At 38.2% G+C, this 144,179-nt stretch overlaps 1 protein-coding gene across 11 annotated transcripts; it reads left to right on the top strand.

Annotated features, from left to right (window-relative positions):
• The first annotated feature begins 32,892 nt into the window (after positions 1–32,892).
• PUM2 (pumilio RNA binding family member 2) lies at positions 32,893–130,653 on the top strand. Of its 11 annotated transcripts, XM_043917227.1 has the most exons (23): positions 33,078–33,309; positions 59,343–59,411; positions 60,330–60,454; positions 61,361–61,431; positions 66,625–66,733; positions 69,597–69,784; positions 70,350–70,519; positions 73,484–73,754; positions 73,998–74,091; positions 82,868–82,993; positions 85,921–86,063; positions 87,548–87,677; positions 99,209–99,352; positions 99,469–99,759; positions 103,813–104,049; positions 118,426–118,693; positions 119,528–119,657; positions 120,815–120,949; positions 124,362–124,499; positions 125,131–125,256; positions 125,498–125,619; positions 126,327–126,519; positions 127,707–130,653. In XM_043917227.1, exons 6-23 carry the CDS (start codon positions 69,605–69,607, stop codon positions 127,836–127,838), a joined length of 3,030 nt encoding a protein of 1,009 aa, XP_043773162.1. In that variant the 5' UTR covers positions 33,078–33,309; positions 59,343–59,411; positions 60,330–60,454; positions 61,361–61,431; positions 66,625–66,733; positions 69,597–69,604; the 3' UTR covers positions 127,839–130,653. The 11 variants fall into 11 exon arrangements, with proteins under 11 accessions (XP_043773160.1, XP_043773164.1, XP_043773159.1 ...); XM_043917225.1 differs by lacking the exons at positions 33,078–33,309; positions 60,330–60,454; positions 61,361–61,431 and adding an exon at positions 32,893–32,971 and having other exon boundaries at positions 120,815–120,943; XM_043917224.1 differs by lacking the exons at positions 33,078–33,309; positions 60,330–60,454; positions 61,361–61,431 and adding an exon at positions 32,953–32,971.
• Positions 130,654–144,179: the final 13,526 nt, after the last annotated feature.

Genomic DNA, 144,179 nt, shown 5'->3' with positions numbered 1-144,179 from the left:
AGAGCTTATGTGAATGCACAACCTCCCCACTAAGCTCTGAATTCAGAGATCAGTCTGAGAACCAAGTGATGGTGTCCATGGACTGTCTGGGATTTTATTAATACTATTTGGGTTGCCTGGGTGAGGTGGGAAGGAGCTTGGAAAGAGCTGTCAGCACTACACAGCCTTGGGGGAGTGGCCCTGAGAAGCTCAGGGTAAGGAGACAGTAGAACGTACCCCTGGGCAGAGCCCCCAAAGATGCTACCTGGAACAGACCAGAAGAGGTTTTTTTTTTTTTTTCCGCCCGCTTCCCTCCCCCCAGAAGAGGTTTGACTGGTACTTCTCATTGCTGACCAGACAGACCCTGGGCTCTCAGCACAGGCTCATCTGTGTGGTCCCTGATCTATGCAGGGTGATCCAACCTCCTTCCCTCCCATGAGCTTGGAAGTGCCCACACCTGATGAGAAGTTTAAACAAGGCTCCTGCTAGGTCCTTGTACAAAAGTGCATGCCTCTCTTGCTCCCTGAATGTCAAGGATCCTGACCCCCGTGTGCCTCAGTCTCCAGATGGTCAGCCCCACACCCTTTTTTCCTCCATACCCAACTCTGGCTATATAGAAACCCTGGGCTGACCTGGCTTATGGAACCGGTCCTCACCCCTCTGCCTGCTCAGCCTTTTGTCCATATATTCTACCTCCAACTTGACCCCTTTGCCCAGCTATGGCTTGTGCTTTGGACCTTCCCAGAAGGAACATAAGAAGGGGCAGATAAGTGAGATGTTAAAGATGTTCTACCTCTTCTACTTGATCAGAGAAAAGACCAGGGTGGGTGTTTATGGAGGGAGCTGGTTCTTCACTTACCGAGAAACTCCGTAGTAGGTGGAAGGAGGGTGCAGAAGAACCTATGTAAAGATAAGAGGGTCTGAGAACCTGGGCCAGACAATGCCTTGGGCTCAGAGGGAAGGAAGGACAAAAAGAAAAAGCACCTGCAATTCTAGTACCCAGCATGCTGTCACATGTTGACATGTGTTCCTGAAGTCTTTTTCCCCTGCATATATGTTCTGTTAATTTATAAATACCAGATTATACTGGATATACTATTTTTGTTATTGTGGCAAATATACTTCACATAAAATTTACCATTTTAAGTATTTCAAGTGTACAATTCAGTGGCATTGTGTATGTGCTAAATTATTTCAGTTTTGTCCAACTCTTTGCAACCTTATGGACTGTAGCCTGCCAGGCTCCTCTGTCCATGGGATTCTCCAGACAAGAATACTGGATTGGGTTGCCATGCCTTCCTCCAGAGGATCTTCCCTGACCCAGGGATCAAACCCACATCTCTTAAATCTCCTGCATTGACAGATGGACTCTTTACCCCTAGTGCCACCTGGGAAGCCCCTCAGTGGTGTTAGTTAAGTCCATTCAAACTGTTGTGAAACCATTACCATCACCCATCTCCAGAACTTTTTTATCTTCCCAGACCGAAGCTCTGTCCCTTAAACACTAACTCCCCCTTCCCTGCCTCTGCACTGTTGTTTAACCTTCTGTTTTGTTTTCACTTAAAAATACCTTAAGAGTTGTCTTCAGTGGCTTTCCCATGACTATTCTCAATAACAGACTAGAACTTTCTTTCTCTGGGTCTCAGCCCATGTGACAGGTTGGCTCAGCCATGGCGCCCTCTTGGTAGAAGATGTCAGCATGAGTTAATCAGCTAGCATTAAAGGAAACTAAAATTTTGATCAAGAGTCTTCCGGGCGCATATCTACTGAACACATCTTCCATCTGGCCTAAAGCTTAGCCTGGCCATCCCTCAGCCACTTTGGTGACACCACATTGCCTCCCCCCAATGGCAACCTACTGATTTCCCCACAAGGACAAAGGGCATCCTGCTACAGAGCATGCAAGAATGTCCAGATCTTTTCCATTCTAAATGGGGATTTGGGAGAGCACTAGCTCGGGTTCTGCCCCTAAACAACTATACCATTTGGTCATTTGCAGGGTCTGTCCCCATTTGCCAAGGTCACTGCACACACCTTTCTCCTCCCAGAGTTCCCAACAGGGAGCAGGGTAGAAAACCCTTCTGTTTTCAGTTTCCCTTTTAATCTGTGTATCTATCTAGCTCCCACATCCGATATGGAGATAGGAAGAGGAAGTCCAGACACATATACCCAACCTCTTGTTTCTCTTATCTCTCTGTTATCCTCCCTATATACCCCTGGGCCAAAGAGCTCAGCTCTCCACCTCCAGTCTGGGTGGAACATCCTGTCCTTCTTCATCCCTCTGGCTAGAAGCCTTGGGGGGGCAGTAGCCAGGGACTGAATGGAAGCTTTTCTTCTTTAAGGGAGAAGCTCTGTGGTGAGTATATCAAGCTTATTCCTTGAAATGAGAGCTAGAGAACATCCAGAAAGCATGTGTGTTTGCGCTTAGTCATTCAATCGTGTTTGACTCTTTGCAACCCCATGGACTGTAGCCTACCAGGCTCCTCTGTCCATGGGATTTTCAAGACAAAAATACTGCAGTGAGCTGCCATGCCCTCCTCCAGAGGATCTTCCTGACTCAGGGATTAAACCTACATCTCTTGTTTCTTCTACATTGGCAGGCGGATTGTTTACCACTAGCGCCACCTGGGAAACTCAGAGGGCATCCAGAAAGTAGAGGTTACCAAAGACATTGCTTCAAGATCTCCAAGTACTACCCTCACCCATGACAAATAAGCAAGATCTCAGCAGGCCAGGGGGGCCCCATTCTGTGCTACTTTAAGGGGAAGATGGCAGAGTCTGATGAAGTGTGGGCCAGCTACGAGAGAAACGAACAGTTATTCTGTTTTGCCAAATTTAAAGAAAAAGGAAAAACCAAAATGAGACAAATTTTTGAAAAATGAAAAGAGAGAGAAATTTGGTGAAACCAGATGCCCACAAAGCCTCAGGGCCCAACTCTCCATCAGGGACATCATGGCTATTGCTGAAATGAGAGCAGCCAGGCTTGTGGAATTGTGGGTGAGTGGGGCTGGCCTTGCATTGGCCCATGTGTGCAGTTATGCCTAGGCCAGCCACCGGAAGCTCCATTCCTGGCCTTCCCAGTCTCCAGCCAGGGAAGTGGTATTTCTTCTGTAAGTGGTGTTTCTTAGACCTTGCCCCTTGCTGGGCTTCCACCTTCTTTTGGAAGGAATAGGAGCCGCAGAGCCAGCCATGTCAGCTCAGCTAAAGCAGGAGGAATGGACTAGTTCTGCAGATTGGTGTGGCTGAGCTCAGAGCAAGTGACCCCAGGATCCAGGGATCTGCAGGATGCTGGTCAGGGGCAGTGACTTGCTGCCAAAGGCCCTGGCCTCCCAGGCCCAGGTCCTCAGACTCCTCTTGACTAGGGCTGTTCTCAGAGTCCAGAGGAGCTGAGGCTGCCCCTGGGTGGTCACAGCTTTGAAGCTGGCCTATGTATGCATGCGTGTGTACATGTGTGTGTGTGTGTGTGTGTGCCTGTGTACATGTGTGTGTGTGCATGTAAGTATGTCTGCATGTATGGATGTGTGCATGAATATAAGTATGGTATAGGGGAGTTGAGGGAGAGGCATGGGTTGCAATTGGGGCCTAACCTCAAGTAAGTATTCTGTTGTAGGGATTTGCTCCCACTATGCCCCGTCTCCCACCATTATTCCATATTTTCCCCTTCATCTGGAAAAACTTAGTTTCTCTTGGCCAGACCATGCACATTGCCTTCAGGAATGCAGGCCCAGGCACACCGCTCAGACACAGCCTCTTTGACCTGTGGCCACACAGAGACTTTGGGGGTCTCACACATGGGGTCTCACACACCCAAGCAACCAGGCCCAGGTGAGGCTTCCAGGTGGGGTGGGATGGAGCAGCCCTGGGTCCAGCCTGGGCTTTTGACACCCTGGACAATCTAAGAGCCTGTATTTCCTGGAAGAATCCTTTCAAAAGCACCCTGGGACATGAACGGTGGGAATAAGGCCCAGTTCCAATTTCTAAGGCTCTGAGCAGGGGAAAGGGACTGTCAACTCAGAGATCTTGAGGAGGGCCCGGCTCTTCTCTGAACCCGAAACACTCCATCTGTCCAAGGTCGTTCAGTGGGCTACTGTGTCTCTCTGCTGCCCTCTCTACTGGGCGTGGTGTTCCTACCTCACCCCATCTATCCTACCCCCAACCTCACCCCCAGACAGAGGCAGAGCACTGGCAGAGGCTGGGAGGGTGGACACTGGGTCTGGACTGTGAGTTGCTGCCCTCTAGTGGGCCCAGAGGGAGGGAAGGAGAGAGAACTAGATAGAAAGGAGAGAGTTGGGGAGAGGGAAGGGACAGGGAAAGGGAGAGAGAAAGGCCTCAAAGCAAAGAAGAGTAGAGGAGGTTGGGGTGGGGGAGGACACCCGAGATGGAGCAAGCTAAAGAGGAGAGGTCTCCGTGTGGGCATCTCTGCCCCTGGGCAGCACTCTTTCCCACCACATGGTCCATGTTCCCACCTGACTTGTACACCAGCCACAGACAGCTCTATCTCGTTGAGTGCGACCAGGGCTCTCACTCAACTCCAAGAGCTCCAACCAAGATGGGAATTCCTGAACCCAGTGGGGTTTTTGCTGGGTCGGTCCAGGTGTTTCCTCTTGAGAGGCCTCCTCTGAAGAGCAGGTGCCCGACAGGTCAGCTAGGGTTTCATTTCTCTATGCCTCCAACTGCCCCGTTGATCCCTCTGATTTCCACTTTGCCTTCATGTTTCTGCTAAATCTATATTTCTGTCCTTGAGCTTCCTCCAGAGCTTCAGACCTATACACCCAGCTGTCTACTGGATTCTCCATCTACCTGTCCCTTAAACACTTCAAAACTCCACACATCTGAAACAGAACTCATCACCTTCCCCAGGCCCACTCTTCCTACCAGCCCTGCCAAGATTCCTTAATCATTCTCCATTTTTTCTAAGAGGAAGACCCTCTGATGGCCACCAAGGTCACCCTCAGGAAGGACAGGTTTATTCCCCAAATGCTAGGAGTGCTGCTGGCAGAAAGCCCTCAGCTGTCCATCTCCCTCAGGGATATTGTCAGCAGCAGGGACCCATCTTAGCTATGCCCACTCCTTTCCCAGTGAGGTCTACATCCAAAGAACCATCACTGTGGGAACCCAAAGCCCCGCCCCAGTGCTGGGGTCAGCACAGTTCTGCAGGGTCATCCATGTAGGGTCAGCTGGGCTTGCTGTTGAGGCTGCATTGTGGCTCACTTGTCCATCTTCCCATCCTGCTTCCTTTCCTTCCCTTCTCCAGGTGCTGATGCCAAGAGTGCTACCTAATCAACCTGTGGAACTGGAATCTGTCTCAGAAGCCCCTTTCCAGGAAATGCATTCTGGGCGCAAACCTGAGTCCTGGCCGATGTCTCCTCCTCCCTGCCCACAATCAAGAAGACCAGGCCAGTCTTCCTTGCCATATGTTCCAGGTCCCACCACATCCCTCACACCCTCTGATCCCCTCCACAGAAGCACTCACCCTCAGTTCCTTCCAGCACAGGGAGCCAGATTCATTTTCCAAAGCACCACCCTCCTCCCCAGAGATGCACTTTAACTCCAGCCCGCATACCTCACTCCGGGGTCCCCATTGTCTGAGACAAACTATCTCACAGCCTTTTCCTCTCTAGACCCACACATCCACCCTGGGCTGCCCAGACAGGCCCCACCACACTCCCAGAGCAGGCCAGCCAGGGGCCTGGTCCCATGTTGGAGCAGGAGGCCGGGTGGTACAGACTTTAGCCCTGCCTGGTTGCCCATAGTAACGGGAAGGAATCTCTCTGTGTCTGAGGCTCCCACTCAAGAGGCCCCTCTCTGGGCTGCGATGATTAACAGTCATGAGCGGCGCCAGGATCCATGAATCGCAGGCAGAGATGGACACCGGGAGCAGGGTCAGGGCACAAAGGCAGTAACTCAGGTTCCCCCAGCCTCATACGGTCTGCCCCTCACACAGTCCCCAGGCCCGAGTGAGGACCCGGGACAGGCCTGTGCCCAGTGAGAAGTGAGGATAAGGCCAGTGCTCTTCTCTGACAAACGACTCCATTGTTTCTTTCCTCATCATCTAGACTTTTCTTTCTCTTACAGCACGGAACTTTATAGAGTCAGATCTTGTGGCACTGACTAGGTCATATGGAAAGGTTGTTGCTCAACGAAAAGACACCGGGATTCTTGGCCTCCAGAGGAGAATAATTCAATCCAGGGCCAGAGACAAGGCTTGATAGCTCAGAGCTTCTGTGTAATAAAGTTTTATTAAAGTATAAAGGAGATAGAGAAAGCTTCTGACTTAGGCATCAGAAGGGGGCAGAAAGAGTACCCCCCTGCTAGTCTTCAGCTGGGTGTTATATAGTCACTAGCAGTCTGTTAATGAAAGAAAGGAATGTTTTAAAACTCAGAATGGCACCAGGCCCCTCATCCGTAAGATGTATTTTGGGATAATCTTGGCACCAGACGATTCATCCCAGGCATAAAACAATTGACTTGTATCTTGTAGAAGGGCAGATTACCATACAAATAGTTTCATTTACAAAGATTAGGGGGACAATATCTGAGTATAACATAATGGTTTGTCAAGTAGGTTCTGAGCCTGGGGTAAATGCATAGTACATTATATAGCTTAAGACAAACATTTTCTTTTTTTTTTTTAAGACAAATATTTTCATAAGAAAAATTAATTGGTTAACTCAAGGTTTGAGAATAGTTAAAACTTCATGTGAAACCAGGTGTCATTATGGCAACACAGTATTTTAAGAGAAACTTTTAAAATTTGTATAGAGGAAGAAAAAAATATCGCTAGTTTGTTTCCTCCTGCCGCTTAAGAGAGATAAAAATGTCTAACGCTTGCAGCCTATTTCCTCCATTTGGAGACCCCTGGTCTTCCTGCCTGTTACCTCCTCAATATATTTATCTTACTATCTCATATGTAAAATCAAGCCCTTAAAAGTCACTCACTCTTTTTTTTTTTTTTTCATTTATTTTTATTAGTTGGAGGCTAATTACTTCACAACATTGCAGTGGGTTTTGTCATACATTGACATGAAAAGTCACTCACTCTTAATCAGAATTCTTTTTCTTTCTATATTTTTGCAGGTTTTCATTTCTAACTTTGGCGGGTATATAAAAATTGTGTTAATTTTTGCTCTTTACACTGTGTTTTTGAAAGAATAATGTATTTGCTCTTTGCTCTGTGAGTTTTGAAATGGAATTTAGACAAAATGATAAAATTCTGCTCTTTTAAAAATTAATAATGTACATTTTCACCTTCATAAATTATAGAAGCATTTTGCTTTTAAATGAAAAAGATGTATATATACAAATCCAAACTTTTAAAAGAACACTTCATTTTGATGTGATTTTCAAGGAGTTGTGTGCCTCTTCCATTATTTAATTGATTCTTAATGTTCTTCCTAAATATTTTATCTTCATTTCCAAGGATTCTGGTTCCATGTTAAAATTAGGGCTCAGAGTGACCTGCTTAAAAAACCCAGTTATATTCTTTACATAGAAAAGACATCCAAATAAAGGTCCTTTAAATCAATTAGTAACATATATGTTTACATGTATGTTTATGTACGTTTGAAAAATTTATGGAGGGATACAGAAGAAAATGTTAACTATTGTTGCCTCTAAGGAGTGAGATTGAGGAGTGAATATATGGTTCTGTGGTTGCTGGCCTTTCTGCTGGCAAGTATGGTCAAGGGGATATTTTTTTTATAGCCATCTTATTTTTAATTTTATTTATTCATTCATTTATTTTAAGCCGTGCTGGGTCTTTGCTGCTGCTTGGGCTTTTTTCTAGTTGTGGCAAGTGGGGGCTACTCTCCAGTTGCAATGTGCAAGTTTCTCATTAGGCTGGCTTTTCTGGTTGCAGAGCAAGTGTTCTAGGGAGCTCAGGCTTCAGCAGTTGTGGCACATGGAATCAGTAATTGAAGCTCCCAGGTTCTAGAGCACAGGCTCAATAGTTGTAGCACATGGGCTTAGTTGCTCCATGGCACGTGGAATATTCCTGGACCAGGGATCAAACCCTGTGTCTCCTGCTTTGGAAGGTGGATACTTTACCACTGAGCCACCAAGGAAGCCCCGGTATTTGTTTTTCATGTGGTTACTTAAGCAGAAATATCCTTGGCTGGTGTAACTTTGTAGTTGCAAAGAGACAGAGTACAGGGCATTCAATTTTTCATGTGAATTGCAGTGAAGATGATATATCCTTAAGCCAGCAGCTGGAACAATGACTTCCTTAGCAGGTCAGTTCTGTGGTGTTAGGGGAACCATACTCGGAAGCTCAGCCCCCAGTCTGCCCCTCCTGCCCTTCCAATAATTTTGTAATCACCTAACTCCCCTGTATTAAGTCTCTTTCTATTTCAGTTGTCTGGAGTCATTTTCATTATCTGCAACCATACCTTAAACTGACACAGTGGGTAGAGAGGAGAGTTACAAGTGTCAGAGGTGCTCTTCATATGATATTACCAATGTCAATACCAATGGGTATGTTTGCATGATTTACCCCCCAAGAATGGACAAGATGACCTCACCCAGATTCTGTCTTTGCACAGCAATACTGGTCCCTTCCTTGTCTTAGTTTCTCTGCCTCTTCAACAAGATATCTCTGCTCATGTATTAGTCAGGACTGTTTAGTTGTGAGTGACAGAAACTGTTAATTCAGTATACTACAGGCAAAAAAAAAAAGAAAAAAAAAATATATATATATATATATATACATACGTATGTATATATATAATGTTAGACACAACCAAACAGCAAGAAGGGTTAGGATAGATCCATCTTTTCCTCTCTTCCCCTTAACTTTCTTTCTGTCACTGTTTTCCTGTCTCTCTGTCATGCAAATCTGTATATGTTAGCTTTTTCTCTCCCAGGCTGGCTGTCACCTACAAAAATGTCATTATGACTGTTGGCAGCTCTTGGCTCATATCATCATAATTTGTAAGAGAAAGGAGAGGGAACTTCCTCCCTCAACTTCAGTTTGAAAAAGCCCCAGGGAATAATTCTGACTGAATTAATTTGGTTCACATGCTTGTCCTTTGGATAAATCACTGTATCATGAGAGTGGCTTTGCCTGGTTCAAGCAGGGTCTGTCACTGGAAAAGGTGAAACGATGCAAATGACCACAATAATGTGAACTACTGGATGCTTAACACTCAAACAATCCTATCTTTATATGTATATATATATATACACACACACACACAATCCTAATAATGGTCATGCTTAGAAATACATTCAGTATGACAGATTGTTTCAAAAACAGCTGCAATATTTCTCTCCATGTGACCATGTCTTCAGACAGTCCTAGTGACATACTGGTAAACTGATTCTCTGGGAAAAAAGAAAAAAAAAGCCCTGGCTGGTAGCATTTCCCAATTTCTGTGGTATAAATGTTCCCACTGTGGGTGATTTCAAGCTACGAGCTGCTTAACAACTAGTGTGCAAAACTCCTGGAATTTTAGCAATCAGTTCTCAAACTCTCATCGCTCCATGCCCTCCCATAACAGCTTAGGGTTTGGCCTTATTGTCACTTTGGGTGACAATAGCAAACTTGAAGCCAGCAGAGGCTTAATAAGTGCTTGCATGTTGAAGCTCGCCCTCTTTCACTCCCCTTGGAACCCTGACATCAACCACACGAATAAAGTAGGTGATTGAGAGGGGGTGGTGAGAGACACAAAATTGTCCTTTTCTCCTAGCCAACAGCCAGAGATGTGAGGAGTTTTTGGTCTCCAGAACTGGAGGAAAGCCATAGAAGCTTATGTGAACCCAGCGAAGGCTCATGGAACTATCCACTGAACCCAGCTTAAACTGCTGACCCACAGAATCATTGATTAATCATTGTTGTTGTTGATTCGTCTCTAAGTCATGTCCGACTCTTTTGTGACCCCATGTACTGTAACTCGCCAGACTCCTCGGTCTATGGGTTTTCCCAGGCAACAGTACTAGAGTGGGTTGCCATTTCCTTTTTCAAGGGATCTTCCCTGACCCAGGAATCAATCCCCTCTCTCCTACATTGGCAGGCAGATTCTTTGCCACTGAGCCACCTGGGAATTCCATATATCCTGCTACAGAGGCTAAAAAATATCCCTCAAACTCCCTTCCAGCTTGGGTGTGGGCATATATGATCTTAGTTCTGCCAAACAGATGCATTTACCTTTTGAATCAGAGAGCTGTGATGTGAAGAAGTAGGAAACCCATTTGGTTTATTAGTGGTGACAGTTCTAGGGACAGTGTCAGTATCATTGGTGTGGGCAATGCAAACTTCAGGGTTTCTCCCAGTATCTTCATCACATAATCTCTATGTTATGATCTGGAATATTGTCCCCGTCTTCATACCCTTCAAGCCTAGTTTTTCAGTCTTCTCTCCTTCCTAACACACACAGTACTCCTACCACCAGTTCTATAGAGTTTAATGGGCAACAGAGAAGCTCTGTGGTCCAACTGCCTGGGTTTAAACCTGAACTTTATCACTAATTGGCTGTGTGACCTTGAGAAAGTTCCCTAACCTCTATACGCAATTTTTTCATCATCATGGGCTGTTAACCATAGTATCATAGTATCAACCATAGTATCAATCACATAGTATCAATGTGGGGTTAACCATAAAATGGTAATACTATAGTAATAGATACATTACTATAGTAAATGATACTATGACAACAGCTATTATTGTTGTCATAAAGGTTGTGTTAAGGATTACATTGCTTTCATACAAGCAAAAAATTTCAAATGATAGTTGGCAAAGTTTAAATGCTTAACAAATGCTGTGTGTGTGCTCAAGTCACTCAGCGGTGTCCAACTCTTTGCAACCCCATGGACTGTAGCCCAGCAGGCTCCTCTGTTCATAGGATTTTCCAGGCAAGAATACTGGAGTTGCCATTAATAAATGTTAATAAAATTAATAAAAGTTGCCACTAATAAATGTTAGTATTGCTTTATTACTTAACGTCATAGTAATAAATCTTTTTATGCATAAATCAGTTTCTGTTGCTTACAACTAAGAATGCTGCCAAAAACAATGTCAGCAATAGAGAGTTTATAGCATAACTTGCTAAGCAAGAGTTGTAAGATGCAGCTATTTATTAAGTTTCAAGTGAGCCACTTGGCTGCTAAATGCTCTATTGACAGGGGGGATTCACTTTGTCCAGGTCCTTCACAGCCATTGTTGGGATCTTCTCTGTCTTAACAGCTCACCTGCTATTGCTGCAGCTGTAAGAAGCATGGGGAAGGCTTTGATAATCCAGCACTACTCTGGAGCCACAGGGCACCAGAGATGTCTTGAGGCATTTTGCCTAAATGTGTCATGCAGGCATTTCTACATTTCTATGCTGAATCATGCTGTCTGCATGATGGGGGAATTCTATGACTTGATGTGCTTTCATGGGCCTTCCCCATGGAAGTAAACACAAGTTCCACCACCCTCATATCTGGAGTTCTCTTGTCTCCACATGACTCTGGTCCCAATATGTGCATGTATGTGTTACTGCAGGTCCTCCAAGGAGCAGATACCAAGATGAAATGTACAGAAAATTTATCAGAAGAAATTTCAGTGAAAGAAAATGAGGAGGAAGTCAGGAAAGGTGGGAAGAGATGTCAGTCCATGATATATGTCTGACCTGCAGTGAAGTAGAAAGTCTAGGAAGGAAAAAAAGTTGGGAGGAAGTTTGCTGTTCAGTTAGAAAGAAAGTTGAGTGGGGATTTCTCAGGCCACAGTCACTCTTCCAGGAGTCCTCTATCTCCCAGGAATGGGCCTGAGTACCCCAGCTTACTCAGTAATTGGCTGGGAGAGGTTGTGAGAAGCACAGCTCCACGAACCTACAGAAATGGATATTAGAGGAAGGGGGACTTTTCAATATAACATCCTGCTACAATTTGCTAGACATAATGAGAAAAAAAAGCTAGTTCCTTTACCATATGTGGGGCTTCCCTGGTAACTCAGGTGGTAAAGAATCCACCTGCAATTTCAGGAGACCCCAGTTCAATTTCTGGGTCAGGAAGATCCCCTGGAAAAGGGATAGGCTACCCACTCTAGTATTCCTGGGCTTCCCTTGTGGCTCAGCTGGTAAAGAATCTGCCTGCAATGTGGGAGACCTGGGTTTGATATCTGGGTTGGGAAGATGCCCTGGAGAAGGGAAAGGCTACCTACTCCAGTATTCTGGCCTAGAGAATTCTAGAGTCAGACATGACTGAGTGACTTCACTTTCACTTTACTATATGTAATTTTTTTTAAATCTAGATGGATTAAAGAGATTATGCAAAAAAGTTATAAAAGAATGTGAAGAAAATTTGGAAGAATTAAAAGACAGAAATATATGGGAAAAAGATGTCTGAATTCTAAATAGAAAAAAGAAGATATAGTTACCAGAGTCAAAAGTGGTTCTCTCTGGGATAGAAGTGAGAGGAGTTGGAAGGAGTGGAACCAAGATTTGTAATATTTTGACTTTTTTAACCAAGTAAATAAAAATAAAGTTAGTTCATGGACTTCCCTGGTGATCCAGTGGCTCTAGGCTTTCAATGCAAGGGGCACAGGTTTGATCCCTGGTCAGGGAACTAAGATCCCACAAGCTGCACGGCAGAGGCAAAAAAAATTTTTTTTAATTTAAAAACTAAAGTTAATTCAAAAAAAGAGAGTAAGAGGACATTACATACTACTTTTTCAACAAATTTAAAATTTAGGGAAAACATGACTTATATGCTAAACCATTAAATAAATTAAAGCAGAAGTTTAAAAAATTATAAGAAAAAGAGGTCTAGGTGACTTTATAGGAATATTCTGTCAAATTTCAAAGAATAGATCATTCTAATACAAATTATCCATCCTAAAGGAGATCAGTCCTGGATGTTCATTGGAAGGATTGATGCTGAAGCTGAAACTCCAATACTTTGGCCACCTGATGTGAAGAGTTGACTCTTTGAAAAAGACCCTGATGCTGGGAGGGATTGGGGGCAGGAGGAGAAGGGGAAAACAGAGGATGAGATGGCTGGATGGCATCACCAACTCGATGGACATGAGTTTGAGTAAACTCCAGGAGTTGGTGATGCACAGGGAGGCCCGGCGTGCTGTGATTCATGGGGTCGCAGAGTCGGACATGACAGTGACTGAACAGAACTGAACTGAATACAAATTATCAGAGAAAAGGAAAAACTGGAAACATTGCCCAAATTATTTGATGAGGTTAGAATAGTCTTACCACCACCAGATAAGAACAGGTCAAGAAAGAAAAATTTTAAAGTTAATCCCATCTGTGAACACAGATGCAAATTTTCTGAAAGTAACGTTAGAAAATTGAATCCAACATGTGTCTTTTATTTTTTTGGTTTATCATGATAAAAATTGGTTTATCTCACCAATGCAAAGATGTCTAAATTTCAGAAAACTTATTGTAATTAATTTATCATATTAACTCATTAAGTGAAAAAAAAAATACTATCTCAACAGCTGCAGGAAACTGACATTTGCTAGAGTTTAATACTGTAAACTGAGGCTTCTCACAATCCCTCCTCGAGTTTGATAATTCGCCTGAATAGCTCACAGAATGCAGGGAAGCACTAGTTTAACCGGTTTATAATAACGAACATAACAAAGGATGAGGATGAACAGTCAGATGAAGAGGTACATAGGCAAGGTCTGGAAGAGTTCCCAGTACCAGAACTTCTGTCTCCATGGAGTTGGGGTACACCACCCTATCCCAACCCAGGAGCTCCCTGAAGCCAGTACCTTAGGGATTGTTTTGGAGGCTTCATCACCTAGGAATGATGGGTAGTTCACTCAATCTCTAGTCCCTATCCCCTCCCTGGAGAATAAGGTTTGGGGCTGAGTTCTAAGCTTCTGATCATGCTTAGTCTTTCTAGTGACCCAGAAGCTCACCCAGAGTTCACTGAATTAAAACAAAAGATGCCTGGAGAAGGAAATGGCAGCTCACTCCAGTATTCTTGCCTGGAAAAGTTCATGGACAGAGGAGTCTGGTGGGCTGCAGTCCATGGGGTTATATGACTGAGCATTTGTGCATGAGGGTGGAGGGAGATGTGTTGGTAGCAATAAACTGGTAGAACTAAAAAATAAAATAAATAAAACAAAAGATGCCCCCATCACCCAGGAAATTCCAAGGGATTTGGGAGCTCTGTTAAGAGGCTCTTATCAACCCCCATCACTTAGGAAATTGCAAGGATTTTAAGAGCTCTGTGTCAAGAATGGGGTCAGAGACCAAATAATAGCACAAAAGATGTTCTTCACACCTTTATCACTCAGGCAATGACAAGGGTTTTAGGAATTTTGCGGAACTGTGATCAGAGACCAAATACTAGCAGAAGCTGAAGGCTGAGACCAATACATGTTTTTCTTAGTATTTCACATATACCATTCTTCTTTCATCCTTACAGTGATTTATGTAGTTGACAATCCTCCATATTTACTTTCTATTTATTTCTACTTTATTTATTTTTATTATGTATTATAATTATTTATTATTTATTATTTCTTTCTAGTTACTGTTAATAAAATTGCTGTGTGGTTTCTGTCACCTGATTGGACTGTGACAGACAATCTGAGACTTGCAATTGATAGCTGGAATGGGAGGCAGTCTTGTGGAACTGAGCCCTTAACCTGTGGGGTCTGTTAGTGTCAGAATTAAATCAAAGGACACGCAGTTGGTGTCCATCAAAAACTAGAGAATTGCTTGGTGTGGAAAATCCCTCACCTTTGGTGTCAGAGGTAGTGTGAGTGGTGTCAGAGGTAGTGTGAGTAAGTAGTAAAGGAAACAGGAATCTTTTTTAGCATAAAAAAATTTATTTCCTTTATGAAATTTAATATTCAGCCAAACTAAGAGACATAAAATCCACAACTCAAAAATGCATAAATGCTACCAAAAGCTGCTAAATTTACTTCATAATCTGTATGAAGGTAATACACTGTGAAAGCCTCTAGAGTATTGAAGTGAAATGCAAACCAGCCCCAGGGTAACAGATCCCAGAAACCCCAGCATGAAGACTTCCTTTAGGTAAAAGGCTCAACCTGAGGTGATGAGTTGGTATCACTCACATACAACAGCTGTGTTACTTACAGGCTCCCCAGGTGGTGCTAGTGATAAGGAATCTGTCTGCCAAAGCAGGAGACATGGGTTCAAAATTCGAATTGGAAAGATCCCCTAGAGAAGGAAATGGCAACCAACTCCAGTATTCTTGACTGGAAAATTCCACAGAGGAGCCTGGCAGGTTACAGTCCATGAGGTCCAATAGAGTCAGACACAACTGAGCATGCACACATGCATGGTAGTTAGTGAGGACAGGAGAGAAACTTTTTTGAGAAAAGTGAAACAACTTAGTAACAACTAACATGAGAAAAACATTAACAAAACTTTGTCCCTTGAAACAAATAGGTCAACAAGGGAAGCTCAAAGGCAGCCAGCATTAATTCGAAGGACAAAAAAAAAAAAGACAGGAAATTGCTGCAAAACTTACCAGCTTCGAGGAATCACCTGTTTGCCAAGAAACAGGTGAAAATTTTGACTGAACATGTGGCCATTACTTTCAAAGACTTAACAAAGAAATAGACTCAATAAGGAAGAATGAATAAAATAAATATGTAGTCCCAGAGAAGAAATGGTCAGAAAACAAGAGAAAACGATCTTGCACATTTGCAGAACTCAGAAAAGAGGTACAAGAAAAAAAAAATCACAGAAATCAAAACAAAAGTAGAGAAGTAACAGGGGAGTGGGGGTAAAAATACATGAAAAGTGCTTGAGAATAGAGATCAAACAAGCATAGAAAATGCAAAGAAATAATTTCTAAATAAATCCTAAAGACACTGATACACAGAGAAAACAGGGGAGATGCAACAAGCACAGAATTGGAGTCCCCAAAGAAGGAAAACAATATCATAGAGCTGGACAAATTGTGCAAGAAGTTCCTGAAATAAAAGGCAACTTGACATACTGTGCACCAGGGGAAGTAGACACAAAGTGGTCAGTAAGTGCTGGGACATTTTACATATTAAAAATAAAGTAGCAATCCCTCTTCCTCTTTCTTTTCCCTTTCCCTTCTCATCAATTTGGTCCAGAAGTTATTTGGTGACACTGAGCAAAACAGGCATGCACAGTGGTGGTCAGGGGTGGTGGGATAGGCTACTGCAGCAATAGCACTGGGGCATCAGTTGAGTAAAGAGGACATCTGGGTGGAAGAGTTCAGTGAACAGAATGTGTCCTCCCAAATTCATATGTTGAAATCCCACTCGCAATGTGATGGTATTAGGAGTTGGAGCTTTGGGAGGTGATTAGGTCATGAGGGTGACGCCTTCATGAGTGGGGTTAATGCCCTTGAAAATAAAAGGGACTCCAGAGAGCTCCCTCCCTCTGTTTCCATGACACAGTGAGAAGCAGGCAGTCTGCAATCTGGAAGAAGGTCCTCACCAGAACCAACCCTGCTAGTACCCTGATCTCAGACATCCAGTTTCCAGAACTATGAGAAACTCGTCTCTGTTGTTTATATGCCACCCAGTCCAAGGCACTGTGGACTTCAAAAAAAATATTCACAACCTAAACGTTGAGAGTTACATTGCATTCAGTGAAAATTTTTAGGACTTTAGCCCAGGAAGTAGCATTTCAAGCAACCCTGAGAAAACTGCTCTGAGGAGGTGAAGGGGGGACCTAGGTTATTTAGAAGTTCTTCAACAAAGGGCAGGTAGTCTGAACATCAAAAGATTGTTGCTAATTAAATAAAATGGGATATCCCAGCACTTTTGTATCTATGGGAAAAGATGCAAGAGTCTGGGCTCACTGAAATCATTCCTCTGATATGCACTTCACCTGTTTGAGGCCAGTATCCTGTGTTTTCACATCCTGAGTTTCCTCAGGGCTCACCATAGGGAGTGATTGCAATCTGATGGCTGCTAGATAGCAAGTATTCTGTTCCTTCTTGAGGGTCCTCAGGGCTCACTGGCTTACATTCAATTCAGTTCAATCACTCAGTTGTGTCTGACTCTTTATGATCCCATGCACTGCAGCACACCAGGCCTTCCTGTCCATCACCAGCTCCTGGAGTTTACCCAAACTCATATCCATTGAGTTGGTGATGCCATCCCACCATCTCATCCTCTGTCGCCCCCTTTTCCTCCCGCCTTCGATCTTTCCCAGCATTAGGGTCTTTTCCAATGAGTCAGCTTTTCACCTGATTGGTGCTTACATTGGAGGGTTACAATCACTGATAACCGTGATATCCTTGTTTACCGATATGGCAGGAAATATCGCATTTCTCAGCACTTTGTTATAGCAACCTGAACTAAGACAAAAAGTGACTAGTCCTGGGAGGTTGGAGCCTAAGGAAGGAGCCGCATGGGGAACAGCTAGCTTGCAAAGGGTGTCCCAGCCTGAGTGGAGTAAGGTGAGGGTCCATGTTGGAGCCTAAATGGATGAGGAGGTCCTTGTGGTAGGACAGCTAAGCACTGCGTGTTGAGCCCGAGCAGCATGAGAATGACCTCAGCACAGATGAGAGGCAGACAAGCATCACATGTTTTGTCCTGCCCGGGGCCTGGGGCCGTGAGGTGCAGGCAGGGTTAAAGGGCTGTGCATACTCAGCAAAGCGCACACATGGCAGCACCAACGTGTAGGTGACAAGAAAGGCAGACACGGAGCCACGGATAGGGGAGATGTCAATGGACATCACCTCTGGCCCCTGGACTCAGGAACCCAGGTGCTTAGCTCAGCACAGCACATAGCGCCCAGCATGACCGGGAGACCACAGACTGCTCAGACCATGGGGCTGGTCCCATGGCTGTCTGTGGGGATCAACACAAATGCAGAGACACGAAGCTGCCAGAATTGATCAGGAACCCTGTGCTGCAGGCCAATTTCCATCCCTCCCCAGGGTCTCACCCCCAGGCTCTGGTCTGCCACCCTCTCACTTTGATTTCTCCTCCCCATCCCAGGACTTCAGTAGAAGCTGCCTTGGGTTGATCAGAAGTAGATGATTTGAACCACCTGCAAGAGTTAATGACCACAGCAGCCCAAGGGTGTTTGAATCAGAGATAAGTAGGTGACTCTGAAGACTCCGGTTCCTGCTCTAGGCTCTGTGTCTGGCACCTCACTGACTCAGACTTATGTAAACTCAGCACACAGGTTCCCAGGACATCTCAGCCAAGTTCCAGAAAGGACAGGTTTTCATGCAAGCTCCCAGGATTCACTCTCTATAAAGCCATTGGTGAAAAACTCATTGAAGAGGATTCTGAACTTAAAATGTAAACTCTAAACAATCGCAGATGGAAGGACAGAGTTCTTTGTAAGGGTAAATCAGCAAAGATATTAGGAGGCACTCCTTCCGGGTCAGACGGCATGGGATGAGGGTTGCAGGTGAGAAAGCTACAGAATCAGTGATGAGGAAGATATGGACAGGACTGGAAAGGAATGTTTTCATCAGTCACACCTGGATAAGGGTTTCAGCCATTTCAGAGATTGGAGGATTCTATCACAGAGTGGTAATAAATTTTCTCTGCCACGGTGGAAATGTTCTCTGTCTGCACCAATACAGCAGCACTCGGAACACGTAGCTAATGAGCACTTGAAATGTGACTGGTGCAGCTGAGGTTCTGTATTTTTTTATTTTATTTAACTTTCATTCATGAAAATATTTAAATAGGCCCATGTGGCTAGTGGCGACCACAGCAGACAGCTCAGCTCTACAGAATTGGTGACCACTGTCTAATTGACTGCTGGGGTACTGGGTGAGTTGTTTTGGTTATTTTCAACTGTCTCAGATAATAATAATTTTAAAAAGTAATTCAGATACAATTTTTAGTTAAAGAATCCTTCTTGGGAGGGGGGATCGGGATGGGGAATACATGTAACTCCATGGCTGATTCATGTCAATGGATGACAAAACCCACTACAATATTGTAAAGTAATTAGCCTCCAACTAATAAAAATAAATGAAAAAAAAAAAAGAATCCTTCTTAATTTGTGTAAGTCAAGTCTGCAGAGTTTTGGAGTCACTTGTAGGCAAGTTAAGTGAAGTCATCTGCTGCTCGTGGTCCAGACGGTGGTGTCCAGAGTGGGGGGAGTAAATGAGGAAGTGCTCCCCAATGGGCATTACTAGAGCACAATGATGACCAGTCCCTGTCTTGTGTAATGAAGAAGCTTGGTGAATAGGTAAAGTGCCACGGAGACTCCCCAGTGGAGTAGAATTCCCCAGGGATCGTGTCCCCACCTACACCTGCAGCGAGGGTACCTCTCCCTGGCCTCAGTACCAGCGCCCCTCATGCAAAGGCCACAGCTCCCAAGAAAGTTCTCCCGTGTCCAAAGCTGCTGCCTGAGATGTTGGAGGAGCTGGGTTCCAGGTACAAACATTCCTGATTTTGTGAAATACTTAACCACCCCAGCCCTGGAGCAACCCTACTTGTTTCACCCAAATGCTCAGACTTCAGCAACTTCTGGATGCCATGAGAGGTTATTAAAAAAAAAAAAATCAAACTAATTTCTAACAATCATGAGATCTTCCTCTACCTCCCACATCCCTCCCTCTCTCTGAGGTGGAAGCCCTTTGGGTAAGCCTCCCTTCAGGTATTTTGAGGCCCTCTGGAATGCCTTATTGCCTGTGGTTTACCCTTCCTATCACTCACTAGCTTCCCCCACCTGAAGCACAGAGGTTCAGGCACATCCCCAGTGCCCAGATTCTGCAAATGCCAACCTCTGGCCAGGCCTGCTACAGATCTGGGTTCTTGCCAAAGAATCATATATAAATATGGCTTTAAAAAAACCAAAGTGCTGTGCCCAGAGCTCAGAGTATTCTTAAAGGGAAACGGAAAATGCCAAAAGCCCAGTAGATGCCTCTCTCCTCTCTGAAGTCAGAGAATAGCAGGGCTGGAAGCCTCCCCAGAGATGACCCAAAGTAATGCCATCGTTCTCCTTGTGAGGACAGCCTCAGACTCACTGGGTTGGTCATTGCCAGAACTCAGGACAGGTTGCATGGGCCTGGCAGGGAGTGCCATATTCTGGAAACCAGATCCCATCAGCCATGGCATGTTCTTAGCCTCACCATCTGGCTTCAGACATCCACCCAAGTGTTTACACCTCCTCTCACTACCAGGGAGAAGACAGTTATCACACAAGTGCTCTCACTCCCAAAGTCCTACAGAAGTCCAGGTTGATCCTGAGGCCCCATGCCTGAGGGTGAATGAGTGAGGCCAGCCTGTAGCCCGTGACACCTCAGGGTGGTCACGCCCTGCTGGAAACTCTGTGGATCTCCCACTGCCTTCCAGGCCTGAGTCAGGACTGGGTTCTGGGTGTCAGCCGCAAGGCACCATTCTAAATTCCCAACACCATTGACTGGTTTATAAGAAGGCTCCCGAGATATCTTCACCCATGACCAGCACCCCCAAACCCCCTGCCCTGAAGAAACACACCTGGTTCCATTGTCTGTGTGCCCACCAGGCACATGCACGTATGTTTAGTCGCTCAGTCATGCCCGACTCTTGCGAGCCCATAGACTGTAGCCTGCCATGGGATTCTGTCCGTGAGAATCTGTCCATAGGATTCTCCAGGCGAGAATACTGGAGTGGGTTGCCATGTCCTTCTCCAGGGGATCTTTCCAACCCAGGGATCGAACCTAGGTCTCCTGCATTGCAGTCAGACTCTTTACCGACTGAGCTATAAGGGAAGCCAGCAAACCACAAAGCCAATGTCCAGGCCAGGCTCCAGGGCAGCGAAGGGAGAGTCTGTCAGCAGGTGGAGCTCTGGGTACAACGCACAGGGCAGCAGGTGATGGAGCCGACCCTCCGGCATTCTGGGGGTGAGCAGCAGTTAGGGGGAGGGGCCGAGGGGTCCTCCTGGTGAGGAGTACTGGTAAGAACCTCCAGAGGCTGCCTGGTGCCTCCTTGGGTCAGCAGCACCTTGGTGACCCAGTCAGCGCCGATCCCTGCTGGAGGAGGGGAGGCAGCCATGATACCTCAGCTGCTTCCCTCACAGAGAAAAGGGAGACTGAGGGGGTCTGAAACATGAAGTGGGTCTGGGCGCTCTCCTGAGCCAACTTGGGTCCCTCCCTACGGTCCACATCCCAGAATCTTCAGCTCCTAGAACAATCCTCCAAGGGAACGGTTCTCCACCTTGTTGGCACCAGGGACCGGTTTTGTGGAAGACAATTTTTCCATGGATGGGGTGGGGTAGGGTTGGCTTGGGGATGATTCAAGTGCATGCACTACAGCCCTCCAGGCTCCTCTGTCCATGGAATTCTCCAAGTAAAATACTGGAGTGGGTAGCCATCCCGTCTCAGAGGATCTTCCCGACCTAGGGATCGAACCCTGATCTCCTGCATTGCAAGCAGGTTTTTTGTTTTTGTTTTTTTACTGTCTGAGCCACCGGGGAAGCCCCTATTATTACATCAGCTCCACCTCAGATCATCAGGCATTAGATCCTGGAGGCTGGGGGCGCCTGCTCTAAGGCCTAAAATCATGCTTGGCACATAGCATGTACTCAGGAAATATTTGCCCAATGAATGGGTGACTCTGAAAGTTAGACTCTACTCATCTGCTGCTGCTGATTTCCTGGCAAAACTAGGTTGCAGCTTCTATCTTTGTGTGTTGGGACAAGGTCTTGTACCCTCATTGCCTCAGTCCCTGGTCCCTGGGCCTTTGTAAGAACTCTGGGACCATCACAGTGCCCTTTCCGCAAGTCTCACTCGGCATGGGCAGAATCAGGATTTGGGAAGCCTCCAAGATTCTCTAGTATGGGCAGAATTTTGACAAGTCTGGGCAGAATCCTGGCGTCACTCCTGTCAGACAGGTTTAGATGGCTCCATTTCACAGAGCCTGCACTCCTAAACAGTGGCATAAACATCTCACAGCCCTCCCTCATCTCAAATGCCCTTTCATGGGACAGCTGCCAGCTGCAGTGAGGACAAAAGTGGAGCCAGACAGCACCCTCCTTGACGGCTTCCCTTCAGAGGGTTGGGAGGAAATCCCCATAAAAGCTTTCTCCCCTGAGACGCTTAGGTGAGCATGAGCAGACACTGCCTATGATGAATTCATCCATTCACTCCACATGCTGTGCTCATGAGCCTTCATGTCAGGCACTATCCCAGGAGCTGGGGTCCAGCACTGAAGACCACAAAGTCCCCACCCTCATGGAGCTTACATTGTTGTGCAGGAAGACTGATGATAAATAATTCTTGGGACGGTGCTGTGCTACATGCCAAGAAGAAAAATCAATCAGAGTAAGGAGATACAGAATGACTGCGTGGGAAGTGTGTGTGTGTGTGTGTGTGTGATCTAAGGAAGTGTCTTCAGAGATCTTTCAGAGAAAAGTGAATTTGAACAGAGACCTGGAGAAAGTGAGGAAGTGAGCTATGAGTGTATCTGGGGAGAAATGGTCCAGGCAGAGGAGTTAAAAACACAAAGATCCTGAAGCAATAGTGTCTGGTGTGTTTTAGGACCGGCCCAGCATCCAGAGTGGCTCAAGTGAGGGTGAAAGGAGTAGATCTGAGACGTAGTTGGGAACCAGATTACGAATGCCATGGTAAAAATTTTGGATTTATTCCAAGTGACACAGGCAGCTATCGAAGGGTTCTGAGCAGAGGAGAGACATGATCCAACTTGAGTTATGAAAGGGACGCACTTGCTGCTGGGTGCCGAATAGACTAGGGCAGGGCAAGGGTGAAGGTAGGGAGACGGGGTTTTGCAATAATCCAGCTGAGGGATGATGGTAGCCCAGACCATGGTGGTTAGTGGTCATCAAGGAAAGAGTAAGAAATGGGTTGAATCTGCGTATATTTCAAAGGCGAACAGACAGGATTTTTCCGACAGATTGCATGTGTGGTATTAGAGAAAGATAAAAGTCAAAGATGACTCCAGGGATGACTCAGACTGTTGATCCGAACAAAGAGGAAGAAAGAAGCTGCCGCGAGGAATTGCCTTGCACCCTGGGATCTTGTATTTCTCTGAGAAGGAAATGAAAATCAGGACATGCCGAGGATCTTGACTTAGCGATTTTAGCCCACTGAAGATGGTGACCCTGCAAAGGTGTTGATGGGCATATAAGTGCAATAGCGGCACAGTGAAGACAGGACACTGCTGGTGGGCATATGGGTGCAGACGCAGGTTAGCACACGTACACGGGTGTGTATCATGAGATGCATGTACCACCGTAAGGTACACTGAGAATTTCATTAAAGCAGGAGCCTGAAAGAGCATTTATTCATCTTAATTTTAACTAATGTATGCACTAGCCTTTGACTTGAACAGTTCGATAAGATTCACTCAGCTCTGTATTATCTATAGCAAAATCTTGAGATTATGTGGAACTGTGTATAGACACTAAAAGGATTAGTTGAAAACGAGGAGCACAAACTGAGGAATGAGGACCACAATCTATTCACTCTAGATTCCCATGGACATTGAATTATAAACACTGGCCAGAAGGTTCTGATCTTTGCCCTCAGTTTCTCTTCACTTAGAAGCTGGTAAAAATGTGTAACTAATGTGGCCAAGAGATTAATGTCTTCCCCTCAGGATTCCTCCATGTCCAACTTTGGGGCCCACACTGAGATTGTCCCACCTGATGTAGTTTGCTCCAGGGTGTTTTATCTGTTTTTTTTTTTTTTGGCCACACTGCAGGGCATGCGGGATCTTAGTTCCCAGACGAGGCAGTGTCTGGTGTCTGGCCCCTGGTGTCTGGACCAGGGATCCAACCCATTCCACGCCCCCACCCCTCCCCCGTGCAATGGAAGGGCGGAGTCTTTAACCACTGGATTGTCCGGAAAGTCCCTGGGACATTAACTTCTTGCTTCAAACCATTTGTTACTATTCATGGCCAAGGATTCTTAGTTTTTGCTTATGTCTGTATTTCAAAGGAGAATTTGTTTCTGTCTAATATGTTCTACGAAATGCTGAATGTTGGCTCTATTTATTGACCAGGCGAGACAATACAACAGGGTAGTTCAGTGTTGGATAAGTTCTCTAGGATCAGCCCTCTCTGTGAGCATCAGAGATGTGGGTAGATGCAGGGGGAACTTAAAGCCCCTTTGACACAGGCAGCACACCGGGGACCATGAACACTGAGGGTGAGTGAATAGGAAAAACTCTTTGTTTTCTCTGCATGTGTGCTAAGTCGCTTCAGTTACATCCGACTCTTTATGATGCTGTGGACCGTAGCCTGCCAGGCTCCTGTCCATGGGATTCTCCAGGCAAGAATACTGAAGTGCGTTGCCATGCGCTCTGCCAGGGGATCTTCCCAAATCAGGGATTGAACCTGCATCTCTTATGTCTCCTGCATTGACAGGCGGGTTCTTTACCACGAGAGCCATCTGGGAAGCCTTTGTTTCCTCTATGTACCAACTAAAGAAAAAAAACTCTTTTCTCCCTCTGTTACTCTTAATATTTCACTTCTTGTCACCAAATATGTGTGTGGGGGGCGAGGGGTGTAGTTCTCACACCAAGCAATTCTCCAGTTCTCTCTGGATGTTAACTGGTGTCCTATTAACATAATTCATTCAATTCTGACACTCTCTACCCAGTGTTAGGGCAGACTCTGCAGGTTAAGGGCCAGTCCCAGAAGACTTGCTCCACCTCCCCCACTTCAGGTGTCAATCACAGGTCCAGGTTGTCACCTGTGCTTCTGGCCTACTGGCTACAAATCAGAGGTTCCCAGGTTTCCACAATGAGCTCCTTGGCTTCGATAATTTGCTGGAGAGGCTCACAAGAGTCAGAAAAAGTTTACTAGTTTTACTAGTTATTACTGGTAAATAGATTATCAGTTTATTTATAAAGGAATACTTCTCAGAACAGCCAGGTGGTAGGGATGCCTAGGATGGGGCACAGAGAAAGGGGTGCAGAGTTTCCACACCCTCTCCACATGTGCCATCCTCTGGCACCCTAACATCTTTACCAACCCGGAATTTCCCCAAACCCTAGTTGTTTAGGGCTTTTGGAGGCTTCATTTGTAGACAAGATTGCTTAAATTATTGAAGTTGGTGATTGAATTCAATCCTCAGTCCCTCCTAGTTCTGCTGGAGATCAAGGGGTGGGGTTGAAAGTTTCAATCTTTTATCTTGATTACCCAGTCAGTTGCCCTGGCAACCAGCCAACCTCCATCCTTAGAAGTTTTTCAAAAGTCACTTTCATAAATGTAAACTCAACGTGTGGTTGAAAGAGACTTGTTATGAATAGCTAAAGAAACCTTTATTTCTCTTTTCATGTAGAAAATTCCAAGGGTTTTAGGAGCTCTATGCCAGGAATGCGGCCTACAAGCAAATATATATTTCTTATTATAAATCACAATTTCACAGTGAGCCTGGTGTAGTACTAGAACATTCTCAATAATATTCTGTATATGTTTTTTTCTCATGGAAAAAACATGCATTGCTCATTTAATGACAAAATGAGAAAATACAATCTACTTTCAAAATCTCCATCCCTGGCAATCTATAAAGCAGAAGACTCTAGTAGATTTTCATAGACACTATGGACAGATGGTTATTTATTTTTGAATTTATGAGCATAGTTTGACTCCCTGACTCACCTCACTGCCTCAGAAATCACCCCAATGGAATGCAAGTCAGACTCTGGGAATTATGGAAGTCTGAGAGAGTACAAGGTCTCTTGTTCCAGTTCTGCCCTTGCCTTGGTCAGAGACATTGGATAAAGTCAGATCTCACAGTCTCTAGGATCTACCCTTCTTATTTCAAGCGAAGAAGACTGTTACTCTCCATGATGCCCAAATGGCCAGGATTTCCCTCTGAAAAACCATGAAAAGCTGGGAGAACCCCACCCTATCCAGGCATGTTTATATTCAGGGATATGCCTCTGGCTCTCCTTCTAATATTCAGTTGGCCTCTCCTTCAAGGGCAACAGAATGCATGAGATCACAACTGCCTTGGCTTTAGGCACAAACATTTAGAGAACACAAGCGAATAAACCCATAGCCACCACAGCTTATACAAGCTAGAACAAGTGTTCCCAGAACCCAAAACATACCACAATCCAGATCTCCATTGTTTAATTGCCTGTCATGGAAGAGCAATTGGCAGTCAAGGTTTAGCTGACAGCAGCGGTGGGAGGTTGGGGTGCGGATGAGAGGTTGAGGGAGGGGGCAGCATGGAGTGTCTTTATTTATTTTGTATCAGCTTTAGGGCAAGGAGTGGAATTCAAGCCATGTGTTCTTTAGAATACCATTGTGGAAAGGACTTTGAGATTGGAAATAAAAGCTTTGGAGAAATGCTATGCTTGAGGCTGGAGGCTTCACTTTGAGAGCAAGGGATTAATCCATGCTATGGAAATTCAGCAGATAAAGAACATCTAAGAAAAATTTCTCCTCGTAATTTTGAAAATAAGAAATGTTATAAACCACGCCTCTTGCTGCGTGCTCATGCTTAGTCACTCGGTTGTGTCCAACTCTTTGTGACTCCACTGCCTGCCGGCCTCTTCTGTCCATGGGATTTTTCAGGCACGGATACTGGAGTGGGTTGCCATTTCCTTCTCTCGGGGATTTTCCTGACCCAGGGATTCAACTGATGTCTCCTACATTGGCAGGCAGATTCTTTACCATTGAGCCACTAGGGAAGCCCAAACCCACACCTCTACAACTATACAATTCCTTAAGAAATTTGGCTCTGTCCTGGGAGGTGAAGGTGGCTTATTTCAGCTGTATATGGGCTGGTCAGGGTCTTGCTCCACTTTAATGGTGAGACAGGACTCTAATAGATGAGGCTGCAATGATGGGGCAAGCCAGGAAGCAAAGTGCTTGTCACCATAGGCCACCATCTTCAGGACACTCTTAATTAACAGAACAAGCTGAAGCCCAGGTGAGTGGAATAGACCTTTCACCCAGTGTAGACTCTCTACTGAGTAACCAGAATCTAGATCATGCAGCAAAAAAAAAAAAAAAAAAGGAGACGCGGGTTGCGGGGCGTGGCGGGGGCATTAAAAAAAAAAAAAAAAAAAATCAACTTAGTGCTGACTGAGCTCTTTCCCTCTCCCACCATGGTTTCCTGGGGCTACAGAAAAGTGGCTTCAAACTATACCCAGTACTCAAACTACAGTTTTGAAGGGAAGAGATCTTAGTCCCAGATGAGTGAGAACAGTATCAGAGATTTTACTGGCAGTCACTCAAAGCAAAAGAGAGCCTGCCAGGTCTACCCAGGGTGAGCGAGAATAGCAAGAAAATAAAAGTGGTCTTTCCATTAGGCAAATGTACCACAGGGGGCAAGGCAGGGAGGAATACATCACACAAAAGACAGCAAATCTCTCTGAGTAACCATAATCAAAGAACAGAAGCACTACTTAATAAAAACTTGTACATGAATGTTCACAGCAGTGTACCGATACCGGATCAACCCAGATGTCTATCAATTGAATGGATAAATAAAATGTGGTATATCTTTGCAATGAAATTATTTGGCCATAAAAAGGAATGAAGTATTGACACAGGCTATAGCATAGATGAACCTTGAAACATTATGCTAAGTGAAAGAATCCAGTCACACACAAAAAAACCCCACATCCATTTATATAAAATGTCCAGAATAGGCAAACTATATACACAGATAAAAAGTGAGTTAGTGGTTGCTTAGGGCTAGGAGATATGAGGGTGCGTAGAGTGGTAGCCTAAGGGTATGTTTTATTTTTAAAGTGAAGTAAATATCCTAAAATTGACTGGGCTAATGACTGCAAATATCTGTGGGTAAACTAAGACCTATTCAATTGTACATGTTAAACAGGCAAACTGTATGACCTGTGAGTTGTAGCTTAATAAAACTGCTTTAAAAATAAGAGCCAGCAAAGTTTCTAAGAAGAGACCCATTAAACCAAAAAATAAGATTCAGAAAAAACTGACAATGAAGGCATGAGAAAAGAGTGTTAGAAAGAAAAGAAACAGCCACACTTTCTGTAAATGTTTATGTTATACTTTAATACCATGACTTCAAGAATATAAGTTCCAGATGATGTATCAACTCAGGCCCAGTCAGGAAAATAGAGACCACATTAATTACTTTAACAGAGAGTTTAACACAGGGAATTGGTTAAACTGGCATTCAAGAGCTGAAAGGGTGAGTGAGGTAGCACAGAGTTATAAATACCAGGGGACTTGGACCTCCTTGGAGTGTGCACCCCAGTTACTCCTACTCAGGAGTTTAGAAAAGAGGCCCCAGGAACTGGGCCTTAGACCTCTGTCTGAGGTGGGGCCCTGACCAGCGGCTGTGTACAACTTTGAAGGGTGAACTGTCCAGTTCTGGGAGTGTGCAAAGGAGTTAGAAATGAGAACCAACTTCTACAGCTGAGCTGAAGTGCTCTTTTGAGATCATTCTGACAGGAATAACATGAGAACTAGAAGGGGCAAGAAGCCTCTCCTTTCTCTGACCTTTTAATCTCTCTCCAAGTGCCCACAATTGGTAATGTCTACCTTGGGGAGCCAGCTGGTAAAGAAGTGCTGTTTGCAGGATCCCAGCCTAAGCATCACAAAGTTTGGAGCTGAAAGACAATAGATTAACACTCAATACAGATGAGGATAACAATCTAAAATGAGATGAAAAGGAAGACTGGAGGATTGAGGAAACCCTGAAACCACAACAACACTGCAACACTGCGCCATTGTACCATGTGACTGAAAGCTGAATTAATAACTTGATGAAAAGGCTTGATTTAAATATAATGAATTCTCAAGAAAAAGACAAAGATATTAAAGAAATTAGTAAGGAGATGACGCATGTGGAGGACAAGTTTTTGTTTGTTTTTCAAAAATTCTTTTTAGGGAATTCCCTGGCAGTTCAGTGGTTAAGATTCAGAGCTTTCACTGCTGGGGGCCCATGTTCAATTCTGGTTGGGGAACTAAGATCCTGTAACCACATAAATTCTTTTCAATAGTATCTTTACATTAGTTTTACAATAGTAGTGGTACAAAATGTTTCAAATAAGAATAATCATTGTCCCTGAAGTAGAGAATCCATCAAAGATCACAGAAATAATATTCAGAGCTATTACACACAATAATTTCCCTGAAATGATTAAAAAAACCTCAACTTCCAAATATCAAGGTTATGTGTTTTTTTTTTTTTCAAGGTTATGTTTTAATATCAGGAAAATATGTTAGAGACTGATTGACTGTGAGATACATTGTTGTTAAGACACTGAAGTTCAAAAGTACAGAAAAAATTCTTAAGTAGGTTAAAATCAAATCTGCCTCAGGTTTTCCACAAGACTTTTCACTAAAAGCAATGTTTGCAAAGTCCTGAGGGGAAAAACAGCAAGACCCAAGAATAGTTGTTGCTTGAGTTTAAATAAAACAGGAAGACATTTTCAAGCATGAAATAACTTAGGGAATAGGAAACTATCATGAAAGACTGCAAATGGACACAAATTCTCTGAAGCTTCTCTCATCAAAAGGTAAAGTCTATTTCTTTATCTTTTAAATCCATGCTGGCTTATAACTTGCTTTGACCAATGACTTGGAGGGACACTATATAAGGTCCAAGCCTAAGCCTCAGGGGACAGTGCCACTTCCAAACTCCCTCTCAGAGGGATGAACAAGCCTGAGCAAGCTTGCGGGAGGGGCTACAAAGGGCCTCGGCTGACCACCAGATCGGAGCCCAGGCTCCCTGGTCAGCCACTAGCCAAATGCAATCACATAGGTGAGTCCAGGAGACATCAGCTGAAACTCCCAGTTGAATGCAGCCCATCTGACTAACCCACAGAAGTGGGATATAGGAAAAGATCATTGAGGGTGGTTTATAACCCAAGTAGAGGCTGATACGGGCTTCCAAGTTGGCTCAGTAGTAAAGAACCCGCCTGCAATGCAGGAGATATGGGTTTGATCCCTGGGTTTGAAAGATCCCCTGGAGAAGGAAACGGCAACCCACTCCAGTATTCTTGCCTGGGAAATTCCTTGGACAGAGGAGCCTGGCAGGCTACAGTCCATGGGGTCGCGAGAGTCAGACATGATTTAGAGTCTAAACAACAAGAGGCTGATCCATGACAAAATCCATACTACTAAATCAAAATGAAATCAGAAATGAAGAAGCAATAAACAATAATAAATACTTTTAACTGAAAAGGGTGTAGAAACAAGGGAGCCCTCTTAGACTGTTGGCAGGAATGTAAATTGGTGTAGCCACTAAGGAGAACAGTATGGAGACTCATCAAAAAACTAAAAATAGAGCTAGCATATGATCCAGCAATCCTGCTCCTGGGCATATATATGCAGAGAAAACACTAATTTGAAAACATACATGCACCCCAATGTTCATAGTAGCACTATTTACAATAGCCAAGATATTGAAGCAACCTAAGTGTCCATTGACAAATGAATGGGTAAAGAAGATGTGGTATATACGTATAATGGAATATAACTCAGCCATGAAAAAGAGCAAAATAATGCCATTTGCAGCAACATGGATGAACCTAGAGATCATCATACTAAGTGAAGTAAGTCTGACAGAGAAAGACAAATATCATGTGATATCACTCATGTAGAATCTAAAAAAAAAAAAAGATACAAATGAACTTATTTACAAAGTAGAAATAGACTCACAGACATAGAAACAAACTTAAAGTTACCAAAAGGGGAAATGGGGGGCAGGGGGCAAATTATGAGTTTGGGATTAGCGGATACATATTACTATATAAACTAGATAACAACAGGATCCTACTATATAGCACAGGGAACTATATCCAGGATGTTGTAATATACTATGAGGGAAAGGAATCTGAAAAAAACAACAACATATATATATATAACTGAGTCACTTTCTATACACCAGAAACTAACACAATATTGTAAATCAACTAAACTTTAATTAAAAAATTGAAGAAAAATACATTTAAATGCTGAAATTAAGACAAATCAGTATTGAAATGATGGATTAAAATAGCATGTCAATGTTATAAACCCTGAGAAAGTGAAAAATCATATAAGCAAAAAATTAGGAAGTGCAGGACAGAGGTAGAAGGAACTGAAAGTGTGCAGATCTATCTTTCATAGCAGGGAACTCAGTAGTGACCAATATTGAAGCATGTAGTTTGAAAAAGTTACTCTGCCCTATTAATGATTTTTATAATTGTGTTTAACCTTTGAGAAACTTCTCACAAGTCAGTTTCTTTTGCAGTGAAGAAACACACATCTGAGTAGATCCTTCAGTTAAATTTAAGACTAAATTCAACACTGTACTTTAAAAACAACACGTGCAGATTGAGCTTACCCCTGTTACAGTCACTCTACATATGTAGCTCTCTATCCACCTTTCTATCTGTATTTATCTATGTAATAATGGTGTTCACCAACCGTGGTTATTTGTAGTATTTCTGAGATATTAAAATTGGGGTGATTTGAGCTTTTCTTTAGGATTCCCTGATAGCTCAGTTGGTAAAGAATCTGCCTGCAATGCAGGAGACTCTGGTTCAATTTCTGGGTTGTGAAGATCCACTAGAGAAGGGATAGACTACTCACTCCAGTTTTCCTGGAGCTTTTCTTTATTTCTTGAAGCTTCTATAAAAGGCTTAAATGATTTTTATTAAAACCACAAAGTTATAAAAGGAGTTTACAAGAAGTTTCTTGAGCGAGCAGTCCCAGTGGAAAGCAGGTATTTACATAGGGAATATTGAAATACCATTATGCTGTAAAATGTGATCTAAGCTGGTGGTTCTCAATCGCTACACAGCATAACCACTGAAGAGCTTTTTTAAAACATCAGTGTCTCCGCTCAGACCCATTAAATAAAAATCTCTGGGATGGGGCCTGGAAATCCAGATCTTTAAAATGTTGACCAGGTGATTCTGACATGCAACTATAGTTGAGAAGCACTTGTCTCAACAGGCCACATAGACATAACCCTTAGATGCAATGCATGTGGCTGGAATGCAAAGAACAATTGTTCATCCTATGCCTCCTCTGTCCCACCAGATCTGTTAGTTACTCTAGGAGAATGAACACTCTGAGTAGGCTACTTGACCCCAGTCTAGGTTCCCTTGTGGTCATAAGATGCCTGACAGCAGGAACTGAGGCAACATGCTTTCTTGCTGTCTCATACATTCAGAAGGAGAGACTGGCTCCTTACAGAGGCCCCCCACCCCTCCACCCCAAAGTTCTGAGTTGGCACCTTTGTGTCTCATTGGCTTTAAATGGATGACACACCCATTGCAGAAATAGTTCCTATTGAGATGGAATTACTATGATTGGATCACCAATGCTTCTTCAAATTCATTGTGTAGAGGAATTGCCTGGGAATCTTGTTAAAACGAAGATTTTGATTCACCAAGTTCTGGAGTGGGGCCAAGATTCTGCATTTCTAATGAGCTTCCAGATGATTAAAATGACCACCTTAAATATCAAGCACACCTGATATTTACAGCAGCTGAGGTTGAACACAGGAAGGCTAATAAAAGAGCCTGCTACAGATATCCAGACGTGGGAAGCAGCCGCGAGAGAGAATCCCTGGCCTAGCAGAACACCCGAGTTTCCTTTGTGTTTACCGGGCCAAGCACAGAGGTTGGGGGGGGGGCCAGCCCCCCGCATAAGTCCACTTAAGGGGTTCACTTTTCCACACTCGTGTCCCCGCCCGCCCCTCCCACCGTCTTCCTTCGGGGTGAGGATAAGGGTGAAACCTAAGGGCCTGGATTACTGGTCCGGGTCTTGTGGGCGCCGGCACTCCGAAAGTGAGAGGACTGCACCGCGGTGGGGAGGGCGCTGACACCCTCACAAGGCAGTCGGGGTGTGTGGGGGAGAACAATGAACTACTGGACAGGAAGCGCAAGGCCAGCGAGTTCGGAAGACTAGGCCCCACGCGGGAAGACGGACACGACAGCCGCGTTCGAAAACACCACGCCTGCGCTGCCCGAGCCCGGCGCGCGCTCCCGCTCGCCGCCTCAGCCAAGCTCAGGTCCAGCCGCGAGCTCGCAAGGTGAGGGCGGGGACGCAGACGCCGGAGGGACGGCCGAAACGCGCGAGCGCAGAGAGCGTGCGCACGCGCAGAGCTGCCGTCGGCGGGCGCCTGGAGCGCGGGAGAAGCGTCGGAAGCCACTGAGAGGAGCGGCACCTTGGTGAGCACTCCCGCCCCCCACGCCCCGCCACCGCCTCCCTCCCTTCCCTTTTCTCCCGGAGTGCTTTGCGCGCGCCCGGTGGGCGGGGGGGAGGGGAGGGGAGGCGGCGGTGGCAGCCATGTTGTTGTGAGTCTCTGTGTCTCACCCTCGGTACTTCGGTGGTTCGGAGGAGGAGGGGGAGGAGAAGGAGGAGGTGGGGTGGGGGGGAGGGAGGTAGGTGGAGAAAGAAGATCTTGCCGCCACCGAAGGCGGAGGAGGGGGAGGACGGCCAAGAGCGACGCCGCCGTGTGCCCAACGGTCGGTGTCCCCGGCTGAGGCAGCGCGGCCGCAGCAGCCCCGTAAGTCAGTCGCGCTTGCACCCCTCTCCCCTTGCTCTGGCGCCGCGGGGCGGCTCCCCGGGCTTTGTGTGGCGGTCTCGGCTGGGGGCAACCCGCCGGCGGGAGGGCGGACGGGGCCCGCAGGCAACTCAGGACGGCCGCGGCCTGGAGCCCGCTCGCACAATGCAGGGGGAGGAGGGGTGCCGGAAGGGGGTGTGCGCCCGGCGTGTGTGTGTGTGGGGGGGGGAGTGCTCACGCCTTTCCCGCTTCCTTTCCTCCCAGCGTTTGAGCCTCGCGGAGTTTGCGGGGGGGCCCTCGCGGCTCTTTCTTGGTCCCTTTCTTGGTCCCAGGGTTAGAGATCGAGCTGTCCGCCTGCCCAGCCCTTAAAGGCTCGGAACGTGCGGGGGGAGAGCGGCCGGGTGGATCCCGAGAAGCATGCGAGTTGGAAGTGGGCGAAGAGGAAGGAGCGGGTTTATGAAAACAAGTGTGGGGATGAATGCTTGAGGTCCCGAGCGTGTCCTGGAAGAGCTTCCGGCAGACAGGTGTAGGGACGAAAGACACGGTGTAGGGCTTATGGGTTCGTTGTGTTAGGTGCCATTGGTGAGGAGTGTTGTGTTTTTGTTAACTGGAACCGATATCGAGACTCAGGGAAATGTGCAAAAATTAAAACAAAAGAAGAGATTAAAACTTCACTCATTTTAGCCATTGTTTTGTATCTGAACTGGGCCAAGTTTGGGGAACATGTTAAATTTTTTTTTGCCCAAATACACGTGTTAAAGTTAGTGTTAACTTCCGAGACCACAGGTAGGGAAAACCAACTTTTCTTAGCTTTTCATTCTGACACATTTAAACGTTTGAATGGGATGGGAATTGCGGGGTTAATCATGTATAATAAGACAACCGTGTTAAAATCTGGACTTAGTACTTTGTGAGATTTTAGCTTAAAAATTGGTGACAGACTTAGGGGCAAAGGGTTTTTTTTTGGGGGGGGGGGAAGCTGTACTAGAAAAAAGCTTTTAAATGTTTGAGAGAAATGTAGTACTTGGAAAGGTATTGTATATCAAGAACATTTTAATAAAGGGTGTTACCTAAGAATTTCAGTAGACTTGTTTACTGCTTAGATTCGTGTTTGATAGGTGACTCTTCACCATGTGACCTGGAGCACTGGAGGATGATTTAAGGATTTCTGGCTAGCAATCCGGTTAAAAACATAAACATAAAAGAGTTTTAATTGGCTAAGTTTCTGTTCTTAGTTTTTTAATACTCTGCTTTAAAAAAAAAATGATTTGCTTTATCTGTACAGTCGTCCTAAATAGTTGCTGGCGTTTCCCTTATTTCAAGCATGTCTTTTAAAAGCCCAATTTCTGGTGACATTGAGTTGTTTAGAATTGTCTTTTGGTGTTCCAGAGGGCGGGTTTTGTATGAGATAAGCCATATTTAAAAAAAAAAAATTATATTTCAGAATCCTGGTTCTTCAGTTTTTAAAGTTCGTTTTTGTTATTTGCACAATAACTCTTCAGGTTACATTTGCAATTAACAAATATCTTCAAACAATTTAAACTTTAATTTTAATACAGAATTTTCTTATTTTGAGTCTAAAGTTCTCCTAGATGTTTGATATTAATAAAATTTCAGCTTTTTAAAGCCTAAATACTGCCACATTTAAATTGATCATACAAGGTTGTCACTTTAATAGGTCAGTTTTTTTAGGCATTACAAGTATGTAATAAGCCAAATAAGCAGTCTTAACACAGATACTAATATTAGGATTTTGTTTCTCTTAAACCTTCCATACTTGTTTATAAATCTTTGCGGTGTTGAAAGATAATTTATCTTCCTATGTAGTTTACTTCCTGTGTAGGTACTATCCAAGTTAACAGAAGTGATTACTTTCAGATATTAAGGCCAGGTGTGACATCCAAAGCCAATCTTCTCTGTGACCAGACTGCCTCCTTTTTATTGATACTGATAGGATCTTCATAGTTTTAAGTGGAGGTTGGTTCTGTCTCCTAGACTCAAGTTCTTTGTACTTTGTAATTCAGCGACCTTTGAATTTGTTGGGTTTCTAAGACAGGAAAACACTGTATTTTTTCATGTTTTTATAACTTGTGGATACCTACTTGAAATATCTGAACGGCTTTGTTCAGCTTGCATTCACAGTTTGAGGCCATTTTACTGACAGGTATGACTAAGATAATAATTGTACCTGTAACATTGTAAATTGACTTGTTACATACTAGATTTTTTGCTGTTTTTTAGAAAGCATAAAAATAGTCTGACTTGCTCCTATTGTCCCACCTACTCACTTTTCCTTTTGATGAGTTTATAAGAAGGAACTGATCAAGTATATGGCTCAGCCCCTTTCCCCATACTCTTTGGGAGCCTGCCCCCTTGCAGAAAGCACTCTGCTTCTTCCTGAGGTCACTAGTGATAGACTCTGTCCCTTTCTGGAGGAGGACTGTGGTTGACCAGTGCTGCCTGTGACTGGGTTAGGATAATTATGAAGTGTGGTTGTTAGGATGCTGTCTTGGTCTAGGTTTAGATTTTGCTTTTCAGAAATAAAGGAGCTATATGGATTACCATCAGTCTTAATTCCTGTGTCTCTCACTCCTGAATTCTGATGTGTCGGGAAAAAGGTTTCTTCAAACCCTATGATGTGGTGGGAAAAACGTTTCTTCAAACCCTATTATTTAGAAACTAATACTTAAATAGTGATTTTTATATTTAGCAATGTAGATAGAAGACATTTTTATTTAGTTGTTGCTTTTGTAGTAGAAAAAGTGAATTTACAGAGAAATAATATTCTCACACTTTTCCAGTGAAATGCTGTATAGAATTATTACATAGGTAGGTGCATGATACATGCTGCTGCTTCTCAGATTTTCACATAGCAATATGCTTAGAGACATATCACAGATTTTCACTTCTTATTCTCTTACCACTATCTTGTGAGGAGATAAAAGACTTTACAGTACTGGAAAACATCCAGATTGTGTCCACCTTACATACATATTCCAGAATTTTACCATACCTGTCAGATACAAAAGCGCCTAAGAAGTGTGAAGGGAAAAGGGATAGTCAGAGTGTCAGAACACTTTAACTGGAAGTGGGACAGAAAAGGCAGTCATTTTCACCTACTTAGGATGATATGTGTATTTGGATCGCAAAATTCTGCTTCCTGGAAGAGTTCTGGTGAAATTGACTATAAACTGACAGTACAAAACCATCTACTCAGTGCCTGCCTAGGAGAATAAAATCTGTAGCTGACTTCCAGAGTACGTAAAAAATAGTGTGAGAAGGGGTTGGTTTTTTTAAGTCCCCCCAAAAAAGTATGTGAGACTTAATTTTAGAGATGTCTTTGTGGTTTCTGTTTGTGGAACATTTTATGTCAAGTTCTAGATCTCTTAAGTGGTGATCTCTGATTTTAGACACTGTTTCTGAAAGGCTTACTAGGGAATCAGTGGGAGATAGTCTTTAACTGCATAAAGTGGTTTTCTTCATTCTGACATTAAAAGAAAGTAAATGAATAGCTTCCCGGGTGGCTCAGTGGTTAAAAAAAAAAAAAAAAAAATCTGCCTGCCAAAGCAGAAGACATGGGTTCAATCCCTGAGTGGGGAAGATCCCTTGGAGAAGGAAATGGCAACCCACTCCAGTATTCTTGCCTAGGGAATTGTAGGGACAGAGACGAGCCTGGTGGGCTACAGTCCATGAGGTTGCAAAGAGTTGGACATGACTGAGTGACTAAGACACACACACATAGTATTTTATTAGCACTTTTAGCGTGATTAAATGCAAAAACATTACACTTGCCATGGCAAAACCTGAGTCATTTAAAACTGATTCAGCATAACCAGAATTAAGATTTGAAATGTAGAGAATTTAGAAATTCAGGGTTTCCTATGATGTTTTCTTGGACCACCTTGCAGTAAGAATATAATTGATTGCTTTTCATCCAATTTGTGTTTGTACATCCTCAGTCTTCATTTAAACTCTAAATTATGTGGCACCTATACAAGCAAAAATAGGAGTACTCAAAGATAAATCGTTTGCTAATTTTTATCCCAAGTCTGGTTAAGAAGAGACTCATGGAGTATTAATTCCCATTCAGTCCATTTGTTACTCTGGATAGTCTAAGTTGTATCATTTCATCAAGCTAGAGTATCAGAAACTTGCCTTCATTTTTTGAAGTTTGCAGGCAGGCCTGTCATGTGCTACAGTGTTTAGATGTTGGTGGGGCAGTGGTCTCTGGTCTTACTGTTTTACTGCAACTATAAGGTTATGTTTACAGTGGAGAGGAAGTTGATAAAACTCATGTTTACACAGTGCAGTACACTAAGTGCCACCCTAGGTGGTGTTGCAGAAGTGCTGTGGACTCAGGTAGGTAGACACTGCGGGGGGTCAGGAGAAGCTTTCCAGGAGAGGTCGAGTGGACTGTAAGAAGACCTAGAAATGTTAATTTAGTCAAGAGATGGGTGAAATGGCATTTAGCCAGAGGGATTAGTGTGTGTAGTGACCCAGATAGGGAGAATGGCAGAGCTAGAAGGGGAGGCAGGGAAAAGATTTGACTGCAGATATAGGTAGAGACCCACTGGATTTAAGGGCCATTTTAAATTTGAACAATTCTGTGAAGACTTTGGAGATGATATCTTGGAAAGATTTAGAGCATTATTATCCAGGAACCCATAACATAATTACTGTGAGTCGCTTTCCCTGGATTGTGTTAGAGGAGTTAGACACATGACTTTCCCTGAAGGATTGGCTAAAAAATGAGATTATGAAACCTTGCATCTGCTAAGCAAGACGTTGAGTATATTTTCTGTTACAACTCTTGAGTTCTCTATAATACTGTATATAAGAATTTTCTTTTAAAGCTTAGTGTTAGAAATAAGATTATCTCATTAAAAAAAAAAAAGGTTGCCTCCAAGGAACTGGATACTGAGAGTTTCATTGTATAATGTACTGTGTCCCCCCATCTTTATGACTTTAGAAGTTAAACTTGAGTTTACTATTTTTATTTAATATTTGCTTAGGTATTTTCCTAAGATTAGTTTTTGTTGTGTACATTTCCTATGAATCACTTGGTATGTCTTCCAAAATTTTTTATTTTGTGTAGAGTGAATTTCATTTAGATTATACTCAACTATTTCTACCACAGGCACTTTTTTCTGGTATGTACCTTGAAACTGGTAGTCCTTGAAACTAACATACATTTGGTTTCTCTTTTCAGAAACTGCAGTGTAGGTGCTTTTGAGTTTTTGTTGTTTTCTAAGTGAGAGCTTAGGGTTTTGTTTTACTTCTGTATCTTTAGGAAATTGGTATGATCATCTCAATTTAAAGTGATTGGGAAGCAGATCATGAGTTCAAGGCTTGTTCTTGAATATTTGAGGAACCTGTTTAAAAAATCACAATTCATACTCATCACCTAAAAGATTTCCTTATATTTAATTCAAAAATTTGCACTGTTCATATTTTTCTTACACTGTTCATGATAGTCACAGTAAACTAAACAGTTAAAACACTTTAACTGTCACAGGTTATGACTTTTCCTAGAGAAAAGTTAAGAAAATTGAAATAGATAACTCATTCATTTTTCTTTTTTTTGGACTAGACTAGAATGACTGCTTCTCAAAATATCATCTTTTGTGTTAACATGTTTATAGAAAGTTATAGTCATACTAGGTTAAAGTGAAGTAGATTTATTTATTTATGCATGTGTACATGCCACACTTCAGGGCTTGTGGAATCTTAGTTCCCCAACCAGCATGAAACGTAGGCCCTCAGCAGATGAAGTGCGGAGTTCTAACCATTGGACTGCTAGGGGTTTCCCAGTTAAGGAGTTTTAATTGTGGGACATCTCAGAGCCTTTACTATGCTAATATCACAAAGAATGGATTCCAGAATGACCTTGTGCTAAGCTTGCAAAAGAACAAATGGGTGCTGGGGAGCAGTGTGTTCTAAGTGTTTTGGACAAGGAACCTCTTATTTTAAAGAATGCTGTGCGTTGGTGATGAAGAAACACACTTTGGAAAATTTTTGTCTGAAGAAGAAAATCTTCTAAAAGTTGCACTTAAATCTGCTGCTTAAAATGGTTTTTTGCTTTTTCCAGTTGTCTCATACGACGAATTCAAATGATTTCCTTTAATTCTCTGTTACAACCTAATTAAGCTTTTTTAGTTATTTCCCCTTGGTGCTATGTTGCCTCTAATTGATAATGTGTAACAATTGAAAATTTCTAGATCACCATTGGAGACAGATCTTCATTTGTTGGGCATTCAACCTAGTACTAAAATAAATTGAAAGTAGCACAAGATTGCTTGTACTCTGTTTTGTGATAAAGTTTCTAAACTGTAATAGATTTAAACTGTATTAATATAGAACCTTTTTTTAAAAAACAATTTATTTTGCTTACAAGCCTTAGAACACAGAAATACAAAAGCATGAAGCCAGCAGTATCCAGTCTCTTACCAAACTTGGGTGTTTATTTTTTCATACTCCACACATATACATTGCCCCTCTTTTATTAAACAAAACATGGATCAGATTACACACCTCAGGCAACCTGGTGTTTTTATTTAATATCATGGATATTTTACTGTATTAGTACATGTAAGTTTAATTTTAATAACTTGTAATACTGCATGACTTTATTTTTGCTAACCCATTTTTGTTTGTTTAGGTTCTTTTTTTTAAGTACTGCAAGCAAATGTTGCAGTAAATACCATTATTCAGTTCATCCTTTTATGTTGTTTGTGTAAGTTGTCAGAAGAGAAATAACTGTGTCAAAGGATTATATATTGATTCTCAAACAGAAAAAAAAAATATGTTCACTCATTATGATTTGTTAATACACTAGAGAGGACTTATATTGCAATTTTACATGTTATCTAGTTTCCACAATAACCTTATGAGGGAAACATTGTTACTGTCATTTGCAAAGGGGAAAACAGAAGCAGAGAGTTCAAGTGCTTTGAGTTCATTTAGGTACTTAGAGGCAAACATGGTACTTAGAGGCAAACATGGTACCATATTATAGATCTTCTAGTTCTGGTTTCTGTTTCTGTTATGCCATGATGAATGATGCAAAACTTTTAGTTGGAAAATCACTAGGGTCCTTGTGAATTAAACCCTTGTACAAAAAAGATCTTCATGACCCAGATAATCAGGATGGTGTGATCACTCATCTAAAACCAGACATCCTGGAATGTGAAGTCAAGTGGGTCTTAGGAAGCATCACTACGAACAAAGCTAGTGGAGGTGATGGAATTCCAGTTGAGCTATTTTAAATCCTGGAAGATGATGCTGTGAAAGTGCTGCACTCAGTATGCCAGCAAATTTGGAAAACTCAACAATGGCCACAGGACTGGAAAAGGTCAGTTTTCATTCCAATCCCAAAGAAAGGCAATCCCAAAGAATGCTCAAACTACCGCACAACTGCACTCATCTCACGTGCTAGTAAAGTAATGCTCAAAATTCTCCAAGCCAGGCTTCAGCAATATGTGAACCATGAACTTCCAGATGTTCAAGCTGGTTTTAGAAAAGGCAGAGGAACAAGAGATCAAATTGCCAACATCCACTGGATCATTGATAAAGCAAGAGAGTTCCAGAAAACATCTATTTCTGCTTTATTGACTATGCCCAAGCCTTTGACTGTGTGGATTACAATAAACTGTGGAAAATTCTGAAAGAGATGGGAGTACCACACCACCTGACCTGCCTGTATGTAGGTCAGGAAGCAACAGTTAGAACTGGACATGGAACAACAGACTGGTTCCAAATAGGAAAAGGAATGCATCAAGGCTGTATATTGTCACCCTGCTTATTTAACTTATATGCAGACTGCATCATGAGAAACGCTGAGCTGGAGGAAGCGCAAACTGGAATCAAGATTGCTGGGAGAAATATCAATAACCTCAGATATGCAGATGACACCATCCTTATGGCAGAAAGTGAAGAAGAACTAAAGAGCCTCTTGATGAAAGTGAAAGAAGAGAGTGAAGAAGTTGGCTTAAAGCTCAACTTTCAGAAAACTAAGATCATGGAATCCGGTCTCATCACTTCACGGCAAATAGGTGGGGAAACAGTGGCTGACTTTATTTTTCTGGGCTCCAAAATCACTGCAGATGATGATTGCAGCCATGAAATTAAAAGACGCTTACTCCTTAGAAGGAAAGCTATGACCAACCTAGACAGCATATTAAAAAGCAGAGACATGACTTTGGCAGCAAAGGTCTGTCTAGTCAAGGCTATGGTTTCTCCAGTGGTCATGTATGGATGTGAGAGTTGGACTATAAAGAAAGCTGAGTGCCACAGAATTGATGCTTTTGAACTGTGGTGTTGGAGAAGACTCTTGAGAGGCCCTTGGACTGCAAGGAGATCCAACCAGTCCATCCTAAAGGAGATCAGTTTTGGGTGTTCATTGGAAGGACTGATGTTGAAGCTGAAACTAATACTTTGGCCACCTGATGCGAAGAGCTGACTCATTTGAAAAGACCCTGATGCTGGGAGGGATTGAGGGCAGGAGGAGAAGGGGACAACAGAGGATGAGATGGTTGGATGGCATCACTGACTCAATGGACATGGGTTTGGGTGGACTCTGGGAGTTGGTGGTGGACAGGGAGGTCTGGTGCGCTGTGGTTCGTGGGGTCACAGAGTTCGGACACGACTGAGCAACTGAACTGAACTGATACAGGTGGTATGGTATGTATAAAGGTCTCAACCCTATCTGCAAAGGGAAGCATTACTTGGAGAGCGGAAGGAAAGAAAGAAAAAAAATGAAGTTGTTCAGTCGTGTCCGACTGTTTGCAACCCCGTGGACTGTAGTCTACCAGGCTCTTCCACCTATAGGATTCTCCAGGCAAGAATGCTGGAGTGGTTTGCCATTTCCTTCTCCAGGGGATCTTCCCAACCCAGGGATCAAACCCGGGTCTCCCATATTGCAGGCAGACGCTTTACCCTCCGAGCCACCAGGCAAGCCTCCCCAAATTTGTGCCTGTCTCCCTTCTAGGACTAATTCAGATAAGTCTTAAGATAGGTGGGATGTGTTTGTAGTTTTCAAACCTATCTAGATTCTCATGCACTATGAGGATATGATAACCAGTGACCTTAACACTGAGATGCTCATATCCCTGAGGGGTGCATCAAGAATTTTCAGAATGTTAGCACGTTTAGTTTTCTGAGGGTCAATTAATAGGTCCTCGCTATATGTACGGAAAAAAGCACATCTTTGATCCATCACCGATCTTATTTTAGTGTATTCTACCCCAGGTGGTCTTCCCTAGTGGCTCAGATGGTAAAGAATCTCCCTGCAGTGCAGGAGACCTGGGTTCGATCCATGGGTTGGGAAGATCCCCTGAAGAAGGGAATGGCAGCCCACTGCAGTATTCTTGCCTGAAGAATCCCATGGACAGAGGAGCCTGGTGGGCTGCAGTCCATGGGATTGCAAAGAGTAGGACACAAATGAATGATTAACACCCCAGGTATTAAGCCTTTGAGAGTCCAAACTTAGAGGTAGCTTCCTGTAGTGATTAAACTTACTGATTCACATTGATGATAGAATGAGATAATAGTCTAGAACTGGAGTGTTCTGGCTTTCTTTGGGAATTTCTGAATTAGATCAATGATGGTCTTGAGTGGTAGGAGTAATTGTGAATTTTTTTAAGCCAGTTCCCCTCTTCTTCCCTAACCTTTTGTCAAAGAATACTTACAAAGCAAAGAACAATACTGTAAAATGTTTTGAAAACTAGAAATATGTAAATCAGACTGTAAAATATGTTGAATTTTAATGTATGGATTCTTTTGCTCCATTTTTTTGAACACTTTGGAAGAGTATATTGAAGAATTAGGGTAAAAAAATAAGTGCTAACCAGAAGTGCAATTCCTTTAAATCAGGTGATAGAATATTTAGATCTACAAATTGGGTTTCCTTTTTTTTAAACCTAAAATATCAGGAAGGTGTGTCTAGAGGTAATTGCTATAGTAGGTGTGCTTATACATGTTAATTGTTTCATAACATCTTTAAAACCCTTAGAAGTTTACAGATAAGGGGCAGGATTGAACTTGGGCCCCAGAGGAGTGAAAGCAGCAAGTCGTAACCATTGGTTCTTCAGGGAATTCTGGAGAATATTTTCTTTTAAGTGATACTTAATTTACTGAAAAGATGTTTTTCTGTTACGTTTCTTTATAACTCATGATACCTTTTTCATGTATAGGTGTATGTATATTTGAGTTCTACCATATAAAACATTGTTTTCCAAGCCAACTTACCTAGTGATTTTTAACATGTATATATTTTAAACGTTTTTAAAATATAAGTATTCAAAGAGTATAGAACTATAAAAAAAATCATGAATATCTCTTTCCTGACATGACCACTATTAGTGGTTGTATCACTCTATTTTCCATGTATACATACGTATGCATGTGTCCTGATTTTACAGAAGTGGAAAGATAGAATCACTGGTTTTTACCTTGACTTTTCACGTAATAGTCTAAAATTTTTTCCATGTATGCATAAATATACCCATCTCATGCTTTTAATGGGTGTATAATTTTATCATTTTCTTTCCCTCCTTATTACAGTATTTAGTATCCTTTTGGTCTCCTCCCTCATGACTGTTAACATTTCACAGAACACTGGCACAACCAGAACAGTATGCAAAATTGTGGTACATAATTCTGATGAGGTTTTAAATTCTCATGGGTAAGATGATATTAATACATTGAAAAATACACATTAAATGTCAGGAGAATTGAGAAAAAGATTATTTGGAGAAGGTTTTAATGGAGAAAGTGGCATTTGAGCCAAACAAATCAAAAGAATTGTGGGATTTGCACATGAAGAGATAAAATGACAGAGCTGTCCAGGGGACTGGCATAGTTCAACAAAAGGAAAGTCGGGGAAGAGAGTGATGGTTTATGCTTGGTTGGTGTGGAAAATAGCATGGAGCTTTTGGAGTGTTCATATTCTTGAATCCTCTGCCATTTTAATAGCTTTGTCTACTAGGGTAGAGAAGTTGAGCACAGTTTTCTTGTTTGTAATTAGGAATACAATACCTACTTTGCTGGATTGTTGTGGGAATTAAATATAACATGCCTACTGTGATCACTGGGATAAAATCAAGTGCTCAGTAAATTCTGTTTTCTCTTTAAGGGATGGTGTCTGATAGAAATTAGTCTAGAGAGGTTTATGGTCATTTGGAAATAGTTCTTTGTTGTTGTTGTTTTTAATTTCATATACTCCTTGTCAAAACTGCGGTTGAGGAAATAGCTGATGTTAGGTTTAAACAACAGCTTGGATCATAAGTCAGTTAATCTTGTAGAGAGTAACCCCCTTTACAAGCTGCAGTTGATAAATGTTTTGTCTCAAGGTGTGTGGGAGGGTGTCCAAAACTTACCTATCCCTCAGAGCCCAGCTTAAATACTTAACAAGGCTTTAAATGCTTCCCAAGGCTGCTGGTCATATTGTTATCTTGTTAAAATTACTATGGAAGTTTTCAAACTCAAGTAGAATAGTATAGTATACCTTGGAGTACTAGATCATCCATGTGCAACGTTGTGTGAAATCTTTATACCTATATTTTACTTTTTTAAAGTATTTCAAAGCAAATCCCAGACAATAGCTAGTTTAAGCATAAATTCTCATGCTTATGAGAACTTAGTAAAAAATACAATCTTACTATTATTACTGCTAATAAAATTCCTTAATATCATCTAATACCCATTCTATATTTAGATTTCTCTGATTTTCTCAGAAGTCTTTTTTATAGTTGGTTTGTTAGAATCAGGATTCAAGCAAAGTTTATACAATATATTTGACTTTTAAGCCTGTAGTTTATATAATAGTCTTTCCTCTCCCCTCCTCATAACAAAATTTCATAGATAGTGAAATGAGGTGAATTTTTTTCTTTTTTCCATATTCTGGATTGGGCAGTTGCATCCTTGTGTTATCTATTGATTTTGCATGTTCTCTTTCTCGTATTTCTAATAAATCAGTATTTAGATCTAGCAGCTTTCTTAGATTGATGTTTACTGATTTACTTTTTTTTAAAACAGTTTTCTTCATTGGTGCTGTTTCTTATTACATATATCATGAGGCGTATAAATGCTAGTTCCACTTTCAGAATGATGGCATTTTATATATAAAAACGTTAACTTAGAAATACTGCTTTTTGAGGTGACTCATTTAATAATTTACATTGGACATTTCACATGTATCTTGGTCTGATTAGAACCATTTTGAATTATCTAATAGTTATCTTCATTTTCCATCTAAGTTATTTGACCTACTGCTCTCAGGTGATACGTAAAAGCATCAAAAACTAGCATTGAGGTTGTTTTAGTGTGTAGATTTTCTTTGAGCAGTATTCTGTTTTTCAAAAAGAAATTTCAGTAATCAGTGTTTTATTTCTTAACCAATTGAGAGAATGCCTTGTAGTATAAGAGACTTTGTAAGGACTAAATATAGTGATTCTCCTTTGGGAGAATTCTAAGGAAAAAATACCTCACCTTACAGCTGCAAGTATGTAAGTATGTATTTATCCCCATTATGTCTCCTTGAGAATATATCTGAGATTGTGCCTCAAAGAGCTACAAGTTTTCTTGCACATAAATATTTGGTCAATTTTTTTTTTTCATTGATATGAATCAGCCATAGATTGTAAATTTTTATTTAATGTCTTAATGCTTGTGTTGGAACAATCTTAATTTCTAATCTTAGAAGATTTAAGCTAGGGTCTTTGAAGAGTTCCAATTTCTGGGAGTCAGTATATTGATAACACATTTTTTTGGCCAGGTTTTATTCAGAACGTAAAATTTGACTTTTCCTTAATATACAGTACTGTTCTTAATGGTGGTAAAACAAGTATGTCATTCTCCCATGAAGTACATGGACAAATGAGTAGCATATATCAAAAAAAATTTGTGGCTTCTGGCTCAACCACCACCTCAGTGACTTGTTCAACACCTCTGAAAAAGTGTGTGGTTCAGTTTGTTCCCCCAGATAAATAACAAATGACTAGATGTTGATGGTGATTCCTAGAGACTTCAAATGTTAAGTTGGTGAAAGCTAATAGTCTACCAGAAATAAACACAAACCTGGATTTAGTTTACCTTTGTCATATGGATAAGAAGAGGCATTGCTAAACAAATTAATTTTGTTGGAAAATCTGTAAAAGTGATTTCCTGTGCTGAAGAGATTAAGGTATTCTTTTTTTTTTTTTTGGTGCTGACAACTTTATTAATACTAATGTGACAGAATAATGAACCTAGTGATTGTTTAAAAACAGTAAATAACATAATGTAACATATAATAAGCCATATTGATGATATAAATTACATATTATATACAAATATATCTTCCATATATTTTACCTTTTCAACAATTTTCCATATTACTATTAACCATATATTCAATATTTTAAAACATAGTATGTGCACCTTGCACATAGATATGTATATTTAAAATGACTTTGCAAAATCAGCATGAATACAATTAACATATCATTCTATACGTTAAGTTATATATTGTATGTTTTTAATACTTTATATCTAAATGTAACAAATATGATTAACTGATATTTGATACAATATTACACATAAACATATTATATGTATTATATTGGATTTCCCAGGTAGCTCAATGGTAAAGAATTCCCCTGCCAATGCAGGAAACACAGGAAATTCATGTTCAGTCCCTGGGTTGGCAAGATCTTCTAGATGAGGAAATGGCATCCCACTCCAGTATTCTTTCCTAGAGAATCCCAAGAACAGAGAAACCTGGCAGCTTACTGTCCATGGTGTCATAGAGTCAGACATGTCTAGTGACTGAGCATACATGCATGTTACATTAGTACAAATGTATTTTTTTACTGTATTACATATAGTATTATACTCCATTCAAAATATTTAATTAATTAAAATCCTATCTATGCCTTTTTACCTTTACCTTAAAAAATATGTAGTTATCAATATAAATGCGACTAATATAGACAACTGTACTAATATCAGTTCAGTTCAGTCGCTCATTTCGTGTCCGACTCTTTCCAACCCCATGGGCTGCAGCACGCCAGGTTTCCCTGTCCATCCCCAGCTCCCGGAGCCACTCAAATTCACATGCATGGTAATGCCATCCAACCATCTCATCTTCTGTCATCCCGTTCTCCTCCTGCCCTCAATCTTTCCCAGAATCAGGGTCCTTTCCAGTGAGTCAATTCTTTGCATCAAGTGGCCAAAATATTGGAGTTTCAGCTTCAGCATTAGTCCTTTCAATGAACATTCAGAACTGGTTTCCTTTATGATGGACTGGTTGGATCTCCTTGCAGTCCAAGAGACTCCCTAGAGTCTTCTCCAACACCACAATTCAAAAGCATCATTTCTTCAGCACTCAGCCTTCTTTCCAGTCCACTCTCACATCCATACAAGACACTGGAAAAACCATAGCTTTGACTAGATGGACTATTGTAGGTAAAGTAATGTTTCTGCTTTTTAATATGCTGTCTGGGTTGGTCATAGCTTTTCTTCCAAGGAGCAAGTTTCCTTCAATTTCCTGGCTGCAGTCACCATAGTAAGTAAAGTAAAGTCACTCAGTCGTGTCCGACTCTTTGAGACCCCATGGATTGTAACCTACCAGGTTCCTCTGTCCATGGGATTTTCCAGGCAAGAGTACAGGAGTGGGCTGCCATTTCCTTCTCCAGGAGATTAAGGTATTCTTAAGGACTTTAGTGCCTGTTTTCAATGCTCAGAAGCTCGGTTGTGTCCGACTCTCTGCGACCCCATGAACTGTATGGCCCACCAGGCTCCTCTGTCCATGGGATTCTCCAGGCAAGAATACTGGAGTGGGCTACCATTTCTTTCTCCCCTGTTTTCAGTGGATACTACTAATTTATGCTCAATGATTATGTTTGTTAAAATCAGTCCAAGGAGTTTGATTACTGTAGGAATATTTTATAAGCAGCTTAAAGTTACTCTTTGTGTATATTGACTTACGTCAGTCAATTAAGTTTCCATGTACTTTGTTCTTGTAGTTGATTCTTGGGGTAGCAACAGCCTCTATATATTAGAGGACGAATTAGGAGAAGTAGTGCCAATGGGAAGTTGCACTCATTTTATGTTGGTAAATGTTTTCAGTTGTACATAAAGTCTGAGGAAGAACCTTGTTTATGTCTGTTAAAATGAACATTGTGTATAAATGAAGGCACATATAAACAGTCACTATCCAGATACTAGATGATTTCATGATCTGAATTTTGGGCTTCCCAGGTGGCACTTTATTTTTTGGGCTCCAAAATCCTTGCAGATGGTGACTGCAGCCATGAAATTAAAAGACGCTTACTCCTTGGAAGAAAAGTTATGACCAACCTAGACAGCATATTAAAAAGCAGAGACATTACTTTGCCAACAAAGGTCTGTCTAGTCGAGGCTATGGTTTTTCCAGTGCTCCCGTATGGATGTGAGAATTGGACTGTAAAGAAAGCTGAGCAGAGAGGAATTGATGCTTTTGAACTGGGGTGTTGGAGAAGACTCTTGAGAGTCCCTTGGACAGCAAGGAGATCCAGCCAGTCTATCTTAAAGGAAATCAGTCCTGAATATTTATTGGAAGGACTGATGTTGAAGCTGAAACTTCAACACTTTGGCCACCTGATGTGAAGAAGTGACTCACTGGAAAATACCCTGATGCTGGGAAAGATTGAAGGCAGGGGGAGAAGGGGACAACAGAGGATGAGATGGTTGGATGGCATCACCGACTCAATGGACATGAGTTTGAGTAAACTCGGGAGTTGGTGATGGACAGAGAGGCCTGGTGTGCTGCAGTCCATGGGGTGGCAAAGAGTCAGACATGACTGAGCAACCGAACTGAACTGAGGTGGTGCTAGTGGTAGAGAACCCGCTTGCCAGTGCAGGAGACAGAAGAGATGTGGGTTAGATACCTGAGTCAGGAAAATCCCCTGGAGAAGGGCATGGCAACCCACTCCAGTATTGTTGCCTGGAGAATCACATGGATAGAGGAGTCTGGCGGGCTGTAGTCGTTAACGGTTACACAGAGTCAAACACGGACTGAAGCGATTTAGCATGCATGCGTGATCTGAATTTACATTTCCTAAAATGATTTTTTAATTAAATATATATTGAGCATTTTGGTGGCTAAGACAGTTCGTCACCCCTTTAACTCCGGAGTTTAATAGCTACTATGGCTTTAAAATAGAACTAATTATAATGCTGTGAAAATGTGATTAGTATTATATGCTGGTGCTTTTAATACCTTTTATTGTAGCTCTAAATGGTTTTTGCCCCCCAACCTATTTTTTCAGTCGCTCAGTTGTATCTGACTCTTTGTGACCCTTTGTACTGTAGCGCACCAGGTTCTCTTATTCATGGGATCTTCCAGGCCAGGGATACTGAAGTGGGTTGCCATTTCCTGTTCCAGTTTTTTTATGATAGGCATATGGTAAGGAATTGGATCAGATGTTCCCTGAGAAAATAATGTATATTCTTGGTTCATTATACAGACTATTTGTAAACTTCGGATTATGCATTAGTACATATGAAAACTCAAAAAATTTAACCAAGTTGTTATTTGTGGTACTTTATCTGTTTTTCTTACATAATTAGTAATAATGCTGTCCACAAGAAAATTAGCCAAAACTGTTCACTTTTAGAACCTAATAAAGACACTCTTTTGTGACAATTGTGTTAAAGACTCATAACCTCAAACACTATAATTTTTTAGTTCAAATTTACCTCAAGATTATACCGGGTCTTGGCCATAGATAAGTTTCTATTATGTATTTTCTGTATTAGCAAATTGTAGTTGTTTAAGGAAATAAGCTTCATGGCTTAATAATGCAAGCCAAAAAAAATTGAAAACAGACTTTACACCCCCAAGCAGTATAGTGTGTGCCGTAATTTTTGGATACATTTTCCTGAAGGGAACAAAGTTCAGTGTTATTTAACCGAGAGCCTGCTACTCCATTGCTTGTTGGAAGAAAGGGGTTGTTTGCTTTCTCCTTTACATCTAACCATGCAGGGGAGAGTTGTTACATTATATCCAGATTGTTTTCCCTTGCCCTCAGTTGATTCCAGCAGACATAGTGTTCAACATAACAGTTTGGTGTTTTGTGAAAATTTTAGTCCTTCTTAGTGGCATATGTGTGACCCGCTGCTCCTGCAGCTTCATTTTAATATGAACTTCATTGCAGAAGAATTGAAACAGTGTTTATTTTCTTTCTATCCCATTATTTTGCCCACTTTCTCATCCATTCTCTTTCTCATGATTGAAATAAATAACACCTTAAACTGAAAAGCTGAGCTTGAGTCTTGTTTTGTGGGTTTTGTTTTAAACTCTTTTCCCTGTAACCTACCCACGTTATTTGAAAGGAAATGATAACACCACCTACGTTTAAATGTAATCTGAAATCCTTGTTCATTATTAAAATAAAAAATGTGCATGCGGATAGTATAAATGGAAAGGTTAAAAACGAAGCTCTGATGCTTAACTTTGGGTTTGCTCGAATTTGAGAGGGGATTATCTGCATTTGATGTTTTGTGGAGCAGTCGAGTAAATGCAGTAGAGCCCAGGTCAGCAAAGTTTGGCCTACAGGTCAGATCTGGCCCACCACCTGTTTTTGTTTGAACTGCTCTCTAGGATTGACTTTTAGAATTTTTAATTGTTGGGGGGAAAAAAGCAAAAGAAGTAAGATTTTGTGACACATCAAAAAACACAGTATTCAGACTTCACTGTTCATAAATAAAGTTTTATTAGGACACATCTGTGTTCATTCATTTTCTTATTGTCCATGGCTGCTTTTGTGCTACAAATGCATACTTGAGAAGCTTAGGGACTGTATGACCTGTAAAGCCTAAAATGTATATATACTGTCCATCAGTTTCTTTACAGAAAAAATTAGTTGACCTCTGCACTAGGGCATGATGCGCCACAAAAGTATGTGGATCCATAAAACTAAGAGACATCTCTCAGTCTGGAGTCTCTTTAACTTATGAGCGCATCTATTTGCACCACAGATGAAAACTTAGAAGTAAGTGAAAAGGGGACTTCGGTAAAGCTCTGATGCTTTTACTTTTGAGAAGATGTAAGTCTCTTCCTATTTTTCCTTCTTAATAAAAGTCTTCTCTCATTTGTATATTGTACAGGCTTATTGTAATAAAATAAAAATGGATGGAACAAATTGGTGTGCTCTGATCACTTAAGGACTGTACAGATACTGGTATATTTCCTTTTTCTCTTAACATTGCTATTATTAATACAAGCATTTCCTTACAAACTCAAATATTGTTAATAGCTACACAATATTTATACTTGTGTTGTATCACTTACTGTGAGACAGTTATGCAGTTTATACTCTCAGGGATCTGTAAGCAACACTACTACAAACATTTTTCTACATAAAACATTTTTATATTCAGGTTTTATTCTTTGGATTGATTTTCAAAGTAAGGGAGACTGGTTCAGAAGATAAGAGCCTATATATATGATACCAAATTGCTTTCCTAAGAAGGTATTGAAACTTCAGAATGTGTGTTTGTATTTGTTAGAGGTACTTTTCCTTCTTAGAGCTAAAATTCTGCCATAGTTATCTGAGGCTACAGTTTACTGCAGATTAAAGGCAACCTAATTAGAAAGGTCAGAAGTAATATGTTCCAAGTCAAGTAGTATTGAACCTGAAAACAAGGCAGGAGGCTGAAATACTAACAGAAGCCTTCCTACCAGAGACACAAACATTGAGCAACCTGAGTTTCAGAAAGTGTCAGTTCTTTCTAGAATAGTATGTAATGCTTTTAATAATAACAACTAGTTACTTGTTGAGCACTTTTTATTGATGACTCACAAAACACTTTTGATACATGTGATCTTCACAACAGATAAGATTTAGAGGTTAGGCAGAATTTAAGACTCAAAACTCTGTATTCTGAATCTAAATCACGTATTGTTTGTACTTTCACATCATCTTAGGAGCTTCCCTGGTGGCTCGGCGGTAAAGAATCTGCCTGCAGTGCAGGAGCCTCAGGAGACACGGGTTTGACCCCTGGGTCAGGAAGATCCCCTAGAGAAGGAAATGGCAACCCACTCCAGTATTCTTGCCTGGAGAATCCCACGGACAGAGGAGCCTGGCGGGCTACAGTCCATGGGGTTGCAAAGAGTCGGACACGACTGAAGCCACTTAGCATGCACACACATTATCTTACATGTAAAATTTATTCATAATGCTTTCTTCAGGATTGCAGAATAATGAATCCATTTTTATAACTATTTCCATCCTAAGTAACAAGAATCTTACATTTTTTGGCCCTAGTGGAATAATTAATCTTAATAAGGACAATCTGTTCTCAGAGAATACAGATAAGTAAGATGTCACACACAAGTTTTTTTTTTTTTTAGTACCTGTAATTGGTATGATATTTGTGTATTGAGCCTTGACTTCAGGGCTTAATATCATTTAATGTATATTCATAAATTGAATTATGAAGTCAGAGTTATATGGCTGCATTGTCAAATTGGTAGGATTTAAATGGAAGCATTTCTAAGAAACTAGAACACCTCTTTAGGTGGTTGAAAATACTTGATTCCTGATACTATGTTAGCAGTATCCCGAAGCTTTCAGATGATTGGCCATTAGGTTTGGGAAATAGTTAATGTTTGGAAGAAGTTGAGGCTGTCATGGGATGGGAGATCTGAAAATACAAGGTCTGTAAGATACATGGTATAGGAGAAAGTAAAATCACAAATGTAAAAAAAGATCATAAAGGACACTGAGTTTAGGGCTGTATGGAGATCTTAAGAAGCACTTGCAAAAAAATAAAATGGACCCTTCCCCAATTTAGGAAATTTTAAAGAAACAATGGAAGTCAAAGATGGTTTGAGCAGACCATACTAGACATTAGAGTGAATTGTTCACGCTAAGATGTAGAACTTTGATTTCATGACTGAGAAGTGTAGGACACATTTGGTCCAAGATTCCCTTTACTTATCAGATAATTGGGGTCCCTCCAGAATAGATTTATGAATGTACAGTTGTTCATCAGTATCTGCAGGGCATTGTACCAGGGGCCTCCCCAGCCCAATACCAACACCTGAAGATGCTCAAGTTCCCTATGTAAAGTGGTGTGCATATAATCTGTATGCACACTGGGGTGTACTTTAAATCATCTCTAGATTACTTATAGTATCTATTACAATGTCAGTGTTATGTAAATAGGTGCCAGCCCTCAGGGGATTTGATTTTGGGAACTCTTTGGAATTTTTTTCATACTTTTGATCCCTGGTTGGTGAAACATGCAGATGTGGATGGGTATTGAGGGCCATCTGTAGATGTTGGGTGGTAAAAGAGTGCTTTGATCTTGAACTTCTGTTTTAAATCCATGTCATGATGGTATGGCTAGAGATGTTTATTATAGTTAGGTATTGGATGTGTGTGTAAATAGTTCATCTAACTATTACGTTACCAAACCCATAATGAAATTTTTGCTCTAAGTGGGGATATATACTTTGAAGAAATAAAAGAGGGGAAAAAAATAGTCCTTTGTACTTATGTACATACTTAGCATTTCTGGTGCTCTTCCTTCCTGATGATCTGAATTTCCATCTGATATCCTTTCCCTTTAGCTTAAGAATTTTTAAAGGACTTTCTGAGGTAGAAATCTGTTTATCAGTTTTTTTTCGTCTATAAATGTCTTTTAGCCTTTATTCTTAAAAGATATTTTCACCAGATAAAAATTGTAGGTTAGCATTTTTTCCTTCTTTCATTCCTCTAAAGTCTGATCCTTTTTATTCTGGTTCCCATTGCTTCTAGTGTGAAGTCAGTGGTCATTCATCATTTTTCCCCTTTTTGTAATTTTTTTCTGTCTGCTTTCAGGATTTTCTCTTTGTTCATCACTTTTCAGTGCATAGGGGTGAGGTTTTGTTTTTGTTTTTCCTATTTATTTTACGTGGAGTTCATTGAGCATCATGAATCTGTAAGTTTTGCTTTCATCAAATATAAAGGGATTTCTGGCCATTATTTTCTTTAAATAATTTTTCCACTTCATTAATTGTTTCTCTTTCCTTTTTTCCTCCCCTTCTTGTTAGATTGGAAATCACTGTTGATCTATGTTCAAATTCACTTTTTATTTTCAACTTACTGTTAGGTGATCAGCTATCAGTCCTAAAGGAAATCAACCCTGAATGTTTATTGGAAGGACTGATGCTGAAGCTCCAGTTCTTTAGCCACCTGATACGAAGAGCTGACTCACTAGAAAAAACCCTGATGCTGGGAACTGTTGAGGGCAGCAGGAGAAGAGGGTGACAGAAGATGAGATGGATAGCATGGTTGAATAGCATCACCAACTTAATGGACCTGAGTTTAAGCAAACTGGGAGATACTGAAGGACAGGGAAGCCTGGCGTGCTGCAGTCCATGGGGTTGCAAAGAATCAGACACATCTTATCGACTGAACAATAGCAACTGTTAAGTGCATCCAGTGAAATTTTTAAAAGATATTTTTCAGTTTTAGAAGGTCCATTTGATTGTTCATAGTTTTGCTTTTTTCTTTGCTGAAATTTGTTTTTTCATTTATTAGTGTGTTTTTCCTTTCATCTTTGAGCACAGTTATAATAGTTATTTTAAGATCTTTGCTAATTCTAACTTCTAGGTCATCTTGGGGTTGGTCTTTCATTAGTTGACTTTTTCCTTAGTCAAGGTCACACGTTCCTGTTTTTCTGTGTGTCTAGTAATTTTGGATTGTGATTTAGTCTTTATGATTGTTTTTGTTCTCGTGGAACTCAAACCCCAAATTTCCATAACTTCTGTGGACATCAGCAGCAGACATTTCTGCTTAGTCCTTTTATCCATAATTGGGCTGCTTTCAGTCAGCCTCACACAAATGCAGTTGAGGGATTGTTTAGACATCTGAGTTGAATTTATGCACAAAGTTCAGTTCTAGACTATCCTCCAGTTTGTTATTTCCATTGCCTTCAATTTGTTTTTATATTTTTTCAGTTGTTGTTTAGTTACTAAGTCGTGTCCAACTCTTGTGATCCCATGGACTATAGCCTGCCAGGCTCCTCTGTCTCTGGGATTTCCCAGGCAAGAATACTAGAGTGGATTACCCTTTCCTTTTCCAGGAGATTTCTGACCCAGAGATTGAACCCACGTATCCTGCATTGGCAGGTGGCTTCTTTACTACTGCCACCAGGAAGGCCCATTTTGTCCAGAGTTAAATGCAGGAGGGTTTGGCCTGATAGGATCTACTCTTCCAATTACCAGAAAATGTGACTGATTTAAATTGTTTGAGGACAGTGACCATATTTTAATTCATTCTTTTCTCTGTAAAATCTTGCACACTGAAGATGCCCAATAGAAGCTTATTAATGGAAGGATGAATAAAGTTATCACTTTCTAAGAACTGTTAATGAATCCAGCTCTTCTAGCAAGTTAAGAGAAAAGGATGGCTTATTTGCTATCCATACATCTTCCATGTGTCTTCTTTGATATAATACCTGTTTAAATCTTTTGCCCATTTTTTAATTGGGTTGGTTGGTCTCTTATTTTTCTTAAAGAATTTTAAGTGTATCTTGGACACAAATCCTGTATCTGACATGATTTGCAGATATTTTCCTCCTATCTGTAGTTTGTTTTTTCTTTCTAAGTATCTTTTGTAGAACATTTTTATTGCTGACGTCAAATTTTTAGACATAAGTTTTTCTTTTGTGGACTCTGCTTTTGATGTTGATCTAAAAACTCACTACCAAATTCAGGGTCACACAGCTTTGCTGTTTTCCTAGAAGTTTGATAATGTTAAGTGTTGCATTAGGTGTATGATCCATTTTGAGTTAATTTTTATATCATGGTGTGTGTTGAAGTTCATATTTTTGCATATGGACTTCCAGTTGTTCAAGTACCATTTGATGAAACAATTGAAGAACTTTTCTAATAGCTAACTTTTGAATGCTTATGTACCCAGACTTTTGTTACCTAATTCACTTTTCACAGCATGCCATGTAGAAGCTGCTGCTGCTGCTGTTTTTCCACGTGGAAATTGAGAAAAAATAATTTAGATTAGTTGTTTAGAGTTACAGAACTACTAGCTGTCAGAACTGTAATTTGAATCCAGTTCTCTCCCTTTCTAAGCCACATTAAGGAGAAGTCAAGGATTAAAATATGAGTTCATATGGTCAGAGTACAATTTAGAAAAATGGCAGCTTACTACGTTTTAGAGGTTAGATTGTAGGGTGGGAAGATAGAAGATTGCAAGAGATGGTGGTGGTCTGACCAACCAGACAACTGAAAATTAAATTTAAATAAGGTAGGAGGTTGACTTTAATGATTGGATATTGGTATAAGAAAGGAAAGAATTAATTTGTAAGTGTAGAATACAGAAGAGTAAGATTGGAATTTCCTATGCTGCCTCCAGGGAATGGGAGAAAGGAAATACTTGGAAATACTGAAGAGGAGAGAGATTTGGTTTATAAATACAAACTGGGAGTGAGGTCCTGTGGATATAGCATTTAAGTATCAAAGCACTTAGAGTGGATTAGATTGCTTGGGCTAAAGGATAGAATTCTGAGGAACACTGACATTTATGAGTTGAGTAGACAAATAGGAGTTTGTGAAGAAGCCTGAGAAGAAGTAACTAGACACATAAGAAAGTAAAAAGAATTGTAAGAGAATGCCTAACAACAGAACAGCATTATAAGAAGAGAGGAAGTGCTTTGTAATATCAAATACTATGGAATTGTAAAGCGAGAGAACTGACTGGGAAAAATACTAAATAGGATTACATTGTAAGGCTCCAAAGTTTGAAGGCTGTGAGTTTGTAGTAGCTTCAGTTTTGAATGGTTTTCTCCAGCAGTACTTAACATTAGGAGGCAAAGAGACTATGACTTAAGAACACATTGTCACATGAAAGGTAAAAAGCAGTTTAAACTGTTAGAAATGGAAAAAGAAAAATATGCTGTAGTTTAGTTTGAGGAGAAGGGAAAAGAATTATTCTTTTAAGTTGTGGTTGATTTACATTATTAGTTTCAGGTGTACAGCATAGTGATTGATTATTTTTATAAATTATGCTCTGTTGAGAGTTCTTACAGGTAATGACTACCTGCTTGTGCTGTACAGTGCGTCCTTGTTGCTTCCCATTTCATGCACAGTAGTTTGCACCTCTTACTCTCACACCCCTGATCTGCACCCCCCTTCCTTTGGTGACCAGTAGCTTGTTTTTTGTATCTGTGAGATTGTTTCTGCCTTGCATGTATATTCATTTGTATTATTTTTTAGATTTCACATATAAGTGATATCATACAATACTTTCTGTGACTTATTTCACTAAGCATAATACTCTCTGAGTTCATCCACATTGTTGCAAATGGCAGAATTTTGTTCTTTTTATGATTGAGTAATGTTCCATTGTCTGTAAACACCACATGTTTTTAATTCATTTATCTGTTAAGAGGCATTTGGGTTGCTTCCATGTTTTGGCTCTTGTAAGTAGTGCTTCTGTGAACATTGGGATACATGTATCTTTTCGAATTGATGTTTTCTAGTTAGATACCCAGGAGTGAAATTGCTGGATCATATGGTGGTTCTATTTTTAGTGTTTTGAGGAACCAACATACTGTTTCCATAGTGGCGGCTGTACCAGTCTGCGTTTCCACCAACAGTGTACAAGGCTTCCCTTTTCTCCACATCCTCTCCAACATTTGTTATTTGTAGATCTTTTGATGACAGCCATTCTGATAATTGTGAGGTGATATCTCATTTTGATTTGCATTTTTCTAGTAATTGGTGGTATTGAGAATCTTTTTCATGTGCCTGTTAACCATCTGTATTTCTTCTTTGGAAAAATGTCTATTCAGATCCTCTGCCCATTATCTGATTTGAGGTGTGGGTTTGTTTGTTTGTTTGTTTTTGCAGGTGGTGGGTTTTGGTGTATTTTTATGTGTGGTGTATGAGCTGTTTGTTTTGGATATTAACCCCTCGTCAGTCATATTATTTGCAAATATTTTTCTCCCATTCTATTGGTTGTCTTTTCAGTTTGTCGGTTTTCCTGTACAAAAAGCTTTTAATTAGATCCCATTTGTTTATTTCTGCATTTATTTTGTCTTAGGAGACAGATCCAAAAAATACTGCTGTGATTTATGTCAGAGTGTTCTGCCAATGTTCTCTTCCAAGAGTTTTGTGGTTTCTTACATTTAGGTCTTTAATCCATTTTTAGCTCATTTCTTATGTGATGTGAGATAATAGTCTAACCTCATTGTTTTATGTGTAACTGTCCAGTTTTCCCAGCTTGTTAAAGAGACTGTCTTTCCATTGTATATTCTTGCCTCCTTTGTTGTAGATTAATTGGCTATAAGTGCATGGGTTTATTTCTGGGCTCTTTATTCTGGTCCATTGATCTCTGTGTTTATTTTTGTGCCGTTTCCATGCTTTCTTGATAGTTGTAGGGAAAGGAATTGTTTTTAAGGGAACCTTTGAATATTAAAAAATATCAAAGTTGATTAATTTTTTTATCATTGGTATAAGATCTACAAATAATTCTGAGAAATTTTGAGAACTGAAAAAAGGAGTACAAAGTAATAATTTTATAGTAGGAACTACAACATTTTTTTAAAAAGAAGATAACTGTTGGGACTTCCTGATGGTGCAGGGAAGATTCTGGGCTGGTTAAGATTCTCTGCTTCCACTGCAGGGGGTCTGGGTTCAATCCCTGATCTGGAAGCTAAGATCCCACATGCCTCATGGCACGGCCACACACAAAAAAGATAACTGTATTGTAGTACTTGAGCTCACTTTTTCTGTTCGTTACTTCCCATGTATTCCTTTGCTCAAGAAACTAGTAGCAATTTCTTTTGGCACACAGAATAATCCAAGAACCCTTGAACCTCCTGGTTTTCCCACAAATTTTAGTGTTGATTGCTATGGTACTTTATTTTGGAAAACCTGTCTTTATAGAGAAACGGATTCTTGTCCATCTCAGCTCATACTGTAACATCAGTAATAGCAGAATGTAATATAAAAATAGTTGATGCAGTCTAAGATTTTTTTGTCTAATTTTGTTTTTGTTATTCAACAGGTTTGATCTGTGGATGAAATGAATCATGATTTTCAAGCTCTTGCATTAGAATCTCGGGGAATGGGAGAGGTAAATATTTATGAATACTAAGGATGTGTATCTCACTTTGTCTTTGAGCCACTGAAACTTGTTTATTAACTGTAAATCTTTTGAAAATAGTGGTGATATCTTCCAAATGATGTGGGCTTTTAAAATCTGTAGTTGTGGAAATCTCAGCCTTTTTTTTTTTTTTAAACTTTTAGCAGTAATGTTAGTGGGATTATTGTGTCTAGTTGATTTGATTGACCTGGTTAGATAATGTCATATTTTGGTAATGGACCATAATAACTTTGACCGAAAAGACCTCTCCTTGATCTTTGTCCTGCTGTTCTATATATGTATGCTATGTTTGCTTTAGCCACACTTAATTGTTCACTATTCTCTCACAAAAATTTCTCCTTGTTCATTGTTTGCTTAATAAACTTCTAATCCTCTGCAGGACTCTGCTGAAAAAAGGCTCTTTATCTGTTTGCTATTTGCAGTAAAGTTAATTACTTCATCTGACTTCTCGTGGATCTTCATACATACTTTTATTATAATACTGGTTACAGTTTTATTCATTTTATATTAGTCTCCTCTGTAGATTGTTAGCTTTGAATGATTAGCACACAGTGAGCACTCCTAATACTTTGAATTTTATCAGTCCTGTTTTATGATTTTCATTGGGGCATCCCATTTAACCTCATCACTACATAATTTAAGGCATCAAAAGTACTTAGTTTTCTATATACCTAAATGAATATTTAGAAAACTTTAATTGATTATGAAAGCCCTTGTGGTCACATTTTTGATTTATCATGTTCTGTAATACTAACATAGTGTGGAATTTGATAATAGAAAATAACCATGAACAGACCTAAGATGTGTAATTAACTGCTTGCTCCTGGAGATTATTTTACTTTGGTAGACCTTCATGAGACTCACTCCATCCAATGCTGTGCTCTTCAGATGCAGAAAAAGAGTCCAGTCACTCCTCTGGGCCACAAGAGGGCACCCTGCAGCTAGCTAACCCTCCCCTTCTTCAGAACAGCGTTTTCCAAAGAGTTTGTCATTTTCAGAGGACTGATTTAAGGGTGAGTTAAGGTGCTTAAGCATAAGTGTTGCCAAAGTAAACTTGTTAGTCCAGTGCTTAAGGTAAAACTCTGGGCCCTAAGAAAATTTGAGAGAGGGAATAATTTTTTAGTTAAAAGAAGACCTTGCAGCCTCCCTGCAGTGCAGTGGCTGCTTAGGCATTGTTTACACTCTGGGTGAACAAAAAGAGACAGTTCAAAGGGCTTTTGTTTTTTTCCTTGTTTCTTGTTTTCTTTGGTCTTTAGAAAGTAGGATAACATATCTTAAAAGCAAGTTTGAACAGTGTTTCAGCTTAGTCTGTAACAGACTTGAACTTACTTTTTTTTAATACCAAATATAGTCACACCCTTACCTTAGTTCTGTTTAGACCCCACAACACTTTACTTTCCAGATCTACATTGAGTGTGTATTTACAAATTGACTTTTTTCCTCCCTTTCTAAGTAGTAGTTGATAAACCCAAAGACATCTTTGTAGTTTTAAAAAGGGTGTCATGATCAGAAGTAGTACAGAGAGTTCAGTTATTTGGGGGGTAAGAGGAGGGGTATTTGAGGTTCTGGGAAAAAGAGACTGGGGTTTTTTTTTGTTTTTTTTTTTTTTGAGACTGGGTTTTTAAATGATCTAAAGCTTAAATCTAGGCTTTTCTTAGTGGAAATGTCAGATATACAGAGTAAAAGTGGTTAGGGTTCGGCTGTCTGGTTTTTTGGCAGGTAGTTAGAAGGTCATGCTTCTGTGACCATCTGGTAAAAATTTTTTTTTTTTTAATAAGCTGTTATTCACTAATTAAGTTTTTTTTCTTAACAGTTTACCAGCTAATTCTGTTACTCTAAGAGATAGTGAGAAACCTTCTGAGGTTTTTGTCTCTGGGTTCCCTCTCCCACAAGCCTTTCTATCTTTCCTCATCTCACAGGCAGCAGGGAACCTTCTGGGATTTCCTTCTTTGCCTGTCTCTGTCTCACCAGTCTTCTCCTTTCCTGACAGGTGAGGCTTGTTGTTTTATCCCAGAATTCATTCATTTTAATAAACTAAAAGCAGGCTTGAGTTTTCTAGAATTGCTTATTTATTTTTTCAATGCAAAATCCTTTTCTAATATATTGCCCTATCTTGACCTTTTTTTTTTTAAATAAAGCTTTACTTATTTATTATGTCTTAAGTTGTAAATCTAATGTACAAAGCACTGCGTTGTATATAGGGTTATTTTCAGATGTACTGGGTTATGTAGATCATGATAGCTTTTACTGACTCATCATCAGAAGGACAGTTTCTTCTGGTTGTTCATCCAAAATAGGAATAGATTTGTAATCATCCATTCATAAACTCATTCTTTCCAATTTATTCCATAGCACATTTTTGCCAGAAGGCCTACCCGTTTGTATTATGTCACGTGGCTTAAAAAGAGCAAAGCTAACCCACAGGAGGTTGAACTCATTTTCGTTAGCATGTTGTTTTAAAACTATACTACAGAGACACATACCTACCTATTTTTATATATAAAAATTAACAGGAATTCTGTGTGTGGGTGCATATATATACATACACTTTTAAATAAGAAAAAGACGCTCCTGCCTGAAGTTCTTTAGGGAACCCAAAATTTAAATTTAACTTTAAATCATTGAGTTAATGTTTTGGGGGAGTATTTCATACCTTAGTGTGGTAAAGCGCTCTCCTTTCTTTTCTGACACAGTAATATTTAAAGAAAACATTAAGGAAAATTTGTGTAGTAAGATCCCAGGTAGTATGGAGAAGTGGAAAACATATTGGAGAGAAGATTAAGGAGACTTCTGTTTTCTCTCAGGTCTATCACTAGTGCTATATGACCTTGAGAAAGATTGACTCTTTGAAGGTAGCAATAAGAATAGCATTTGTATGAGTCACACACATCTCTCAGATGCTCTGATCTGAGATGCTGGGGATAACTGGAGTGGAAACCAGCTGATTAGAGTTATGTCTGTAAATTCCTGTCTTAGCCATTCTGTCTGAAACTTTATCCACTCTAATGAATACCCACATTACATGGTCTGAATATCAAGATAGTATCTTAAGCTTCTATTTTTTTCATTATGGTTATTTGTGGCCTAATAACTGGATATTTTTAGAAATACTGATAAATTAGACTACTGTTGGAAAGAAACATCTGTGGTAGTTAAGTGTAAAGAATATGGGCTTTGTAATTAAGCAGTTATGTGTTCAACTCCTAATGCTGCCTAACTAGCTATACATGTATGTAATATTATATGTAATCTTGGACAGTTTACTTAACCTCTAATTCTGTGTCCTTATGCAAAATATAACTATTAGGCAACTGTTTTTTATAAGTGTAGTTTCATGGTCCCCCTAGGATACTCTTAAGATTCATATTTTTGGTTGTGAAGATATTTATTGCTTATTTTGGCATATGCTCGATGCTATTCTAAATAGTTTATTTATGTTCTTGTATTCTAACCTCATATAAACTCTAAAACAGTAGCTTTATTATTATCCTTACTTTTCAGATGAAGAAACTGAGGCTGAGTTAATTATCTGGCCCAGTACAATAGTGCTTGAACAACAGATTGAACTCTTGAGTGCCTTGACTGTTTACAGTACTGCTTCCCATTGGAAGTGATGACATCTAATAATATTTGCTGTGATATTAAGGGGTATTGAGAATGTAAAAGATTTGAGAGTAGTGTGATTCGAAAACATTAAGTATTGATATCTTTTATTAACAGGACTAAAGTCTGGAAAAGCACCATTCTGCAGTTATAGAGAACTCCCTTGTGGCTTTTGTTTTCGACTTGCCTAATTGTTAGCATCTGTACCTTTTATTAACTTCATTGTAAATAGAGTCACCTTATATCCCGATTTGTTCAGACAGTCCAGATACATGTTATCATGGCATAATTGTTATTAGTACTCTCTTTCTCAAAACTGTCCCAGTTTGGATGTTATATGAACACTATAATGTAGACGTAGAGTCTTCAAGTTCTCTTAATTCTTAGAATTATGTTAATTTTTTGGTTTGGTGATTTTACTTGATAATTTGTATTAGAAAAATCTAAAGTGTAAGTGTAATTCATAGTATAAATTGTAGCAAGAATTTTATTTATTATTTATTTTGAAGTAGTATAGTAGTATACTGGAGTGTTGACTGATTTCTTTGGAGATGAAAAGGGCAAGGCATAAGTGCTTCTTTAAAGAAAGAACTGATGAAATGGTGGATAGTGGGGATTTGAATCTGTATGTCCACCTAATCATTTCTGAGTTGGAAGGACAGGGGAGTATGTTCTTGACAAGAAGTGCCAAGTTGTTTGACCTTGGTTTAGAGCTTTTGAGAATTAGGGAAGTAATATGAAGCAGTATTGGACAATGTATTTTACAGATCTTCAAGATCTCTTAGCGTTTCTTTTCTGTAATGTGCTTTTCCATTTCTGCTACAGTAAAAGAGTCTCCAGGGGCAAAACACTATTTTTATTGCTATTCTAACCACTGTACCTGTTAATCTTTTTTTTTAAGCTGTTCTATTTATTGCTTTCCCCTATATTTAGTCCATTTTAACTTAATTCTTGGCTAGTAGTTTCTCTAAAAATATTTGAAATCAGTGTCTGCATTGTCACAGCTGTCTCTGGAATGGTGATAAAGGCCTTTGTTAAGAGAACTGTTAATTTTGTTAACTACTGAATTGTTTGTCCAGGTAATTTACAAGTGCTTGCAAAATGGAGAGAGAGCCATAGCACAGTGCGTGGCAGAAAGTAGGCACGCTAAGTAAGTCCTTGGCATAGACTCCCCTCCAGGTTTTAAGTTTGGGTGTCAAAGCAGTGACCTGTGAACTATTGGAGCACTACGTGGAATCTTACCCCAAAAGACTGGAATAGTGTCCTCAGAAAGATTCTTATTTCTACTACCTCACAAGATGAGATTAGTTTGTTTTAGCCACTTCTGTGTCTAATAAATGCTTCTGTTAATTTATGATGACTTCATTTTTGATTACTTATTTGTTATCCTTATTTTGATATTAAAACACTTATCTTTATGAAGTATAGGATAAAAGTCTTACTCTTTCAAGAACCATTTTCTTCTGCCTGAAATGGCTTATTTATACAGTACTTTAAGGGGATTAACTTGGGTTTCACTGTGAATAGTTGTTCAATAAGTATATCAAGAGCAGTGTTTTAGTATTATCATCTTTATATTTTGTTTGAATATTTGCATGAAACTTTATAGTGAGATTTTTTTTAAAAAATCGGAACAACCAAGGTTGTATTGTACTGGAATCTTTGTTAGTATAGATTATTGTTTAAAATGCCTGTACTTTAGGGAATTCCCTGGTGGTCCAGTGTGTAGGGCTCTTACCTGACCTCGGTAGGGTTCAATCCCTGGTCAGGGAACTAGTATTCCACAAGCCATGTAGTTGTGGCCAAAATAAATCAACAAAATCTCTTTTAAAATAATAATAAAAATAAATAAAATGTCTGTACTTTAAATACAAATCATTTGCAGCTCAGGAAGATCCTAACATGCAAAAAAAAATTTTTTTTTAATAGAGAACTTAGTTTCCTTTAAAATTAACAGTATTTAGTTTAGCAAAAGATCCATAGATTAGGCATATGCCCAAATTGAATCCACCCCACTCCCCTCAAAAGCTGCTTATCCTGTTTTTGTGTTTGTTTTGGTTGGTAGTACTATCATTTACCTTGTTACCCAGATTGTAAAGTTTTATTCTTTTTAATCAGCCTCTTATTTTTGTTTGTATCCTATTGACTTTCCTGAATGTCTCTGAAATCCATTTTATTTTCTCAGTTCTTTCTGTCAGTGCCCTGTTTCAGTTCTTGTCATCTTGACTCTGTTGTAATTCTCCTGAATGATTTCCTTGCCTCTGGTCTAGAATATCCATTATTCTTAGAACTTTGAGGTTCCTCATAATCTGCCTAGATAGCTTTCACAGCATCAGCTCCCACATCTGTTCCTCCATCTCACACCCTGTTGTATAAACTATGCGTTTTCTCAAGTTGTGCCTTTGTCCATCACTTCTTGTGTCCTCCCCACCTTCCATTCACACTTTTAAACCCCTGACACACACATAGTCTTATCTCTCAAGACCCCATATAAGTTTCACTAAGTTCATTTTATTATAGGTGTTATATATTTGTGAGCTCTCTGAAGATAAGGTCACCATGCCCTTAAGGAGGCAAATACAGGTAATTTAGTATTACAAGTGTAGCAATAGAAGTATATACAAGCTTAATTATGAGGACCTAGTTATGGGCATGGGTTTGAGTAAACTCTGGGAGTTGGTGATGGACAGGGAGGCCTGGCGTGCTGTGATTCATGGGGTCACAAAGAGGCAGACACGACTGAGCGACTGAACTGACTGAACTGAATTATGGGCCGAGAGGGATGAGTGTCTTACACATGCTTACGTAAATGTCACATACATTGTTTAGAAAACCAGTCTGTTCTTTTCAAACAAACATACCCTCAGTCTGGTTCTCCTGAGTGTCAGGAAAGATAGACAGGAGAGACCTGGATGAACACTGAAGTCTCATTAGGAACTGACCAAAGGTACATTTTTATTAATCATCAAATGGCTATACCAATACAATTTTTATATTCCTGTGTGTGTTACAACATAGGATTGGACACAGGGCTTTGAGATTATCTCAAAAAGTATTTAAGGGTTTTCTTAATGTATCTCTTCCACCATCCTGCTTCCTGCTTTAGAATTAGATCGCTACTGTTGAGAACATAGGAAGAATTGCGAAGTTCACTTCCATTGAATTGTTAAATAAGAAGAATTGTCTGTCATTGAAGCTGTAGGATAGGAGATATTCCAAGATCAGTACTTGGAAGTAAAGAGAAAACTTTAATCATTTGTATAAATATTTTTATTATCTGTTTTAAATTTAGTAGGTCTTTTGAAAGACTTCATTAAAAATACCACATGACAGTAAAACCATTTGAAAAATGCAGAAGTATGAAGTTGACTTTTCAGGTCTAGAGTTATTAGAACCAGTATCCAAGCATAAATGGGGAGTTATTATTAACTAGACAAATTAGGAAACAGGGCACTCTTGAATTTTTGTTAGAGTTGAAAGCTAACGTATACCTATTGATGGTAAGTTTGCTTTCTGCTGTGTTTTTGCTCTTTGTAATTAGGATGAAATTTAAATGTAATAATTTTTTTCCTTCCAATAGCTTTTGCCTACCAAAAAATTTTGGGAACCTGATGATTCAACAAAAGATGGACAAAAAGGCATATTTCTTGGGGATGATGAATGGAGAGAGACTGCATGGGGAACTTCTCGTAAGTTGTTGGTGTATGTGTGAGAGTTCTGAATTTGTTTAATACTTGAATTTTTTTAAAACCCTACTGCCCCCAAACGATACCTTCAGAAACTTTGTGGTATCTTTGAGGATTTCATGTGTCCTCATAATACACATTTTCTTATGTAAAGTCAGCCATACCTAATGGTTCACTTATTGATTAGAAATGCTTGTCACAGTAAGATTTTATTAAGTTTTATTTGAGGTTAAACTCTGATTATAAAATTCTGAATTTCCATTAAAATACAGGACACAATTTAACCATAAGAATTTTTAAGCTTGAATTGTATCAGTGGATAGTGATCTATTAACTGCAGTTCAGACTAGCTTTATTAAACATTAGCCACACCCATAAAGGAAATAAACCCCCATAGTAAGATAGAATTCCCAGAAAGGGAGCAGACTTTGAATGTTTTTGATATCCATAGGTAACAAAGACTGAGGTCCAAGAAACTCTTAAGGGAAAAGGAATTGGAATGTAAGGAGTATAACTCATGGGGTGACAGTATTTATTGGTAAATTACAGAGCATACTTAAGCTATTCTTAAAATACTACTGATTATATTTTTAAATGTTTCTCATTAGTAAAATTTGAGATGTACATGTGAAACTTTCAACATGTATTTAACAAATAAGTTTCCGCTTTATAACTGAAAGCAGCTAATTAAAACTATTCAAGATGATCAAAGTAATATAAAATCAAGTTTCTGGAATTAATTTTATATTTTGAGTGTAAATTGCCAGGTACTTTATTTCTTTCCAAATCAGTAAGAAGGTTTTAAGTCCTTTACGGTTTTAAATTTTGTTCTTAAAAGTAATTGTTAAAAAGTTAGGAAAAGCTGAAAATTTTTAGTACTATTTATAATCAAAATGGAAAGAGATTGAAAACTTTGCTAGATACTAAATTAGATTAAAATACTGGGAATTTTATTTGCGTTCAACCAATACGTAATATAATGTGCCAGATTTGGAGAATACAAAGATAAATGAGATATGTGATCCCTGCCCTCAAGGAATTTTTTTTCTGGATTTGTATTAACCTATATAGATTGAACTTATATAATTTAAGTTATTCAGTTATTTGGGCCAGGATACATTTTCTCCATAAAAGGCACTTTCTTTGCTAAAACAACATGCTTGAAAATTGGATTGATACGCATGTTTTGATTTTTGTTTTGAAAGTTAAATGGTTAATTGCTTTATTTATCAGAACCAAATATTTTTAAAAGCATTCCAAAGCAAAACATTTTGAGCACAACATGGTAATGAGAGATATTTTCAAGATGAATGTTAGGGAGATATTTTTGGTATGTTGTATTTGGAAGACAACTGGTACCAACAGTAAAACATTTAAGCAACTGTGTATATATTCCTGATATATCTTTTTAGTGTCAAGTTTATAATTTTAGTTAATTCCTTGTATCACTCCCTCTCCCAACTTTTTTTGTTGTACGGATAAAATTTTGAAGATGAATATAAGTTTTTATCAGGAGACATGAGAAAATTAGAAATGGATTATTTTGTTTACTGAGTAAACATTTATTGAATGCCAAACATGTACAAATATGAAAATGACATTCCTTGTCCTAAAAGAGTTGTCATTCCATAGTTCTTTCCATGACCACAGGAGATTTTTACCATACACATATTTCCTTCTCAGCTGAGCTGAATTATTTGTGATTATTAATTTCATTGTGTTCTCCTGGCACTTTTAGGCCTTTGAGCGTACTGGTTTCTCTAACCAGAGTGCTTTCCACCCCCATTTTCACCTATTTTTTGCTCTCTATCCTTCATATCACTTCCTTTGGGATTCACTCTAAGACTGGGAAAAAGTGATGAATATGCTTTCTCTTCCCCATAGTATCCTGGATTATTTTTATTGAAGTGCTTTTACTCTTACTATGATCGCTTCCTGTTAAACCTATAATCTCTTAGAGTTCAGGGACTGTTGTGTTCTTAGATCCCACATACATACCACAATGCTTAGCATATTGGTTCAAAATTTTTTTCTGCAAATCTAGGTGAGTCTTGCCTCAAATGTTTTTATGTTCATATTTGCTTTCAGATCTTAAGTATTGCCTTTTTTATCACAAAATATGTAGAAAAGGTATTTGTACCAGATGGATAATTTTTTTTAAAATAAATGAAAAACTTTTAGACTAGAAGGATTTTTTTTAATTAAAGAAATTTTTCTTTAATCTTTAAAAAAGGGATCTTTTTTAAAAAAACTAAGTGATACTTAGTCTTAAAGACTGTGATATTACTGGCTTTTTTGAATGAACTTAGTCATCTATGTTTATAGCACTACAGCCATGTATTCTGAATCTGTCCAGTACATGACTGTGATCCTGAGAAGTGCCTCCGTCAATTTAGGAAGAGTTATTTTTATTTCAGGTTTTATCTCTAAAGTTTTTTGGTCTGAATCTGTCCAATACATGACTGTGATCCTGAGAAGTGCCTCCGTCAATTTAGGAGGAGTTATTTTTATTTCAGGTTTTATCTCTAAAGTTTTTTGGTTTGAGTTGTTCTGAATTGACAGTAGAACTTTTTAATAAGAGGCTTAAAAGCAGTGGAGAATTCAAATTGTTTCTATTGCCAGTGACTTTTGAATTTGATTATTCTTCAGATAGCCTTTTACCTGCTTTTACCAAATGACTTGCTTAATCTGTATTCTCAAGAAATGTCTAAAGGGCAGTGAGTCTAAACAGATTGAAGATGTTTTTTTAAGTTTACAGTAACATTCAAAATAAAACTATGCTGATTTTTCTTTAGTATATTGATGTGAATACATTTTGGTTAGCTTAAAAGTACAAATTTGTAATTGTTTTCTTTTTTCCAAACAGACCATTCAATGTCCCAGCCCATTATGGTACAGAGAAGATCTGGACAGGGTTTTCATGGAAACAGTGAAGTAAATGCAATATTGTCTCCGCGATCAGAAAGTGGAGGCCTTGGTGTGAGCATGGTAGAATATGTATTAAGTTCTTCTCCTGCTGATAAATTGGATTCTCGATTTAGGAAGGGAACTTTTGTGAGTATTTTGAATTAAGAAATGTTTTTAAGTTGCTGGATGGTTATTTGATTGTCTTTAAGTCAGTTTCTTATTCTGGCCCTTCCTAGAATTAAAGATAATTTTATAGCTATTGGTGCTCTTGTTTTCTTCTCCTAGCCACTTCTTGAAATACACGAAATTGTAGAACCACTGGGAACATTTATAATCTTAATCATGTTACCAAAACAATCATATTAATTAAAAAACAAAGTTTGTAAGATTAAAATTGCTTATTTGTGGTAGTACTTGATACGACGGTTAAAAAAACAAAATCATCTTTCATTAAGTAGAATTTTAATTTCACTTGTGGTGTTACTGCTCTTCTAGCACCGCTATAGTTAAGGTTGCCTTAGCCCTTCTGTTATAAATCACTGGTTTGTACTAAATTTTTTTGGCCTTTGATAAATTCGTTGACTACAAAATTAAAATAAGATTCAATGTTTTTATTGTTTACATGCACTATAGTGTAGTTTTAGGTCACCTTGTGGTGCCTTTTTTTGTGTTCTATTAAATATTCAGAATCAAACAGATTCTTTTTCCTCAGGGCACTAGAGATGCTGAAACAGATGGACCTGAGAAAGGAGATCAAAAAGGCAAGGCTTCTCCATTTGAGGAGGACCAAAACAGAGATCTTAAGCAAGGAGATGATGATGATTCTAAAATAAATGGCAGAGGTTTGCCAAATGGAATGGATGCCGATTGCAAAGATTTTAAGTAAGATTTTCACTTTCTCAAGAAGAAAATCATATCTCTTTAGGGATTATTGCTACTAGCTGATATGACTGATTTAGGTATTTTTCCAACTTTGGGTTTTTTTATTTCCCTTTGTACCTTGTATTAATCTGGAGGAAGACTTAAAATTTTTTATAAGGAGTATTAGTTAATGATTATGTGCCATTTTTTAAAAAGATAAGTCTTCAAGTTTCTCTAAAACAATGCATTCCATTAAGTAATGTTAGAAGTTGCTATTACCTTTCTACTAATGTGGTAGTCTAAATTTTAACTGTTTTCTCCCTGCTAAAGTTTAGTGAATTTAAGGTTTAATCTGTGATTTTTCTTGGCAAACTCTTCTTGAGTTTGCTCTTAGCACCTTTCTGTAGAGTTTTCTCTTCCTTCTATCTCTGTATTGTATCCTATCCCCCTTTTCTGAGTTTATGCTGATACTTAATCATATTCCTGAAATTAGGACAGGAGGAACATATCAGACTTCTAAAAATTAGTGTTAAGTTCAGAATTTAAGTTCAGTTGTAGATTTTTTGTTGTCTCTTTATGGCAAGTATTTCTTTTGTTCTAGCCTTTGGACTTAGATTAGGCAGTGCACATTCATCTAAATATTAGGGAGTTGTTTCTTCATATCCTGAACTTTATACTTCAGTAATCAGATGCTTTGGGGCCTATACCTGAAAATAGTTGTTTCTTTGCGATCTTCTGAACCATGAAATATCAGTTAGTTGTTAGGTACATGTTTATGTTTATTACCTTTAATTATCAAAAAATAGAGTAACAATACTTCTTAAAAACAGTGCCATTTAAATCTGTTCTAAATGCAAAAAAGCATCCAAAACCAGTAAACCTCTTTTGACAAGAAATAAATTTAATGCTACTCAGTTTGTTTTAGAACCTTATTCTGATTTGCTCTTCTGCTATTACCTAATCTGTGTTCAAGGGCATGCATTTAAAACTGAGTTGATTATAAACCCTGCAGAGTATACATTTATAATTGAAGTGTTAATACACCATTAACTATAGCAAGAAAATAGCACCACTCATAGCATAATGACTTCTTCTTTTGAATCCTCTACTTTTTTTTTTTTTTTGCTGTATTAGAGTTGTTTTGTGTGAAAGACTATATTTCTCCATATTAATATGAACTTTACATTCAATAGCATTCTAATTCCATTAAGTTTGTAGTATGTTTTTTAAAGTGCTTATAAAGTATTTCTGATGCAATATTGTCTTCAACAGTATAAAAACATTTCAGAGTAATAGCTGTGGTCATATGGTCACTATGGTAGCACATCATTATTACATACATTAACTGATATATCATCTGTTGGAATAGAACTGAAAGGAGTGAAAGAAATATATCAGGCTTTCGTTGTTCTTTGTTGTTGTTGGAATATGATTGCTTTACAATGTTGTGTTAGTTTCTGCTATTCAATGAAGTGGATCAGCTATATATACACACACAGACGTACTGTCTCTCTTGGACCTTCCTCCCACCTCTTTCTTTTTTCCAATGGACTGATTTTAAAGAAGATCCTTTCAGTTTTATTTTTCTTCCCATATATTCTGAATGAAAAGCCTTTGGATTATTCACATGAACATTTTAATTGTGGATAAAGGGGAAAGGAGTTTGAAATTTCTTCTCATGTTGCAAGGACAGTGGTTAATTTTGAAATAAAATGTAAGTCCACAAACCTAAAGTATCTGGAAAACAGTTCTTGTAATTAATTGCTTTGTGAAATGTTCTGTACGTGTTAGCAGATTTATTCCATTGTAAAGTACCTAGAAGTGGGGCAGTTACATATGGATAACCGTTGACATTGAAAGACAGGTTAAAATAGTTACTACCATTTATTTAATGTACTTATATTTGAATATACTATGAAATGATAGTTCCTCAGAATGAATTTACTTCTTGTGAAGGATAAGATCTTATATAAATTATTTCCACAGAAGGAAGGGGACTGTTAATAAGGATCACTTATGTCCAGAAATTAAGTGAAAATAGTTTAGACTGTAAAGGATGTTGATAAAAAGAGAAGAGTCGGTGCTTAAAATTTAGTGTTTAATAAATTTCTTCAGAAAATTAAGACTAATCAGTAGAGAAAGTTGCTCTTTGTATATAAAATTATACTTTTCATTGATGTGCATGCTTAATTTTTGATAAATATTCATTTTCATTTATTTCTGATGATTTAAACTGAAACAATTTGGTATGATAAAGATAGTTTTGGGAGAGCTCATAGAGGGTTTTTACAAATAGTCTTTTTGTTTTTGTTATTATAGAAGTACAGTGTCACCTCTGTCTCAAGGAAACTGGGACCTGGGTGTTGAAATGATTTACTCAGAATATTGTTTTTTAGAGTCAAGAGTCAGCTTTCTGTCTTGGTTCACTGCCCTTTTCTTTTGTATTCTGTATTATACAGTCTTCAGTTGTGAAGGCCATATGATTCTTTCTGGCCGTTTTTTTTTCCCCCCTGCCCTGAAGTATTAGGCAAGATGTTAGGACAGCTATGCTGGTAGACAGGATGGGAGTATGGTGGGTAGGTTTTGGTTTCAAGTCTTCTCTTATTTGTTGCATGGCAGTCTGCTCTTCATACCTACTGCTCATTTTGTCTGTGATTTGAGACAAAAATTTTGAGTACCCTAAGCCTAAATCGTGATATTGGACAATTTCCTTATCTGTAAAATTGAGTTATATCTTTATGCTATTAAAATTGGGGGCAGTTGTCACTAATAATATTTAAAAAATGAAACCATGTCAGCTTTTAAGTGTAAGCTGGATTAAACAGAAAAAAGAAGAAAAGTGATAAAGAGGAATGCTTAGTGACCTAGGGTCCCTAATTTGCCTTTTGTGTTTTACCACCATCTGTTTTCCATGATTTTCCTACTTTATGATTTCACCTTTTGACATACTTGTTACTTTTACTCATTTCTGTTTTCTTTACACAGTCGTACTCCTGGAAGTCGTCAAGCCTCTCCAACTGAAGTAGTTGAGCGCCTAGGCCCCAATACTAATCCCCCAGAAGGACTGGGGCCTCTTCCTAATCCTACAACTAACAAACCACTTGTTGAAGAATTTTCAAATCCTGAAACTCAGAATCTGGATGCCATGGAACAAGTTGGTCTGGATTCCTTACAGTTTGACTATCCTGGTAATCAGGTACCAATGGACTCCTCAGGAGCTACTGTAGGCCTTTTTGACTACAATTCCCAGCAGCAGGTAAAGAATACTCCTCCTTTAGCGATGTTCCTCTTAGCTAGTAGTAGTATAGCCTGAAGTGCTGTGAGATGTTCACATAAATAATAGGGGTATTTTTAAACCCTTTAATGTTTTATTGAATAAAATGTCCTTATAGTTGAGAAAGTGATTAAAATATGTATTTGTAATATTCCATTCTTAGCTTTCTGAACAAAAATGAAATGCTGTGAGACTAATCTCTGTACTCAATACTTTCCTTAATAGCTCTTTCAGAGGACTAATGCACTAACAGTTCAGCAGTTAACTGCAGCTCAGCAGCAGCAGTATGCATTAGCCACAGCTCAGCAGCCACACATAGGTGAGTCTTTGTAAGTTACTGTTCTCATTACAGTGTTAGAAAGTCTTGTGTTAAAGTGTTTAGATCTTATTTAATGGTGTTATTTCATTACTTTCTGAAACATCTCATTGAGATAAAACAGTAGTAGATTACATGGCAAGAGTATAGATTAGGAAAGAACAGTTTGGCGTTTATTTTACTTGTATTCTTGGTGAAATAAAAATCTATAACTTGATGAAAGCTGTCAGCACATAAGTTTTGTTCTTAGTGTGAAGTGGAGAGCATTAAACACTTGGAAATTCAAGCATTGTTTTGGGTGTTCATATCAAGTCAGAGTGTTTGTTTTTGAAATGGGTTGGAAGTAAGAATCACAAGACAATTTCTTTAAATTTTTTCTTCCTTCCTTCATTAAGCTATTTAGCCTTTGAGCTTTATAGTAAAGACTATAATTATGTGAAATACTATGATTACATATGTCTTATTGGTAGAGTTCAGGCATTAGTACCTGTTTTTCTGTTGAGGTGTTTGTTTGTTTTTTTTTTTAACTTATTTTGAAATAATTACTGATTCACATGAGGTTGCAAGGAGAGTACACAGATTCCCCACCTAGTTTTCCCTAAATGACTACATGTTAACATAATTATAGTATAGTACCACAGCCGTTGGTAAATGTGTGTGTATAGATGTGTGTCATTTTATCATGTGTATAGATTCATGGGAACCATTCTTACACCTGATTTTGGCCGACCTTGATTTCTTTCCACTCTCAACATCAGGATGTTTGGGGACCGGGGATGAGATAAACTAAGTTAGTTCTATTCCCTTAACTTTGTTTTGTTTTGGGTCAATCCAAGAAGTCTTTCCAGGTCCAAAATTTTATTTTTGGTTTTAATCAAAGGTGACCACATGTTTCTAGATGACTTCTAATAGCAGCATGCACTCTGGACCTGTTTTTTTACACTTTCCCCTAGCCTTCTTTATCCCTGTATATAATGCGGCTTCACTCATTGTTGGAAACATTGATTCCTGTCTACTTGTGGGCCATTACAACACTTGTTATTTCTTGACACTTCATTGTATGATTTGTATGTGGTAGGCTGGGATACCTATTATTGCTCTTCCTTTTGGTAGTTTCAAATTTTCAGCTCTTGCCTTTTCTTTCGTATGAGCTTTAAAATCCTCTTCTTTACTTCCATATGCATGTGTGCTCAGTGTCCGACTCTCTGTGATCCCATGGACTGTAGCCCACCAGGCTCCTCTGTCCATGGAATTCTCCAGGCAAGAATACTGGAGTGGGTTGCCATTTCCTCCTCCAGGGTATCATCCCGACCCAAGGATCAAATCCATGTCTCCTACATTGGCAGGTGGATTTTTTACCACCGAGCCATCTGGGAAGCCCCTGTTTACTTTCAGATCAGGTTAAAATCTTAAATTAACTTATGAAAAGTAACATTTTTATGACTAAGTATTCTTCCAGAACCTAGTGTATCTTTAATTTTGTTAAAGTTTGCTTTTGTGGTGTTTGAGTGCTTTAAAGTTTTTCTCATATAAGTTTGCATATTTTTCAATAGGTTTGTTCTTTGGTATTTTATCTTTTGCTATCATTGTAAATGACTTCCTGGCTTTCATTATATCTTTAAACTGGTATCTGTGAAGAAAGCTCTTGATTAGTGTTTATTAAATTTTATTAATGCTATTTTCTAATAATTGACTCAGTCCTGTGCTCTTAGAATTTAAAAGAATTGCATATAATATTGAGCTCTTTTAATTTGCTAATTTTTTAAGGATTTTTTACCAATATATAAATGAATTTAGCCTGTGTGTGTATGCATTTTTTTGTTAGATTTTGATATCAATATACTTGCTTCCTAAAAATAGTTTAAAAGTGTTTCTTTTTTTTAATGCCTTGGAGTATTTTCAATTACATTTGACCTTGTAAAAGATTTGGCATAAGTTAGAACTTCTTTGTGAAACTAGGGAAACTATGCAAATAAATCTGAAAACTTGAATAGAATGGAAATTTCTAAGAAAGTATAACTTAACAAAATGGATCCCATCTTTGTTCCATTGTTAAATAGAGAAGAGTTGATCATTAGTCCTTTTATCCAGGTTTGCTGAGTCATCTCTTAGCTGGCTGATAGTTCATTTAGATTCAGTTCAGTTCAGTCGCTCAGTCGTGTCCGACTCTTTGTGACCCCATGGACTGTAGCATGTCAGTGCTCCCTGTCCATCACCAACTCCTGGAATTTACTCAGACTCATATGCATTGAGTCGGTGATGCCATCCAACCATCTCATCCTCTCTCATCCCTTTCTCCTCCTGCTTTCAGTCTTTCCCAGCATCAGTGTCTTTTCCAGTGAGTCAGTTCTTTGCATCAAGTGGCCAAAATATTGGAGCTTCAGCTTCAGCATCAGTCCTTCCAATGAGTATTCAGGACTCTGATTTCCTTTAAGATTGACTGGTTTGATCTCCCTGCAGTCCAAGGGACTCTCTTGAGTCCAAGAGTCCTCCAGCTCCACAGTTCAAAAGCATCGATTCTTCTGCACTCAGCTTTCTTTATAGTCCATTCTGTCGTTTTTGAGATTGCCTCCAAGTACTGCATTTCGGACTCTTTTTTTGCTGACTATGATGACTACTCCATTTCTTCCAAGAGATTGTTGCCCACAGTAGTAGATATAATGGTCATCTGAGTTAAATTTACCCATTCCAGTCCATTTTAGTTCACTGATTCCTAAATTGTCTATGTTTACTCTTGCCATCTCCTGTTTGACCACTTCCAATTTACCTTGATTCATGGACCTAACATTGCAGGTTCCTATGCAGTATTGCTCTTTACAGCATTGGACTTTACTTTCATCACCAGTCACATCCACAACTAGGTATTGTTTTTGCTTTGGCTCCGTCTCTTCATTCTTTCTGGAGTTATTTCTCCACTGGATCTCCAATAGCATATTGGGCACCTACTGACCTGGGGAGTTCATCTTTCAGTGTCCTCTTTTTGCCTTTTCATAATGTTCATGGGGTTCTCAAGGCAAGAATACTGAAGTGGTTTGCTATTCCCTTCTCCAGTGTACCACATTTTGTGAGAACTCTCTACCATGACATTGTACCAATAGAAATATGTGCTCCATAGAATTTAAAATTCTCTAGTAGCCACATTTTAAAAAGTAAAAAGAAATACGTGAAATTAGTTTGAATAATATTTTATTTATCCCATTATACTTAAAATATCTCAAATGTAATCAATATAAAACTTAGTAATAAATTCTCTTTTTTATATAGTCTTTGAAATTAAGTGTGCTATATATGGCAGTAACTACCATAGCAGACAGTGCATGTTCTAGAATGGAGTTTGACAAACTTTTTCTATAAAGTCCCATATAACAAATATTTTAAATTTTGCCTGCCATATTTTTTCCATCACAACTACTCAACCTTCCTCTTATAGAGCAAAGCAGCCGTAGACAGTACCTAAACGAGTACAACTGTGTTCTCTTCAACTTTACTGTGGGCACTGTTACTTGAATTTTGTATAATTTTCATTTGTTACAAATTACTATTTTCAACCATTTAAAAATGTTTAAATCATTCTTAGCTAATTTATACAAAAATAGGTAGTAGGCTAAAACTTGGCCCATGGACTGGACCAGAAAGAGGTGATAGATATAGTATATTTTATGTTTTAAAATGTACATCTACACTCAAAAGAGGGAGAGAAAGAGAAGAGAAAAAGATGGGGTTGTTTTGATGGCTGAAGAGTTTCTGCAGGGTAGGAAATTGAGATGTGATCCATAGGAATAAACTGGAAATAAACTATGAGGCCTGCAGAGGGCTGCAAGAGGGATAAATAAAATGGCCTGCTCATCCCAGGACTGGGGTTGAGAGGGTTAGATCCCCAAACCACTAATAAAGACTTGATTTGGAGACTTCACCCTACAGTGTGTATTTGTCAATTGGGATGGATAAATGTAAGAGAATCTCTCATATAAGATAGTATCTAAAACAGAAATTACAATGCAAACAACAATAGTTTATACCCATGATACAGAAATAAGAGAACTTTAAAGTTCTGAAAAGAATTTTTAAGTGTTTATTTAGAATATTAAGAGATAAAGGACATAAGTCATCAAAGATCAGAGGTCTTAAAACATCAAAATGATGTGAAAACAAACCATTTCCGAACCTTGTAAATAAAAACACATGGGGTGGACTGCATAATTAACTAGCTATCACCTAGGAGGAAATAGACCATAAGATAAAACTTAGGAAATCTCTCAGAACACTGAAAAGTTACACATAGTAATCAGGATGTGGGATGGAGTAGGGAGTAACTAAACTAGTGCAAGGCTTTTTCTGAAGGCTTGAATAAATGGGGACACATGCCCTTTGGGGGAAACTCAGTACCTTAAAGATGTCAATTCTCCTTAAATTGTGAATTTAATATATTGATTAGAATCCCAACAGGACCTTTTTTTTTTTTTTTTAAACTTAAAACTTTGCTTTTGATGTTTATCTCAGAAAAGTGAAACCAGGAAGTTAATAGAACACTAAAGTAAGAGATGGACTTAGCCATATTTCAAAGTAATTATTATCTTCAGTGGTTAAAACATTGTGGCACTGGCTTAGAAATATATAACTAGACCAGTAAACAAGAATACTCTGAAGTGAGGGTGTGTGTGTGTTTGGGGGGTGGTGGTAGTGTGATTTTTAACCTTAACATTGCAAATTAATTAGAGTATCTTTGGAGAATGACTTGGAGATAATTGGGTCATATTCCGATGGATAAGAATTTTAATGAAAAAATAGAAGTACAAAAGATTTGATAAAGTTTGTCTCTTTGATAGCCAAAGAACCATAGATTAAAACCAACTAATTTTAATACTTTATTTTACTTCTAACATTGTCAACTTTAAAAAAATTCAATAATACCCTATTTCACCTGAGTGTAGGTGGCATTCTCGTATACTCATGGCAGTAGTGTAAATTGGTAAAACTTTACTGGAGGGTAATCTGGACAGGCGGATGGAGATTAAATATATATGTTTCTCCATTTAAGTGAATTTTCATAAGGATATGATGATAATGTATACTTAAAGAATAATAGCATTATTAATAGCAAAAAGTGAATCATCTGTGTATCTGTAGTAGACTAGTTAAATCACATGCCTTTTATGTAGTGGGATCCAGAACTCTGCAGCTATAAATATTACTAGGAGATTCCCCGGCAGTCTAGTGGTTAGGATGCACACTTTCACTGCCGAGGCCCAGAGTTTAATCCCTGGTTGTGGGAAATAAAGATCCTGCAAGCCAGGTGGCATGCAGCAGCCCCCTACACACACCACCAAAAAAATTAAAATGAATAGGTGTCCCTTGACATGGAAAGGGATCTGTGTTTAACTGGCAAGTGAGAAAAGCATATTAAAGTACCATTTTACCCTATAATATAAAACTTATCAGTGTGTTTATATATATATATTTATTTAAAAATTTAGAAGGACATGTATTTATACATATGCACATATAAACATAGATTCAAACACATGTATGTGTATACATGCAAACATGCAGTTATGTATACACACACATAATAGGCTTCCCTTGTGGCTCAGCAATAAAGAATCTGCCTGCAGTGCAGGAGATGCAGGTTCAATCCCTAGGTAGGTGAAGATCCCCCGGAGAAGGAAATGGCAACCCACTGCAGTATTCTTGCCGGGGCAATCCATGGACAGAGGAGCTTAGCGGACTACAGTCGTGGGATCGCAGAAGAGTCAAACATGACTTAGTGACTAAACAACAACAGGAACACACACAAGCATATGGCTTGAGATCTCATATGTTGTAAATATTTCTAAGTGAATCATGTGAGCTTAAAATAAGTTTTCCCTTTTTTGGCAGAAGTTTCAGTATATATACATTGTGCTAAGTTGCTTTCAGTCACTCTTTGTGACCTGATGAACCATAGGTCACCAGGCTCCTCTGTCTGTGGGATTTTCAGGCAAGAATGCTGGAGTGGGTCGCCATTCCCTCTTCCAGGGGATCTTCCCAACCCAGGGATCAAACCCACATCTCCTACAGTTCCTGCATTGGCAGGCGGGTTCTATACCACTGGCACCACCTGGGAAGCCCTAATATATCCATTAGGTCAAACTAATTCCTTCTTTTTCAAATATTTGAAACCTTCCTGCTTTTTGTCGGCTTTGTAGTATAAATATGGCGAGAGCTATATTAAAATCATTTCTGAAGTCAAAAAAGAAAATTGAGAAGACTATAAACTAATGGTCAGTAAAGGTCACATGAGGACTTTGGCTTTCCACTTTTTATACTTAAATATTTTGAGTTCTTAAAAGCAGTCTTTTTTAGTAATAAAAATATAGAATATAAAGTTAGGTCCTGACTTTTCAATTTGTAGTTAATAGGAGTAGAACATGTATATCAAAACATCTTTATTCTTGTCGTGATCATCAAAAAAGCAAGAGAGTTCCAGAAAACATCTATTTCTGCTTTATTGACTATGCCAAAGCCTTTGAATGTGTTGATCACAATAAACTGTGATAAATAAAATTCTGAAAGAGATGGGAATACCAGACCACCTGACCTGCCTCTTGAGAAACCTATATGCAGGTCAGGAAGCAACAGTTAGAACTGGACATGGAACAACAGACTGGTTCCAAATAAGAAAAGGAGTACGTCAAGACTGTATATTGTCATCCTGCTTATTTAACTTAAATGCAGAGTACATCATGAGAAACGCTGGGCTGGAGGAAGCACAAACTGGAATCAAGATTGCCGGGAAAAATATTAGTAATCTCAGATATGCAAATGACATCACCTTATGGCAGAAAGTGAAGAAGAACTAAAGGGCCTCTTGATGAAAGGGAAAGAGGAGAGTGAAAAAGCTGGCTTAAAACTCAACATTCAGAAAACTATGATCATGGCATCTGATCCCATCACTGCATGGCAAATAGATGGTGAAACAGTGTCGGATGGGGAAGCAGTGGAAACAGTGGCTGACTTTATTTTTCTGGGCTCCAAAATCACTGCAGATGGTGATTGCAGCCATGAAATTAAAAGACGCTTACTCCTTAGAAGGAAAGTTATGACCAACCTAGACAGCATATTAAAAAGCAGAGACATCACTTTGTCAACAAAGGTCCATCTAGTCAAGGCTATGGTTTTTCCAGTGGTCATGTATGGATGTGAGAGTTGGACTATAAAGAAAGCTGAGTGCAGAAGAATTGATGCTTTTGAACTGTGGTGTTGGAGAAGACTCTTGAGAGTCCCTTGGACTGCAAGGAGATCCAACCAGTCCATCCTGAAGGAGATCAGCCTTGGGTGTTCATTGGAAGGACTGATGTTGAAGCTGAAACTCCAATACTTTGGCCACCTGATGCGAAGAGCTGACTCATTTGAAAAGACCCTGATGCTGGGAGGGATTGAGGGCAGGAGGAGAAGGGGACGACAGAGGATGAGATGGTTGGATGGCATTGCCCACTCAGTGCACATGGGTTTGGGTGGACTCTGGGAGTTGGTGATGGACAGGGAGGCCTGGCATGCTGCAGTTCACGGGGTCACAAAGAGTCGTACATGACTGAGTGACTAAACTGAACTGAGCTGAATCACAGTAGAGACACTAGAGGGAAATCTCGAAAGCCTTTGATGTAGGGCATAACTAAGAATGCAACTTTGAGCAAATGATTTTTTAAATAGTGCAGGGATTTAATTGAACCCTCTGTTTTATTCAAATGGCCATGTGTTGCCTGGCCATGAAATCAGTATTGTAGGTTGTGGCCATTATTTCTTAAAATTGGCAATTTACTTTAGAGTGCATTGAAATTTCATAAGGGTAAACTTTTTTTGAGATTTTTGTTTGTGGCATTTGCGTGTGTGGATGGTAGGTCCATGTGAAATAATATTTTACGTTGTGCGTCACAGTCCAGAAACATGAAAACCACTGTAATATAGTAATCATAAAAGTTATTTTATGTCCACTTGCTTTTTATGCCTATATCCATCCCCCACCATCTTTTCAACTTGAGCCTTTTTGAGCTCCTTTAACTTTAAACATGTTCTCTTTAGCTATTTCCTACCTTGTACTTTTCACATTTACTTTCCAGAAGAGGAAATTCTAGCATAAATCTTCCTTAGCCTCCTTTACCAAATCTATATTGGCATATATTAAACTCAGAAGTGGATTTAATTCTCCTGCTTAAAACTCACTGTTTTTCTTTTACTTTCAGAGTAAAGTCCCAACTGCTTAACATGACCCAGGAAACTCTTCATGAGTCTTCATTCTGATTATGGCTCCAGTTTTATCTTACTACAACTCCATACCATCCTACCAAAAGCTCCTTTGATACCCTGTCTCTCTGTGCTCATAGCACTTACACTGTATTCTACTTGTTTTTCTGACTAGATTGTGATTTGTGAGGGCAGATCATATCTGTCCTCCTCAGTGTTGAATGCCTAGCTCATAGTTGACCTAATAAAGATTGCATGAAAAACCACTATTGAACAATAGTAATTCTAGCTCTAAACATTTATTGTGTGCCTGTTATGTGCTAGTACTATACAATCATTTATATTTAATTTGAACAGAATTTACCGGTTATATACCTGTTGCATACATGAAGAACCCCAGAACCAGTTTGTGTTACATGCTCAAGGTCACTTAGGTAATAAGAGTTAGAATCATTATATACTCTCTCCTCCCCAACCCCAATTTCAGAGTGGAATTTTTTTTTCCTAATGAAGAAAATCACGCATATGTTTTTATTATTTCTCTCTCTTTCAAATATAGCTGGTGTATTTTCGGCAGGCCTTGCTCCAGCTGCGTTTGTGCCAAATCCATATATTATCAGTGCTGCTCCTCCAGGGACTGATCCATACACTGCGGCAGGGTTGGCTGCAGCAGCTACATTAGCAGGTAACTCACTGTTCATACTTGTTGCTTGTTCTGGATTTAGTTTTAATTTGGGGGTAAGCTTTACTTTTGTCTATTGGGGCAATTTAAAGTTCTAGGGAAAACTGAAACATATCCAGAGTGAAATGAAGTTTCCAAAGTTAGTTTATTTTTCAACTGTAACGCTACAGGAGAAAACCTAAGTCTGATAACTCTTTTCCTCCTGGGCATAGTTGGTTTACGTTTTAGTTTCATAGTTTTCAAAACGCTTACATTAGCAAATCTTTATTCTTGTAACTGATCCCATTTACCCACAGAGACAATGCAGATAAAGTTACTTCTCAGAAAATAAGCTGGACACTCACAGGCGTCTCTATCGCAGCTACCCCCAGGTCAGGAATAGTAAATACCCAGGTCAGGAATAGGACAAGGTAAAGAGGTTCAGTCTTGAGTGAATGAGTATCTAAAAAGTAAAGTTTAATTAGCAATATTAGAATAAACAGGCAAGCTGAGGGATGAAAAGGTGGGATTGAGTTGGAAAGAATATATTAGTAAATGTCAAAGCCTGATAACTGCCATTCAAAATCTGGACTAAAAAGCAAAAGTACACAGTGTCATGTGTCAATTGTATTCCACTAAAGCTGAAAAAAAAATTTTTTTAAACCAAATTGTATTTCCTATTTAAGTAAGGAAGACTTGTGTACTGGTTTGGCACAATATTATTGAGCAAAGTGATTTGTTGTCTAGGGTTTAGAGGGAGAATTTGTTTTACATTGAGTCAGTTATAGAGACAGGAATGAATTAGCCTTAAGCATGATTTATGTTGGTTACCAAGACAGGAGCAGGGAGATATAAACCATGGAAGTGTGTTTCCTTGGTTGAGGCTGCTGATTGACAAGCTTTTCATAACTTGAAGCTGTCAGTGATAAATTCACTGAATTAACACTGATCAATTAATGTTATATCTGCTTTTGGTAGTTATTTATTATCATGCCTGCAGAACAGGTATTTTTTTCTTAGGCATTTATGGGTTTCTTAGGTATCTGTGGACCTTTTTTTAATACACAAGAATTTTAAGACGTGGGGAAAAAATGTTAATTTCAAATTCCTGCTGGATCCCTTAGTTAGCCAACTGAAACTAACCTGTCACAATGAGTACTTTTGGTGTAGATCTGCCTGTGATTCCATAAGGATGTGAGCTTTCCTGGTACCATTTAACTGAATGTTAATATGTAAAGTGCTGGTGTATCTTAAGTACAGAGAATCATTAATCTGTGAATCTGTGGAACCTGAAAGAAGCAATTTAAGTGATCATTAGTTTCAAGATAAGGATTCTTGGCATTCTGGACTTACTTAGACTTTCTGAGATCAGCACTGTCCAGTAGAAATAGAACGTGAGCCAGATAATGTAACTTAGTTTTTTTTTTCCCTAGTAACCATATTATAAAAATAAAAAACATGAACTTAATTTCAGTGATCTGTTTGGTTTAACTATTGATTATTGATAGTTTTTATAGATAAGTACTTTTTTATTGATAGTTTTTATTGGTAGGTACTTTTTTTTTTAATGCTAAGTCTTCAAAATCCCCGTAGTAAGTATGTATTACATACTTAGAACACATCTCAGCTCAGGCTATTCAACTTTCAACTGTGTAGCCACAGGTGACTTCTGACTACTTTTGGACAGAGAAGTTCTAGCTGGATGTCTGATTCTTTTGTTTTGTTGTGACAGTGTATCCTTTCTTCATAAATCCTTTTCTTACGTTTTAAGAGTCTTTATTGTACATTTTGCTTAAACTGTCTTTGAATTTTTTTTTTTAAGCTTTTCATGTTAGCAGTTCAGTTACACCAGGCTTTATTTTCTTCTAAAACAAAGTGAAACCAAGAGTTTGACTTTGTAAAATACACGTTAGATACACTAATAGGTAATGCTTCCCTCGTAGCTGAGTTGGTAAAGAATCTGCCTCCAATGCAGGAGACCCAGATTCAGTTCCAGTCCATGGGGTCGCAAGAGTTGGACACGACTTAGCGACTAAACCACCACCACCACCACCAGATATACTAAAACCATATCAGTGGAATTTAGGACATGTTTGTTTTATCAGCCAGGAAACATGACATGTTAATTATTAATTTAATGGCAAGTCTTATTTTGTGTGATACTACGTACTGACCAGAAATTAAGTTTTATCTTGAATAAACTAGATAGAGCAAGAATTTACTGTTTTTCCTGGGTTGCTTTCTCATGTCTTTGTCCCTTTATGATTATATAATATAGTTCATTCTTGTCTTAACTTACTGGTTCCAGTTTTCTAATCACATAAGCACTGACGTTTCATTTGTTTTTATGTGATTTTCAATTGCTTTCTGAGAGTTGAAACTGATTTTGTTTCAGATATGAAAAATATTTTAAAATTCTGTTTGCAAATAAAATATACTGTTAGCAAGCTTAGTACCAAAATGTTCCCTAATTTTATGTTATATTTTACAAATTAAAAGCCAAAAATGTTTTCAGTTAAAAAAATTCCTTTTTCAAAAGAGTGATGAATTGAATATAGGAAATCTTTATGTTGTCTAATGTTCCTATTTGCCAGTGTCAAGTGCATAAACTAGCATTCAATAGCTGTTGAAAAGGTGATTAAGTGTTCTGTCAGTTCATTTGTCCCTCTTGAGTTTAGTTTCATATCTTTTCATTAATACCACCTCTTTTCATTAATGTCACCTCTGAATACTTTCTTTTTTTAATAATCCATGCCTCAGTAGGCTTTGTCTCTAGTAGAATTGGGAAAGGGGAAAGCAATTCCATGTGGATATAGGATTGTAAGGACATCTACTCTAAGTCTAATGCGCTGTTCCTTTCTTTATGATCTAATGGTAACTGACCAACCTTATTCTATAAAATGTAGTGACTTTTTTTAAATTTTTTTGGGGGGGTGGGATGTGGGGTTTAGGTCCGGCAGTGGTTCCACCTCAGTATTATGGTGTTCCGTGGGGGGTGTATCCAGCCAATTTATTTCAGCAGCAAGCTGCAGCTGCCGCAAACAACACAGCAAATCAACAAGCAGCATCACAAGCTCAGCCTGGACAGCAACAGGTATAGGCTTGCCTTCATTAAATAATATCTAAAGAATCTTTGAAGTTGTATGAGCCCCTTGCATTCAAGATCTGTGTTTTTTCTGTTTATTTTTCCCAGTGTGTTTAGCATAGTACCTATCATAAAGTTGATACACAAGTATTATGGGTTTTTTTTCCCCCTCTAGTTATAATTATATGAGTTTTAATATTTAGTTTATTCCACTTCTGCATTTCCATTTTTGAAACTGTCTTGAAATCTCTTAACAGTTTTTAATTTTTTCTTCACTTTTTTTTTCCACTTCTTGAAGTGTACTCACAGTGTTTCTATTAAAGTGATTGTCAGTTCATTTTCTTCTGGGTATTTAAATTACTATTTTAAATATTAACTTAATATATTTCTGACCAGAAAAAGGAGGTTACTAGGTTCTTTGTTTTTAAGCAAGGAAAGATGAAATATTTTCAGTAAAGGTTAGATTTAATTTCTTAAAAACAGAAAATGTTTATCTTGAAGATTTTGTTCCCAGTTTCCGCTTTCCTGAAGCTATTTTTGTAAATAAATGTCAAAGTAAAATTCTGATAAAAGTGCCAGAATGCTGGTTGTCAAATTTATCATACTTATACCAAAGAAGCAGCTTAATGACAAGTACAGTGTTTGTTACTTGGCAGTTGAATTTTCTTTTTAAACTATGTTGATGTTCTGTTAAAGCTGTCCTTTGACTCAGTCCTTATAGATTATACCACAGCACCATTTAATACTTTTAAAATCTGTCTTCTTCGGCTAAACAAATAAATCACATTTCCTAAACATTACCCATACTTGTGGCATGATGCTTGCTTCCGTGGTTGGACTTGAGATGAATCCCCCTTGTCCTGAACTGTTGAAGTATTTACCTTTGTGAAATTAATGTGTATCATGGTTGTGTTTTATCACTGTAAGAAGAGCTGTGTATTATGAAGTAGTAAAGTTTGACCGTTCTTAAGAGTTTTCACATTTTTTGATGAAATCTTTGTTCCTTTTTTCACCCTAAGATTTTACAGTAATGAGCAGCTTTTTGCTCACTTTATTAAAGCTTCTAAATTCTAAAAACTGGTTAAATTTGAAGTTTTCACTCTGCATCACAATCTTGTAAGAGACTAATTGAATCGTCATTTAACTTATAGTTTTCAGTCTTAGAAAATTACAAAATTTAAACTTTTTTCTTCATCTAAACTTTTGCCCTTTCTCCCCAAATATCTCTCTCATTTTAATGCTACTTTGGTAAGTTAAAGAGCACAAATACTAGAAATAATTTTTTGTGAAGACCTTATAAAATCTCCATGTTGCTTAATAGATTATGTTCTTGAATTACATAATTTGTACTTTTTAATGGTAAACTGACATTTCTTTGAATGTAAATATGTTCAAAGAATACCCAAAGGCTTTCTGCAATATAAAGTTGTCCAAGATAAATTAATTTGTTATTTTCTAATATCGTTTCTAAGGAAATCATTTGTCCTTTGTAGGTTCTCCGTGCTGGGGCAGGTCAGCGCCCTCTTACTCCCAATCAGGGCCAGCAAGGGCAGCAAGCTGAATCACTTGCAGCAGCAAATCCAACTTTGGCTTTTGGTCAGGGTCTTGCTACCGGCATGCCAGGTATATAGTTGGTTGATTGTGGAAATTTGGATAGATTTAAAAGGTTTAAAGTAGATTGTCACACCGAGGAGTGAGAAAAATTAACACACCTTAAAATCCTACACTGCAATAAATTATTTAGAATTCAGGTGCCAATAGGTGAAATCAGTATCTTTTGTGAGACTTAATGACAGGGATGACAAATGTACATTAGAATTCTCAAAAACATTTTTTATTAGTCTGTTTATAGTGTGAATCATAGCATCTTTCTAATGGAGCATAGCTCAGAATTCTTAATGCAGTGCTTTAAGAAATGAAACCATTTGTTAGCATGTAAGACAAAACCTATTTGCCATTCCTGCCTTACAAGGTTAGTCATTTAATTAGTTAATGTTGAGAAATGTACAAACATTTTCCACTTAGGACTTAGTTCAGCTTTATTTAGTACATTTATAGTATTTTAATCTATTGATATTTAAAACCTAATGGCATCAGTATTTAGTAAATTTTCTGCCCATTGCTGCAGTACAACTTTTAGAAAAGACCAGCAAAATACATTTTTTGTGAAGTTAATTTGTGTGGAAATTACTACTTTAATAGTGAAAGATGGAAGGTATTTTTCTTAAGCTAATAAAGTGGCACTTGTTATGTTTTTAAAGTGAAATTTAAAGGTTACATTTGAATGTCTGTAGATAATGCATCACCTCCTGTTCTATTCCTTCATATCTCTGCACTCCTAAAGACCCACTTTTAAGCATGCTGTTTTTTTACATTTAGTTTAAGAGTACTCCTTTAACTGTGTAGAGTACAGCTGACCCTTGAACAGCCACCGGTTTGAACTGTGTGGGTCCACTTGTACTTGAATCTTTCTCAGTAAAGATGTACTATAGCACTACAATCTGTGGTTGATTCAGTCCTGCAGGTGCAGAAGAGTGGGTGTGGAGGGCTGACTGTAAAGTTAAATGCAGATTTTTAGTTGCACAGAGGGTCAGTGCCCCTAATACCTGTGCTGTTCAAGAGTCAACTGTACTTATTAATGAAATACATGTTCCAGTTTCATTTAATTGTGCTATAGATGAATTTTCTCTTCAGATCATGTAGGAGATGTATTTAATGCATTGGAGAAGGTCCTGACTTACATGATTCGACGGTTTTTTAATATGCTGCTAAGTATTTCTTTATATTGTTTTGAGGAATTCTGTATCAATTACATTCATTCTGTTCTCTCTGAAATTCTAAGGTCAGAATTTACCGTCTTGTTTAGCCTACTGAATGAAAAAGGATGTTAATACTGTCTCTGAAGTACAAATGATAGTAGAACAGGGCTATTCTCATTATTTTCCTTTTTTACCCCAGCTACATCTTGCTTCATGGAAGCTACTGTCCCAGAGCTGCTGTAGATTAGAGACCTGGCAAAAGCAGCTCTTTGTGAAATGGACTGTGAAGCTGAAATTACAGGCACGTGTAGGGATGGAACAAAGCTAAAAAGAACTGAACTGGGAGTTTATGAAAGCCCCTGCTAAGACTGTTCTGGGTCCCTCTTGTTTCTTAGCTGTAAATAGGAAAGGGAGAAGAGTCACAGAGTACCATAGTCCTGCCTTACTAGATTCTAAGTAGGACTGTGATTTAACAGAATGCTTCTGGCCTGTGTATATTTGCTACTCCCTTTTACTGTTGCTAATTTTTTTTAGACTTTTGATGCTGGTCCTATTATTTACTTCCTATAAATGCCTTTGCTCCTGTTCCTCATGTTCAGCTCATGTTCTTGTTGACTTAAAAAAAATCAAGGTATTTTGCTATTAATTTTATCAACTTTACCAATTTTATTAACTTTATCAACAAATAATATCAACTTTGCTATTAATTTTATCAAGTTAATTTTATCAACTTTTATCAACTTTTATATTAATTTTATCAAAGTTGATAAATTTATCTTCTCAAAATTTATCTTTATGTTCACTTCCGTTCTACAAGAAAGCACTTTTTTGTTTTGTTTTGTTCACCAGTGAACTCTTATGTTGGTAATCCTAACAGAAAACCACATTTTTACAGTATATTTGTCTATAAAAAATTGACTATCTTTGGAGTGATGAGAAATTTAAAAGCAGGTAAAACTTTTAGGAAGAAATCAGGTTATTTTACCTAATCTTCTGAGCCACAACATTTAGTTCCTTTATGACTATAAATGTAAAAATCACTCTCATAAAAAGGGCTTTTCTAGAATTAATATTGTTGTTCCTAAGTGATGTGTTGATTGTTTATATCATTCTCTCACTATGAAACTTTTCTCTGTCTTCTGTACTTCATTCTGCCCAGAACCATGATGAAATAATTCTCCTTTATTCAAATAGTTACATAGTTATAAAATTTTATGTGCTAATAGAGGAGCTTGCTTAAGAAAATTGGTGTTTGTTTCTTCAAATCTCATAGAATTCTTAGCTTTTCCACATTCTGTGTTTTCACTTCTCATCCATTAAATCCCTATTCCTTGTACTATGTTGGTTATAGACTTTCAGTCCTTCTGCATGACTGTATATGCTATCCATTGTTTCTTAGTCTTACATTTTCAGTCTTTCTCCCTCTGCCACCTCCTTTTCTGTAACCACTGTGATACTAGTCTGCCTCTTCATCGTAAAAAACTTTATCTCTTGTGCTCCCCTCTTACTCTGTTGATCCCTTTCAGAACTTACATATCTGACACTGCTTTTTTAAGCCCCGCCTCCACGATTCTTTTTCAGTAGTTCTAACGTAACTCAGTGCCAGAGTATGACTTCCTCTCTCCATCCTAGTTTTTCTTCATTCTTCAATTCTTGATTGTATGTCTAACTTTGTGAAACTCCTCTCCCCTACGTTTGTGTGATATTTTACTCTTCTGGCTTTCCCATCTTTCTCATTGCTTTTTGTCAGTCTCCCTTTCCTCTGTATATCAATTAAACGTAAATGACAGTCTAGTCTAGTGACTATAGATGGTTTTGGAGTCAGATCTGCCATGTTACTCTGCCACTTGATTGTGTGACCTTGACCAGTTCGCTTTCCTCTTTGAACCTCAGTTTCTGTATTGGAAAAATAGAGATGCTTTATATACTTCCTGTGGGAGAATCTTAACTGGTTTCACTTTTCACCTGTCATTCCTGTGCCAGTACACCTTTACATCTGCATCTTGTATTCTTTTCTGAACACGTAACACATTACTACCTTTGTACAAAATATTACCATGTGTATGTTCCTGCTGTTCCTTAAACTGAAAATTTCCCAAAATGAACTCACTTCTCCCAAATTTGCTTATCTTACTATTTACCCTATTTCACTATTAACTTCCTTCTCTTCTTGAGCTAGAAATTTTTTACTTCATCCTCAGAGTCATCTTTAAGTCTTAATTTCTTCTATGCCCACATTCAATGACTTGCCAATTCTTGGTTATTCTATCTCATGTTCACTTCTTTTCATCTCAGCTATTCTTGTTCGGCCTCTCCTATGTCCTCCCACTAACTCTGTAAGCCTCTAGTCTCTTCAGTTTATTTCATCTTTTTATTCTTTTGGTTACCTTTCAAAATTACTAACCAAAATTCCAGGTTAGTTTATACCATTCTGGTTGCTAACATTTCCATTAATTGAGCTCCAAACTACCTTTTAAACTCATCAACAGTATCCTGGTTCTATACTTCAACATATTAGACCACAGACTGTTCCACAAACATTCTTTTATGCTTTTAGCTCTAGCCAACAATTTTCCTTTAGCATACCTTTTTATAAATTTTAAGCAAAATTAGGATATATAGTTTTACATTTTCCTTTTTAAAGCCTTGCTTTATACTTGTGATTAACTTTCTTTTTCGTCTTTTAATATGATCCTTTTCATGAAGCCTTTCTGAATCTTTCCCAGTGCTTGTTCATGAATAATTATTCCTTCTGGGACTTCCCTAGTGGTCCAGTGATTTCAGACTCAAGTGTTTCCAATGCAGGGGGCATGGATTTGACCCCTGGTTGGGGAACTAAAATCCTGCCTGCCATGCGGCATGGCCAAAAAAAGAAACAAAATAATAGTCATTTCTGCTTTTGTCATTCTTGTGGCACATAACTTGCTCCTTTCTTTAGTACTTCTGTCTGCCTTGTGTTTCATTTAGCTGTTTGTGATTTGTTAATTATTTTAGCATGTTTGGAGGTGGGAAGTGTCTTAAAATTAAAGTGAAAGAGTTACATATTTCTTCCTAAGGGAAGTTATTTGATCAATGTCAGGTCTGCAAAGTGGCACTTTAGGATTAAGAATACAGTATGTTACCTTCTCTATGAATTGTGTAATTCTTCAGTGTGAGGAGTGTCTTTTTTAGTGTCTTGTGTTTTATCAAGCTCTTTAAGTAACAAAGATAATATAATAGAAATTAGAAACTTTTGAACTGATTGATTATGAAAATGCTGCATATTTAAACTTGCTTACTACACCTAAAAACAAAACATAAAAGAGGAGTATATTATGCCTTTTCTTTTTAATTGAAATATAGTGGATTTACAGTGTTGTTAGTTTCAGATATACAGCAGAGTGATTCAGTTATATGTGTATATTCCTTTTCAGATTCTTAAAGGCTATCACAAAATAATATAGTTTTCTGTGCAACACAGTTGGTCCTTGTTAGTTATCTTTTTTGTATGCGGTGTATATGTTAATCTGAAACTCCTCTGTTCCCTCCTTTCCCTTTTGTAACTGTAAGTTTGTTCTCTGTGTCTGTGGATCTGTTTTTGTTTTGTACATAAATTCACTTGTATCTTTTTTTTTTTTTTTTTAAGATTCCTTGTCTTTCTCTATCTGGCTTACTTCACTTAGTATGATAATCTCTAGGTCCATCCATGTTTTTGCAAATGGCTGGAGTATAGAGGCTTGAATACATACATTAGAAAATAAGTTTCTATCTGGGAACCGTAAAATGAAGAAAATAAATTCTAAGAATTAAAGAAGGAAATGAAATAATAAAGATTGAAACTGATGTAGATGAAATAGATGACAAATATACAATTTAAAAGGTCAAGTTATCCCAAAAGTTGCTTTTTTAAAAAGACTAATGAAATTGATAAACCTCTTAGAGATTCATCAAAAAAAAAAAAATGATAGAGAAGACATAAATAACCAATATCAGAAAAAGTGAATAATCATAACAGGATATTAGGTATCAATCTCATGTTAGGAAATTGGAAATTGTAGACAAAATAGACAAATAATGAGAAAAATATTATCAAACAGATTCAGTGATACATAGAAAATGTAAAGTTCGTTACTGTTAAGTCAATTGAGTAATCAAGAAGTCTTACAAGAAAATTCCAGGCTAACACAACTTTTTTGGTGAGTGATACCAGGCATTCAAGAAAGAAGTAGTTTCTAAATTTTAAAGCTCCAGAGACCAGAAGAACACTGGCCTCCCCTTGCCATTTTATGGCACTGGCTTAGTCTTGGTAGTGAAACCTACAGATGTGCAGAAAAGGAACTATCAGCTAATCAGACTTACGAACATGGGTTTAGAAGTCCTGAAATACTCGCAAACCAGATCTAGCAATATAAAGCAGGCTGATACATCATGAACAAGTTGGATTTTATCCCAAGAATGCAAGATGAGCATTAATAACTCACACAGTATAATTTTCCACATTAAATGATTAAAATAAGAGATACAAATCATAAGAATTTCTCAAAAGATGCAGAACATTATAATAAATTTACATATTGACTTACAGATATGAATCAGAAGATTTAATATGCTGGGAAGTCAAAGAGAATTAAACAACCCACCCCACCTCCAAAGGATGACAGACTTCCTGTTTATACTCAGTATTTGAAAGTTTTCCATCTAGGATTGGGAAAAAGACAAGGAGTTCTGCTAACGATACTTCTCTTAAATGTTGTATTAGAGATCCTAGCCAGTGCTATATAACATGAGAGAAATTTGAATAAAATGAAAAAGCTCTGTAAAGAGAGAAATAATTGTCATTTGCAGAAAATATGATTATAGTAACTGAATCTGCAGATAAAATATTAGAATTAATGTTTTTGCTACGGTTTTCAGATGTAAAAATCAAGCATAAAATCTTTATTGTCAGCCAACAGCTTTTTTTTTTTTTTTTTTGGTCAAGTTAGTTCCCCACCAGGGATTGAACCAGGCCCACAGCATTGAAAACACAAGTCCTAAACAGTGGACAGCCAGGGAACTCCCAACACTATAATGTTTTAAAATGTAAAATTTGAAGATTATTTACAGTAGTAAGTACCTAGGAATAAGTCTTAAAAAGTGTACAGTTTCTTTGGGAAAACAGCTTTGTTTAGACATTAAGTTCAGTTGAGTTCAGTCGCCCAGTCGTGTCCGACTCTTTGCGACCCCATGGACTGCAGCACGCCGGGCTTCCCTGTCCATCACCAACTCCTGGAGCTTCCGTTGAGTTGGTGATGCCATCCAGCCATCTATCTCATCCTCTGTCGTCAGTTCTTTGCATCAGGTAGCCAAAGTATTGGAGTTGCAGCTTCAGCATCAGTCCTTCCAATGAATATTCAGTACTGATTTCCTTTAGGATGGACTGGCTGGATCTCCTTGCTGTCCAAGGGATTCTTAAGAGTCTTCTCCAATACCACAGTTCAACAGCATCAATTCTTTGGCACTTAGCTTTCTTTATAGTCCAACTCTCCTATCTGTACATGACTCTTGGATAAACCATGGCTTTGACTAAGATGGACCTTTGTTGGCAAAGTAATGTCTCTGCCTTTTAATATGCTGTCTAGGTTGGTCATAACTTGCCTTACAAGAAGCAAGTGTCTTTTAGTTGCATGGCTGCAGTCACCATCTGCAGTGATTTTGGAGTCCAAAAAAATAAAGTCTGTCACTATTTCCATTGTTTCCCCATCTATTTGCCGTGAAGTAATGGGACCAGATGCCATGATCTTAGTTTTCTGAATGATGAGTTTTAAGCCAGCTTTTTCACTCTCCTCTTTCACTTTCATCAAGAGGCTCTTTAGTAGTTCTTCACTTTCTGCCGTAAGGGTGGTGTCATCTGTGTATCTGAGGTTATTGATATTTCTCCCGGCAGTCTTGGTTCCAACTTGAGCCTCATCCAGCCTGGCATTTTGCATGATGTACTCTGTTTCTAAGTTAAATAAGCAGGGTGACAGTATACAGCCTTGACGTACTCTTTGCCAGTTTGGAACCAGTCCATTATTCCATATCCAGTTCTAACTGTTGTTTCTTGACCTCCATACAGATTTCTCAGGAGAAGTTTCTCTTGAAGAATTTTCCACAGTTTATTGTGATCCACACAGGTTTTGGCGTAGTCAGTAAAGCAGAAGTAGATGTTTTTCTGGAACTCTCTTGCTTTTTAGATGATCCAGCAGATGTTGGCAATTTGATCTCTGACCCTTTTGCGTTTTCTAAATCCAGCTTGAATATCTGGAAGTTCATGGTTCACATACTGTTGAAGGATGGCTTGGAGAATTTTGAGCATTACTTTGCTAGTGTGTACAATGAGCACAATTGTGCAGTAGTTTGAACATTGTTCAGCATTGCCCTTCTTTGGGACTGGAATGAAAACACATTTTCCAGTCCTCTGGCCACTTCTGAGATTTCCAAATTTGCTGGCATATCAAGTGCAGCACTTTCACAGCATCATCTTTTTAGGATTTGAAATAGCTCAATTGGAATTCCGTCACCTCCACTAGCTTTGTTCAAGGAGACCTAAATGCCATTGGGCAACTCAATGTTTTAAACATACCAACTCGTCCCATATTAACCTGTAGTTTCAATGCATTTCCAATCAGAACCCAGTGGGTTCTTACTGTGGGCTTCTTTGACAGCTGATACTAAAATTTAATGAAAATGCAGAGTCAAGGTTAGCCACAATACTCTTATTAAAGGACAAAAATGAGTAGAAGGACTTGGTCTATTCTGACTTATACTCTAGGGTAAAATTTTACTCTTAAAGCTGCAGTTGAATTACTGCATGGAGAGACATAGAGACCCCAAAAATGAGATCCCAAAAGGAAGGGACACCTACCTACCTAATTAATTCCCCCCAAAAAACAGCAAAAAGCAATAGGGAGGAAGAACTTGTTTTATAAATAAGGTGAAATAAAGAAAATTGATTCTTTGAACAACAAATTGTTCAAATTGGGATCCGTGACTTACCCTGTGTTCATTAATCATATACATTTTGGGTTTTAGACCTGTGTGGGAAAGTGGAATTTTAAAGATTATTAGAAGGTAATATAGGGAAATTTTGTTATGAAAATAAAGGAAATAATAAATTTGAACCCATTACTTCAAAAGTCACCATAAAGAGAATGACAGGTCAGGCTAGGAATGGAAGAAGAAACTGTGGAACACTTGAATACAGCATACATAAAGAATTATAAATCAATAAGAGAGCTTCCCTGGTGTCTCAGTAGTGAAGAATCTGCCTGCCAGTGTGAGAGACACAGGTTCAGTCCCTGATCCCGGAAGATCCCGTATGCCATGGAGCGCCTCAACTCTGTGCACCACAGCTGTTGAGCCTGTGTTGTAGAAACAGGAGGCACAGCTATTGAGCCCTTGAACCGTAACTACTGAAGACCTCATGCCATAGAGCCCATGCTCCTCAACAGAAGCCACTGCAAAGAAAAACCCTCACACCACTAGAGAAAAGCCCTTGAAACAACAAAGACCCAACACAGCCAAAAATAAAATTATTTTATAGAATAAATAAATAAAAAATAAATCAATAACAAAAGACAGCCAGTAGGAAAATGGGTGAGAGAAACTTTGAACAGTTGTTTTCCCAAGAGGAAATGCTGAGGCACAATTAGCATATAAAAGACACCCAACTTCCTTCTGAGGAAAGAAAGTCAAAACCACAACCTAATGTTTCTTCCTGTCTTTCAGATTGGCCAGTTTTTAAAAGTCTGATAGTTTATCAAGTATTTTTAAAGTCATTGTATGGCAAAAACCACTACAATATTATATTGTAAAGTAATTAGCCTCCAACTAATAAAAATAAATGGGGGGGAAAAAAAGTCATGGAGCAGTGGGAACTCTTAATACCAAGGTGGTTAAGTGTGTAAATTTGCACAACCACTTTGAAGGCAGTTTGGCATTATTACCAAAGTTTGAAAATACGCATACCCTTTAACTCAGGGTGTCAGCTGCTGTACATCTTAGGTTAGAGAAATATGTACTCATAACACACCAGCATACACATATGAAAATGTTTATGGCACTACTGTTGGCAATGACCCCAAACTGGGAACAGTGTAAATGTAAATGTAGAATGTAAAAAAACAGTGTAAATTTATCCTGGCGTTTGTTTAGTGAGGTGCTCTACAGTAGTGAAAAGGGAAACAAAGTATAACAACATGGATGACTTGCATGTAAAATTTTTTAAATAAGTCAAATGATTGTTTAGAGAGAGAAGTAAGGTGGGAAGTAAGATGTTGTGTAACTCTGAAGATCCCCTGGAGAAGTGGAGAAGGAACTAGCAATCCATTCCAGTATTCTTGCCTGGGAAATCCCTTGGACAGAGGAGCCTGGCAGGCTACAAGTCCATGGGGTCACAAAGAGTCAGACATGACTTAGGGATTAAACAACAGGGAAAGAGAAGATTGTGGTAGAGCAGGGACTTACAAGAGGTGGGTACCAGGCAGTTTTCTATTTCTATTATTGACTTGCATGGAGGTTATACTTTTTTGTGTTGTAATCATTATAATGTACTTTCGGTTTTTGCACTTTTTCTGTTTTATTTCACAATAATAAATGTTTTAAACACTTAAGAAGTATCATGCTCTGCTAAACAAGAACATTTTCTGGTTAAGAAAAATTTTATTCTCAGCCACTTTTCTGTAGCTCTGCTCTGGTCCTTTTTACAGCAAAATTCAAAAGCATTTCTATACTTGTTATGGTTCTTCCATTCTTTACTAAACTCACCACACTGACTATCATCCTTACCAGAATGACTTCCATATTGTTAAATTCATTAGTCTGGTTCCCAACTCTTAATGCCTTTTAGCAGCATTTTGCATTGTTAATCGCTCAGTCTTCATTCAAATTCTTTTTTCTTTGGCCTCCAGGAGACCACTGTGTTCTGATTTGGTTTTTTTTCCTTCCTGGCTGTTTCCTCTCAGTCTCTTCTTTGGTTCCTCCTCTCTCCAGCCTCTTAATGTGAAGTACCCTCCAGGCCATAGGCCCTACCCTTTTATTTTCTTGGTGGTTGGATCATTTTTAGCTAATACCATGCTTATGTTGACCACTCCCTTATTTGTAAATCCAACCTGAACCTCTCTATTAAACTCCAGACTTGCATATTCTATATGACAGTTACAGTTGGATATCTGATAATTTTTCAAATTATCATCTTCATTCTATGAGGAAAGGTCTTTGAAAATTATTACCAATTAGTTCTGAGAGGAGAGGTCATTCCCTCCTAGATTTTGCCCTGTGCAGCCCTTCATTTGGCTGGTCCTCCTCTAATTCATATCCATTGTAATAAAGCTGCAATTGTGAATCAGAGTTACTGCATTTTATTAAAACAGCCTTTACATGTGAAAGTTTTGGTCCTAGTTTGGAAGGTGGTGTTTAAATTTAAACATATCCAATATTGCTAGTACCTTTTTGCAAGTGGTCCTTACACTTTTGAGCCTGAGTCTTTGTTACTGTATAAGACAGCGTTTCTTAACCTGACTCCTGGGAGAAAATAAACCTATTGCCTTAAAATAGCCACTGTATGAATGTATGTATATGTATATATATATAGAGAGAGATAGTTACCTCTTCTCCCATGCATCTTGAGTGGTATTTGTTATTTTGGATCATCTTTGAGAAAACTGGCAAAAAAGTCACTTTTCTGTTCGAAATAATCATTTTCTGTTCTGTGGTTCAGATGAGGAACTGAGAAAGTCTGTGAAGAGAGAAACTACTCTTCCTATAGTTCTGAACAGTGCAAATTGTCACCTGCCGTGTGGTCAAGGCTGTAATACAACTAATGCCTATGTGATTTTTAATCAGACTCTAGCTTGAGACCCTTTACAAATGGACTGTTAAACTTTATGATTTTAAGTTACCTGTTTATATCATGATTTTATCTTTAAAGGATTGCTTGCAAATGAAAATCTAAGGAAATGCTGTCAGTGAGGCACTTGGTTTAGAAATTTACTAAAATTGCCTAATGAATCTTACACTGCTTTCTCTCAATTCCCTTAGTCTTTATCCATTCTCCTCTCAGGAGAACTAATTGGTGGTAATAATTTTCAAGTATCAGCCCTTGATTACTTACAGTTTCAAAAGCAAAGACTGTATCTCATCATTCTGTGGTCCATAAGCAAGAGGCATCGCTGTCAAAATTTAGGGAAAAATTTTATTTAGGCTTTGTTAGATTTTCTTTTATTTAGTAATACCTTCTCAGATGTGTTTACTTTTTATATAGTAACTAATGGTTTTATATTCACAGTAAAAATAGCTGTGTTTGCTGGTTGATAAAAACAACTGTGGGAGAAAGTAAATAACATGCTTTCTATATTAATGTTTTCATTGGTAAACATTTATTTTGCTATTATCTAGGCTATCAAGTACTAGCTCCAACTGCCTATTATGATCAGACTGGTGCCTTAGTGGTTGGCCCTGGAGCAAGAACTGGCCTTGGAGCTCCAGTTCGGTTAATGGCTCCAACACCTGTTTTAATTAGTTCAGCAGCAGCACAAGCTGGTAAGTGTAACTGACATTTTCAGGGATAATAATTTTCTGGTGGTGTTTGAGATATTTTAAAAATAGAAAATGGTTTTCTGGGTAGTTACAAGAAGTGTCTGAAATTTATTTTATAGCAGCGGCAGCAGCAGCTGGAGGAACTGCAAATAGTCTCACAGGCAGCACAAATGGTCTGTTCCGGCCAGTTGGCACTCAGCCACCACCGCAGCAGCAGCAGCAGCCGCCGCCAAGCACTAATCTGCAGTCTAATTCATTTTATGGGAGCACTTCTCTGACTAATAGCTCCCAGAGCAGTTCTTTATTTTCTCACGGACCTGGCCAACCTGGAAGTACATCTCTTGGCTTTGGAAGCAGTAGCTCTTTGGGTGCTGCTATAGGCTCAGCCCTCAGTGGATTTGGTTCATCAGGTAAGTTTCTTTTTAAGATGAGTGTACTCTGCTAAGTGGACATGAGGTACATGTATTTGTTTTTAATATTAATATGAACAACGGCTAGTAGTATAGAAAGGACAAGAATAGGATACTGGTTTATTGGCTTAGTTTTGTAGACCGAAACCTCTTGCAGTGTTTATGAATGTTTAACCCGTTTCAAGCAGCCCATTCTTTACTCAAATATGATATATTTTCCCCTGGCCTTAAGAATTACACTACTGTAATTTTTGTTTTAGTAAGATTTGTTTGGGCTAATATACATTATGCTCATTACTAGCTCTTCCCTTTTCCCTATAATATTAATGTTTGAGGCAGTAAAAACTTTGCTATCTTAAGTTTCTGATATTTTAAAATAATAATTATCTGTGTGCTCATCAGATGATTTATTCTTATTAAATGTTAATTAATATTTATGGTCCCTATTTGGTATAATATATAAAAATAAAATATAATGAAATGTTCTAAACAGAAGCCCCTACGATAAGGGTGCCTGTCTTTATTTTAGGTTAAACAACTTAGCCTTTATCACTAAAAATACGTTTAAAAAGACTCCTCCCCGCCTCGTATCCTAGTTTTATACATAATACTTAAGAAGTCCAAATTTTAAATAGCTTCACAAAATAAATAATGTACCCACAGAAACTGATTTTATAACTGAGAAAGAGCTGAAATCAGAAGAAGCCCACATTGACACCCTGTTGACACATGTATTATCAGTCTCTGGTATTTCCAGAGTGTTCAGGAAACATTAGGGAAAAAACAGCTTACTCTCATTCTCTTGGTATAATTGACAGCCTTTTCTTTATGAGGGACATTTATTCACACCTCAAGAAATGTTTTATTTCTCTAGTGTCCTTGAGTCTTTAGAATCTGCTTCTAGTCTGTTTTCCCACCACATGAAATTATATTCTTTTCTGGTGTGAAAAAATGGCCAAACTAACACATGCCAGTCATTACTATTTTTGCCAGATTTCTAAGAAAGTATCTTCTTAACTCTTTGAACGTTTTCAATAGAGATGGTCCAGAACACCTATTAACTTTTAGGTGCATAATTCTTTTCTGATATAATGAGATACAAAAAGGAAATATCGTATTTGCCTAATAAAAAAATTGCCTAAAGAATGGGCATGGGAACTTCTCAGGAAAAATCTAGTGAACATAGAGACTATTCAGTCTTTTAATTTTCCTATTTGATTTGTTTCATTACGTTTGGAGCTTAGTGTTTTAATATGTAGCCCAGGCACTCTCATAGACTCACTTTTTTGTTTCTAACAGTTGGCAAGCAGTTGCCCCAGATAATCCTAGATTGCTGAAGAAAATCAAAAGAACAGATAACTTAAAAAAAAACTTTTGTGGAAATAACTGGTTTCTGTAGATTTGTAGGCCCTGAATAATACAGGAAAAATAGAGAAAAGATAAATATCCTGTTCCCTTTGTAATAATAAAATGTCACTGATAGTCTGGTATACTCCCAAGTTTCCTTGTCTCTTTATTTGTTAAGACCCTTCCCCCTGTATTCAGGAACTGATAAGTCATCAACATTTTGTTCTCTATAGTTGTCCCCTGCAGATGCCTCTGCCAAAAAATTATCTTCATTCTCCCTTATTTATGAGCATTGCTTTATTCCATTCTGATTTCCAGCTTGGGGTACCTCTGTTTTACCTTGCTTCAGAGGACATGAACGATTGCTATCCCTAAATACCAGTAAAAAACCTATCATCTCCCTCCTCTTGGACATCTTGTGAGCGTTCATTCAAGTGCTGCACTTATGTACCCTTTGAAATCTACCCATTACCATTTCACATTGTGGCAATTCCATATCTATATGAGATCTGAAATATGCTTATATGCAATTGTACATACACAGTACCATGTACACAGCCATCCTCTTACCCGTATGATGAAATCATTAATGCTTAAGAGTGTTAAATACCCCGGTTTATAACTCAGATAGCCAGGAAGCTTAGCCATTGTAATATAGAGATTAAATCACCATTTCTATAACCTGCTATTTAGAATGTTCTTTTACAGTTGAAAGCTCGTGATTTAACATTTTATCCACAATTGATACATGATTAGTGACTCCACTGTCATTATCTAGCCTCTTAAATATTTTAGGTATATTTTGTTTTATATTTTATAGTCATACTGTTGCAGATAATTTAGGCAGATAGTAAAATTTAAGAAGCCAACGTGTTTATGTTTAAAGTAAAGCTATTTCTTTTAAATGTTTTGCTTGGCTTTTCCTTTTTAGAGGAAAATGATATTGCATGTGTCAAAACTGTGGTTTCTTTGATTATTTGCCAGGGGAATGATAGTACTGCTGCTCTCATTTAGAGGGCTTTTGTCTTTTTCCTTGTCAGTTAAATGTTTTCTGAAATAAATAGAAATTACAAATGTAGCCATGTTTTAGAAAAATCACTTTGACAGTGTCCTTTTAAATTAGCATAGTTATTATAGCATACATTGACAATTTTGCCACAACCATTCTTACAGTAGTATTTATTTGTTGTATTAACAATGCATATAGTTACTTAGTATTTCCCTATAATATATCTTAAAAAGTGAGAATTTCGTTAAAACCTGATCAGTCCTTCAGAAACCGCATTCACTGGTTTAAAAGGTTGAATACTGTTAATATAATATTTTGCTTAATACAGTAGAATGAGCCTGGTATTTTTCCTTTATAGGATTTTTGTTTTGGTAAAACCAGTGTAATTAAGTTTTCCTTCTGTATTAATAAGCTTACCTTGGTCTACCATCATGTGCTCTGCTTATTTTTTTCTCTTTAATCTATACCCTTATGACCTATTTATAATTGACCTATTAAAATTTTCTTTAAAAGAATTAACCATATTGGTCCGAATATAGAGCTTGTCTTTTAAAAACTTTACAGGTTAAAAAATGTAATATGATATTATCAAAAAAAAAAATGTAATATGATATTATCTTGAATACAAAAAGATTTGGTTTAAAAGGCTTAGAGACAGTTTAAAAAAAAAAAGTGTGCTTGAAAATACAGGCTCTAAGTGAGACTTGTGAATTGGGAGTTTTGGACAACCCTTTTAAAAACACTTTTTAAAGAATTTGATTATCCAAGTATATGTTGATTAATAGCCAGATCTCAGGTTGCATAGCTACATGGTAATGTGAATCTACCATTCTTTTATGATTTTATAAAATGAAAAAAGGACTAGAAAGTTAATAGTTGAATTGGGGATTAAGTGAAAAACAAAAAATTGGTGTGTAGTACAGTAAGGGATGTAATACCTTTACCTAAGTAAGCAGTTCATGAGGCCAGACTATCATCTTAAGAATGGAAGATCTCGAGGGGTAAGTGAATGCATGTCTTTGGTTGAAAACAGAAAGCTAGCAGTTAAAGTTTGGTTTTTCCAATATGTATTTTGTAATTTAGCTGTTGAAGAGTCAGGAGAATGTGTAGTGCAAAAAGTACTGAGAAGTAAGCTGCCACTGTATTTCACAGCTGACTAATATTCGGGCCAATATGGACTTAAAGGAGTGGTTTGAACACAAGCTGGAACCCAAATCAAATGTGAATAGCAAGGGAAATGTGTTAATATTCTGTTTATCAGTATAATCTTTTCTTGGCATTGGGTTGAAGTCTAAGAACTTGGTTCCAAAGGTTAGGATACTACCAAAATATAACCTTATTGAAATTTAATCTCTAGCATAGCAGACAACTTAAAGTTTCAGGGTTTATAAATCATACCAGGGTATTAAAGCACAGTAATCATATGTGTCAGTGGTAAATATGTGTGAAATAATGATCATATGACTGCTGGTAAATATTTGGTCATTTTCCTGGGGTGCATTTATACCCTTTTATGATTAATAAGTTAGTATATATACTTATCACAGTATATATAGTTATCACAGTAATTATCTTCTCTGTTATGTTTCTAAAAATAATTATTGTGATCACTTCTGTTATTTCCCAGCAAGAGTTGGGGATAGGTTTTATTCAGTTAACACTGTATGTAATTAGGGTTTTTTTTATTTCTTCTTCAGTTGGCAGTTCTGCAAGTAGTAGTGCCACAAGGAGAGAGTCTCTATCTACTAGCTCTGACTTGTACAAAAGATCTAGTAGCAGCCTAGCACCCATAGGGCAACCATTTTACAATAGTCTGGGATTTTCCTCCTCTCCAAGTCCAATAGGCATGCCTCTGCCAAGCCAAACTCCAGGACATTCACTTACGCCACCGCCATCACTTTCATCACATGGATCCTCATCCAGTTTGCATTTAGGTAAAAAAAAAAACCAAAACCCTTTTTATTCGTATGTATACATGTAAGTGTGTTTGTGTGTATGTTTTATAATATGTGTAAAATATTTAATGTTGGATAAAACATGCCAAATTGCTTTTGCTTTTAGATATTATCCTTTTGAAAAAGTTCTACTTTTGTGAAAATTCAAAGTGAGGGTCTGATGTACAGTAAGGTAAAGACCCCTATTGTATTTTTTATTCCTTTTATGAAATACAGTGGTGTGTTTTTTCTCGTCTGTGCTTTTGATTTGTGTGTGTTTTAGTTCATCTGAAAAGTCAGTTATTTATATGTGATAGTGAAATAAATTTCACCATCAAAAGTTTGTGCACACCAAAAGCAAAATGTTAGTCACATAGTTATTGAACTTTAAATAGTTTAGTATGATGGTCTTTGCTTTGGTCTTTTACCAAAGGGTTATATCAGGGCATATGAATTGAGTATGTTTGTGAGTTAGAGAATCTTACTATGTATGGGTTTGGTCCATGTACTTCTGTTACTTTTGAATATGTTGTTTAAGAAAAAATGTTCTAGGTTTTTTGTACCCTTGTAGTTGGGACATTTAGAACTTTGGTTTATATCTGTATATTAAAATTGCCCCCAGCCCAGGATTATTTGAATTGATGGTTCCCTTTTTCCTGCTCCAAGATGTATTTAACCATGTAGTTAACAGGATATTTTGAGGGGTTTTTGGATATCAGAGGCTATGTATGAATCCCTGTCTCTTCCAAGTATTTTATTAAAATTAGGTTTTGGATTTTTCTGATTCTAGTCAATTCTACTTAAAAATGAGGTGTTCTGTTGCTGATTTTTATATATGCTTGGAAAGATATTAATTAGCTTGTGATTTAAAGAATAATGCTTGCTTTTGTAAACAAAAGTTAGTGATTATGTTTGAGCCCCTCCCCCAGTCATAAGGCTATAGCTGTTTTTTCCAAAAGCTCAGTAATGTAGTTAAGTGTCCATGTAACAAAGGAATCTTTAACAGTGATCATCATTTAGGTTTATGTTATTACAAAGTGGGCTAGATTCTTTTTTAAAAAGACTGGTCCTCCACCCCAGTTCCGAGCCTTTGCTCTTTTGGGGATGTTAACTATATGCAACCAATTAATTTATGTGAGTGGGGTCCTCAGACCTGGTTTGTAGCACTGTTTGTGTAAACTTAACCAGTTTTTAGTCTACCACCGTCCTTCATTTATCTTTTCTCAGTCACAGGAGCTATTCAGTTCTTGATTTTTATTATTTCTATTCAGACCCACTCCTACTACTCCCATTTAAAACATTAAAACATGGCTTTGAGACTTTGACACCAAAATTTGGAACAAAACATACCTAAGATAGACATTTCATAATAGTTTTGTGTTTCATTCGTTAAGATTATATTTGTTATGTCCTGTCATTTTTTTCATAGGTAAGTTTCAGATCAGGTTTCTGTCAACTGTTAACTGCTTATGTAGTGCTTTAGTGCCTGTGTAAATGGCATTATTATTCTATATAACTTGCTTAGAAATTGGATTATAATGACCTTTTAGATGTCTCTAATTAAACCACAATCTAGATTTTTTTGACTATAAAGAATCCAGGCATATAAATGCTTATGGAATGAATTCTAGTCAGTTATGAGGAGTAATCATGTGGGCCAGGAGTTCTACATTGTACTCTGATACTTTTGTGCCCACAGGTTAAGCTTAACTCCTTAGGTTAGCTTCACCTTGAAATCTGGTATTTTAATACACCTCTGATTGAAATTGTCTGTAGATTATTTTCTTTTGAGATTCCCTAGTTTCTTTTAGCTTTAGACATACTATAACTAGCAGCCTTTTTTGGTAACAAGGAATAGACCCTGCCAAATTGAAATAATTCAGTAGATTTCATAAATTTGCTCTTCACATAGTATTTATGAAAATAATCTGTCCTTCACTTTCATATCATTGACTCATGATGCAAGACTTAACATGCTCTCTGGTCTAAAAAATATATTTTAAATTGTGTATTCCTGAAGTGGATTATGCCATAAGTTAGGCTATCAAGGCTGCTGATTTATAAAATACCTAAGGAATTTGCATAGCCATTTAAAAAATAATCTTACTGTGGTCATACACTAAGAATATAATACTATAAAATAGAGATAAATTTTCCATTTCATTAAAATTGACTGGAATTAATTAGTTCCAGTTGATTTTCTTATGAGAAGACATGTAACCGTTATAGTTATTGGTAGGTCTAGCTATCTACAGTCTTAGAATACTGGATGAAGCATCTTTGTTTTTTTTTTTAAGCCACCTATCCTATGCCTTTGCTACTGCTAGCTACTTGATTCACAGAAAAAGCTAATAACAACATTGTGTGCTTCTGGTTTTCCAGGAGATGTTTCATTTTTAAAAAATAGTTGTAATTTCATGAGCATAAATATTTTTAGTAGGATGACTAGTAGTCACTTTGTGATTGAAGAATCAGTATTTCAACTGATAGATTTTGGTTGTTCCATTTTTTTATAACCTAAACATTTTTGTTAAGATTTGCAGCCTTTTTAAATATACTGAAATCAGAAGCATGAAAAAGTAATCTTATATTCCATATTATAATGTGAAATTTCTAGGAGATTCCTTTTTAAAAAACATTTTAGCCACAATATCAAAATCATACCTTTTAACATTTATAATTCTCATTACTCTAATTTCCCTAATTTACCTAAATGTCTTTTTACAGTTGTGTTTACATCAGGGTCCAGATAAGATCCATTATTTGTTTGATATGTCTTTTGATATGGAAGCATTTTTCCATCCTCTTTTTTTCTTCTTCTTCTTCTCTACATGTATTTGTGAAAGAAACTTTGTCCTATTGAATATCCCACATTCTTGACTGATGAATTCTTCCTCATGATGGTATTTAATGTGTTCCTCTGTTCTCTGAATTTTCTGTAAAATGTAATTAAATTTAGTGGTTTCATCTTGTTGTTTGTTTGCTTTGTTATTTGGTTATATAGTTCTGCTGCACCATATCAGTAGACACATATCTGGTTGTTTCCAGGTGAGGTTGTTTCCATCAGCCAGATCCACTTAACAGCTTAGCAACCTTTCATCATCACCTGAATATTTCTTCAGAGATTGCAAAATGGTGATTCTCTAACTCTGTCATTCCTTTTGCATTGGTTAGCTGGAATTTTTCTGTGGAAAAGAACTTTGATTGGTTGTGAGGTTACCCTGAAATACATAGTTCATATAAGAATCATGATAATGCTTAATTTTTTTCCCTATATTTTGTAACTTTATTAAGTTGATGGCTTAGAAACTTCTGAAGGTGACTTGTAGGGGTTTTTTGTTTTTGTGTTTAAATCATCATACACTACAGGTAATTGTAGTGTAAATTGATAGCTTTTAGGATTGTTGATATATTTCAGTCCATTGTAGTCTGGAAGATAACATTTTTTATACCTTTTTTTGATCCTATATTACTATCTTTAACCATTTGGAGTCACTTCAGATTGGTACCTGCTTGACCATAACTTGTTAAAAGCACTTAAAACACTGGTTAGAGAAGCCAGTGGAAAAGAACAAGCAAAAAGAGAACAACTTTAAGATTAGTGGTTTTTATTTTGAAATGCAAAGAGCTCTGTCACATTCTGGGCTTTACATTCAGCATTGAATATTAAATGAATTATTTTCTCATGTTACATTGATTTATAAAGTTGAGGGAAAAATCTTCTACCAGTAGTTGTGTTTTAAATTATTCTCTATGATAGAAGTCAGCCTCTTATTTTGAGATAGTTCACTCCCAGTAAAAGAAGATGAAATATTTCCAGTCTTATTTTGTTCGTCTACCTGGAGCTGGCTAACTAGCTGTTTCCTTTCTTGTTTCCTTTCTTTTTCTTCTTTGAGTAAATGTTTACAATATGTTAATGATTTCTTATTTAATCTTTATTCTCATGATATTTAGATTGATATGGAACTTCTTGGGTATAAAGTAGTATTCTGTATTTTTATTAGGGTTTGACGAACAAGTGGCTTTCTTCTCTGTACCTCTTTTTGAACTGGCTTATTTTTTTCCTTAAGGATGCCAAAAAGTCTAATGACAGCTATGAGCTCAGGGAAATTAGTTAATTCAAAGGTAACTATTAAAGTTTTGTTAATGTCATGTATTCAGTAATCAAATAGTGCAATAGATTTAAAAACTTTGTAACCTGTCTTCTATCCTAATCACAGAAAATTTTATATGAAATGTAGACAGGGTAATATTAACTTCTAAGGTCATTTTTCCTATTTAGTGGTAGTTTATCTGTTGAAATTGCTGACCTTTAGCAAATTTGGTCATCTACTTTTCTCAGAATGAGATGTTTAAGAGTTAAAACAAGAATGGCCAAATCAGTTGTTAAGGCTATGTACAATTTTGCTGAGTTTCATATTTGGTCCTTGAAGCAGAAAACAATATGAATTATTTTGTTGTTTTCATTGAAAGTACTCTTTAAGTAGCAAGTTCCCTGTAACTGAATAGCTGCTGCTACTGCTGCTAAGTCGCTTCAGTCATGTCTGACTCTGTGCCACCCCATAGACGGCAGCCCACAAGACTCCACCATCCCTGGGATTCTCCGGGAAAGAACACTGGAGTGGGTTGCCACTGCCTTCTCTGAACTGAATAGCATTTGGTAGTTTTCTAAAGTACCTTCATATTCATGATTTCATTTCATTCTAATTGTTAAAATAGAATGGCTGAATCATATGCCCATTAAAGAGATAGTTATAGGTCATATGAGCCCAAAAAGCTTGACCAAACCCATAAATGACAGAACTGAAGCTAGAACATTGTTCTAACTCCTGTTACCTTTTTTTCTGTTCTGCTGTTCTGTAATCAACTGAACAGTTTTGCAAAGTATGCCAATAAGGGGATTCTAATCAGCCTCTCAAATTATATTTAACATGGGCATGTGTTTTTTAAATGTTTATAAAGGATTACTAGGCTTCTAGACCCCTTTCATTTTTTCAGTCATTCTTGAGATTTATAGAAAAGCTCTTACCTAGCATTTTTAAAGTCCAAGTATTATCTACTCTTTGAAATAAGAATTTGTGTTACTTACCAGGCAGGTGACTCAGGAACTGAATATGTTGTACAATATAGGACTGAGTAGATAAGACAGCATATTCAGCTTGAAGCGGAATGTTATTTACAGGTTCTCATGGTGGTTTTAATGAACGCACTGCTTCAACCCATTGGTGTGTCTAAAAGTCACTTATTTGTTGATGAGTACGAAATATGTTGTGAAGAAATTCTATTAATTATTACTTGTGTAGAAGAATTTATTATTTTATGTTTCATTTCTGTATACAAATTCATTAGTCTGAGTTCTGGTTTGGGGTCTCAGTGATTAAGTTTTGCCCTTATGTTTTGTTCATTATCCTTTAATTATGTTATCTGTGACTTTGTACTTCTAATGATTGAAAAATGTTTTCACCAGTTAATTCAGTTAAGATAATCTCAGATTTGAGACTAGAAAATACTTGATGATCCTATTCAGTGGTTTACCATATCAGAATCACTTGGGCCTGTTTAAAATACTTCGAATGAGGAGGTGATTGATTTGGAATTGTATGACAGCAGTTTTTGCTTGTCATGATGATTATGGGGATTCTGTTGACATTAAATACCTAACAGCAAGATGCTAAACTCTTCATTTTAAAATGATTATCCCACTGAAATTTCCAGTAGTACTCACCTGGAGAGAGAGACCACTTTGGAACAATTCATAGTTTACATTAGGGGTTACTCCAATTCATACATCTTTTTGACTCATAATTCCTGGATATGAGCCTTTGATGTTGTCTCCCGTCATCTCACTGATGGATTTTTTTTTCTTCCTGCCTTCTTTCCCTTCCATTTACCTGAAATTTGCTTACCATTGCATGTTTTAAATTTTTTAAGTTTTAACTTTGACTTTTCTTTCATACTACACACACAAATAAAACTTCATTCTCAAAGTACTCAAATAACTTGCTTCTAGTTGTCAAGTTAGTAAGGAACAGAAATTTTGAGCCCAGGTCTATCTGATTTATTCCAAGATATGACACTGCTCCTTGAAGAATGCTTTTATTTCTGTCTGCAACTTCTCTGACTAAATAAAAGATCTTTTCCCATTCCCTGAGTTTAGAATTTTTGTGAACTTCTTATAAAATTGTGGTAAAATATAACTTAGCCTATTATGAGTTGGTGGTGAAAGTGACTTTGAATGTCAGTATCTTGGCAGTTTTTACTTGCTTGCAATTGACTTTTAATCCTCAATTAAAATACTTTTTCCTTCAAGGATCTCTTAATATATTTTATTACTAATTTTTAAATTTAAACTGATCAGATGCTATTCTAATTAATAGAATAGTAATAAGTTTAATTATTATACTGAAACTAATACTATTTTATGTTTCTGTTTTATGTGTAGTTTTGTTGTGTTTTGCTTCTGGCCTCCATTTAAGAATTTTGAGGTCTGATCAAAATTTTTACCTAATTTATTTTACTTAATTCACTTAATAAATTTATTCAACCAGTGTCAAATACCTACATGGCATACTGTACTTGACTTTAGAGACACTGGTGAAGAAAACATTCTGCCCACCATCATCAAATTTGACTTTTTTTGTGTTGAATACAGACAAGTAAACCAGTGATTGCAATATAATGATTGTAGTGCTGTTGACTTAGTTACTTTATTTAACATAGTGATTCTCTCCCTTAGAATCATTATCTTTCCTTTATGGGTTTTTTTTGTATCAAGTTAACCACAGCCTAGATTATATTAAGGTGGTTTTGGATTTTTTTTTCTCTCCACTAAATTAAAAATAAGAAAGCTGAGACCATGCTCCACAGCTTTTAAGAGTACAGTTGACCCTTGAACAACACAGATTTCAGCTGCCCGGGTCCACTTATACATGGATTGTTTCTGTTCAAATCCTAAAAGATGATGTTGTAAAAGTGCTGCACTCAATATGCCAGCAAATTTGGAAAACTCAGCAGTGGCCACAGGAGTGGAAAAGGTCAGTTTCCATTCCAGCCCCCAAAAAAGGCAATGTCAAAGAATACTGAAACTACTGCACAATTGCACTCATCTCACACATTAGCAAAGTAATGCTCAGAATTCTCCAAGCCAGGCTTCAACGGTACATGAACGGTGAACTTCCAGATGTTCAAGCTGGATTTAGAAAAGGCAGAGGAACCAGAGATCAAATTGTCAACATCCATTGTATCATCGAAAAAGTGAGAGGGTTCCAGAAAAAGTATACTTCTCCTTTATTGACTACACCAAAGCCTTTGACTATGTGGATCACAATAAACTGGAAAATTCTTCAAGAGATGGAAAAAGCAGACCACCTTACCTGCCTCCAGAGAAATCTGTATGCAGTTCAAGAAGCAACAGTTAGAACCAGACATGGAACAACGGACTGGTTCCAAATTGGGAAAGGAATATGTCAAGGCTGTATATTGTCACCCTGTTTATTTAACTTATATGCAGGGTACATCATGCGAGATGCTGGGCTGGGTGAAGCACAAGCTGGAATCAAGACTGCTGGGAGAAATACCAATATCCTCAGATATGCAGATGACACCACCCTTATGGCAGAAAATGAAGAGGAACTAAAGAGCTTCTTGATGAAAGTGAAAGAGGAGAGTGAAAAAGCTGGCTTAAAACTCAACATTCAGAAAACTAAGATCATGGCATCTGGCTCCATCACTTCATGCATATAGATGGGGAAAAAGTTGAAGCAGTAACAGATTTTATTCTTTTGGGCTCCAAAATCACTGCAGATGGTGACTGCAGCCATGAAATTAAAGGAGTCTTGCTCCTTGGAAGAAAAACTATGACAAACCTAGACAGTGTATTAAAAAGCAGAGGTATCACTTGGCTGACAAAGGTTTGTTGTCAAAGCTATAGTTTTTCCAGTAATCATGTACAGATGCAAGACTTGGACTATAAATAAGGTTGAGCACTAAAGAATTGATGCCTTTGAGGTGTGGTGCTGTGCAAAAGACTCTGAGAGTCCCTTGGACAGCAAGGAAGTCAAACCGGTCAATCCTAAAGGAAATCAGCCTGGAATATTCATTGGAAGGACTGAAGCTGAAGCTGCAATACTTTGGCCACCTGATGCAGAGAGCCAGCTCGTTGGAAAAGACGCTGATACTGGGAAAGATTGAGGGCAAGAGGAGAAACGGGCGACAGAGGATGAGATTGTTGGATGGCATCACTGACTCAGTGGACATGACTCAGGGAGATAGTGAAGGACAGAGTAGTCTAGTATGCTACAGTCCATGGAGTCCCAAAGAGTCAGACACAACTTAGCAACCAAACAACAAAAAATATACTTGTGTACATGTGTCTGTCAGCTCTTTATGTTACTGATAAAGCTTCTGGTCAACAGCAGTCTGACTGTTAGTAATTAGGTTGGAGGAAAATCAGAATTTATACATATATTTTTGGTGGGGTCAATGCTTCCAGCCTCTGTGTTGGTCAAGGGTCAGCTGTATCCCGATCTCAACAAAATGAGTAATTTGAGTGGCTTTGTTTCTTTCTGTTTTATAGATAAATTTATTTTTGAATACTAGCTACTTTTTTGTTTAAAAAAAAATTATTTTAACATCCTACATTTCTACATTAAAGCATTATTTGACTGTACTGTATTGTCTGAGGAGTGTTTTAAGATCATACTCTGTAGAATACTGCACTTTGAAAAGTTTTATGACGGTTGTGAGTTCTTATTTTTGCATGTGTATTTTGTTGGGGTAGGGGTAGGTTTTAAGAGTGTCCTCATGTTCACTAATCACAGAGATAATTTAGTTTTCACTAAAGATGTAAGATTCAGGCAGTCTTGAAATCATACAGGGCTTTTTGATGGAATAATGGATATTGGCAAGTTGAGTAGAGATAGGAATGAGATATAATACTAGTATGAACTGCATAGTTAAAAACAGGCTGTTTAAATGCTCTTTGATGAATGAAGATGGTTTCCTTCTTACCTTTATATTTTTAAAAAGTTTCAAGCATTAGATACTAAAAGGTAGATTAATTACTTAGTTGCTTTCAGAAAAAAATTACAAGTAGAAACGGAAGCAGCAGATATTTATTTTGATTTATAGTTTGTTCCTTATATTGTTTGCATACTTATTGTCATAAAATGTATAAATTTAAGGTAGCACACTTGACAGTTACACTTTTTGCCTTTTATGTTAGTCTGTTATGATGATGTGGAAGATTATACTTTCAACTAGAATTATGTTGGCTTTAAATTCATTGAAGCCTGATTTTTTTCCCCAGTAAAAATTGTCTTTATATGGCAAATATATAGTTAAAATTTTATAGTTAAAAAATTTACATGGTTTATTTCCTCATGTAACCTCAAACATATCCCAGATTTATGAACGGTATATGGCATTAAACATTCTTCATGAGGCAGAATATTACTGAAAGCTTTAAGTGAATTATTCAGATATAATAGTTTATTTATAGTTTATAGCAGAATATAATATTTATAAGTATAAATATTATAATAGTTTCTAGCAGAATATAACTGAAAGCTTTAAGTGAATTATTCAAATGTAGTTTTAAAAAACTCAGTGTAACTAGTAACTGTGCATCCTTGAATGAGGATTTAGCTTCTCTAAGCCTATTATTTCACAAGTAAAATGGAGGTAATATGTTTGTCTTGGAGGGTTGTTAGGATAGCATATATTTTTGTTCTGAGGCTGCAAATTACTGCAACTAAGTGGCTTAAAACAAAAGAGTACACACTGGCAAATACAGTTCAATACGATATAACATTTTATGTAGAGTCTGTACTTTGTCAGTGTCCAGTTAAGAATGCTCAACAAGAGTTCATTATCTCTAAAAGAGTCACTGTGTACAGGACAATAATAAGTCTATATTAATGTGCAGATCCAGGTTGAATGGGGCTCACAGATAGCTGCCTTTTTGTTTCTCAACAGAATAATACTACATGCCGTGGACCCTTAGGATCTAGTGTGTAATGTCAACTCTGAATATGAAATCATTAAACGGGCTTTCTAAAATAGTTGAAAAAGCTGATTGTATTCAACATAGAAAACCTGTTTAAGACAGTATACCAGAACACAGGATAAAGGTCTAACTGATGTGTATTATTAGAAATGTGTAGCCAATATCCTGAAGTGATTTATGTTTGTATTGAGAAGCTCTGCTCTAAAGTCTTTTTCCTGTTGAAGTCTAGGAAAGTACTAAGTGGATCAGCTATGGGTTAGAAGTAATTAAAAGTAATACCTTAAAGTGAAATAGACATCCTCATTTTAGACTTTTTCAAGCTATGCATTCTTTATTATTTACCTATTCCAACTAACTAGTCATCTTTCATTATCATCTTATCCTTCTTGAGCTTTCCAGAGCCTTAATTTCTGAAAAAGACCCTGCCTAGTAAGCCTGTATGTAGTTGTACCCTTTTCAGGGCCCCAGATCTTCTAGTTGGATTAGCTTTTTATTTATTTATTTATTTTCAAAATTAATAGTTGACAGCCTGAATCCAAAATGAAACCTTAATTTATCTTGATTCTAATCCATTAGTCTCCAAACTTCTATCAGAATAATCTTCAAGTAGACATTTTTTCTTTTTTGAAATAAAAGCTATCTACTGGGAAAGATTCGAGAATCTATGTTTTTTAAAAAACAGAAAAAAATAATAGGTTCAGGAGCTGCCTTTTCAGAGGTGGAAAATGAGGTTTATTTTGTGGTGGTTTCAGTTGTATATTTTTCTCCCCTGTCTTTTTGTCAGTATCTTAAGATCTTTTTGATGTCTGATATTTAATAGGGAAGGATTTTAAAAACAGTGGCCTTCTCAAGGAAATTAATGAAAACTTATAAAATCATACTGCTTTTGCTAGTATAGTTATTAGGTGTTTACCTTCATTCAGTTGTCATGAATGAGCTTGATAGATACCTGTGTAAATAGCATATAAGGGGCAGCATACAACTGTGTGATAACCTCTGGCCTAAGAGTCCTGGCTGACTAGCTACATGTCACATCACTTTTGGACCATAGTGACTTTATCTGTGAAATTAATAGCACAGCTCTCCCTGTGCCGTATGTCTTTATTAAGCTAGTGATTAAGGAGTCATAAATGTTAGGGGTGAGGTCAGTGATAAATTGAAGGGAGTGTTATCCCTTTAACACATTTGGTGGAGAACACATCTGCTTTTAGATGACCAGTAGCAATAGTATGGTGGGCTTTCCCAAATGGCTCAGTGGTAAAGAATCCACCTACCCAGCAGGAGACTTGAGTTCAGTTCCTGCGTCGGGGAGATCCCCTGGAGAAGGAAATGGCAACCCATTCCAGTTTGCTTGCCTGGGAAATCCCATGGACAGAGGAGCCTGGCAGGCTACAGTCTGTCAGGTTGCAAAAGATTTGGACATGACTTAGCAACCAAACAGGAGCAGCAGCAATGGTATGAATATAAATGACCAATTTGTTTGCTTTTAATAATTTTGAAATGATTTCAGACTTAAAGTCATTAACAGTTTTTTAAAAATCTAGTTTATCCCAGATTTTCCAAATAATAAGTGAATTTGCTTTATTGTTCTTTCCCTCTGCTCTATCCTCCTCTGCATTATGTGTCCCTTCACACCCATTTTTTTCCTGATATTTTGGAAAGGAAGTTGCAGACACAATGTCCCTTACTCATAGACATATCCGCGTATGTGTGTGTGTCCTAAAAATTTAATCTTGAACTATTTCTCAATCTTTTATGACCTCCACATTTTTTAAAGGTATAGGCCAGTTTTGTAAAATGTCCCTAAATTTCATACTATGTTTTCGATGATATGCTTTCAGTGTTTAATTCGCCCCCGCCCCATCTTTTTTTTCACTTTTTTTTTTTTTGGTTGCATGGCTTGTGGGATCTTAGTTTCCCGATCAGGGATTGAACCCTGGCCCTTGGCAGTGAAAGCGTGGAATCCTAACCACTGGATCAGCAGGGAATTCCCTAAAAGCAACCACATTTTAAATGTTTAACATATATTTTAAATATTTAACATATATTTTAAATTGAGTTTAAATGCTTATATTTAATTACTTTGTAAAGAAACAAAGGCATCTTGACCCTTTGTGAAATTAATTTTTCAACTTTATATATGAAAATGCTAATTATAATTAGTTTAGAACTGAAATTCCAAGATTTTTAAAGCTCAAAGCAGTTTGGCATTATTAGACATTTTATGTTGTCAAAGAGTACATCAGGAGTTTGATGTATTAGGAGCTGATAGAATATAATCAAGAAATATCTAGACACGGGAGGAATTCCTGTTGGATATTGATAGGACTATTTGGAAGGTACTAAATAAAATTATCATTTTCTGGGATAAGTATGTATTTTGAATTTGCTATTGAAAGCTTTAGTTCATTAAAAATAAAGAGGTAGGATTAGGCCTTATGTTTCAGGTACTGATAAGCAGTGGTACGGACATAGTAATGAGTAAGAAGGAGAGAATTGAACATTAGGGTAATGTTAGGAAATTTATGTGAAAAATAGGTTTGGAATACAGGTTTGAAAAGTAAGCTGAAGAATGTAGAGCAGGTACTCTAGCAGGATGCTGTAGGATTTTAGTATAAAATGACATCATCACGGTAGCCTTTGAATGGGAAGACATAATCATTGTTTATAAAAACAAATTGGAATGATAAGCAGACTACCCCTTCCCTATGAAAAGGTTAAAGAATTGTTAGAGACTCAAATGGGCTAATGATCAGTTATTGCTGTGAACAACTAATAGTACTATAAACAGATTAAAATAGGAAGCTGGAAGGATTAATAGTAGTGAAAAGGTTGTGACAGTGTTAACACTGAATTCTTTTCCTTTTTAGAGTTTTTATATATGAGCACAAATTTATGGTAGAACTGGAATGAACTTGAGAATTTGATGTTAATGACTTTGGTGTATAAAATTACACACTTTTAAGGTATTACAGAACTAGACCATAGGCAGTTGATGCTACATTAAATATTTACAAATATGTGTGTACTCACCATGCATCAGATGCTGTTTTAGGCATGAGGTATCTAGCATATAGGTGAATATAGCCCTGTGGCACTTGACATTGGAAATGGGGCCGAGGATTCAAATAAATAATGAATGTGTATAATATCCTGGATGATGGGAAATTTAATGAAGAAAATTAAAGCTAGAATAGTGGAAACTGAAAGTTAAAGAGGAGTTTTCTAACCACTTCACTCTCCAGGATTGTAACTCTTAACTGCTCCTTGTCCCTGTAAGTCTTTTTGGCCTTCATTGCCTTTCTGTAACTTTGCACTGACAGTGTGTCCTTGGCACCATTGTACTCTGGCCTGGATTGTACATACAACACTAAACAGAAGTAATGTGCAGTAGTACAAAGCTGACAGTGGATTTTGTTTATCTGAACTGCTAACTATGCGTTTTCCAATTTTCTATACATTTTTCTTTTTTAAAAGGACACTGTCAAGTACTTTTAAGTGGTTATTTGTCGTAAGAACAGTTACCTGCTTCTATGTATTTTTGTTTTTATCAACTGCCTTTTAGTATTCTTTGGAATAGGATATAAGTTAACTTAAGAGGTTTTTTATTCATTTGTTTTAAATGACTGACATAAAAACTCTAGAAATAATAAATATGTTTACTGCTCCTATTTTTCATCTGTAAAACAGTAGTGTTTTATGGAGAGTGTTTAAATAAAAATTTTAATAATTAGTTGTATTAGCTTTATTATGTTGTGGGTTCTTTAAGTTTGAAGTTTAATTAGGTTAACTGAGAAATCATTTTTCTTTACATACAAGTGTATATGACTTTATAAATTTTTATGTATTCCAGAAAAGTAGATTTAGTTGTTGGTATTCCATTAACATTGTGGATAAATTTCAATCAGCCTTTATTTTAGTGACTTGAAATCTGAGTTGGCTATAGCTATCTGTAACTTGTTTGTTAATGTAACTGAAAATTTTGTTAGTGGTTTCAATATTCTGGTATTGACACTACTATGTATGACATTAGTTGTTGTAATTATGTTTTAAATTAAGCTTCCAAAAAAAATAACAGGTTTTGTGTATGATGTTAGATGTTTTTAAACTAAACTGCCAAGAACAACTACAGGATTGGTTTCCACCCCCCCCCCCCCCCCATGTTTTCTAGTCTCTTTTTTCCCCATATATTATAGCCACACATATTAAGTAAATGTGTGAGAGTTCCCCTTCAACTTTAATTTTCTGTTATACCATATAGGAATTAGTAGGATGAATATTTCTTTATTGACTGCCTTTTTAGTTTAAGTGACTTACTTAAGGAATGACTTTGTTGAAAATATTTGCTGACCACAGTTGCTTTGTTGTAGGAGGACTGACAAATGGTAGTGGTCGATATATCTCTGCAGCACCTGGAGCAGAAGCAAAATACCGAAGTGCTTCAGGCACTTCCAGTCTATTTAGCTCCAGCAGCCAGCTCTTTCCTCCTTCTCGGCTTCGGTATAATAGGTCTGATATTATGCCTTCTGGCCGAAGTAGATTATTAGAAGATTTCAGAAACAACCGCTTCCCAAACCTTCAACTTAGAGACTTGATTGGACACATAGTTGAGTTTTCTCAAGACCAGCATGGTTCTAGGTAGGTGATTATGATTTATGATACTTTCCACTGCATTTTTGCTTTGAAAGAGCCAAGATTTTTCTTGACCAGGATTATTTAACCTATATAAAAATTGGAATTGTTTAAAAAATAAATATCCAGTATAGATTTTTCTTTCATATGAGGATAAACTATAAAAATACAAATACGTATTTTTTTATGGTTCTTCAGTTTTCTATAATCAAAGATAGTAATGTTCTTTTGTTGGATTTTTATTATATTGACTGAATAAATTTAATTTCTTTAAACTACCTTTTGAAAATAGTGCTCTGAATTACATTTATGGACTTATGTCCCTGATGTGTATACTTGTCTAAAAAAATGTTTTAAACAAAGTTAAATGCTTTGTGTTCCTTTACATTAAACAGGATATGTGTGTACTGTAATACTTGAAGTACATGCAAATTAGTGTTCTCAAGATAATACACAGAAAATAGTATTCAAATTCTAACACATTTGCTAAATTTGAGATACCTCAGCAATAATATAATTATTAAAATAAATGAATGACCAGTAATATCTTTGTAGTATTTTTTATTGATTACAATACAACCAGAACTAACTTACGCATTAAACATCCATATGTCCAGATTTTTGCCAGTCTGACTAGAAGTTTTAAATTAAGGTGTCAACAAAGATATGCTTCATAACTTTTGTTCTTTTTATTTTAAATGTATAGGATGTATTAATACTGTTTCTGGAAATGACTTTATATGGATATATGTTGGGGTGTGTTATATTCAAATCAGACATGGATTTTGCAGGAGCTTATTATTAATACACTGTCATGGCATTAAAATGTTTCCCACATAGATTCATACAGCAAAAGCTAGAGAGAGCTACTCCAGCTGAGCGACAGATGGTTTTTAATGAAATTCTACAAGCCGCCTATCAATTAATGACAGATGTTTTTGGCAACTATGTCATACAGAAATTTTTTGAGGTAAGCATGCATTCATGTTTGTTCATGCTGAATGCTTAGAAAAGCTCTGAAAGTTTATTCTTCATATAAAGTTTATTTTCATATAAGAATATATACTTGGGAGAAAATATGTACAGATTCTATATCTAGAATGTATGAAATTCAACAACAAAAAGACAGCTTGGTTTAAAAAGGGGGCAAAGGACTTGAACAGACATTTCTCCAAGGAAGATACTCAAATGTGCACATGAAAAAAAGCTCAACACCCTTAGTCATTAGGGAGACGCAAATCGAAACCATAGCTAGTTCCTTTTTATGTCTTCTAGGATGGTGGTATTTTAAAATATAGAGAACAATAAATGTTGGTGAAGGTGTGGAGAAATTAGAACTCTTATACAGTTGTTGATGGGAATGTAAAATGGTGCAGCCGCTGTGGAAGACAGTTTGGCAGTTCCTTAAAAAACTAAACATAAAATTAAGATACAGCCCAGCAATTCCATTCTAGGTATATACTCAAAAGTATTGAAAACAAGCACTTAAATGAGCTAGTGTTCATTTCAGCATTATTCACAGTAGTCTAAACGTGGAAACAGTCAAAAATGCCTGACAGATGAATGTATAAACAAAATGTGGTGTATACATACAGTAGAATATTGTTCAGCCAGAAGAAGGAATGAAGCTTTTCATACATGCTTACTCATGGATGAAACTGAGTGAAATAAGCCAGGTACAGAGGACAAATATTATAAGGTTCCATTTATGTGAAATACCTAAAATAGACAAATTCACAGAGACATAAAGTCGACTAGGGCCTACTATTCTGCTAGTAGACCGGTAGGGAAAAGAGTGGGGTTATTGTTTAATCAGTATAGTGTTTGTGTTTGAGGCAATGGAAAAGATTTGGAATCAAATTGTGATGACTGTTGCACATGGTAAGAATATAGTCAATGCCACTGAAGTCAAAATGTTGTATTTTATGGTTAAAATGTTATATTTTATGGTATATATTTATTTTTTAAGTGTATGGTCTTTACACTAAATGAGAAGTTTAATACCTAAATGCTTTCTCAATACCTTCTTGCCAAATGTAATATTTAAAAATAGATTCAATAGACTGAAAAGAGTGAGTTATTCAAGTTAACAAAGTAATAATAAAATCTTTTTTCTTTTCCTATCAGTTTGGGAGTTTGGATCAAAAATTAGCCCTAGCTACTCGTATTCGTGGTCATGTTCTACCCTTAGCATTGCAGATGTATGGCTGCCGTGTTATTCAGAAAGCATTAGAGTCTATTTCGTCTGACCAGCAGGTAATTGTAAGTTAAGACAAAATTTTTGTATTATTTTATCCAGTTTTTAAGTTTTATCTTACAGTAATCTTGGAGTGAAATGTTAAATATTTCCACAGACTAAAGTATTTTTAAAAATCTATCTTAAATAATACATTATTAATTAAAAATTATACAACAGATCTTTGACCTGTCTTCTATTTAGTTCTTCAGCATCTTTTCTAAGTGAAAATATTTGAGTACCTACTATCTGTCGACTACTAGGTGGTAGATGTTTCTGCTACCATTTATTCATTTGATTTTCTATAGTATAAGGGGTACATTTTACTATTTCCAGTGTTTATTTGGATTATATTTATATTTCTGTTAATAAGAATGAATATTTTAACAACCAGTTGCATATCTGTATGCCAGTTAAAAATGTATTTACAGGAAATTGCCTGGCGGTACAGTGGTTAGAACTCCATGCTTTCCCTGCCAAGTGTGCAGATTCAGTCCCTGGTTGAGGAACCAAGGTCCCATAAGCCATGCAGCATGGCCAAAGTGGGGAGAAAAAAGTATATACAGAGTTTTAAATGTTTCACTCAACAGGAAAAGTAGCCTAAGCATCCTTTTAAGAAGATTTACAGTTCTTTAAAAGAAGGAGAGCACGTATAAATTAATTAAATAGGAAATATACCATATTCTAGGATGGAAAGATCTAAGTGTTTTAAGTTTAAAGAGTTAAGTAGTTTAAGTTAAAAAAGGATTAGTGCAATTCCAATTATGTACTCATACGAATTTTTTTGTAAATGATCAAAATAAATTTTTTTGATGTGGAGTATTTTTAAAGTCTTTCTTGAATTTGTTGCAGTGTTGTTTCTATTATATTTTGGGTTTTTTTGGCCACGAGTCATGTGTGATCTTAGCTCCCCAACTAGGAATCGAACTCACTCCCTGCATTGGAAGGCAGTCTTAAGCCACTGGACCACCAGGGAAGTCCCCAAAATAAATGTTTTAATTATTTTAAATAGACAAGGATATTAAGGAGAGTAGGGGATGAGGAGAATTGCTAATCCACTAGATTTTTTACATTGTGAAGCATCACTAATTAATTAATATGGTTTATGCATTAAAAGACTTTTAAAGTAAAATTCATAACCTCCCATAGATACTGTTTTGTATATAACTGGTTTATATATTACAGTGAAATACAGTGAGTGAAGAAAACAATTAGTTCTTAAAAGGTATTGGTAATTAGTAAGTTTAGAAAGTTTGACTCTCAAGCTACACACATACAATAAATTCCAGAATTAAAAACAATAATATGTATGTATATATGTATGTAATCACAGCAATGAACATCTGTGAGAAAATAACATTATTCCTCTTGAGGAAATCCCTAGCTTTAGTGTCATTGAAGTTGTGTCATAATGGAGAAAGATGAGTAGTTTGTATAGATACTTAAGAGCTTCTCTGCTCTTAACTCTCAGACTGGTAAAGATATTTTGGAAACAGTTTCAGAGCTTTCTGAGATGCTCTTCCCAGGTTATAATCCTCAAGTTTGCCTTGAATAAAATTTTCGAATTCTTTCTTGAAAAAATGATATTTTATGTCTCTTTAATATTTGAAAATATAAAGCATTGGGAGTAAGCTTTAGATGAACCAGTTCATGAATAATGGTGTTACATTCTCTGTTTGGATGTTTTTTTTTTTGTTTGGTCCGCTCTGCCTGGTTTGCAGGATCGTAGGTCCCCAGCAAGGGATCAAACCCAAGCCCCCGGCAGTGAGAGTGCAGAGTCCTAACCTCTGGACCGCCAGAGAATTCCCTCCTGTTTGGATTATTTAGTATATTTGCTTTTGTAATTTAGTCCTCTTTTAACTAAACATTTGTGTAATATCTTGAATTCAAGGATTCCTCTGTCAGAATACAACTGAGATTTTTTGGGTGAGAGAAATTTTAAATATGAACACTGGAAATTCCCTGGTGGTTCAGTGTTTAGGACTCTGCTTCCACTGCAGGGGACAGGAGTTCAGTGCCTGGTCAGGTAGCTAAAAACTCACTTGCCATGCAGCATGTCAAATGAAAAGAAAAAATGAATACCTTTAACTAGGTGTACTCCATTTCTTCACAATCCTATTTCCTATTACACTGATTAGGTACACAGATTATTGTGTGGTTACTTACATTTTTTCCCTAAGGATTAAGATGTGTGTTAATGAAGTCTTAAAATTTTGTGGGGAAAATAGTTAAAAGAAAATGCATTGTAAGTAAGTTTAATCTTATTATTGAAAAGTGCAAGTAAAGTCGCTCAGTCGTGTCCAACTTTTTGCAGCCCCATGGACTGTAGCCCACCAGGCTTCTCCATCCATAGAATTTTCCAGGCAAGAATACTGGAGTGGGTTGCTATTTCCTTCTCCAGGGGATCTTCCTGACCCAGGGATCAAACCCTGGTCTCCCGCATTGCAGGCAAATGCTTTATTGTCTGAGCTTATAAATCAAATATAAATAGAAAAATGTCATCTTTGCCCATTAAATGAGTAAAGATCTAAAATCTCCTGAGAACTGTCCCTGAAGAAGGTATAAAATGTTAAAGGAAAATATTGAATCAAGTTGTGGCTGGTCCTGTGCCCACCCATCTGCGTACATGAGCTGCCACCACTCCCTGCCCCCCTCCCCAACCCCAGCCCCGGCCCCCGGAATTGTGTAGCTTGAAGGGTCTTAGTTCCCCACTAGGGAGAGCCTAGGTCCCCAGCAACAGAAGTGAAGAGTCCTAAAAACTGGACCACCAGGGAATTCCCTGAATCAAGTTCTTTATTATAAGATTATTAAAAAGAAGAATAAAAATGCTCAATAATAATGTTTTGCAGTTGATATATTACATGAAAATTACACTGCTCTTCAGGGCTCACTCAGCTCCTTACCCTTTTCCGTGTGCTTGATAATCTCAAATACCCATCAATAATAACTACTTGTGGAAATTCCCTGGCAGTTCAGTGGTTAGGATGCCACGCCGCCACTGCAGGGGGCACAGGTTTGCCCCTGGTTGAGGAACTAAGATACTGCATGCTGCATAGCACGGGCAAAAAAATGATGATGATGATAATTTGGGGGAAGGGGTGTGCTTAGTAGAGAAAAGCATAGAATTCTGACATTATTATATTAGTTGTCAGCTGAGAAAGATGAGTGGAAGATATATACAGTGAAGACAGTTTAAATATAGCAGATTGAGTATCACTAGGTTATATTTTAGCAAATACCATTTACATTATAATTCAGAATATTTTAGTAATTCTCACCTTCAGTGGCTTCTGCTTATTAAAACACTTTTGAGAATTTTAAACTTTGTTATATAAAAAATTGCAAACAAATTTTTGAATATACTTTTGTTCCCATCTCAGTGCTTTTACTCCTTTTATGTTGTTTGGTAAGGTAATTTAAATGTCTTCTCTTTTGCAGAGTGAAATGGTAAAGGAGCTCGATGGTCATGTACTCAAATGTGTGAAAGATCAAAATGGAAACCACGTTGTACAAAAGTGTATTGAATGTGTTCAGCCACAGTCACTGCAGTTCATCATTGATGCTTTCAAAGGACAAGTGAGTTTGACTTTTGTCTTCTAGTTAGAATTTAACACATTTTTTTTTATAAATCACAGGATAATACCTAGTATTTTCATACAAGGAGATAAATACTGAATGTGTGTTAATTTCTGCCTCTTTCATGGAGTGTGAGTGAGTCAATAGATAGCTTCATTTTTGCAGCTGAAAAACGTAGGTGAGTTTAATTATATTACTCTAAGAAATAAAGATAACTGCTGTTAGCGTTGTTAGCCCGACGGTGTTTTCCAAATTTCCTGGGAGAGGGGGAAGGAGAGAAGAAGACTTAAGATTGCATAATAAAAGACAGAAAAATAAATATAAATTAGTAACTAATACATAATAATAGTGTCTGATTACAGTGTGCACTACCGCTACCCCACCATCCATTCTTTGTCATTATTACATGCCTCCCTTCTTCTGATTAGGTTCCTTTTGATCAAAATATCTGTTAGCTCCTAAACTGAGTACCCTGTTTCCCAGTCTTTGCCAACGTGGCAGTTGACATATTAAATGTAAATTCCCTGTTCTTGTATGTTAAATTAACTCAACATGTTATCAAAAACCTGTATATACCAGTCTTTCCAAAAATGTCACCGATTGGAAGTTTATTTCTTCTAATTGTTTTAAGGTATTTGTACTTTCAACTCATCCTTATGGCTGCAGAGTAATCCAGCGCATCCTGGAGCATTGCACTGCAGAGCAGACCTTACCTATCTTAGAAGAACTCCACCAACATACGGAGCAGTTGGTACAGGTATAAAACCCCTAAAATTTGAAATATTTATATACTTTTGCAAATGGTTCTGATTTTTTAAAGGAAATATAATTTATTGTTAACACACTATAGAGTTAACACACAGTGAAACAAAAGCCTTTTGTATTCTCTTGATTGTACTGTTGGGTTTTTAGAAAAATGATAAATATCTTTTTAAAAAATTACTGTTATTCCTAACGAATGACTTTAAGGAAATCAATTTTTAAATGTCTGCACTCAGGATCAGTATGGCAATTATGTTATTCAGCATGTACTGGAACATGGTCGACCTGAAGACAAGAGCAAAATTGTTTCTGAAATCCGAGGAAAGGTCTTAGCCTTGAGTCAACACAAATTTGCCAGGTATTGCATTATTTTCTCATTCCAAGGGAAAGGTCTTTTAACACTCTGACTTTTTAAGCACAGAAATACATATAGACTATAACATTGGAATACAATCTCTCTCTCATTTTTTTTAGTAGAGACAAAAGGTACATCTAGAGTGTTGCTTTTGTTCTTAAAGAATCTACATGACAAATTGGTTTGCCCACATATATTCCATTTTTGAAATCTGTGTTTGGAAAATTATTGCTTCCCAAGATGTGTGGATAATTGCACATTTAATTTATCATGCTCATGAAAGCCTCAGACCTTATTAATGACCTAGTTTCCCCCCCTCCACCCCCCTTGAATTATGGGTCTTTGATTTGTTTTTGTTTGGCCATACCACTTGGCCTGTGGGTTCTTAGTTCCCCAACTAGGGATCAAGCTCATGCCCCCCTGCATTGGAAACTCGGGGTCTTAACCACTGGACTGCCAGGGAAGTCCCGATAGTTTAATTATTATTTAGTTATAATTTTAAGAGGCCTGTCATTAAACTTGGGGATGTCCCATATGGATTCTTCCATGATTCTAATTTCTATTTTAGAAGTAACTGGAGAATTACAAGAGAATCCTATTTTGACTCTTCTGCCTTCCAATGCACTGAACAAGTTCTTTCAGAAGCCGGGGAAAGTTTTCTGTAAAAAAATGGCAAAATAATTTTCTGTTTATGTACTTTAATTTTTTAGCAATGTAGTAGAAAAGTGTGTTACTCATGCCTCCCGTGCTGAGAGAGCTTTACTGATTGACGAAGTTTGCTGCCAGAATGATGGTCCTCACAGTGCCTTATACACCATGATGAAGGACCAGTATGCCAATTATGTCGTTCAGAAGATGATTGATATGGCTGAACCTGCTCAGAGAAAGATAATCGTGCACAAGGTAATACTGTTTGTAGCACTTAAAATAGATGATTCAGTTTGTTCAGGCTACTCCTTTAACTTCCTCAAAATGTCTGAACTACAGAAAAAGTTTAAAATCAGTGGAAAACCTTTGGCAGATGTAGGTATGCTGTACCCTTTTGTTAAGTTCTTAAGGTAATCAGCTCAATAAAATCACATTCATTTCTCACATTTACCTGCCAATAGCATTGTCTTTCCCTTTACCTAATCAATCAAGCTGTTTTCTCTCTACCCTTTTTCTACAGTCTAATGATTCTCAAAGAAATCATTACTTTCCACAGGAAAACTTACTGTTAAAATGAACACTGGTGGTATTTTTGCCCTCTTGATTTTGTTTTTAAAATTTAATATTTCTGTTTAAGAATATATACCTGTAACACTTTTTTCAGTCTTATTTTTTAACTGCATTATTTATTTACCAATTTCATATTTAGGGCATTTCAATTACTTATTTTTTAGTAACTGTTCTTAGCAGTGTTTTATGTCAACATCTTTGCATAATTAAATGTTTTTGTAAGGTAAATTCCTAGATGGGGAAATTGGTGGCACAAAGTATGTGAACATGTTACATTTTAATAGATTCTGCCAAGTTGCTTTCCAAAAATTTTGTGCAAGTTTGCGTATCTGTCTGATATTTGCCTGTTTATCGTTATCTCATCAATACCAGTTATTGCTTATAAAATCTTTTCCAGTCTAGATGGAAAGATAATGATATGATTCTTCTCATAGGCGTTTTTAAAACCATTAGGGAGATATTGAATATCTTAAATGTATTAGCTCTCACACATCTTGCTTGTTCATGTCTTTTGCTCCATTTTGTATTGAATTTTTGTAATTGCTTAGAGTTATAGAATTCTGCCCTCATAAACTTTGTAAGAATATACCAGCTCATTAGTGATACTTCTCTGCTATGTTTGGAGTTTCTCTGTTTTTTGCATCTGTAATAGTTTATGGGACTAGTGGCTTGTTTTATTAACTAGACAGTTTCCAAAGTAGAAGTTTGGAGAGACTGAGTGGAACAGAACTGCTTTTGCAAACGACTTTCTTTGGATTTTAATTTTGAAATTTCAGTTGTTTCTTCCAAATCACCCAGATTTGGGGGCAGTTTTTTTAGGAATCAGAAACTAAAATAACTTAGATTTCCTAAGCAGATTATTTATTTTTCAGATTCGACCTCATATTACTACTTTGCGCAAATATACATATGGAAAGCATATACTGGCCAAGTTGGAAAAATATTATTTGAAAAATAGCCCAGATCTAGGGCCTATTGGAGGACCACCAAATGGAATGCTGTAAAGGAAAAAAAGAAGATAATGTAACCATGTGAGAAGAACGTTACTTTTGTGAATTATCAAAACACAACTCAACTATGAATCTTCAAATTTTTTTTAAAACAAAACTATTTATTGACTTTATTCATCCATTTGTAAATTTTTTAAGGTTCTTGTGTATATTTGGGGGTGGGGGTGGTGAATTATAAATTATATTCAGCCCTGAGTGGAGACCTATCAGATTGGATTGCTGGCAAAGCACAGAATGCCTGTATATGATGTAACTGTATCAAAAAATGCTGTCACATATTTTGTAAATTTTTACCTTGTAAAGTCACAAAAATAGTTTTTAAAGGAAAAAGTACAGTATTCTTTTAATAAACTGGCTTACAGTCTGGTAGGTCTACGGACCCCATAGCACAACAGGTTTATAGAGATGTATATAGAAATATAGTCCTTATTTTTTTTTTGTCCTTTGTGTGAAGCCTTTTATAACAGATTAACAATCAACTGCATAAATATTATTAATATTTTAAAAAGGAAGTTAAGTTGTATTTTGGTAATTCACAAACTATCATGCAAATAAAAACTCAGTAAGAAAAGAATTAAGTGATTTGAAAGGAAAAGAACTTATAGTATTTACAATGGATGTGGTTTTAATACAAATACTGCCCTAAAATGTCTCTGGCAATGTACAGAAGTATTGTATATACTTACATATGTAATTGTTATAAGAGGTAGAAAAAACAGAATCATGGTGACACTTCCATCCAGTTAAGTATGCTAAACGAAAAGTTAAGTTCCATTTTAACTTTTCAGTTTGGTTTGCAATGAGAAAGAGTGGAGATTTGTATATTGTTTTGCTTATAGAATTACAAGGACATGTTGAGAAAGCGTTGAGCTTTATTTTGCTTTTTCATAGTAGAATCAAAAAGTAGGAACCTGATAGAGGTGAAAAGGGGCCACTGAAAAGTGAATTTGATAGCTCAACATTTAAGCATGATTACATATTCAGATAGCTTTTTTTGCTTCCTATAAATATATGCATTGTGTGTGTAGTAATAGATGTAAGTTTACACTTGGAAAGCAAATCTTGTTTCAATGTTTATTATAAAAGCCTTGCTAATTTGGTAGTGATGCTTTCTTTGGTTGTACAGGTGTATATTTGTAAACCTCAATGCTGTAAATGGAATTTGTTTTATCTCTTTGGAAAACATTTGCATTTTGGTGTACATTTATGTCCCTGCCCTCTGACCTGGCATATAGTGTTGTATAATGTAAATTGATTTCTCCAAATTGAGAGTGATTTTTTAAAATTTTTTATCTTTATATGGTTTCAGAAGTATGAACCAGCTTTCTTTTTATTATTGTGAAAAACATTTTGTTTTATAACATAATTGTTGACTCTGTTAATATGGACATGCTAGGATTTGGATCACTTTCAAGAAGTCAGGGTATTGTGCATAATAGAAAGTATTGGACTGAGATATTTGATTACCATGGAGGCCAATGCTTTTTCCATCTTATTAAATGTGATGTGACTTTTTTTCTTTGTACAGAAGAGTACTGTATTTTTGAATAGCCTACTCCCAAGTAATAGCAAATCTGTATGATAACATTTTTTCTCTGGACATAAGACATAACAGTAACATGATGTACATTTACAAGCGGCCTTATGTACATTTCCCAACAATCTTTTTAAGGCAAAATTGTGACCATATGTGTATAATTAAAATCGTTTTTAATCCTTTGCCTATGAAAATATTTTGGAAAAAACTTGCTTTGTATATTCAGTTTCTGAAAGATAAAGAAAGTGCTTTGTATTTTGTTGAAGTCAGTATTTTGTATAAAACTTTTATGTTGACCCACTTATGTTTAGTGCTAAAAACTAATGAACCATGCTATCTCTTTCAATTGAATATGTAAGGGATTTTTTTATTGGAAGTCTGCAGAAGAATACCAGTCTTCTGAGCACAATAGTGAACATAAAGGTTTTTCACATAGCTGTTCATATCATGAACCTAAGAATAACAGCATGAAGTTTGGGGTGCCAGGCATAGTTTTTCATGTTTTATGTTGAGTTATTCTAGTTTTCTAACCCAACATTCCTTGTTGAGGCCATTAAATTTGTTGCTGTCCCTTCTCACAGTCACACTTGTTCATCAGCATGTCCCAGCCATAGTACAGAGCTTTTTTCCCTCCATACAGGGCTGCTCCCTGCTGCCCTTCCTGCTTTGTTTTGCCAGCCTCAGAATGTCTTGGCCCTGTGTTGGACTTTTGTTTCCAGTATCAGCTCATGGTTTCAGGATCAAAGTTGTCCTTGTTGGAGATTGGTGATGACTTTCCTGGATTTGCACAGTTAGATTCCTGGTTTTCCTTTAGCTTCTGTTCACACAGACAAATTATTTCTGCAGATTTAGAAAGTCCTAGAGAACAGCACATTGGGAAACTGGACCATTGTCTTGGATTCCTGATGTTCTGTGTGTCCCATTATTAACAACCCAGTCTTCCCAGTATTTTAGGGCTTATCGTAGAAAAATATCTGTTACTCTAGAAATTTTGATCTGCCATTTTTGATGCCCACTTCTCTGATTCCACCTTTTAATAAATTGGCATGAGGTTTTGGTATAATCCGAAAATGACATTTTAGAATAAACTTAATTGGGCAGAACCACTTAGGCTTTACTCTTGGTTGTCTTTTGATATGAATTGTCTCTGGACCAGTTTGTCTAAGTCCTGGCTCTTATTGGTTCATATGAAATAATGTTATCTTCACTTCTTTGTATATTATGTATAAATTAGAAAATGAAAAATGTGTGAATAACATTGTATGAAATAAATCTGGTCTTGTGTTTTTCTCTACATAAAATACCCCACTGTACCTCAATTACGATTCCCATTGACCATTCAAGTTTACCCTGATTTAAAGAAAATGAAAATATCTTTATCACATGGATGCTAGTCTGGGGCCAGTGATTGCACTGATGGTATGACTCCTATCTTATAATATTTATAATCTCTGTCTAACTACATAGAGTCATTACGCGCTTCATATGATGAAACTTTAACCCTGTTTCTTTATTGATAAAATGACACTTCAAAGTTGTTTTTGAGGATTAAATTAAATCACATATCTTTACCCACAGGTGTTTGTTTCCTTTGCACATACGTGTACTTTAGGAGACTATGTTGTCTAAAAGTACAGTCTGGGTTCAGGCCTGTATTTAAAGTTAACCTCACTTTTCACAAACCTTGTGAATTTGATTGTGTTATCTCAGCCTCAGTACCTTCATTTTTAGTATGAAGTGAAAGTCGTTCAGTCATATCCGACTCTGCGACCCCATCGATAGTCCATGGAGTTCTCCAGGCCAGAATACTGGAGTGGGTAGCCTTTCCCTTTTCCAGGGGATCTTCCCAACCCAGTGATCGAACCCAGGTCTCCAACATTGCAGGTGGATTCTTTACCAGCTGAGCCACAAGGGAAGCCCTCATCTTTAGTATGGGATGGAGCTACTTTTAAATCCTCAGTCATTTTAAGAATTGGAGATATATATAGAGAGAGACCTAGAACCTAATTCTCAACCAGTGTTACTACTGTTTCCATTTTCCTGTGCCTTCTATAGCTGATTTTTTAAATCTGTATAGATAATTTGGTAGAATTCAAAATGGATATCTTCATTAAACTAAGTGGGAAAAGGAATTTTTCTCATACACATTGTTTATCCTCCATTTTTGTTTTATCCTGGTTTAGTTCTATTCCAAACTGCTAGCCCTTCTGGAGTGTTTCACCTACCCCATTATAGTGATGAAATTAAAGTTCCTAAAAGGGAAATAAATGTCACATCCTCCCACCCTAGTCTATCAACATCACAAAAGTGTTTTCCTAAAGTGACCTGGGTAGTAGTCTATTTGCCCTCGTAACAATGGTTTCTCCAAAGCGGGTGGGTGAGTAGAGGAAGGCGGAGAAAGCCCAGTGAGAAGGAATAGAGCTCTCGGTAGAGGCTCCAGTGTGCCTCTGGAAGGCACTGCTGAGGGAAAGGAAGGGGTCAGGCCTAGGTTGGGCCCTGAGGTGTGTGATTTGTGTGGTTACCCTTTAGGCCTGTTACCTGAAGTTATCTGCCTGTAAGTAGAAATAACATCCTGACTTCCTGTAGAACCTCAGATCTGAGAGTACTTGATGCTAAGAACCTTATAAGTATAAAGTAGATCCTGTGGGAAGCTCAAAATTCAGTGGAATATTTGTTGAACTTTTATTATCTGTCTACACATGCTGTTGATAATTTGTTTCTTTTTGTGCCAGTCATACAACTTTTTTTCCCCTGAAGTTTGGTCTTTTAAGAGAGAAATTGGGTACATTTAGATTCAAATTTTCCTGGGCATAAGAGTGTAAATAGTTCAGTGTTTGAACTCTAGAACTGGACTGCTCAGGTTCCCTTAGTTTTACATTTTTAGACAGGCATTTTCATCTTTTAAGCCTTAGTTTCCTCGTGAGTAGGCAAGGGATAAAACACCCACCTCCTAAAATTGTGAGGATTAAAGGCGAATATATGTGATGTGCAGAGGCAGTGAGTATTTAGTGCCCTCTGTTGCAGTTGGGTTTTGTTTTTAATTTGCCTATGTACCACCTCAAAATATTTGACTTAGAGCTCTTGTTCAGCAAATGAGCTCTTGATTCAAGTTGGCAGATAAATCACTAGGAAGTGGGAAGAATACTAGAAGACATGAGTAGGAAACTATAGCATTTTCATTTTTTTCTTGGTACATTTAGTCTTTCTTTTTTTCTTCCCTTGGTACTAATGGAGGTATTAGTAGCTTTGGCCTTTTGGTGAATGGATACCAGGATGGAAGCAACACAAAGAAATGAAAGGGAATGTGGTAGAGAACTCTGTTTCACACACACGCCTAGAAAAGCATAGTAAGACTCAGAAGGCACCGAGGTTTTTGGTCTCTACCATTCCTCATGCCCATCCCTTGCACCATTTTCACTGAGTGAGTGATTCAGGAACCCTTTATGCTGGGGTTATACTTCAGTCAGAGGAGTGCTCTGCCAATACATTAATGTTTTGCTGAGTGGTTAAGGAGTTGCTCTGGATCATTTCTGGGTATCTACTTGCTTTGAGAGCTGAGCTGTAGTGATAGCCCAGTGTGGAAAAGCTTTGTGTGACTGATGTGACCTAAAGGAAGCCACAGTATCACTCCTCAGTAATTTCTGCCAAATTGGCTTATTCTAGCAAGGAGAGCATTTAATGGAGAAAAATGCCCCTGTCGGCCTTCTAAAACAATCCCTCCAGCATCTGCCTGCGCAACAAAGTTAAGCAGAAATCTCTCAAAGCAGTAGGTATGTAGAAATCAGACCAGAGGGTCTCACCCAGGTCTTGATACCAGTCACAGAATTTAGCCTTCAGGGTCTACGTGATAACTCCTAGTGGACAGAGCCATCTAACTTCCTAGGCTAGTTAATGGCTGCCTGAGAAGATTGTGATTCTCACACCTCGACAGACTAATTTTAGGAGCAGTGCTGGGGCCCATGCAGTTGAGTAGGAGGTTCTTATTAAAAGTTCAGGACCAGGCCGTTACTGTGAACCCAGAACCTAAGTCATGGTCAGGGTTTATGGAAAGATTGGTAAACAGTGGAGAAAAAATATACCACAAACCATTCCATGATCAAATGATGCTGAGAAAGCATTGTGTCCTATTTATTGTTTGGAAAGAGTAAGGCTGAGAAAAAATTAGTTTGTACCTCAACAGCTTTAAATTTAGACAAATCAAGAATTCAAATATAAACACAGGTGAGAAGCACAGCACAGGATGCAGGGCCTTGGGCTAGGAAAGAAAAGGAGAAGTGGATAGACTTACACTAGGATGAGGAGGTGGGCCTGGGAAGTTGGGGTTGAGGCCAAGGCATCAGCTACCATGTTTTCTTACAGTTGTGTTTAATGAACACCTCAAAGAATGAGGTCCTTGAAGCAATGCTGTGGTTAACAACAGGAAATCATCATAAATTCTTGAACAAGGAGTGGCAAGTGCGGTGCTGGAAAGGACTCACCTACATGATGGGCAGAGCTTTGGAAGTAGGGAGAAACTGAAGGCGGAGGGTGAAGTTACCACTATGAGTTACAGAGTTAAAGAATTCCCATTACAACTGCCAACTCCTCAGTCTCACTCAGGCCTTTCATGAGAAGCCTTGAAAAGCCAGAAGGTCTCAACATCTGGTGGACCCTTTTTACAGCAAAGGTTGGGAGGAAAGCATGTGGATCACCCAGAGGAGGGGAGTGATATTTGGGAGCCCTCCCTGCCCCAACTTCTTTGAAACTCAGTTCTGAAATCATACAGGGCACATTCATTGAATGGACTGCAGTAGGATTCACTGAATAGAATTAGAAAAGGAGACCAAAAATATTCCTTAGAAGTTTATCTATTACTAGAAATATATCTTAGGAGTCTTTAAAATACCGTTCATTCTTAATAGCTCCTAGGTAAAAAAAATCTACTCTGGAATAAGCTATTTGTGCTAACTTAAATCATGGTGAGAGTATTGTACAAAGCCTGGGGGATTCGAGCCAAAGGCTATTCAGAGAAAAATGTTTAGCCAAGAAAATCTAATTTACTAAACAATTTGTTTAGTAAAACAAAATAATTACCAAAAAAAAAGCAGAAGGAATTAGTAAACTCCACAAAAAAGAATAGATTCAATCAATAACAATAATGAATTTGACATGTTTTTGTCAAATTTGAATTTTGAAAAAGGACAATACAAACAGTATCAGATATAAAATTATTTTTCTAATTATAGGAGACCATTTATATTAAAAGTCTACCTGTAAATTAAAAATTGAAATGGGTAATTCTCTAGAGCAATATAAAGTTCAAGAACTGATTCAAGAGAAAGACAAATACAGTATCCCTTATATGTAGAATATAAAAAATAATGAAAATGAACTGCAATACAAAGCAAAAACAGACTCACAGACACAGGAAACAAACTTACAGTTACCAAATGGGAAAGGGAGCAGGTGAATAAATTAGGAGTATGGCAGTAACCTCAGATGTGCAGATGACACCACCCTTACGGCAGAAAGTGAAGAACTAAAGAGGCTCGTGATGAAACAGGAGAGTGAAAAATTTGGCTTAAAACTCATCATTCAGAAAACTAAGATCATAGCATCTGGTCCCATCACTTCATGTTAAATAGATGGGGAAACAGTGGAAACAGTGACAGACTTTATTTTGGGGGCCTCCAAAATCACTGCAGATGGTGGCTGCAGTCATGAAATTAAAAGACGCTTGGTCCTTGGAAGAAAAGTTATGACCAACCTAGACAGTATACTAAAAAGCAGACATTACTTTGCCAGCAAAGGTCTGTCTAGTCAAAGCTATGGTTTTTCCAGTAGTCATGTATGGATGTGAGAGTTGGACTGTAAAGAAAGCTGAGCACTGAAGAATTGACGCTTTTGAACAATGGTGTTGGAGAAGACTCTTGAGAGTCCCTTGGGCTGCAAGGAGATCCAACCAGTCCATCCTAAAGGAGATCAGTCCTGGGTGTTCATTGGAAGGACTGATGCTGAAGCTGAAACTCCAATACTTTGGCCATCTGATGCGAAGAACTGACTCATTTGAAAAGACCCTGATGCTGGACAAGATCGAAGGCAGGAGGAGAAGGGGACGACAGAGGATGAGATGGTTGGATGGCACCACCGACCTGATGGACATGAGTTTAAGCAAGCTTCGGGAGTTGGTGATGGACAGGGAAGCCTGGCATGCTGCGATCCATTGGGTTGCAGAGTCGGACACGACTGAGCAACTTAACTAAGCAAGGATACATGCAAATTCATGAAGCGGTCTATATTTTTAATTTTTATAAATATTTTGTGTGGAGGGGAGACAAGTGGATTCTGCAGTTATTGAGTAAACTATTAGGTCAATTTTTATAATTTGTTCTTCAAATAAATTTATATCTTTTATCTAGTGAGAGTAGTGTGTGTGTGTGCTAAAGTCACTTCATGCTCGTCCGACTCTTTGCGACCCCATGGACCGTAGTCCACCAGGCTCATCTGTCCACGGGATTTCCCAGCCACGAATACTGGAACAGGTTGCCCTTTCCTACTCCCGGGGATCTTCCTGACCCACAGATCAAATCATGTCTCTTCTTAAGTTTCCTACATTGGCAGGTGAGTTTTTACCACTAGCACCATCTGGGAAGTCCATTGAGAGGAGAGTGTTGAAAATATCCCATCATAATTAATTTTTTACTGTTTTTGCCCTATATATTTTAAGGACATGCTATTAAGTACATGTAAATATATGGTTGTACTTTCCCGATAATCTATCTGATAAAAGAATGATATTTTATTTAAGAAGGAAGGAAAGTAAAAAGAAGTTATCAAAGATATACTCTTAAAATAAAGGCACAAGCCCAGACTGTTTTGGGGGCAAGTTGACTGTAAACCTTCAAAGAGCATATAATTCCTAGTTTATATAAAATTTTACAGAGCATGGAAAACAATGAAAAGTTCCCAAGTTATTCTACAAAACTGTAATAAACTTGAAAATAAAACAAAATGATAGTACACACACAAACAATAACCATGGGCTATTTTCATTTACATGTATAGATACAAAACTCTGAAGTAATATGTGAATCTACTAAACCCAGTGGAATCATACTTGACCCAGCATAATTTTATTGCAGGAATCCAGGATAGTTGAACATCAAAAATTTTATTAATGTAATTTTAGTGCATTAATACATAAGCAGGGAAAATAATAATAAAGGCAATTGATAAATTTCAATACTCATTTCTTTTTTTAAAAATTTTTATTGAAATATAGTTGATTTATAATGTAGTATTAGTTTCGGACATACAACTGGGTATTCATTTCTGATAAAAACTCATTACAAGCTAACAATGTTGAGAAGTTTCCTTCAGCTAAAAAGTAATATCTATCAAACATTTAAAGCAAACAGCAAATTTAATATTGAAACATTTGAAGTAATCCCATTAAAGACAGAAATAAATAAGAATATCCACAGTCGTCACCACTATTTAACATAAAGCCCGGGTCCTTAGACGGTGCATTAAGAAAAGCATAAGAGATTTAAGTATTAAAAAGGAAAAAATGGTAGAATGATTTACCTAAAAAATCCAAGAGGATCCACTGAAAAAAGTTTTAAAACTGTTAAGAGTTCAAGAAATTTGCTAGACAGAAGATTCATATACAAAAACTAATCAACTGATTGTAGTTACAGTTGTCTAGACACCAAAAAACTAATTTTAAAAAAAATCATCATAGTAAAAAAAAAGCTTGAAAATAACCATGGAAAAAACCAAATAAGAAATTCACGATGTGAAAAGAATAATTTTCATTGAAAGATGGTAAAGAAAAATGGATTAAGTAGTGGCAGCATATTCCAAGATAGGAAAAGTCAATGCTACAAACTATTTCTCCCCAATTTAATCTGTAAATTCAATTCACCCAAAGAGTTCAGACTGAGGTCTTCAAGTTCCATTTCTCATTGGCTAATTGCAGATCTAGGGTAGGAGGTATCCAGGAGGAGCCTGGAACATTGTGTCATCTTCTAATGTGTCTTACCCATCTTTTGCTGTGAAATAAACCACTCCCAATTCCAGTTGCAGAAGCTTCGTCTTCCTCTTCCCCTTCCTTTTTTTCAAACTCACACGTTAGTAGTGTGGGCCAGGATCAGAAGGCAGCATGTCTGTCTACACTCGGGGTCAGCTGGGGCGGCCTGAAGGCTGGGAGCTGGAATCACAAGACAGAGTTCCCTCACGTGTCTGGCACTTGACACCCGCTGTCAGACAGCTGACACCCCCAGAACACCCACATGCAGAGGCCTCTCCCCCTAGCCTGGGTTTTCTCACTTTGTGATTACTGGGTTCTAAAGGGAGCATTGAGGGGAAGGAGGCTGGGAGGGGAAGGGGATAAACCTCACCACCACCATCACTGGTCACCCTCACACCTACAGTCAGGCCAGTATTCTTGACTCTCTTCCAAGGGCCCATAGGGCTTGTGTGTGTTCCATGGCTTCCTGCTGTGAACTCCAGAACAAGTCACTTACATCCTAGCGACACACTTTCCTCATTTGTAAAACAAGGTATGCCCAGGATTAGGGTGCACCATTCGTGTTCTATGTAGTGTGTGCATGTTACTCGCTCGGTCGTGTCTGACTCTTGGCGACTCCATGGGGTGTAACCCACCAGGCTCCTCTGTCCATGTGATTTTCCAGGCAAGAATACTGGAGTGGGTTGTCATTTCCTTCTCCATTCTATGTAGTATTGTTCGATTTCTTATGATGTGACTTTATTCATGTATTATGAAATTGAGGCTTACTATATGGTCCAGTAATTGTGCCCCTAGATATTTACCCAAATGAGTTGAAAATTTATGTCCATGCAAAAAACAGCACACAGATATTGACAGCAGCTTTATTCATAATTGCCAGAATTTGGAAGCCGCCGTTCAGGCGGTGAGTGGATACACAAATTAATGCATCCAGACAATGGAATATTATTCAGAGATAAAGAGAAATGAGCCATCCAGTCATGAAAAGACAGGGAAGAACCTGAAATGAATGTTACTCTGTGAAGTCAGTATGAAAAGGCCATGTGCTATGTGATTCCAACTGTATGACATTCTGAAAAAGGCCAACCTATGGAGACAGTAATAGGATCAGGGGTTACCAGAGGTTAGGTGGTGGGAAGGGATGAACAGGCAGAGCAGAAGGGATTTTTATGGCAGTGGAACTACCTTCTGGGATATTATAATGGCGTGTACATGACCATATACATTCATCAGAACTCACAGAATATACAAGGCCAAGAGTGAATCCTAATGCAAACTGCAGACTTCGGTAATAATCATGTATCAATATTGGTTCATTGGTTGTAACAGACACACACCCCCCTAATGCAAGGTGTTAATAATGGGGAAACTGGGGGTGGATGACTAGGATATGGGAACTCTGTACTTTCTCCTCAATTTCCCTGTAAACCTAAACCTGCTCTTAAAAAAATCTATTAATTAGAAAAAAGGAAAGGAAGGAGGGCAGGAAAGAAGGAAGAAAGGCAAAGGAAGAAGGCCCTTCACACAGGGACTGCTTCATGGTGGGCTCTTAGCTGATGGGAGTTGATGCCTCTTCCCCTCCCCACCCTCCTGGATCAGCCTTGACCATGTGCTTGTGGGTGAGAGAGAGGTCAAGCATGTCTGCTTAACCCTCGGTGTGACCATCCTCGGGCGACAGTCAGTCTCCTAGCTTGGCATCACCTCCTGCCACTCACATCCCCCACAGCCCTGAGCACCAAGGGGACGGCAGTACTCACCAGGGCATGGCTGGCTTTGGCCCTCCTCCACTTGCTGCTCTGCCCAGCAAAACTGTGCTCCTGGAAGCCCTCCTTGCTCCCCTCTGTCCCCAGTCCTGGGCCCCCATGGCTCACTCCGTCATAGGACCCTAAGACTGTATCCCTGGCTCCCTCTCCTACCAGCCAAGAGCTGTGCCAGGGCCTGGCTCAGAATAGGCGCTTGGGGCCATTGAGAGCCCTGGGCAGGAATGTGGAAGCCCAGCCTCGAGGGGCACAGTTCAGCAGGGTTCTCAGAATCTCTTGGGCCACCCCTCCACTTCCATCCCAGGTAAGTTTTATTCCCTCCATGAAGAAGCCCAGGTGAGGATACTCGGTGGCATTTTTTTGATAGCAAAGTTTTAACAAAAACACCCATCAGAAGGGAGATGGTTAAAAATCAATGTAGAGCCAAACCAGGGAATCTCCACACAAGACTGAGTCTGGTTATAGATACTGACATTTCTAAGACGTATTAAGTCAAAACGGTGAATTGCAGATGTCAGTATAAGTACTACTTATGTGCGTAAATGCAAAGGAAAAGGTCTGAATAAACCCCTCCCTTCTTGTATTGCTAGAATTCATTTGAATTTTTAAGTCTATTGAATTTGTTACAATATTGTTCTACTTTTTTTTTTTTTTAATTTTGGGGGTTTTTTTTTTTTGGCTGACAGACATGCGGGATCCTAGCTCCCTAGACCAGGGATGGAACCTGCATCTGCTGCATTGGAAAGCAAAGTCTTAACCACTGGACCTCCAGGGTTAAATTATGCAGTTAAGGTCACGCAGCTAAAGTAGTGCTAAAAATCTGTCGGAGGAAATTGCAAAGAGTTTTTAGCTGGGAAGAAGTGGCAGTGGGGGTGGGTTGTGGTGGTGGGCGGGGAGAATGGGCTTGGCCTGCCTCTCCCTGGCTCCCCAGCCCTCCACTACTCCACTGATGGGCAGCATCATTGCCCCTTCCCCACCTGAGGCTGAGTCAGAGACAGCCAGACACGCAGGCAGGGAGGCGAGGGACTGGTGAGGGCCGGGGGCAGGTGGCCCCACCCTAGGAGGTGGCTCGGGATGAATCCGCACCGGATGGCACCTGGGCGGGCATGGCTGGCATCGGCACAGCTGTCTGCTGGAGAACTTCCTATCCAAGCCTCCCAGGCTGCTCCCTCCCCGGTGGCCCAGAGCTGAGTCAAGAGCCACAGCCAGGTTCAGCGCCTGACCTCAGCGGCGGCGCCCACTTCACACACTGACTTGGGCTATTTGCAGAAGCCAAGTGGAAAGATGCCCACCACTGCTTTTCAGGATCGCCCACTTCCCTCCCCCATCCGTCACACCACAGTCTATCTACTTCCTCCTAGTTTTCCATCCTGCCCCTTCCCTCTCTTCAATGCCACCCTCTCCAGGCAGGCTGGTCCTCTCTCTCTGCTATCTTTTCGTGTCCCAAGCATCAGTCTCCTTCCCTTCAGCCCGTCCTTCCACGCAGGGGTCAGAGGATCTTTCTAACACGCGACCCCACTGAGTCCCTCCTCTGCTTGGTGGCTCCTCTGGCCTAAGCATGACTGGGGAAGCTTTACCAGCTCTGACCTCTGACCACCCCCTCCGGGCGGCCTGTGAGCTGGCCATTCCAGACTCCTTCCAGGTCCAGAACACTCTGAACCTCTTTCTTGCTTCCCTGCCTGTTCTTTGCTGGGTTCCCCTACTTGGAACCAGGTTGGGAATGTTCTCTATCAAAATTGCTGGAACTTGTGAATGTTACTTTACTTGGCCAAGAAAAAAAAAAAAAATCAGAGAGAGACATCTTTTGCAGATTTGGAGATGTGATTCAGTTAAGCTTTTTGAGATGGGGAGCTTATCCTGGATCAGCCACGTAGGCCCTAAAGGTGATCAGACACTTGTATTCTTGTTGTTAAGTCACTAAGTCGTGTCCAACTCTTTGCTACCCCATGAAGAGCAGCACACCAGGCTTCCCTGTCATTCACTAGCTCCCAAAGTTTGTGCGCACACATGTCCATTGAGTCGGGGATGCCATTCAACCACCTCATCGTCTGCTACCTCTTCTTTTGCCTTCAGTCTTTCCCAGCATCGGGATCTTTTCCAGTGAGTCAGCCAGAGTATTGGGAGTTTCAGCTTCAGCATCAGCCCTTCCGATGAATGTTCAGGGTTGATTTCCTTTAGGATGTAAGAAGGAAGCGGAAGGCAATTTTAATTTACTGAGATGAGAAGGCGATGTTAAGACAGAGTGGAGAGAGCCTTGAAGGCTGGAGTGAGGCAGACACAAGCCAAGCGATGTTGGCAACCACCCCTTTCTTGGAAGAGGAAAGGAACATGTTCCCTTAGAGCCTCTGGAGGGAGCTCGGACCTGCTCCGAGCTGGGAGCAGCAGTTGGGAGATTCAGCCCAATGAAACTGAATCGGGGTTTTTGGCTTCCAGCATTGTAAGAGAATAAATACGTGCTATTTTAAGCAGCCAAATTTGTAGTAATTATTACACCAGCCACAGGAAGCTAATAAACTGCAAAACCCTCTTTTCATCTAAAGACAGGTTCTAATGGCTTCCCCAACCCCCAGCCCTCATCTATGAAACTTTTGAGAACCTCTTCTCTGCGTTCCAAATTGATGTTTCCCTCAAGCTATCAATAAACAGGCTGACAGGATAGTTCTTCTTTGCTTTATAATGATTGTTTATATCTGTTTCTTCCCCCCAAACTAGGACCCCCCTGGAACTTGAGAACCTCATTTGGGGGCTGGTTCCAGCGGGCACCCCTGCAGATGTTGCAGCGCGGTGCCGCCCAATTCCAGGGGGCACCACTCGGGCCAGGTGCTAGGGACATGAATCCCCAGGGACCTTGTTTACCTGGGAGGCACTGGGGACGGTATTTCCTGGGAGCTGGGCAACATTGCTACTTTGAACACATGTATCAAGTGCATGAACTATTACACTCCACCCTCCTCCAAAAAAGAGCTATTCTCTTAGACAAAGAGTCTTCAGGCCTCCCTGGGGTGATGGGACGGGTAGCAAGGTAGCAACAGCATCAGGTGATAAGCAGGGTCTCCGGAGGGGACCGCTTTGGGGAAGTAATACTCTGATTTGGATGGGTAAATTCCAATGATATTTACATAGGATGTATTTAGTCTCTCCCTTCCCTGCTGACATTCTATCAAATATTACAGGCAACTCAGAAGGCAAAGGATTCCCCATCAAGGGATATATATAACAATATCTTTGAGCTGTTTTGCAGATATGAAAACCCCCTACAAGTGGGAGAAGTTACTTGTATGCTGCCCATAAGCAGGTAGACCCCACACTGGTTGGAACCTGAAAGTTGATGATGCTGACTCCCACTTACCTCACCACAGAAGGTAAGCAGAAGAATGTTCAACCAATCAGAAGAACATCCACCAGCCGATCACGTCTTCTTTGAATTATTACTATAGAATCCCTCACTATTCCCTCCAGGTCAGGACACATAGTTTTGAGGGCATTAGTTTTGTGGGCCCCTTTGCCTGGCAAAACAATAAAGCTATTCTTTCCTACTTCACCCTCCCCACCCCCCAAAAAAGAATGCAAGGGAGACTATAAATTAGAGATAGACGGGTAGTGAGGTAGGCGTGAGGATGGTACCAGAGAAGCAGGGTGTCAAGTCCAATATACTTGTAATAACCCAGTCACCTGTTGTTTCTGTTTCAGTAAAAACAGAACACGCGCAGTCACACGGTCCTCACCATCTATGGGAACAAGCACCCCAGTTACTCAGAAGAAACAAAAATGGCCCACGGTTTTTATTCTCCATGTCTCCCAAAGGACGCAAGCCCAGCCCCACAGCAGGTGTGGGCGAGGAGTTACATGCTGAGCCTCCGTGGAGGTCGGGGTCGTGCCTGCCACCTCCTGAGCCCACCCTCCAGGAGCAGTTCTTTTGAGAGGCAGAGGGCGCCGCACAGACTTCAGACTCTGAAAGCACCGTCTCACTCCAAAATGGTATCTCTCATCTAGACTTCTTCTGGGGAAGGATGTTAGGTGACTCAAGTCCAGAGTTTAACTCACAGTCCAGGCCTGGGAAACTGGCCGGGTTGCCTTCTATAGGGATGTATTGGTGCTTCCTCAGAACCACTCCTTCTTCCGTCCTCCCCAGACACACACGTGTCCTCCCTTGGGTGGTGTGCATAAGACTGATCAGTGTATTGTTAGGATTGGATTTCTGGTAAGAGATAGAAAATATAGGGTAGCAGTGTCTGAAGCAAAGCAGAAGTCTCCTTCTCCATCATGAGTATGTCTGGGTGGGCAGTCCAGGGCTGGTGCAGTGATTCATGGGTCATGGGTCCACCCAGGCTCGTTCCTTCTAATCTGTTCCTCTGCCACTCAAGCTTTGGTTTCCAAGTTCACTTCATTGTCCAAGATAACTGCTCCAGCTGCAGCCATCATATCTGCATTCCAGCTGAAAGGAAAGAAGAAGGGAAGGAGGAGGGCACGCCTCCTCCCTTTGACACTTCCCTGAAGGTGCACAGCCTCCGTTTAGTCTAATCAGCGAAACACTAATCATGTGGGTACACATAGTTGTAAGAGATGATGGGAAGGGTGGTCTTTATTACAGGAGGCCATAAGCCCAACTGAAATTTAGGTGTTTTTTTTTAATGGAAAAGTGGAGTAAGACAGCTGTGGGGAGCAAACAGTCAGCAGCAAAAGGGCTCAGCAAAATGTTTCATAACAAGAGAGCCATTCAAAATCAAAATGACAATGAGATATCATTTTACCTGCATCAGATTGGCACAATACCAAGGGTCCAACGAATGTCAAGTCGCAGAATGTAGAAAAAAATGGGAACTCTCATAATTGCAGCTGGAAGTGTAAACTGCTGTAAGCCCTGAGGAGAGCTTTGGAGATTTGTTTAGAAAAATTGCTTAGAGCAATTCCTAAGAAAGTCAAAGATATTTATATCTACTGCCCAGGAGCTCTATCTATATTGATCCTTCTAGAGAAAACCTCACATGCACTTACAGAGAAAAATACAAGAATTGACTGCTATACTG

The sequence above is a fragment of the Cervus elaphus genome, chromosome 11, assembly GCF_910594005.1.
Source record: "Cervus elaphus chromosome 11, mCerEla1.1, whole genome shotgun sequence".
Lineage (NCBI taxonomy): Eukaryota > Metazoa > Chordata > Mammalia > Artiodactyla > Cervidae > Cervus > Cervus elaphus.
This window is presented reverse-complemented; position numbering and strand designations above follow the sequence as displayed.

Coding starts and splice junctions, on each gene's coding strand:
- PUM2 (XM_043917224.1), top strand. CDS start 59,361: ATGAATCATGATTTTCAAGCTCTTGCATTAGAATCTCGGGGAATGGGA. Junction 73,755..73,997: donor ACTACAATTCCCAGCAGCAG/GTAAAGAATACT, acceptor TTTCCTTAATAG/CTCTTTCAGAGGACTAATGC. Junction 124,500..125,130: donor TTGATGCTTTCAAAGGACAA/GTGAGTTTGACT, acceptor AATTGTTTTAAG/GTATTTGTACTTTCAACTCA.